Below are 144,179 nucleotides of genomic sequence, written 5' to 3' on the forward strand. Positions count from 1 at the left end.
ATGTAAGCTACAGCATGGGTAAACCTTGAAAATATGTATGTTAAATGAAATAAGCCAAACACAAATGGACAGATATTGCATTATTCCACTGAGATACCTAGAATGAGCAAATTAATAGAGATGAGAAGTAGAATAGAGGCTACTAGGAGCTGTGGGGAGGGAGGAATGGTGAGTTAGTGTTTAATGGGTGTGGAGTTTCAGTTTGGGATGATGCAAAAGGTCTTGAAATGGATAGTGGCAATGATTGCATAACACTGAGAATGTATTTACTGCCACTAAATTGTATACTCAAAAAAGGTTAAAATGGTAAACTTTGTGTTACGTGTATTTACCACAACAATAGAATAGAAGATAGATGTTACATAGATGATAGATAGATAGATAGACAGATAGAAAATGGTACTGGGTTACTATTCAAAGTCATGTCTTTCTTAGCCCTAAATATATAGATATATAAATACATATATGTTATATATAACATATATTTTTATATAACATTTATGTGTATATATATAACATATATAAAAACATATATAAACATGTTTAAATATATGGTAAATATATGTGTTTTATATATGTTAAATAGACATATATATGTTCAAATAATATGTTTAAATATATTATATGTTATATATAATATATAATATATATGTTATATGTTATATATAATATATATGTTATATATATATATAATATATATGTTATATATAACATATGTAACAGATATAACATAGATATATAAATAAATATAAATATATATAACAATTTAAATATATATTACAATTTATATTTGTGGAAGGATATATATATATCCCTTCTATATTGTCTAATTCTATGCTTATTGCATTGCATATTTTGCTAAACATGTATTGTGCAAAACATGTATTGAATAGGTGTGAATTAATTAATTATATGGTTTTATTGATTACTGCAGTACAAAAGGAAAAGACGTTACAATAAATTTTCTCAATACACAATACAAACTAAAAGGACTCTTCCAGTCCTCCTGAGCTGGTTCCATCCTGAACCAGGTATCTCTCCCAAGAGGCCCCCCAGCAGGGCAGGCTCTTCCATTACAGTTCAATGAGAAAAGTCTCCATGATGTACTTGTCTCATATTTACAATATTGAAGGATGGCTTTTTTTCCCTCTAGTTTTAATTGAGATGGAACATTCCAAGGCCAAGAAAATGTCATGCATTCACTGGTGAGTAAGCTGGACATGACGGGAATGACAGTTACAGGACACAGCTATTTGCCAAAAACGTGACCTATGGGACTTAAGAACCATGTCACACTGCTCTGCTTGATGGTTTCTATTTGGATGACCTGAAATCAGAAACTTGGTTTTCTGTTGAAGAGAAAATTGTCCAGAGTATACTGGGCTATGCATGGGGGTGAGGGACACGTGCAAGTGTGCACATCCACGTGTTCACAGCCATGGGGAAGGGAGGAAAAATCACCCCTTAACTCAAAGAACTCTGGAAATTACAAGAGGAAACAACCTACTTTCCCTACTGAACAGCAACAAAAAAAGAGGCAAGCAATAAGGGATAATAAACTGCCCAAGTTATGTTTTTACATGCAAGGAAAGTGAGTCAAGAGGACTACAACTTTGAAAACAGGTTATGGAATATGAATCTGTCCACATAGGGCACTTACTGTATTTTCTCATCTCTTCCAAATCCTGTAGAAGTGCATAGTCAAGACTGAAAATATAAAAGGCCATAAAAATGGAGATAGAAATGGCTCTCCAGATGTTTGAATCAGTTCTAAGAGAAATCACATTTGTGAGAGCAGACAAAAATGTGAAATAAACAAAGAAAAGGTAGAGCTTAAGTGTTAAAGCAAACTCAATTGATAGACATTAATTGAGCACCTACAAAATAAAAGATATTGGACTAGCCTCCACAAAACAAAAAATAAAGCACAATTTCCTCCCCATTCTAGATTATAATCTAGTTGTGCCTTTTTGAAAAGCCAGTCCCATCAACAGGAAACTATCTAGATTTAAATGACTCATTAAATAAGACAGAACAGGGGAATTCCAGCTCTAAATGGAAGCTGTTTAACTCCACCTTTAGCTGGGTTCCCTTTAAGATGATAGCAAGACAATTTAAAGGGAAAGAACGAGAATTCAAGCAGGCTTCAGCAGTGTGTGGGGAATGCACATGAAGTCTTTGGCCTTGACCTTTAACTGTAATGCACACCCTAGCAGGGTAAGAGGATGTTGTCCATGCTCCTCCCCTTGGGTCCCTTTTTACCGTTTTTGTGTTTCCCACCTTGTTTCCTGTGCTTTTGCCAGCACCTGCTAGGGCATCTCTTCCCCTTCACGGCCCCCTGCAGGATTCAGTGGGAGCTTTCTTCTGTGGACGTGGGAGAACCACTCCCACACTTGGCCTCCCGGTGCTCTGCTGCTCCTACCATTCCCTCTTGGGGACCTGGAAGTGCATCCTCCACCTGTCATCCACATGCCCTCATCTTAAGGTCTGCTTCTGATGACCCCAGACCGAGACAGATAAGGGAAAGGTAAGAGCAAGCTTAGAACAGGGAAAGGAGAAGGAATGGGAGATTAGCCCTCAGAGGCTGCTATAGTTTGGCTGTGTCCCCACCCAAATTTCATCCTGAATTGTAGCTCCCATAATTCCCTCATGTTGTGGGAAGGACCCCACGGGAGATAATTGAATCATGAGGGTGGTTCCCCCATACTGTTCTCATGATGGTGAATAAATATCACAAGATCTGATGGTTTTGTAAGGAGTTTCCCCTTTCACTTGGTTCTCATTCTCTCTTGCCTGCCACCATGTAAGACATGCCTTTTGCCTTCCATCATGACTGTGAGGCCTCCCCAGTCACGTGGAACTGTGAGTCCATTATACCTCTTTTTCTTTATAAATTACCCAGTCTCGGGGGTATGTCTTCTTTTTTTTTTTAGACAGAGTTTCACTCTCGTTACCCAGGCTGAAGTGCAATGGCACAATCTCAGCTCACCACAACATCTGCCTCCCAGGATCAAGTGAGTCTCTGCCTCAGCCTCCCAAGTAGCTGGAATTACAGGCGTGTGCCACCATGCCCAGCTAATTTTGTATTTTTAGTAGAGATGGGGTTTCACCATGTTACAGGCTGGTGTCAAATTCCCAGCCTCAGGTGATTTGCCCTCCTCAGCCTCCCAAGTGCTGGGATTACAGCCATGAGCCACCGCGCCCAGCACGGGTATGTCTTTATCAGCAGCATGAAAACGGACCGACTCAGAGGCCCACGTAGGATGCAATGAGGAGCCTTACTCCTTAGCAACTATGGTGCTTGGGCACAGCGGCCCCACAGAATGTGCATGTGGCCTTGTGAAGCAGCCTTGAGACAAGACTCAAGCTGCTCCCAGAGTCTGGAAAGGTTCCTCCAGTCTGCAAGAGATCTTGAGGATGACCCCAGGGCTCCTTTAGGGTTTGGCATTATTGTTCCACAGTCTATCTTGCAGAAATTTCCTGTCCTGGAGTTTAGAGAACTGCAAGAAGGAAGCCTCAACGTTCAGAAGGCAGGCAGACCTTTACTCTCAGTGCAGCTACGTTTATCTTCTTATTCCCTAAAACCCACTGGGGGAGGGAGGATGCTTCTTTTAAAAATGTTCTTGTTTCATAGTTTAGGGGAAGGGAGGAGACACTCACTTTATATTCTAATTAAATACACTCACTTTATCTTCTAATTCCTCTGAGGCAGCTGCAGGGATTAGACAGGAAGTCAGTGGAGGTGTCCTGTCACAAAAGCAAGCTATGAGCTCCTGACCCTAAGAAATATACATCATTTTACCCTAGAGTAATTTAGTTTGGTGGCAGACCCTGGGGTTCCTTGCTCCATGAGAAACAACATCCTCATCCCTGGTGAGTTCACTTCCCAATAAGCCTCCTGAACTCATCCGCTGTTGAGAAGTTACCTGCCACCAGTGAAATTTTATTCAGTTGCTGGTATGGTCTTTGGATGGGCTGTACCATTTCTTTGTTGATATCTGTGTCATATTTTAGCTGGAAAAATTGTAATGCCCAGAGAGAACTTTCCAGACCTACAGTTTAGTGAAGACAGGGGATGAAAAAAAGCCCACTGTGGCCAAAGTCCTGGAGCAAAAAGAGGAAGTAGAAATCAGTCTGTATTAGTCCGTTTTCATGCTGCTGATATAGACATACCCGAGACTGGGAAGAAACAGAGGTTTAACTGGACTTCTAGTTCCACATGGCTGGGGAGGCCTCAAAAATCATGGCAGGAGGTAAAAGGCACTTCTTACATGGTAAGAGAAAAAGAAGAAGAAGCAAAAGTGGAAACCCCTGGTAAACCCACCAGGTCTCGTGAGACTTATTCACTATCACGAGAATAGCATGGGAAAGACCGGCCCCACGATTCAATTACCTCCCCCTGGGTCCTTCCTGCAACAGGTGGGAATTCTAGGAGATACAATTCAAGTTGAGATTTGGGTGAGGACACAGCAAAACCATGCCATTCCACCCCGGCCCCTCCAAATCTCATGTTCTCACATTTCAAAAACCAATCATGCCTTTCCAACAGTCCCCCAAATTCTTTTTTTTTTTTTTTTTTTTTTTGGAGACGGAGTCTCGCTCTGTCACCCAGGCTGGAGTGCTGTGGCCGAATCTCAGCTCACTGCAAGCTGCTCCGCCTCCCGGGTTCACGCCATTCTCCTGCCTCAGCCTCCCGGGTAGCTGGGATTACAGGCACCGCCACCTCGCCCCACTAGTTTTTTGTAGTTTTTAGTAGAGACGGTGTTTCACCGTGTTAGCCAGGATGGTCTCGATCTCCTGACCTTGTGATCCGCCCGTCTCGGCCTCCCAAAGTGCTGGGATTACAGGCTTGAGCCACCGCGCCCGGCTCCCCCAAATTCTTAATTCATTTCAGCATTAACCCAAAGTCCACAGTCCAAAGTCTCATCTGAGACAAGGCAAGTCCCTTCCACCTATGAACCTGTAAAATCAAAAGTAAGCTAGTTACTTCCTAAATACAATGGGGGTACAGGTATTGGGTAAATACAGCCATTCCAAATGGGAGAAATTGGCCAAAACAAGGGGGTTACAGGGCACATGCAAGCCCGAAATCCAGTGGGGCAGTCAAATTTTAAAGCTCCAAAATGATCTCCTTTGACTTCAGGTCTCACATCCAGGTCACACTGATACAAGAAGTGGGTGCCCATGGTCTTGGGCAACTCCACCCCTGTGGCTTGCAGGGTACAGCCTCCCTCCCAGCTGCTTTCACAAGCTGGTGTTGAGTGTCTGCGGCTTTTCCAGGTGGACAGTGCACGCTGTCTGTGGACTACCATTCTGGGGTCTGGAGGATGGTGGCCCTCTTCTCACAGCTCCACTAAGCAGTGCCCTAGTAGGGACTCTGTGTGGAGGCTCTGACCCCACATTTCCCTTCCACACTGTCCTAGCAGAGGTTCTCCATGAGGGCCCTGCCCCTGCAGCAAACTTTTGCCTGTGCATTCAGGCATTTTCATACATCTTCTGAAATCTAGGCGGAGGTTCCCAGACCTCAATTCTTGACTCCTGTGCACCCTAAGGCTCAACACCACATGGAAGCTGCCAATGCCTGGGGCTTCCAACCTCTAAAAACAGAGCCTGAGCTGCACATAGGCCCCCTACAGCCAACTGGAGCAGGTGGGACACAGGGCACCAAGTCCCTAGGCTGCACACAGCACGAGGACCCCAGGCCTGGCCCATGAAACCACTGTTTCCTCTTGGGCCTCTGGGCCTGTGAATGGAGGGCCTGTCTCAAAAGTCTCTGACATGGCCTGGAAATATTGTCCCCATGGTCTTGGGGATTAACGTTAGGCTCCTTGCTACTTATGCAAATTTCTGCAGCCGGCTTGAATTTCTCCCTAGAAAATGGAATTTTCTTTTCTATTCCGTAGTCAGGCTGCAAATTTTCCTCTGCTTCCCTAATAAAATTGTGCCTTTAATAGTACCCAAGTCACCTCTTCAATGCTTTGCTGCTTAGAAATTTCTTCCACCAGATACCCTAAATCATCTTTCTCAAGTTCAAAGTTCCACAAATCTCTAGGACACGAGCAAAATGTCACCAGTCTCTTTGCTAAAACATAACAAAAGCCACCTTCACTCCAGTTCCCAACAAGTTCCTCGTCTCCATCTGAGACCACCTCAGCCTGGACCTTATTGTCCATATCGCTATCAGCATTTTGGGCAAAGCCATTCAACAAGTCTCTAGGAAGTTCTAAACTTTCCCACATTCTCCTGTCTTCTTCTGAGCCCTCCAAACTGTTCCAGCCTCTGCCTGTTACCCAATTCCAAAGTTGCTTCCACATTTTCGGGTATCTTTTCAGCAACACCCCACTGTACTAATACCAATTTACTGTATTAGTCTGTTTCCATGCTGCTGATAAAATCATACCCAAGACTCAGAAGAAAAAGAGGTTTACTTGGACCTACAGTTCCACATAGCTGGGGAGGCCTCAGAATCATGGCAGAAGGTGACTTCTTACATGGCGGCAGAAAGAGAAAAATGAAGAAGCAAAAGCGGAAACCCCTGATAAACCCATCAGATCTTGTGAGACTTATTCACTATCACAATAATAGGATGAGAAAGACTAGCCCCCATGATTCAATTACCTCCCTCTGAGTCCCTGCCACAACACTTGGGAATTCTGGGAGGTACAATTCAAGTTGAGATTTGGGTGGGGACACAAACAAACCATATCGCAGTCCGATAGTAAGATTGGACTAATCATGTAATATATGATAGTTAAGTCATAGAAATAGAAATCAGTTAAATGATTAAGGTTGATTTAGATTAATATTTGAGATTGTTCCAGCCAAAATATGACACAGACATCAAAAAAAAAAAAAAAAAATGGCACAGCCTATCCAAGGACCACACCAGCAGCAGGACAGGTGAGGGTCAGACCATACGGAAACTTGGGCACCAAGAAAAAGGAGACTGAATTCATCATAAAAGCCATGAAATGCCATTGAAAAGCTTGTAAAAGAATATGATTAGCATATGGTCAAGTAATTCCATTGCTAGATATATATCTGAGATAAATGGAAACACATCTACACTCAAAAACTCATATGTGAGGCCAGGCACAGTGGCTCATGCCTGCAATCCCAGCACTTTGGGAGGCTGAGGTGGGCAGATCCTTGATGTCAGGAGTTCGAGACCAGTCTGGCCAACATGGTGAAACCCCGTCTCTACTAAAAATACAAAAATTAGCCAGGCGTGGTGGCACATACCTGTAATCTCAGCTACTCAAGAGGCTGAGGCACAAGAATTGCTTGAACCCCAGAGGCAGAGGTTGCAGTGAGCTGAGATCGTGCCACTGCACTCTAGCCTGGGCAACAAAAGCTAGATTCCACCTCAAAAAAAAAAAAAACTCTTATATGTGAACTTCTCAGAAGCATTATTCAGAATAGCTGAAAAGGAGAAACAGTGAAACATACTAAGTGAAAGAATGTAGTCACAAAAGACCACATATTATATGACTATATTTATGTGAAATGTCCAGAAGTGGCAAATCCATAGAGACAGAAAGTAGATTTGTGGTTGCCCAGGGCTGGGGTGTGGGGGAATAGGAGGTGACTGCTAATGAGTACAGGGTTTCTTTTTGGGATGATGGAAATAGTCTTAAAATTAGATTGTGGTGATGTTCGCACAACTCAGTGAATATATTTAAAAGCATGAATTTTATGCTTTAAATGGATTAATTGTGTGGTATGTAAATTATATCTCAGCAAGTTATTTTTTAAGACATAATTAAATTTGTGTTTTGGAAAGATCAGCCTGGCAGTCATGTGGGAAAAAATTAGAGGAGTGTAGAAATGTTTGCAGAAAGGCCAGTGAAGAGGCTATTTTCACCATCAACTTGGTTATCAATGACAGAAGGGACTACGGTGGTAGTGGATGTGGTGGTAGAGAAAAGTGAATCACTCAAGAGAGACTCAGGAGGCACAAGACACAGGAACTGGTGCTTGGTCGGCTATGTGCATGATGGTGAGGGGGAAGTCCAGCATGACTCCCAGGTTCTAGCCAGATGGAGAAGTGCTATACTCACCACATTAGAGCAGAGTGCAAGCGGACCAAGCTTGCTTCTGTGGACAGGGTTATTATGAATTTAGCTTGGAGGTGCTTTTGAGACATTCAAGTAGAGATATTTAGCAAATAGAGAAAGTGCTGCAACAGACATGTGTGGGTAACTTTCATGTTGTAGCAATGAAGCTCTGGACTTGGGTGAGACCGCCTGGGAAAACAGGACTAAGTCTAAAGAACTCCCTCTGTTACATGGCTGGATAGAAGAGGACAAGCTGAAGAAAGGCCACGAAATGTAGGGGAAAGCCAGGGAAGTCACCAGGGAAGACCTGTGCTTCAAGAACCATGGGTCTGTGGCATTGAATGGTGCTGTGAAGTCAAGGAAGACAGAGCTAAACTGTGTGCACTGGATTTAGTGACATCACTTTTTTGGGGTTCTCTGAAAGAGCTGCTTCCCTGGCCCGGAAGCCATACTGTGTTGGGTTGGAGAGTGAATAAGAGGGGAGGAGATGGAGATTAGGTGTCTTGGGTTAGGTTTTTCAGATGCAGACTGGGACAAACATTCAAGTGCAAGTGATTGATTAAAATGCCCCAAGAAAATGCCAGTCAGGGGAGGGAAAGGAGAACAAACAAGAGAAGAGAAGGAGGCCAACCAAGATGCAGTCTCAGGAAAGGCCAGCAGAGTGTGGCTTCAGTCTGATCCCGGATCCCACGGGGAGCTCTGGGTGTCAGTTGTTCCAGCCTGAGGCGAAGGAGCATGGCTTTCAAGCATTGCCCCTGAGTCACCCTGAGTAAATTCTAGGAACTTCTGGAATGTACTAGAATTACCTAGAATATATTCCAAGGCCTTCTGGATCTGTGGAGGGGGTGGAGTGGGAGCTGAGTGGTTCTTGTAGCCCAAAGGCTGTCCTCATGAAGCCATAGTGCTGGGTGTTAGAAGCAAAAGCACACTGAAGGGGAGCAGGCACACACAAAGCAGGGATTCAAAGGCCTGGGTGGACAGCCATCACTGTCTGATACATCAGATAAGAAAATTATTTTGAAAAGTTTGACTTTGAAGAATAGGAGAAAAAAATCATAGCTGGAGGGGACAAGGGACCGTTTTGATTTAATGGGAACAACTCACAAATGTTTAAAATCAACATGAAGAGTCAAGTTGAAAGAGAGAGGTAAGCTATTCAAGAAATGAAAGGATAATTGATCATAGAAGAGCTGAGAAAGAAGAAAGAGAACAGGTGCAAAGCACAGATGAAGATGTTGGCCTTCCATTGACGACTTGCAAAGGGCACTCAAATACAGAGCTCATTCAAACCTCACAAAATCATGGGAGACTTTTTTAATGTGCTTACTACATGCAGCCTTTTTTTACATGAACTATGTCATTTAATCCTGATAACTCAGTGAGGTAAAATACTATCACTTTACAGATGAAGAAACCAAAGCTCCATTAGAATTTTGATTGACTGCATGTGACTGGAAACTCCAAGGAATAGTAACATGAACAAGGCAAAAGTTGTTTTTTTTTTTTTTTATCTCATGTAAAAATGTCCAGCGGCAGGCAGTCTTGGCTTGGTATGGGACTCCTTGATAATTAAGGACACAGGCTCTTTCTGCTTTGCTAATGCAGCCATCCTGATGCATGGCTTCCATTCTCAAAGTCACCCTGTGGCCCAAAATGGCCTCTAGAGGTCCAGCCATTACATCCCAATTCCAGGTAGTAGCAAAGTGGTGAAAGAGAAGGATCTAAAGTACTATATAATGATTCCACTTATTTCTCTTTTACCAAAATTTAGTCTCATTATCACACCCAGCTAAAGTTACATCTAGATTGCAGTTCTTTAGCTGAACCCACTGCTGACTGAATAAATTTGGGGTTCTGTTGCCAAGAAGGAATGAGAAAGTGGGGTAGGAAATCAGCCCTCTGAAACACTGAGTAATTTGTTGAAAGGTATCTTACTATCTCCACTACTCTTCAACATGTACTATAATCTTAGACAGTACAGCTAAATAAGAGAAACAAAGCAGAATCATACAAATTTGAAAAAAAGTGAAACTCTAGCTATTTGCGGATGACATGCGAGAGTACCTGGATAATCTTAGAGAATCGATGATAAAACTAGCTCAAAAGATTCAAATAAGATAGCAGGACAATAAAGTTAATGTACAGAAATCAATAGTCCTCATGTACATAAGCCATAACCAATTAGAAAGTTTTATGATAAAGAAAACCTATTCACAATAGCAACGAAGAAGGTATAGCAATAAACTTAAGAAATATGCAAAATCTACATGAGAAAAACTTTAAAACAATTCTAGAAGATAGAAAAGTTGAACAAATGAGAGACATACTATATTTTTATTTTTTATTATTATAAATTTAAAAAATCTTTGTGGGTAGATAGCCATTGTAAATATTTACGGGGTACATGAGATATTTTGATACAGGCATGCAATGTGAAATAGGCACATCATGGAGAATGGGGTATCCATCTGTCCCCTCAACTATTTATCCTTTGAGTTACAAACAATCCAGTTACATTCTTGTTATTTTCAATAAACAATTAAGTTATTATTGACTATAGTCGCTCTATTGTGCTATCAAACAGTAGGTCTTATTCGTTCTTTCTATGTTTTTTTTTGGTACCCATTAACCACCCTCACCTCCCCCATAACCCCCACTACTCTTCCAAGCCTCTGATAAACATCCTTCTACTCTCTATGTCCATGAGTTCAATTGATTTTATTTTTGGATCCTACAAATAAGTGAGAACACAACTTATTTTTAAATAGGAATAATCAATATCATAATGATATCAGTTATCCTTATTTTATAAATGTAATGCCATTCCAGCAAGCATTTTTATGTAGCTGGAGATATTAAGACTGAAATTTATATAGAAAAACAAACATGTAACAATGACCATTAAACACTAGAAAAGAAAACACTGAAAATGAAATTCTACAAGGAAGGTCTATCCCTACCAGACACTGGAACATACTATAAAGATTCCATAATTAAAACAGTGTGGTACTGGTGCATGAATGGATAAACTAATGAAGTGGAATAGAAAGTCCAGAAATAGACCCAAATACACAGGGAAATTCAGCATATAACAAAGCAGCATCTCAAATCACTAGGGCAAAATTGACCTTTTAATAAACAGTACTTGCATATCTAAGTAGCTATTTAGATTAAGAGAAAATTAAATCTATACTTAAGACCACATACTGAAATAAATTCAAAATGGATTAGGAATCTAAATCTATTAATAGGTCCCCACCCCCAGGCTACACCCATTCTCAGGCCTTCTGACTCTGAATACATCATTGGCTTTTCTGGTTCTCCAGGCTGTAGGTGGCACAGTGTAGGATCTCTCAGCCTCCACAAGTGTGAGCCAGTTCCCATAATCAATCATGTGTAATCTCCTATTGGATCTCTGGAGAACCCTGGCTGGTACCATGACTTCCAGGAGGTGAGTAGTAATGAGGGTTAAAGGGTGGGGGTGGGAGCAGGGTAAGGAGTTTAGGGGAAGGATAATTTCCTGAGTGTATACCTTTTGGTATAATTATGTTATAGCATATATGTAGAATCACGTTAACATTTCACATATTCAAATAAAAAGGATGGGTAGATAGACAGATAGATAATTAAATGAGAAGGAGTAGGAAAATACCCAAAATTGAAAGTAAGCAGAAATAAATTAACCTATTTTCAAGTAAAAAATATAAATACACTGAAAGGGATTGAACAGTTACTGGAGTAACTTTTGAATTCAGAATTTTGACCATATGCCCTCAAGCTAAAGACAAAAATGAACTGTAACCATTGAATTCTAGTTCATATCTTCACTTTCCACAGTGATATGGTTAGCAATTCTGAAATGACTTTGTGGCCGGACACAATGGCTCACACCTGTAATCCCAGCACTTCGAGAAGCCAAGGTGGGCAGATCACTTGCGGTCAGGAGTTTGAGACCAGCCTGGACAACATGATAAAACCCTGTCTCTACTAAAAATACAAAAATTAGCCAGGCGTGGTGGTGCATGCCTGTAATCCCAGTTACTTGGGAGACTGAGGCAGGAGAATCGCTTAAACCCGGGAGGTGGAGGTTGCAGTGAACCAAGATGGCACCACTGCACTCCAGCCTGGGCAACAGAGCAAGACTCCGTCTCCAAAAAAAATAATAATAAAATTACTTCCTGTGTGTTCTAGGATTGAGCATTTAAGTGACTCTATTCTGAATAAGGGGAGTCAGGTTTATAACTGTTGAAGAGTGTTACAGACGTGGCAAGAAGGAAGGCTTGGCTAGAATGAACCTTGGGTTGCTGGGTTAGTATTGGAGGTACCAGTATGAACTCAAGGTTTTAGAATGGATGGATGGATGGACAGACAGAACAAAGCAAGGAAGAAAGGAAGACAGATACAGATAGTAATATAGGGTGTGTATGTGTCTGTGTGTGTGTGAATACATATGTGTCTTTATTAATGCTGTCCTCTGAGACAGCCTAGAAACAGTGATCCCCTCCCCCAATAAGAATGAGTACATCTAGCACCTAGATCTTAATTGAGTGCTGGCCCCCAGGGGGAGGTGGATTTCTTTATTTACTTATTTTTCTCTTGCCCTAAAGGACATTAACAGGACAACTAGAAAAAAAATTGAATAAAATCTATAAATTAGAAAAGAGTACTATGTCATTGTTAACTAACCGATTTAGGTAATTGTAGTCATATAAGATAATGTCATTGTTTTTAGGAAATACACTCCAAAATATCTAGAAGTAAAGGAGTATCATGTCTACAACTTACTCTCAAATGGTTCTGAAAAAAATTTGAGAGAATGATAAAGCAAGTACGGTAAAATGTTAACATTTGAAGAATTTGGATGAAGGGCATATTGGAATTCTTATACCATCTTTGCAACTTTCCTATAAGCATGAAATTATTTCAAAATATAAAATTATTTTAAAGAAGCCAATAAAAAAATGTTAGCTCAGGAATTCTGAAGGTGGCACAGAATTGTGACTGGTTATTAGAGTTCAAACTGTATTAAATACCAGTTCAGGGAGACTGACGTCCCTTACAGAAAAGGAACTTACAACACAGTAATTACAGTTTTGGGGGGAAGTTGCCAGACTAACACCCCTTTTACCATTACAGTTTGCTACTTTTCTATTCTAAAACCATAGAAGGAAATTCATTCAAGAAAATGTGGGAAATGCTGAAAGCTGTAAACCAGAAGATGATAGGCTAGTTTTCATTACGTTTGTGTACACACTTATATGTGCCTTTTGATAAAATCAGGATAGGATCAGCTCATGCTTTATACACTTTAATATGCTCCTGGTTTTGGAATATTATCTAAGCATTGCTTTTGCTATTACAATTTTTTAAAGGTAGAGAGGGTTGAGTCAGTCATATTCCCCAGTGAATGACACGTTTGTGTATGTTATATTTGTATTTACCTTCATTCCCTTCATCCCATTCTCCTCTTGGTTGTATGTGCTCCTGTAATGCACATAGCTCTGTGCAATGCATGCATCTTACACAGCTCATGCTGTTCTTAATGTTTTACTCAGCATGTTTGTAAGTTCCCTTTAGTCCATGACTTCTAACTGCTACAGATATTCAAATAATTTTAAATAGGTGAATTTTCATGACTGCATAAAACTTCATCATAGGACTGTACCATCATTTTCATCTCTTTCCCTGGTGTTGGCAAATAGATTCTTGCTTTTTTCTTCTTTGTTTCTTGCTTCTCCCAAGTCGGGAGTAAGACGAGTTTGTGTGTATCTCTGCTGTGTGGCCATGCCAAGTCTCCTTAACATCTCTGAGCCTCAATTTTCGGCAACCCTAGGGTTGAACACAGACTTGTAACACTGATATGTGAAGGACCCAAACAGAAGGAGGAGGGATTACTGTGGACAAAGCACTTGGCGACAGCAGTCTATATTCTACAAGGCTCAGTTCCAGGAGCCCAGTTCCTAGAGTAAGGATCTCAGTTCACACTACAATCCGTAAGAGGCAGATCTGCTTTGACACCTTTTGCAAATTAAAAAAAAAAAAAAAAAAAAAAGTAGGCAGAAAGGAGGGATCTAGGGAGCTTAGCATGTTGACCTTGGACTCATCTCCTGGGGTAGGGTGGAGGGTGCACTTACACCTCACTAGCAATTTGATAACAGCTGGACCAACCAGGGAGCCACCACTGGAAAGATGACAGTGCAGCCTCTTAAGCCAGGACAATCCCTGGGAGCAGTACCACCATGACCACCATTTCCCCAGTGCAGATGTAGGCACTGGCATGGGCATGGAGGTGGGAAGGTGTCTGGGCAAACATGGGCCCAGAGAAGGCTGCCAGAGGTAGCTAAGAACATGCCAGTGGTAGCTAAGGGCATGCCGGTATGCTTTTGCTTCCCCAGAACCTCCCCATCAAGGTGAAAGGGACCCAAAGAAAGGCCGGGTAGAAATCCTGTTGGGACTGCGGTGGGTGTCGTGTTCCCATAGATGCCCCACAGCAGGAGGCTCTGGGGGAAGTTGCCAGGTGACAGGCTGCAGGTGTCTGAGTTCACCCGAAGGAGCCAGCCTTGAACATCATGAGGGGTTGAGAGAACCTACATCCATTAAAGAAAATGTGGTACATATACACCATGGAATACTATGCAGCCATAAAAAGGAATGAGATCACGTCCTTTGCAGGGTCATGTATGAAGCTGAAAGTCATCATCCTTAGCTAACTAACACAGGAACAGAAAACCAAACACCACATATTCTCAATCCTAAGTGGGAGGTGAACAATGAGAACACAGGGACACAGGGAGGGGAACAACACACACCAGAGCCTGTCAGTGGTGCGAGGAGAGGGAGAGGATCAGAAAAATAGCTAATGCATTCGGGGCTTCATACCTAGGTGACAGATAGGTGCAGCAAACCACCATAGCACACTTTTACCTACGTAACAAACCTGCACATCCTGCACATGTATCCCAGAACTTAAAGTAAATTTTTTTTTTTTTAAAGAACCAACATCCAGGCTATTAGCAATGACGTCCCACACCAGCCAGAAATGACAACACAGGGAGAGGGAACAAGGAAAAGCCAGAGGGTCTACAGGGCGAATCCTGCCCCTTCCCTGTGAAAGTTACTTAAAAGTCCAGGGCCAGGGGCCAGGAGGGAGCAAATAAAGCCTCCAGAATAACCATAAGTGGGCATGAGGCATTGCTGTGAGGTGAGGAACTTGTTCTAAACTGGGCTACAGTGATGATTGTCCAACTCTATAATTTACTAAAACTCATTGAATTATACACTTTTAAAATGGGCGAATTTTATGGTATGTAAATTATACCTCCATAAAGCTATTTTAAAAAAGAAAAAATCCTTAGATGGAAAATTTAATCATGAAATGTGGCCTTCATTTTAATATGCAAACCAAACCAGAAATAGCCAGAATGACTGAAGTCTCAAGAACAGGATAATTATGTTGCCTACTCTAAGCCAAAGTTAACAAAACTCCATTCTAAGGATACAGCAGTCTTTATGTTTGCACATATCTAATGTGTCCATTTATACTTGGTGCTATACAAAGCACCTGGCACAAAGCCAGCAGCCAAGTGTTGTTTTATTAACTGCTCAGGGCAGATGGTCAGTGCCATGCTTGGAATTGGAGACCAGGTGGGCAGAATACAGTAAAGTGGGGTGGGGTTGAGGGGTTTGGAGTCAACAAGCCAAGACCAACAGGATGGTTCAGGAAGGTCTGGCAGCCTTAGTCAAAAGGCTGGAGTCTGGGGCACCAGACCACATCAAACTAGTGAGCAGTGAGCTTCAGACAGACAAGGTTCCAACCAAGCTGTCACTTACTCTTGTAACTGCTGTAAGCCACATCCTCATCTGTAAAACAGCACAAATAAGGACACCCGTTTTTGTGTCACTGTCATGCTGATTTATGGAGGTAACATGTATCAAATCTTTGGCAAGTTCTGAGTTAACTGTTGTGTCCTGTCGTTCTGGTTTTTTTTGTTTGTTTGTTTGTTTGTTTGTTTTGTAGAGATGAGGTCTCCCTATGTTGCTCAGGCTGGTCTTGAACTCCTGGACTGAAGAGATCCTCCTGCCATAGCATCCCGAAGTACTGAGATGACAGGTGTGAGCCATCATGCCCAGCCTGTATAATGTTCCAGAACTTACAAGCATGAAGATTGCTAATACCTTGCGAGCATAGCTTCTCAACAGGTTTTTCCAATAGAAGTGATCATCTTTCTGTATCCTTAAAAGCAAAGAAAAAGCAGGAAGGACTTGGAGGGGGGGAAAAAAAGGAGATCCCAATTATAAAATTCAAAAAGCAAATTATTGTTACCAGTACTACAATAGAAAAACTGTCCTTTTTTCACGTATCTCATATCTAATTGTCAGCCTCGACATCACAGACACACAGGTGAATAGTGATCATGGGTGTCTTGCTATGGTGAGTCTGCGTTCTTCATCCTCTCTACCTATGAGAACAGTATTGCCAGGGTTTGGGGTCAGGGGGGCAATAAGAAAATGGTGTTTTCTACTGCATGATTCCCAATACTGTGTATGAGCAAGGCTCTGTGTCTGTGCCATTTTGGGAAGATGGGAAGCTGCAGAGCTGGTGAACATCAGCTGCATGGTGGACAGCCCTGTAGGCTGGTGATTCAAAGAAGAGGAACGGGCGGCAGACGGTCACAGACAGCAACATCCATCACCCACGCAGCCCTGCTGCTTTCTGTAAATGCCGCAGAAGACAGAAGATGAGATATACAAACACAAAGCTGACTTTGGATTTTACATCAAATTCCTGCCCTTTTTTATTTTACTCATTATTAGCCTATTCCCGGGAGGCAGAACAAAACAATTTCTCAAATGACTCAAAAGGCATATGAAATTATTGCTTATTAGCAGGGAGGGAAGGGAGGAAGGAAGGAGGCGGAGTAGAAAGGAGACACATGACCAAAAAAAAAACCTAACACAGGGCTGGGCGCGGTGGCTCACGCCTGTAATCCAAGCACTCTAGGAGGTGGAGGCGGGAAGATCACTTGAGGCCAGGAGTTTGCAACCAGCCTGCTCAAGATAGTGAGACCATTTCTCTACAAATAATTTAATTAATTAATTAATTAGTTAATAGATAAGCCAGACGTGGTGGTGCACTCCTGTAGTCCCAGCTACTTGGGAGGCTGAGGCAGGAGGATTGCTTGAGCCATGATCACGCCACTGCACTCCAGCCTGGGTGACAAAGCAAGACCCCATTTCAAAAATAAAAAAAGGGAAAAAAGAAAACTAATGCAGGGTCTACAAAGGTTCAGAGGGACGGGACCTGCCTGGGTCACACTACACACCATGTTTCCCCTTCTTTCCTGCATTTTAGCTACATTGATGATTAAAGGCTAACTGATGAAAAGGCTAAAGTGGCCTAAAACTGGATTACTGGATTAGAGTGATGATTTCCCAATTCTATGGCTTACTAAAAATCATTGAATTATACACTTAAAAAGAGTGAATTTTATGGTATGTAAATTGTACCTCAATAAAGCTACTTTTAAACAGAAAAAAAAAATCCTTAGATGGAAAACCTAAGCATGAAATGTGGCCTTCATTTTAATATGCAAACCAAACTAGAAATAGTCAGAATGTCTGAAGTCTCAAGAACAGGATAATGATGTTGCCATCTCAGGGACATGACCTGCCTGTGTCATGATACACCATCTTTAGCTAAAATGCAGGTGCATTGATTAAAGGTTAATTAATGAAAATGATAGTATACCCAACATTCACTCAGAATCTCTTAGCAGCAAGTTATGACACTAGACTTGGAGGACACAAAGAATCACTAAAACACCCATTCTTCAGGAATTTAAATTTATCTGAGAAGTCAGGAGATATATATGTACACACACACACACACACACACACACTCAAAACCGATAGTTTACAAAACTGCTAAGGTTTGATCTACCTAGCCATTCCTCTGTTAGAAAGTTGTCCTGGAGATGAGCTTCCCATTAAGCACAAAAATGTGAGTAAAGGCTTTGTGTTGTCACACTGATTCTAATGGTAAAAGCTGGAATAACCTAAGTGCCTAACAATGAGAGAATGGTTTACATTATGATATGTCCATTCTGTGGAATATTGCCTCACCATTAACAAGGTTATTTATGAATCAGGTCCATTATATGCATACCGACATAGGAAGATGTCCAATGTATGCTCACAATAAAAAAGGCAAGTTACAGAATCTAGACCAGGATCTAGCTGTGGTCTGTATTAGTGTGCTAGGGCTGCCATAACAAAATCACAGACTGGGTGGCTTAAGCAACAAAAATTTCTTTTCTCACAATTCTGTTGGCTAGAAGGGCAAGATCAAGGTGTCAGCAGGGCTGGTATCTTTTGAGACCTCTCTTTTTGGCTTGGCATCCCACACTCTTCACTCTGTGGAGATCTGTGTCCTAATCTCCTTGTGCAAGGACTCTAGTCATATTGGATTAGAGGCCACACTAATGACCTCATGCTAACTTAATCACCTTATTCAAGGCCCTGTCTCCAAATTTACTCACATTCTGAGGTACTAGAGATCAGGACTTCAACATACACATTTGGGGAGAGAGACAAAATTTAATTCATTATATATTTTCTAAAAACCCTGTGTGTATAGGGAGGATTTCCATTTTTAATCTATTATCTCCAAATTACTAGAAATTTTATAATGAGCATAAATTCATGTTATGCTAAATAAGCAAATCTTTCTAAAACTAATATGGTACCTTTACACCTGTTTGCCTAACATCCCAAATAAGAGTAAAAAAAAAAATCACAATAGCAGGGAGCCTCAAGCCCGGTCTGTAAAGGATGTCTGGTACAATCATCCACAGGTCTCAGCACTGGTCCTGACGAGGGATCACAGGTCAACACTGACACCAGACCCAAAGCCAGAATCCGCCAATAAAACCACCAAAAGGCAAAGAAGCACTAGGCAACTTTCGGGGAAAAGACGGAAGAAAAGCACCTTTCTGAATTTCCGTTTTCTTATAGGAGCTGTTTTTAAAAATTTGCAAATCATCTCCTCTTTTTCAAATGGATGTTCTACAGAAAAATATACCATATGATATTGTATTAGTCCATTTTCACACTGCTGATAAAGACATACCCGAGACTGGGTAATTTATAAAGAAAAAGAAGTTTCCTAGGTAGTACCATTCAGGACATAGGCATGGGCAAGGACTTCATGTCTAAAACACCAAAAGCAACGGCAGCAAAAGCAAAAATTGACACATGGGATCTCATTAAACTAAAGAGCTTTTGCACAGCAAAAGAAACTACCATCAGAGTGAACAGGCAACCTACAGAATGGGAGAAAATTTTTGCAACCTACTCATCTGACAAAGGGCTAATATCCAGAATCTACAAAGAACTCAAACAAATATACAAGAAAAAAACAAACAACCCCATCAAAAAGTGGGGAAAGGATATGAACAGACATTTCTCAAAAGAAGACATCCATACAGCCAACAGACACATGAAAAAATGCTCATCATCACTCGCCATCAGAAAAATGCAAATCAAAACCACAATGAGATACCATCTCACACCAGTCAAAATGGCAATCATTAAGAAGTCAGGAAACAACAGGTGTTGGAAAGGATGTGGAGAAATAGGAACACTTTTACACTGTTGGTGGGATTGTAAACTAGTTCAACCTTTATGGAAAACAGTATGGCAATTCCTCAAGGATCTAGAACTAGATGTACCATATGACCCAGCCATCCCACTACTGGGTATATACCCAAAGGATTATAAATTACTCTACTACAAAGACACATGCACACGTATGTTTATTGCGGCACTATTCACAATAGCAAAGACTTGGAATCAACCCAAATGTCCATCTGTGACAGACTGGATTAAGAAAATGTGGCATATATACACCATGGAATACTATGCAGCCATCAAAAAGGATGAGTTTGCATCCTTTGTAGGGACATGGATGCAGCTGGAAACCATCATTCTTAGCAAACTATCACAAGAACAGAAAACCAAACACCGCATGTTCTCACTCATAGGTGGGAACTGAACAATGAGATCACTTGGACTGGGGAAGGGGAACATCACACACTGGGGCCTATCATGGGGAGGGGGGAGGAGGGAGGGATTGCATTGGGGAGTTATACATGATATAAATGATGAATTGATGGGTGCTGACGAGTTGATGGGTGCAGCACACCAACATGGCATAAGTATACATATGTAACAAACCTGCACGTTATGCACATGTACCCTAGAACTTAAAGTATAATAAAAAAGAAAAAAAAGAAAAAGAAGTTTCATGGACTCATAGTTCCACATGGCTGGGGAGGCCTCACAATCATGGTGGAAGGCAAAAGGCATGTCTTATATGGCGGCAGGCGAGAGAGAATTAGAGCCAAGTGAGAGGGGAAACCTCTTATAAAATCATCAGCTCTCGTGAGACTTATTCACTATCACGATAACAGTATGGGGCAAACCACTCCTATGATTCAATGATCTCCCACCAGGTCCCTCCTGCAACATGTGGGAATTGTAGGAGACACAATTCAAGATGAGATTTGGGTGGGGACACAACCAAACTATATCAGATATTGATACTAATAAAGTTTTACGTTTAACAGGAGGAGGAGAAAGGACATAGCAAATCTATTGGACACACAAGAAGAAAATATTGAAAAGAGCTATTTAGGGGCCAAGGTTCTACGTAATTCAGTTATAGAAAAATTAAAATTGAGTCTCGAGGCAGTAAATAAGAGAAAAAAGTCAGAAAAAAAAAAACAGATGAAAAATGCACATACAGAAGACAGGCACAGATACCCATGTATCATGTTATAAAGATGGAACAAACAGAACAAGATTGACAAACAAGGGTATAGTTGAAGAGAGCTTTCAAAAAATATGTAAATATGAATGGGATTAGAAAATAAAAGGGTTTCTAGTTTCTTCTTTACTAGAACACTTAAGATAGTTTCAAATATTTTTTCTTAACAATTGATAATTTTGCTAAGATAAAAAAATTTTAAAGCTTATGGTCCATATTTTAGGCGAGGCTTCTTTACACAAGTGTGACTTTTTATTGTAGGAGTAAGTAAAGCCAATGTAAAGAATTGTGAAAGTATGAAGAGAAAAATGTCAATTACAATTTTTGACCAATGTTGGCACACTTCCTTCTAGGCTTTTCTCTATGAAATACACACAACACACACACACACACACATTATGACATAAAGTGCCTACTAAATTTTGATTCCTACTTTCTTCCCCCTATATTTCATAGTATGAAATTCTCCTCACAATATAAAAAGCTATATAAACATTTTTTGTGCCTCTAGGATCGAGTGGATGGTGTATAATATTTAACTGATATCTTACTTAAGTGCACTTAAATTGTTTCCAGTTGATGGATTGCTATAAACAACTTCACAATGAAGGTCTTCCTGGAAGAAATCTCAACCCACATCTCGAGTATTTTCTAAGGACAGATTCCTAGATGTGGAATTAGTGGGCAAACCACAGGAACTTTTTTCAACTTCTGGTGCATCTCACTTTCCCACATGAGGTGAGCTGCTGATCTGCTGAACAGGGTTAAAAACAGATTTGGGTGGCTATTTTTGACCATGGCTACTAAATGGCCATCTTTTCCTACATTTGTGGAAGCATTTAAAAGAATTCTAAGGCCAGGCGCGGTGGTTCATGCCTGTAATCCCACCACTTTGGGAGGCCAAGGCAGGTGGATCACCTGCGGTCAGGAGTTCGACACCAGCTTAGCTAACATGGTGAAACCCCGTCTCTCCTAAAAATATAACATTAGCTGGGCATGGTGGTGGGCACCTGTAATCCCAGCTGAGGCAGGAGAATCACTTGAACCCAGGAGGTGGACATTGTAGTGAGCTGAGATCACACCACTGCACTCCAGCCTGGGCCAGAGTGAGACAGTGTCTCAGAAAAAAAAAAAAAAAAAAAAAAAATCTCGGAGTTCTTGTCCCAATGCTCTCAAGACATCCAAAATATTCAAACCAAGAGAGGACTGGAGTGAGGATGGCATTACCGCTAAGGCTGAGCAGAGAGGTATTATACAAGGCAGGCAGAGCATCTAGTAGAATAAGGGACTGTGCCCTGGCCACTCACGGAGGTCGTCGAACGGGGCACGTGACCCACAGCGGGTTTGGGAGCTTCGAGGGCAGCACATTGCTGAATTGTTACAGCTGGATATTTTATATGTGAGCACCTTCCCACACAACACTGTTCCTTTCCTACCAGGCCTGAAAGCCCATCCTTCCAGGCCCCCATTAAAGGCATTTGGACTTTCAAGTCTTCAACATCCTCCTCTTCCCAGATTCCAGACGAGGACCTTCTGAGTGGCAACAGGGCCCAGAATATGGTCATGGGGTTGACAAAGAGACAGGGCTAGGTAGGGTGTTGGAGCTATAGGCTTTTATACATAGACATTTGAAAGTTGGGGCATCAAATTATTCGGACAATGTAGTTACAGGTTTTTCATGTCTATTTTGAGGAAAAATGTGGAATTTTGCCTTTATCACAGAACAAATCTTGCAAAGCTATGTTCTCCTGACAGCTATGATCTTTCTCCTTGGGAGTCGGGGTGGGGGGCACACAGCCCTCCTAATGAACCCCTGTTCTTTGCCGCTCTCTTATACTTTTTGTATTTTTAATATGATTATGGTCATGAAGAAAAATCAAAGTGAATGATTTACTTCTACATGTTTCATGATAAAGTACAAACCCTTTACAAAGAAATATTGATATAAGCCACATAAACAAACATTCTGGAGTCCTCAATAATTTATGTCAGAACATAGAGGTCCTGAAACCAGAAAGTTTGAGAACTACTGCCTTAATCAACATGTGAAAAATCATACAGGCAAGAAATCCTATGAACATAAAGTATCTAAAATCTCTAAAGACCGCTCCTCCCTTATTTAACATGTAAGAGTTCATACAAGTTAAAAACCAATAACCTACGAATATCAAGAGGGGAAATCTTTAGCAAAAAGCGTCGTTTAGTTAACTAGTAAAGAATTAATACTAGAGAAACTCCACAAATGTGGTCGATGTGGAGAATTTTTCCCTTGTAGCTTGTAGCTTGATTAAACACGAAAGAAATCACACTGAGGAGAACCCTACAAGGGCAGACAGTGTGGGAAAACCCATAGCTATAGCTCTTCGCTCTCTCAACATAAGAAGACACATTCCAGAGAAAAACTGTAAGTGCACTAACATGGAAAAACTTTCAGCATCAGAACATTCATATGGGAGACAAACCTTGTTTCTATAAAAGTAATCCATGCAGAAAAGTCACTTTTTTATAGAATAACAAAAAACCCACACAGAACAACCTTTCTTCACAAACAAATGAGAATGAATCTAAGAAAAAAATCACCAAATGCAGGAAGTTGCTTTTGAATGAACCTCACCAAAGGCAACATAATTCAAAAGCACTAAATAAAGACACTAATGGGGAAGGGTTTGCTGAAAAGCATTTTGAAAAATCCAAACCAGAAATAGGCATGTAACATTAGAGGATACGTATGCACTGTTATAATTTTGTTAACATTTTAATTCACTCAAAACCAGTTACTGAACACCTCCTCTGGGGGCCATGCATGCACCATGTTAAGGCATCTGGTTTACAGAGGCAATTCTGAGATGGACAGGCCCTTGCGGACTATATGCTTGCGTGTGGACCAACTAATTAGGAAGAAAACAGAGGCAGATTTTATCAGATTGAAGATAATGTTATTAAATAAATCAGGCTATATATCAGCATATAACCTGTTTTATGTTATGCTATAAAAACCATTCCATGACACTACAGACCAGTCTCATTCTAAAATCATTTGCATATTTGGTGTGGTAGAAATATTAAGTTACCAATGTTTAAAAGAATAACCTGAGCAAAGTTAATGAAGAGAAATTAGGCACAACTGTCTAAGTTAATGCAAAACACACAGAGAGAAGATGCCAAATGTTTATGTAAAGATACCTTTAACTCGTTTTGTTACAGGATTACACAGAGACAAAAGTATGCTATGATAAAGTTACATACACCCACAAATATTGACTGGCAGTCAAAGATGGGATGGGTGAGGGGGATTCGTTTCCAAAATACAGCATGATACATCTCTTCCTCCCACAATCATTGGATTAAATGTTGGCATAAAGTTTAGATATTTCTGCCACATTGTAGATTCTACCCCATTAATTTTGATGCCAAATTTTAATTTACCATCTCCATTCAAGATTTTATGCTGTATGAATATTTTGGAATTTAAAATGCTGATAGTATATCTTCTGGGCAGTCAAAACAAAAAAGGAAGAATGGAAAGGAGGAATTCAGAAAGGGTTAGGGAAAACTTAGAACATATGAAGGCTAGGAAACAGATTATTAACAGAATTTCTAGAATAAAAAGTTTTCCTTTGGTTAGGTTGTTAGGCCAGGATGAAAAATTCCCCAAACTCCTTCTTCAACAAGTATTTCAGGAATGTCAATTAAAGTTTCACTTTTATGGGAAGAGTTTTTCCTAAAAAACAAAACCAAAAAAAAAAAAATTCCAATATATTAACAGCTTTAATATCAGAAACTTCAATTTTTATATATCTTTATTCTTCAAACTTCAAGTCAAATTACAAATAAATAGTCCATACCATGTAGCTCTTTATGATTTACATGTCTTCAGGCAGAAAACAGCAACAACCAAGAATACATCAGAAATGAACTCACAGTAAATAACCAATTTTAAGTAGAGAAAGGACATATGACATTTCAGTGTGGTCCAATATGTACACTGTTTAAAAGTGGATCCCCCTGTCAAACGTCACAGATGTACATAATTCTTATGGAAAAAAAGGAGCCCACACATCAGAGATTTCTTAAAAATTTTTCAAAGTTGTATCACAGGGACTAGTTGTTTAAAAACGGTAAAATCTTGAGTATTTTAGCAGCAAACAAATAAGTTATTACAGGTTAATCTATGTTTAAACGTTGCTGAAAAAGTTGCAAGCTTTAGAGAACATTACAAATATCAAATTCACTACTGAAAAGCAAAGTAGTATTTAGAAAGTAGATACTACTTCAAGGTTTGTTCTGTGTCAGCAAAAACTTTTTAATGAAGTTTCTGCAAGAAAGGTGTCAGTGGAGGAGGGGTGGGAGAAAAATGGAGGTGGCCACTAGTCTTTGCTATAAGCTGCTAAACTTAGTGGAACATGAAATGTTTACGAATTCTTCATACAGCTTAGCTTATTCCCAGTAAACAATAGTTTTTAAGAGCCATTCTTTTAGATCTATATCCTGTTGTCAAATATTTGTACTAGATTTGGCAATTTGAAATTCCTTAAAGTTTTCTTCCCCAAGTATCTCCTGGTTAAACCAGTGTTTCTTATATGAGTCATAATTGGGTGGTTTTTTCATTGAACAATTTTTTCCTCTTCAAAGGGTAATTTTAGAGGATGTCACTAAAGATAGTTTTGCTTACAGAGAAATTTGTTTAAAAGGGGACTCTACTTACTTAATTTCATGTTCTACTGTGGCATCTGACACCTGCCATCTGACATTTTAGGACTGAAAGGAATTATAAACTTCATATGGGAAAACAAACCAAACTAGATAAAGTTTAAGCCTGCCTCATTAGATGGTTCAATCTGTGATCAGCTACATATTTATCTGACACTATTTCAGTCACAATTATCAGTCTCTCTCCTTTGAAGCATTAACACTTTTTTCCTAGATACAATCTCTTTTTTCAATCATCTGAAAGCAAACAATTATTCTAAAGACAAGGCATTGGAAACAAATTCTCTCCACCCACCGAGATTTAATTTTTAGATTACAGCATCCTCATATAGAAGTTCCATTTAATATTTTTACTTCTTCTTGGCAGTTATCCCAAACATTAATATTTAATTATGAAAAGAGAAAAGCATTCAAAACATAATACAAATATATAAGAATACAAGAAAAGTTTAAAACAAAACAAACACTGTATTGCAATGTCTCCACATACGATGCTTGTGATGTGACCAAACACACACTACATAGTCCTGGCTGCTCCAAACACTCCCCTTACTTTACACAGACCTGGGTTCATCTTTTTTTTTTTTTTTTCTTTTTATTGCCTTTTGATGCCTACAGTAACTGAGAATCAAGAAAATAACTAGTCTGATGTGAAAAATGTGGTGCCTATGATTTGACTCCTGATTTGAGCACATCTTAATTGGTGCACTATTGCTTTTCATAATCCAGGAATAACAACAGACAAGCAGTAACATATGAAGAGACTTACTATGAATCACACAAGCAATGTTTCTGAATCACAAATAAATTCAACACTGACATCAAAACCTGTAAATTAAATCTTAACTCACATGGTTATAAAGTTAAATTTTCATGTATCTTAGTGAGAATGCTATTATCAAATGCATTCTAAATGATTTCATTTTCTAGTGTAGAAAGGTTATGGTAGAAAGGATAAGGTGCTTTTTAAATAAGCTACCACTGACTCTCTCACACACATCCATACACGCATCAGTGCAAACTATGAAAAATACTAATTTTCAAATGAGATATATGATTATCTAGACTAAAAGGAGACTTTGGGATAGAATAATTTTCCATGACTAATTTGTTTATAAATATAGATAACTCGATGTACATATAGGCAATGAAATATTCAAAGAATAACTTTATATACTCTTGTTTTTAAATTCTATCCTCTCTTTCAGAATTGCTTCCACTTAAGTTTGGACATTTTCTAGTTTCGACAGCTGAATAGAAGACTTCATTGAACATTCTGATAGTAAGCTACTAGAGACTAATTATCAACTGGTGCTACATGTGCTGTGTTATCTCCCTTACTATTAAACTATAACCCTCTCTTGCTATTTTGTTTCATGCATCACCCAACTTCATTTTTTCTAATAAAAAATAAATATATAAAGAAGACACTGACAGGCATATATTCACAAGATCTCAATTTCTTAAAACATAAGTACGGGTATATTTATTTCTCTCAAATGCATACAAGACAATAATTACACAGCAACAAATCTTTTATTCAACAATGATTTGATTCACAAGCATTTGAAATTTACATAATTTCATATCAATACCCTTGTATTTTTAAATACAGTAAGTAAAAAAGCCCCCAAATAACCAATTCTTATATTTCCTATTTACCCCTCTATACATCCAAACTTTAAAAAGTTACAAACTGAACATTATACAGAACATATAAATCATGTTTAAAAACTTGAGGTTTTAAAATCACTGCTTCCCCAATATGATTCAGAAAAATTCTCATCCTGACAAGTACAGTCATAGGTAAAGTAAGTTGGTAGTGGGGAAAATGAAAGAAGAGACAGACACAAGTTTGCTGTCTTAATGTTTTACTAATCCTGTCAGTTAAAAATGGTGACGTCATGAGAAGTAATAGTTTAATATGAGGAATGGAGTCTGCCTCGCCACTTGAGACATGCATTTCAAGTATTTTCCTATTTGATCTGAGCTCACTGTAGCAAACCGATGCCAGAAGAGAGTAATTATTTTCTTCCATACATTCGCTCAATGTCTGCCTGGTAATGTGTTTTAAGCTCTTTGCGTTTCAGCTTGAAGGCATCTGTCACCAGACCAGTTTCAGGGGTCCACGGTTCAGGGCTCAAACGAATTTTTACTGGAATTTCAAACTTTTCCAGACTTGCTAAGATGATTTAAAAAAAAAAGAAAAGGTATTTAAGTTCTTAGCAAATGGTGTAACTTCCCCACTTTTTGAGTACCCATCAAAATGCGCAACCAACAAGTGAACCATGCATGTCACTTCTAAAGAATCCATTCCTCAAAATATTAAGGTAAGTAAAACAAGAAACTACTTAACAAGTCCCACCAAGAGGAAAATGAGCTAAATAAAATATGATATAGGGACAAAACAGAATATAATTCTATCACTGAAAATGATGGCTCATGCCTATAATCCCAGTAACTTTGAAGGCTCAGGCAGGAGGATCGCTTGAGCCAGGAATTTGAGGCCAGCCTGGGTAACATAGTGAGACCCTGTCTTGTCTCTAAAATAAATAACTTTAAAATTTTTTTTATTTTTATTTTTATTTTTTTTTGAGACGGAGTCTCGCTCTGCCGCCCAGGCTGGAGTGCTGTGGCCAGATCTCAGCTCACTGCAAGCTCCGCCTCCCGGGTTCACGGCATTCTCCTGCCTCAGCCTCCCGAGTAGCTGGGACTACAGGCGTCCGCCACCTCGCCCGGCTAATTTTTTTGTATTTTTTAGTAGAGACGGGGTTTCACCGTGTTAGCCAGGATGGTCTCGATCTCCTGACCTCGTGATCCGCCCGTCTCGGCCTCCCAAAGTGCTGGGATTACAGGCTTGAGCCACCGCGCCCGGCCAAAAAAATTTTTAATAGAAATAAAAAATAGGAGCTGGGTATAGTGGCATACACTTGTAATACCAGTTACTCAGGAGGCTGAGGTGGGAGGATGACTTGAGCCCAGGAGATCTGAAGATGCAGTGAGCTATGATTGCGCTACTGCACTCCAGCCTGGGCAACAGGCTATCTAATAGGATATCCAATAGGGTATCCAACAGGTATCCAATAGGGTCTCCAATACAGTCATGCATCTCTTAATGACAGGGATATGTTCTGAGAAATGCATCACTTGGCAGTTTTGCCATCATGGGAACAACAGAGTGTAACTTACACAAATGTCGATGGTATAGCCTACTATATACATACATCTAAGCCGCATTATATAGCCTATGGCCCCTAGGCTACAAACCTGCACAGCATGTTATTGTACTGAATACCATAGGTAATTGTAACACAGTGCTTAAGTGTTTGTGTATTTAAGCATATCTAAACATAGAAGAGGCAGTAAAAATATATTATAATGCATAATGTTAGGTTTAAAAAAAAAAAAAAGTTCCAGCACCGGCTACATAAACTTATATGCACCTAGATGTGAGAAGGATACATACCAAGCTATAAACTTCATGCCTCTACAGCCTGGTATCCAGGAGAAAAGAAATGGGGAAATTCACTTTTTCCTTTATATCTATTTGTTTTCTTTGAATTTATTATACAGAGCACATTTACTTCAGAAATTAAAAATAATAATGTTTAAGACACATTATGTCACTGAACCAGGCTATTCCCTACAAGCTATGTGGAGACAGAATGCCTGCTCACTATCGTGTTCCTAACATATTGCCTAATACTCAGGAGACTCATGAGAGTGCAAATGTAGGGAGAAAGGAAGGGAAGAAAGGAAAGCATTCAAAGGAGATTAAGGGGCAGATGTAGTTTTGAAAAACCGTATGTCATCACTAGGACTGACTTATTTTTCTAAGCATTTGTTCAACAAATATTAAAAACCTATTACTACATGTAAAGTGCTTTACTAAACATTCTTTTAAAAATATAAAAAATGACGAGTTTCTGCTCTCAAGTGGCATGCAATCTAACAAAGGGAAATGGGTAAACAGCTAGCCATATGACACACAAAAGAAACGTGTTAAGGAGTGATGTCAGCAAGATGACAATATAGGAACACGCAGTCTCTCCTTCCTCTGCAGAAACATGGATTTAACAATGCTATACGGGCCTATTCATTGCCTGTGTAAGAAACTCAGAAACTAGTTAAGAGGTTCCTGCACTCCAATACAGCAGGAAACCAACCACATCAAAGGCTGGTAGAAAAATGCAAGGCATTCGCTTGCCAGAGACTCTCCCCTCAGCACAGTACAAAGTAATAAGGAAGAAATCCCTAACTTCTGACTTCTCCCTAGGGAAGAGAAGGAGTGGAACATACACCCAATATTCTGACTTCTTCGGTGCAAGGAACTTGCTTCTGTCTTTCCTGAATCTAAATAACAGGAACAGGGCACTAGGTTGGGAACTGTCAAGAACAAAGATTAACATGTACCAGAGGCTGCAGTATCACAGACACTAGATAGAGCTCCAGTACCAGTATCATGGCTAACTATAGCACCAGTGAGGCCACAATATCACAGACAGACACCAGAGGGAGCTCCTGAGTAGAAACCAGCAGATCTCTTCAATTAAGATTGTACCCGACAAACCCAAAAAGGACACAGCCTCAGAAAACGCTTAAGATGGCTGGCTCTAGAACTCGTAGTAGGGCTGACTGGACAAAGTCCTCTCAATACAAAAGCAGACTGTAAGACAGAGAAAGGTAGCTGATTTTTCAAATGCTGACATCCCAACAAAAATAAAGACATACAAAGAAACAGAAAAACATAGGCTATCAAAAGATCAAATTAAACCTCTAGAAATAAACCACAGAAAGACATGGAGATAGATGAATTACCAAATTCAAAATTACTGTCATAAGAAAGCTCAATGATTTACAAGAGAGTACAGATAGACACCTGAAAAAAAAACAAGAAAACAATGCATGAACAAAATGAAAATATAAATGAAAGAAATTTTTTTTAAATGAAGAACCAAATAGAAATTCTGGAACTAAATACAATAAATGGATTGAAAAATTCACTAGAGGATCAACAGTGACTTGACCAGGTAGAAAAAAGAATCTATGAACTCAAAGACAGGACTTCTGAAATGACTAAGAGGAGCAAAAATGTAAAAATGAAGAGAACCTAAGGAACGAATGGGACACCATCAAGTGGAAAATGCTTGCTACAGGAGTTCAGAAAAAGAAGAGAGAAAGGAGCACAAAGCCTATTTGAAGATATCATGGCCAAAACCTTCCTATATCTGAGAAGAGAAATGGGAGTACCAATTCAAGAAGCTCAAAACACTCTACTAGGAAGAGAACTACACCAAAACACACTTGTAATCAAGCTGTCAAAAGTCACAAAAAATCTTGAAAGCAGCAAGAGAAAAATGACTAATCACATACAAGGAAGCTCTCATTGAACTATCATTTATCAGCAGAAAGCTGGCAGGTTAGAAAGTAGTAGTATTCAAAATACTGAAAGAAAAAAAAATTGTCAAACGAGAATACTGTAACCTAAACCTGTCCTTCAAAAATAAAGGAAAAATTAAGACTCCTTGATAAACAACAGTAGAGGGAGTTTATCACCACTAGACCCGCCCTACAAAAATTAATACTTCAAATTAAAGCAAAATGAAAACAAACAGTAACACAAAACCATAAGAAACGACAAGACTCCTTGGTAAAGGTAAATACACAGCCAAATATAGAATTCTGACAGTAATCTGATATAGGTGCATAAGTCACATTTAAATCTGTACAGAATTTAAAAAACAAAGACATAAAAAGTAATTATGAATCTATATTAATGACTATACAACAAAAAGGTCTTTTTTGAGGGAGTAGCAGAGATATAAAAGATTCAAGTTTTTATATGAGATGGAAGATTAAGCTGTTATCAAACTAAAATAGACTGTTATAATTTTAAGATGTTTTATGTAACTGCATTGACAACCACAAAGAAAATGTCTATAGAACATACACAAAGAAAAAAGACAAGGGAATCAAAGAATGTAATTATACACACAAATAATCAACAAAACAAAAGAAGGCAGCAAGAGAGGAAAAGCTACAAGATATACAGAAAATAGTTAACAAAATGGAAATAGAAATGAAAAGTCTTTCATATCAATAATTACCTGAAATGTAAATGTTGATTAAATGCCCAATTAAAAGATACAGATTGACCAACTGAATATAAAACAAGACCCAAGTATATGTCATCTACAAGAAACACACTCTAGATCTAAGGGCATGCATAGCCTAAAGTGAAGGACGAAAACAGATATTCCATGAAAATAAGAACCTAGAGGGGATGGCCATACTTAAATAAAACAGACTTTAAAACAAAAATTGTCACAAGAGACAAAGAAGGACATTAATTATAACATAATGATAAAAGAGTCAATTCTCCAGGATGACATAACAATTATAAATATACATGTAACTTGAGTTTCTAAATATATGAAGCAAACACTGACATAACTGGAGGGGGAACAGAAAGCAATACAATAATAGTAGGAGACTTCAATACTCCACTTTCATTTATGAGTAGAACAATCAGAAGATCAATAAGAAAATAGATTATATGCAGGCAACTCTAAAGACACACACACAACCTTTATAACCAATAAAGATTCCAGCAAAGTTGCAGGATAAAAAAAATCAACATGAAAAATCAACTGCATGTCTATACACTAACAGTAACTGTTCTGAAAAAGAAATTAAGAAAACAATACCATTTAATGTAGCATCAAAAAGGATGAAATACTTAGGAATAAACCTAACCAAGGAGGTGAAGACTTGCACCCTGAAAACTACAAAATGTTGCTAAAAGAAATTTTAAAAGACACGAACAAATGCAATGTCCTGATAAGGTTTGGTTCTGGGTCCCCACCCAAATCTCATCTCAAATTATAATCCCCATAATCCCCACATGTCGAGAGCGGGACCTGTTGGGAGGTGACTGGATCACGGGTGCAGTTTCCCCATGTTGTTCTCATGATGGTGAGTGAGATCTCACAAGATCTGATGGTTTTAGGGGCTCTTCCCCCTTCGCTCTCTCTCTTCATTTGCTCTCTCGCCTGCCGCCAGGTAAGACGTGTCTTTGCTTCTCTCTTCCTCTCCCCTTCTGCCGTAATTGTACAGTAAGTTTTCTGAGGCCTCCCCCAGTCATGCAGAAGTGAGTGAATTAAACCTCTTTCCTTTATAAATTACCCAGTCTCCGGTATGTCTTTATAGCAGTGTGAGAACAGACTAATACATGTTCAGAATTTATAAGAAACTTGTACAACTTAACTACAAGGGTGAGGTTGGGGGCGGGGGGATCCTGATTTAAAAATGGGCAAAGGACTTGAATTGACAATTTTCTGCAAAAGATATGTAAATGGCCAACAAGTATATATAAGAAGCCCAACGTAACTAATAAAAAGAGAAATGCAAATCAAAAACCACAATGAGGTATCACTTCACGTCTCTTAGAATGGATATTAGAAAAAAATATATATATATAACAAATGTTGGTGAGGATATGGAGAAATGGAAACCCTTAATACTGTTGGTGGGAATGTAAATCAACACTCATTATGGAACAGAGTACAGAGTTTCCTGAAAAAATTAAATACAGTATTAATAACTGCCATAGGATCTAACAATCTCATTTCTTGGTATACATTCAAAATAATTCAAAGTAGCATCTCAAAGCCATATTTGCACATCTATGTTCATCACAGCATTATTCACAATACCCAAGAGGTAGAAGCAACACAAATGTCCATAGATGAATGGATAAAGAAAATGTGCAATATACATACAATGGAATATTATGCACCCTAAAAAAGAAAAATCCTATCACATGGTACAATACGAATAAACCCTGAAGATATGCTACCCTAAATAAGTCAGTCACAAAAGAATAAATACTGTATGATTCCACACGTATGAAGCACCTCAAGTAGTCAAAATTTTAGAAACAGAAAGTAAAAAGGTGGAGGGAAGGGAGAGAGGGGGAAGGGGAATTAGTGTAATGGGTATAGTGTTTCAGTTTTGCAAGATGAAATAGTTCTAAAGATCAGTTGTGCAATAATGTAAATACACTAAACACTACTGAATTGTACACTTAAAATGTTAAGATAGTAAATTGAATGTTATGAGATTTTTACTACAATAAAAGAAAGAAATACACAAAATTAAAGACATAAAGTGCCTTGGGAGTAAAAAAAGATGTATTAACTCTAACTTGTAAAAGTAAACATAGAAATAATACACAAGGTTTGAGTCTTCAAAGATTAAAAGTATTTCAGGAGTGGTTTCCAAAGGAATATACACTATGAGCAAAACCAATAAGGCATGTACCACAGGGCTGACTTAAAAGACTGAGTGGAATCTGACATTACTGAAATGTGAAGAGACTAAAAAGTAAATGCTGGAGCCTGGCATGGTGACACATGCTTGTAGTCCCAGGTACTCAGGAAGCTAAGTTGGGAGGATCGCTGGAGCCAGGCTGGTTCAAGACCAACCTGGCCAATATAGTGAGATCTTATCTCAACAACGAAACAAAAAAAAAAAAAATTTTTTTTTTTTTTAAATTAGCTTGGCACAGTGGCATGCACTGGTAGTCCTGGCTACTTGGGAGGCTGAGGGGGAAGAATCGCTTGAGCCTGCGAGTTCAAGGTTGCAGTAAGCTATGATTGTGTCACTGTATTCTGGTTTGGGCAACAGAAGAGACCCTGTCTCTTAAAAAAATAAATGAAAAATAAAAAATAATTCATGCTTGTTTTATGCTTGACCCAACAACTCAAAAGACACAGATGTTTTGATTAAACCAAAAATATTAAACTAGTCTTGGGCACCCCTCACCCCACCAAAAATGGTTATGAAGCTATTAGTACAACCAACTACCAGTACTCTAACACTGTAGAAAGTTTCAAAAGCAGTTCTGGCCTCATCACTATGGGCTAGTGTGGCCAGGAAACTGGGCAAGGCCTTGAAGAAGAGCTGAGAAAAGAGAAAGGGTCAACCCAGAAAGCAAAGGTTGCAGAGACAAGAACATTCAAGATACATGTACATCAGTTTGGTAGGAGAGGATAATTTGTGTAGCAGGGCTTGAACGGGGGACTGATAAGTTTACTCTTCCATATACTAATGGTAGAAATGGTTTCTGAGCAGAAAGTGATGAACCCTAAACCTTAAAACAGGTTGAATGCATGTAAGTACTCTCTTCCCATCTCAGTTCTTACTATCCGTTTAACCGAATACTCACCTGAAATAGCAGCTTCGGAAAGCACTTTAAGTACCTCATTTTCCATTTCACAACTGTTACACAGCTCCTCCCAAGTCCCTTTAAGTCCTTTCTTTCGAGCTAGTTCAGTTAGTTCCTTTTGATTTGGCACAACAAATCCAATGACATAAGAATGATAACTGAAATATAGAAAGGATAACTTAGATAAGGAACAAAATGGTATACTGTGTTAACTGCAGTTGTTATTGCAGTGACATGTAGTAAATAACTCCTCACTAATTTTTTTAAACGCATGTGCCATACTTGGCACTGGTATACCCATTTCATGCAACTGCCAGTTTTACTGTTTGACTTATAATATGTTCCAATGCTTTGGCAGAGTTCATTGCTAAATAAATCTCAATCTGACATTTCATGATAAATTTCCACTATGAAAAACTGTTACAAAGAGTGCCATGTACACATTTAAAAAGTTACAAATATTAGAAAATTCATCTTTAAACCCTGATTATCAGTATTTCATAGCACGTGTTTTAAAAAACTTAAACTCTAACATAAATTTAAAACTATCTAAAAAATTCGGCAATGAATCAAAACGACGTGAATATATTCATTTTTTTCTTTATCATGAGAATTTGTATTGATAGAGAACTCTATGCCCAATGAAGGCAGATACTTTTTTGAAGGCCATAAAACAGTAACATCAGGAAGAGGATACTTCTGGTTACCATCACATAAATAAATTCAGAACTGTATCATCACTAAAGAAAATACTAAATGGCTAAAGACTGGAATCATTTATAAACAAACACAATTCATTTCTAACTTAGGCTGTACCCCCAACGTCTGTTTCTAAATTAGTTTTTCTGGTAACAGATTTTATTTTCTCATAATAATTCATGTCAATCGTCGTAGACAGGTTCCCAGCCCCCTCATCATCATCACGAGGTGGGGATGCTGTGCGTTAGGCTGCAGCTTAATACAGCTTACAGTAGGAGCCCCAAGACCTGCCTGGAGTGCCGAGTAGGCTCAAGTGTAGAGTAGGGGTAAGCACTAAGCAGCACACTGCTCACTGCCACTTTTTTACTCCCTATTCCCCTGGAGTAGTTCTGTGAAGTTTCCCCTCCTGAGGGACAGGTAGGTAGGGGTACCAAGGCAGCAGGAAGGAAGGTTTTAGTTTCTTTACCTCCCTACATGGGACACTGCAGTGAGACATAAAGCAGAAAACAGACACAGACAGAAAGATCAAGGAAGCCTTACAAGGAGAGTCAGCTAATGGCTGGAATGAGAAGGAGGCTGTTCCCACAAGCAACAGATAGGAAGAGTTCTCGGAACATTTTTACAAAGAAGGTCCATACAGGTAGGAAAAGTCTATGGACATCAAATGTTTTAAGTAAAAGCAGTATGAATTCCATGTTCTTACCTGTTTGCATACGCACAAATGTTATCTACTAGTGGAAGATTCTTCAGAGCTGCCTCTACTTTCCCAAGAGAAACATATTCTCCTGCCTGTAGTTTTACAAGGTCTTTTTTACGATCTGCAAAACAGAGAAGAAAGGTGGAGAGGAGAAAACAATGAGTAATAATATTAATAACATTTAATACATATATAAATACTGGCCATTCTCTAAGTAATTTGCTATCAAATTATTTAAAACTTTGCAAAATTTAGCATTAATGGTTATGCTGAAATTAAAAGCACATATTACAATTAGGCCCTAATTTTTGTACTGCTAAATACATGTTTTTAAAAGAAAAACAGGCCAGGTGCAGTGGCTCACACCTGTAATCCCAGAACTTTGGGAGGCCGAGACAGGCAGATCACTTGAGGTCAGGAGTTCGAGACTACCTTGGCCAACATGGTGAAACACCGTCATTACTAAAAATACAAAAATTAGCTGGGCATGGTGGCACACACCTGTAATCCCAGCTACTCAGGAGGCTGAGGCAGGAGAACTGCATGAACCCAGGAGGCGGAGGTTGCAGTGAGCTGAGATCATGCCACTGCACTCCAGCCTGGGTGACAGAGCAAGACTACATCTCAAAAAACATAAAGAAAGAAAACCAATAATTTCTACTTAATGGACTCCATTAGCAGGGTTTCAAGTATGTTTTTCTGAAGGGGTTTATTCCTGGTATCCATTAGTACCAGGCAGGTGAGGAAGATATTCAATGCCATCTGCAAGCTCACAATCTATCTGGAGACATGCATAATGCAAAAACATACTACTTCAATACACTGGTACTACAATGGTAGCGCTAAGGGTTAAGACTCTCCAACCTGGGGATTCGGAAAAAATTCTTGCAAGTGAGGGCTGAGCTGAGGGTTGGTTGGTTGGTTTTGAGATTTTGAGATAGGGTCTCACTCTGTTGCCCATACTGGAGTACAGTGGCACAATCACGGCCTCCTGGGCTCCTGTGATTCTCCCACCTCAGCCCCCTGAGTAGCTGGGATTACAGGCCTGAGTCACTATGCTCAGCCACTTGAGCTGAGTCCTAAGGGAAGAGTGAGAGGTAGTCAGGTGGAACAACACTGGCAAAAGCCAGAAAAATATCAGCTCTGATTTCAGCTGCATCAAGGAGGAGGAGGAAACAACTGATGATGAAGGAGAAGACGCAAAGAATGTTAACAGGGGCACCCTGCACTGAGCTTCGAGGAGACATTAAATGGTTGTGGCTGGTAAGATCCATGTTTAGTGATTACATGGTGGCAGTGAGAGGGTGTGTTTAAGGAGGTAAGCATGGCGACAGAGAAGAAATTCTTGGGAGAGGGTGGCAGAAGGTATACGCCTGACCAAGGATCAGGTAAGAGAGACAAAGACAGAAGAGTAGGATTTTGAGACATAGCTCATAAAATAAACTAGTGAGATATAAAATAGGCATGGGAAGCTGACTGAAGAGACTAGTCTTGAGTCTCCTCCCGACTTTCCAGTTAGCAAGACAGGGACAGAAATGCCATTACTTTTTTTTTTTTTTTTGGACGGAGTCTTGCTCTGTCGCCCAGGTTGGAGTGCAGTGGTGTGATCTCTGCTCCCTGCAAGCTCCGCCTCCCAGGTTCACGCCATTCTCCTGCCTCAGCCTCCCCAGTAGCTGGGATTATGGGTGCCCGACAAAGACACCATGCATGGCTAATTGAAATGCAATTAATTAAAAAAAAAAAAAAGAAGAACCTAAAAGGAGAAGCAGAATAAGGTATTTTTCAAGCCATTTGAGTCATAGCACTTGAGCTGCCTCGCTTTCCTTTGTTCTCCTGGGGAAGGCACGGGTGCAGTTCAGACTGTGAGAGCTCCATCCACTAACCTCTAGATGTCAGAAACGCAGGCAGGAAAGAATGACTAAGGGTTATCTAACAGTAATTTAAAATACCACTGTTGCTGAACCATCTTTGAGAACTCATAACACGTCAGGCCTCATAAATTCTACAGTCCATAATATTTTATATTAAAGGAGTGACGCAACAACCCAAACTAAGATTACATAAAGATTTATATTATTAAACACCTTCTCTAAATACATTGTACCTCTTGTGTAAACTATTTCAGAAACATTCATTTTCAAAAATATATTAGATGACTTACCAATAATCTTTAAGCATCCATCAGGATCAAACTCTCCAATGTCCCCAGTACAGAGCCACCTCTGTCCATTTTCATCTTCAAAGAAATCAGCTTTTGTTTTTGCTTCATTTTTGTAGTATCCCATTGTCACATTTTGGCCCCCAATAAGAATTTCACCCCTGGGGTGTGGTTTATCAGTATTAAAGTATCCACCTAATAAAATAATAATTGAGTTAATTATTTTGAGTTGAGCTAAACACATGAAAATTTGAAACTATTAGTTTCTAAATAGGGTCATCTATTTTAATCCAATTAGAACTTCCCAAAGGAAAAAAGGCAGACACTGTGAATGAGCAAAGTTTATCAATTTAACAGTAGGCACAAAATCTCAGTTGCTAAACCATAAGCATTTATGTTTTCAAACTTCTATTCCAAGAAAAATCCAACATCTTCCATTTGTTGTATAAAATTATAAATATAACAGAAGACAAATTTGAAAGATTCTGCATTGTCTTAAATATCATATTGATAAACTGATAAAAGTATTAAGTCATGCAATTAATAGAACAAATCCCTATGTAAGAATGAGTTACTGCTGGGCGCAGTGGCTCATGTGTGTAATCATAGCACTTTGGGAGGCCAAGGAGGGTGGATCGCCCGAGGTCAGGAGTTTGAGGGCAGCCTGGTCAACATGGTGAAACCCCATCTCTACTAAAAATACAATAATTAGCCTGCAGTGGTGGTACATGCCTGTAATCCCAGCTATTAGGGAGGCTGAGAGAGGAGAATCGTTCAAACCCACGAGGTGGAGATTGCAGTGAGCCAAGACCACTGACACTGCACTCCAGCCTGGGCAACAAGAGCGAAACTCCGTGTCAAAAAAAAAAAAAAAAGTGAGTTACTACATATTAAGATTTATTCTTACAGATAATTTCAAAATGACTCCAAGCCTAAATTTATTAAATATTTTCACTAATTCTGCTAAAGATAGCTAAAAGACATCCAAGCCTTGGAATCTTTATTTATTTATTTATTTATTTTGGAGGCAAGAGTCTCACTCTATCACCCAGGCTGGAGTGCAGTGGTGCAATCTCAGCTCAATTTATTTATTTATTTATTTATTTTGGAGGCAAGAGTCTCACTCTATCACCCAGGCTGGAGTGCAGTGGTGCAATCTCAGCTCACTGCAACCTCCACCTCCCGGGTTCAAGTGACTCTCCTGCCTCACGAGGCCTCCCGAGTAGCTGGAATTACAGGCACGCACCACCACGCCTGGCTGATTTCTGTATTTTTAGTAGAGACGGGGTTTCACCATGTTGGTCAGGCTGGTCTCAAACTCCTGACCTCGTGATCTATCCGTCTTGGCCTCCCAAAGTGCTGGGATTACAGGAGTGAGTCACCGTGCCCAGCCAGAATCTTTATCTTTACTTGATCTCTATCTTTACTTGATGTAGAGGAAAGGTGCATCACAATAAAATGTGTGTATTTTGATGATTTGTGTATTTTAACAGGATCAAATTTTTAAGTGACCATTATTTTAAATGGCATGAGGATAAACAGACTTTTATGGAATTACAGTAAAAATGTCCTTCTGATAATACAAGGTTGATGCCCTCAGAAAAAAAGAAAGAAAAAAAATTATGTAAAAATCCACAATTTCATAAAATAAATTTTAAAATTTTACTTCTGCAAAATAAAGTTATGATCACTCCTAATTTACTGACATTATTCACTTACTAGTACATTTCTCAAGTTTTTGCCATAATTCTCACTTGCATCTATGTAATAAGTAAAATAAAAACAATTACAGTTCCTCAGAAACATCTTTGAAACAAGAAAAATAAACGCATAAACGCAGTCATATAGTTCGAGATAAAACACGTCTATTACAAAGGACAAAAATGAGCACTTATGGGTGTTTACATTCTAAAGGAAGAAAGTGAAGCACTAATTTTAAAGTGATTCTAATTTTAAAGTTTAATACTTTAAAAATTAATGCTCTGTGGTTAAGTTTATTACCTTCCTCCCAGTTTTTTAATTTGATTTCACAGCAAACTAATGGTGCTCCCACTCTGCCAGTATTGTAGTCCCACACTAGGAATTAAATGAAAAAAAAGGTATTTGAGAACAGTAGATAATACATTGCTTCATTTTTCTAAATTACCAAAAATGATTATTTATCCCAAGGCTGAGATATCCCCAGAGAATCTTTAAAAGCAGAAGTCACATATTAGTGAAGCACAGGCCGTGAGGCCTGCAGAGTCGTATTTTCTGGCCTACATTGAGGATTTTTTTTTTTTTTTTAATTAGTTATTGCCATTCTTAAAAATCAGGAAATTTTAGATGTAAGTGTGGAATCACCAGCAACAATGGGCCCACATTTCGGGAACAGCAGAACTGACAGCCTCTGTTAGATAGGGCATGCCTGCTCCTGTTCTCCCAGAATCAATCCTTACCCATCACATTGTCTTACATTAGGGCCCACTTGACTCATTTAAATAGGTAGCTGCCTGGTTCATGAGTTTGAAGTCCCTGTCCTAAAGGATGATGAAAGCAATGGTTTACATCTATTTTACTTTCTTATTAGGCCTCACAGACGTGCAGTACAAAACACCTCTCTAATCTTTTCTCATGTAATGTATCACCATTTCAAAGTGAGACCTCTGCAGGGTTCCATCAGCTTATGCTATCATACCCTGTTTAAAATTAATACAGCAATAGCTCAAGAGCCAGGCTGAAGAAACAGACTGGTAGCTTTCAAGGATGTGAGGAAAGAACCCTCTACTATTATGAATTACTACTGCATTATGTTTCCTCTTCAAAGACCAAATATCAGAAATGAAAGGCTGATATTTAACACTTTAAAGACTTTTATTTACAACATAAATTGTTACTGATTAATCATTCAATTTGAATCTTAAAAATAGAAGAAATTAAGGATCCTCAGAAGAAATCCTATAAGCATGTATTTGAAGATTGCTTATTTCCTACAAAACATGACTTAGAAGTAGCTTCCAAAAATACATAAAACACAGAAAACATAACCGAAAAACAGAAAAATGAAGTAATACGTGAAAATGGTATACAGAGGCACTCAAAATAAATAGGGAAAAATCAGTTATGAGGTTTTGTATCTATCTGTATATAGCAAATACAAAGTAGGAGAAGCATAGCTGTATCTTGTACCGGAAAGCGAAATAACTTTCTCCCATAAAAGGGACACAAGAGGACCTATGCGATTCATCTCAGAACTGCTAATTAGTTGGTAGATCTCCTCCTCAACCACAATCACATGATAAACTCTGGTAATAATATTCCCTAGACCTGAACCTAGCTCCTTTCTAACACTTAACAGAAATCCTCATAAACATTTCTAAACCTGAGCCTGAATATACTTACTACACAAATACACAAAAACACCTTAATTTTCCTACATAAAAATTTAATCACTGATGTGAGAAAATAAATGTACACAAAACAGTCAATGTTTGTTACTAAAGTTTCTTTTCCAGAATGCTAAGTGGTTTTTAACATTACATATCAGAGTTTGATATAAAAACTTCTCTAGATGAATTATTTACTCTAGATGCAGCTAATACATTCTAAAAATTGGTATCAATGATCATAGTACTTGGGATTTACCATTATTTTGCCTCACAAACACCTTACTACTCTTCTCCTATATATTTGCAGAAAGTATCCCATACCCCCAACAAAACGTCTGGCATCACACTCCAGCCTCTGATCATGGAGAACACTACCTTCTGTAATTGTTCCGGCCCCAGCAGATTCAGTGAGTCCGTATCCCTGACCAACAGGACAGCAGAAACAGATGTTCATGAACCGTTGCGTGGTTGCAGAAAGTGGAGCGCCACCACACAACAGGAGACGAATATTTCCCCCTAGCAAGCTTCGAACTTTCCGGAAAACAAAGCTAAAGAAAAAAATTAGAGAACCATGGGATTTTAAAACTGAATGGGATTTTCCAAATCACTGAAACTAATCCCGTTTTGATATGAGAGATTTTGAGATGAAGTGACTTATCCAAGGTCACACAGCCAACGTGGAGATTCTCTTGAGCTGGCCCAAATCTTAATTTTTTGAAGTTCAAAAAGGTAAAGAGTTTATGATTTCCTCTTAAGAGCTTTTCAATTAATATTAAAATTTGAATTGTCAGGTTTAGTTTTATATAGTGACAGGAAAACCCTTGCTTATAGCCACTTTTATATTGTTATTTACATAAAATATTTATCATATATCTTTTTTTTTTTTTTTGAGACGGAGTCTTGCTCTGTTGCCCAGGCTGGAGTGCAGTGGCTGGATCTCAGCTCACTGCAAGCTCCTCCTCCCGGGTTCACGCCATTCTCCTGCCTCAGCCTCCCGAGTAGCTGGGACTACAGGCGCCCACCACCTCGCCCGGCTAATTTTTTGTATTTTTTTAGTAGAGACGGGGTTTCACCGTGTTAGCCAGGATGGTCTCGATCTCCTGACCTCGTGATTCATCCGTCTCGGCCTCCCAAAGTGCTGGGATTACAGGCTTGAGCCACCGCGCCCGGCCTTCATCATATATCAATACTGAACAATCCTATCATCTTTATGAAATACATTAAAATCAAATTAATTTTTGCTTTAATGTACTTTATTAGAAATGTGTATAATTTGTATACAACAATCTGTTTTTAAAGTTTCACTAATTCAAGCTTTGAAATGTTTATTGTTAAAAATAATCTAGTAAATTATCTGTGAAGCATCAAAAAAAGGAAACCAGTTAAACATCTAATTGATGTTTCTGAAAACACACTAATAAAAAGATTGCATGCTGCCTTGATCAAAAAGGAGAGGTAGTATCCTCTGGATACCAAAATCCTCAGATGTATAAGTCCCTTATATAAAATGGCATAGTATTTGCATAAAGCCTACACACATCCTCCAAAATACTTTAAATTATCTCTAGCTTACAATACCTAATACAATATAAATTCTATGTAAATAGTTGTTATACTGTATTATTTGTCTTTTTCATTGTTGTATTGTTATAGTCTATTGTTCTTCTCCCCAGAATATTTTTGATCCATGGTTGGTTGAATCTAAAGATGTGGAACCTGTCAATACAGAGGGCCGACTTTATAACTCACTGAAGAAATAAGTAACGTAAGGCAGGATAAAAACTTACAAAGTTCTAAATTACGTGAAGCATCTGAAAACTATATTAATATTCCCATAAAAAATACTTTGAATGTAATACTTCCATTTTCTAACTTCTAAGCTATTTTATGATAAAATCATAAATCTATGTACTCTATTAACACTATACAAATACAGGTTGAAACAAAACTGATCATTTAAAACTTTAAATACAAAACATTTAATTATATTCATACTGAAATAAATATAAAAGCAAAAGAGAAACTATTTCTCAAAATAACTAAAACTACCTAAGTGTTCACAGAAAATACAAACACACAAATAGCAAAATCTTAAGTGAAAACACACTTATAATGACAATGCAGGTTTTTTTAAACTGTTCATACTGTTATACAGGTTTTTGGTTTGCTTGTTTTTTAAAGAGAGAGAGTCTCACTTTTACCCAGGGTGGTGTGCAGTGGTGTAGTCATTGCTCCCAGGACCAAATGATCCTCCCACTTCAGTCCCTGAAGTAACTGGGACTACAGATATGTGACACCATGCCCAGCTAAGCAAAGAAGGAGTCTTGCTATGTTGCCCAGGCTGGTCTTGAACTCCTGGCCTCAAGAAATCCTCCCACGTCAAGACGGATTTCTTTTTTTTTTTTTGAGATAAGAGTCTCGCGCGCTGTCGCCCAGGCTGGAGTGCAGTAGCACGATCTCGCTCACTGCAACCTCTGCCTCCTAAATTCAAGCGATTCTCCTGTTTCAGCCTCCCTAATAGCTGAGACTACAGGCACATGCCACCACCCCGGCTAAGTTTTGTAATTTTAGTAGAGATGGGGTTTTGCCACGTTGGCCAGGCTGGTCTTGAATTCCTGACCTCAGGTGATCTGCCTGCCTTGGCCTCCCAAAGTGCTGAGATTACAAGTGTGAGCCATCGTGTTCAGCCAAGATGGATTTTTTTTTCTTTTTTTGAGACAAAGTCTCACTCTGTCGCCCAGGCTGCAGTGCAGTGGGGCGATCTCGGCTCACTGCAAGCTCCACCTCCCCGGTTTGCGCCATTCTCCTGCCTCAGCCTCCCGAGTAGCTGGGACTACAGGCGCCCGCCACCACGTCTAACTAATTTCTTTTTGTATTTTTAGTAGAGATGGAGTTTCACCATGTGAGTCAGGATGGTCTCGATCTCCTGACCTTGTGATCCGCCCGCCTCAGCCTCTCACAAAGTGCTGGGATTACAGGCGTGAGCCACCGCGCCTGGCCTGGGATGGATTTTTTTAAAGAGTTCTCTTGACTTTATGAAATAAATTTATTTTTTATAACTATCTCAATTAATTGGGCTATTAATGTGAACTAAACGATTAAATCATCAAGGGGAGAAAGAAGGAGGTAAGAGAGTCTTTACTTACCTGTTGCACAGTGGAGTATTACGTCCTTTTGAAATCTGTTCCATTTTGTAATTGTAGGCCAGAATAAACAGATTACGTTGAAAACTACTCATTTCATTCACTTTATTCATGACATTTTTGTAGATCCGATCCATGATTTCCTAAATGTATAAAAATGAGTTTTGCACAGTTAATAATAACAGCTGCCTTACATATTCAAATCTTAGCATCAGATTAATATTTTTAGCAATATTAAGGCATTTTAAAAGACGTATTCTTCAACTGTGGATGTGCTTCAGCAAGAAGAAAAAAAAACTTTTTTGAATTTTTCATAAAGATGTATCCTATCAAGATCAAACTTTTAAAATAGAACCACCATTACTTTAAAAATAAAGTTTCCACAAAAATAATTTTTTTTTTTTTTTTTTTTTTTTTTTTTTTTGAGACGGAGTCTCGCTCTGTCGCCCAGGCTGGAGTGCAGTGACCGGATTCCAGCTCACTGCAAGCTCCTCCTCCCGGGTTTACGCCATTCTCCTGCCTCAGCCTCCCGAGTAGCTGGGACTACAGGCGCCCGCCACGATGCCCGGCTAGTTTTTTGTATGGTTTTTAGTAGAGACGGGGTTAAAATAATTTTTAAAAGCAGATATATATCTAGATACTCATATAAATTGTAAGATATTAATTCTTTATATTGCTTTGCTTATCTTACTGATTCTGAACTAAAACCTACTCACAAAATAAACAACCATCTGAAACGGTTTTTCAAAATTTCCTAACTTTATCTTACGAAAGTATACAGAACCACATTCTTTGCTCACAAAAAGACCAAGCAACGTTTTAGGGTTTTTGTTTGGCTATTCGTCTTTCGATATTGCACCAGGAAGTTTTCCTTGTCTGTGCTGCATTTTGCTGGCTAGTTCCATTACTGTGAAGTATACTTTAATAACTTAATGTTTCCTCCATAACTTTAAATTATATGTCATTTTTAAGTGAACTAAGAATTTAAGTAGGATACTAAAGAAATTATAATTATAGGCCGGGCACGGTGGCTCAAGCCTGTAATCCCAGCACTTTGGGAGGCCGAGACGGGCGGATCACGAGGTCAGGAGATCGAGACCATCCTGGCTAACACGGTGAAACCCCGTCTCTACTAAAAAATACAAAAAAATTAGCCGGGCGAGGTGGCGGGCGCCTGTAGTCCCAGCTACTCGGGAGGCTGAGGCAGGAGAATGGCGTGAACCCGGGAGGCGGAGCTTGCAGTGAGCTGAGATCCGGCCACTGCACTCCAGCCTGGGCGGCAGAGCCAGACTCCGTCTCAAAAAAAAAAAAAAAAAAAAAAAAGAAATTGTAATTATAGAAAGAAACTATAAAACTACTGATTATTTAAATTTGACTTTGAAGTAACTATGTAATTATTCTTGACATAAGTATTTAGGTATCTGACAATAATTCCCATCATTTCCACACAAACTCAGCCTATGTTATAAGGAGCCAGAAAATCACTGCTGTCCCATCTCCCTTGACTTATTCCCAGGCCCCTGTATTACGTAAGGACACACAGCCCCTATTAAGTCATTCCAAGCTGCACCAGCTTCTCTGTCACTTTGTTTGGTAAGTTTAGGCCAGACTTTCCCTGAGGACTCAGGAGGTAACTATACAGCTTGCTTCAAGGAGGTGATCTCTCACTTTCCCTCCTAGCTCTCAACAGGCTTCAAGTGTCAAGGAATTCACAAACAGATGTCATGGAAATAATGTTTTATTTTAACCAGAAGGCATTTAGGGAAAGGAGCTGATAATTACATATAGAAGCTGAAATTAAGTTGAGTGCTTAGTAAAAATAAGAAAGCTAAAGCAGAACTGAAGAAATCCTATAGCGCCTAGGCAATATGCATAATCAATAAGGAATAAATCCTACATGAACTACCTTGTCAACAATATATCTTTCACTGGCACTAACACTCTGTAGCAGGTGATACTCCCTGAATACTCAATGTTAAATAAGGGTCACTTCTTACCGGAACTGCTGCCATCAGTGTTGGTTTCAACATGGATGTATCCCCTTTGCTTCCTTTTTTAATTTTTGAAGACTATAAAATAAGAAAAAGTGATCTATATAAAGCGATCCTTATTTTTAAAATTCAATGGTATTCCTAGGTCAAAAAGTCAATTATAAATTATTTTAATGTACTTATCGTCTAAGAAGCACTTAAAAGGCTAAAGCTCATTTTAAAATGAGCCATCGTTCTCATCATATACTGTCATACTGACTAAAAAAAACACATTAAAATTCATGATGATTTTTTAGGATTTCAAGTCACAGACACTGAACTTACCTGATCTGCTAAAGTCTGTGGTGAAGAGTAACCAATGCGGCATCCGTGAGACAGACAGACAAGCTCAGCACTTAATTCTAGAACATGGGCCAGAGGCAAATATCCAATGTAGACATCTTCCTCTCTAAAAGACAAGGGAGGCATCAGAAACAAAGTCAGGAGCCATCTATGCCAAAAGTGCCCTACAATGGGAGCAAGCTTGAAAGCACATGGAAGGGCCCCAGGGCATCAATTTGTTGGTCAAGTGTGCGTGTGTTTGTGAGAGAGAGAGATGACAAGAGAGGACAGACAGACGCTGGGGATGTTAGGGAAAAAGAATTACAGTTCAACCTAAAAGCAAGGAGGCAGACATTCTCAGGAAGGAGTGCTGTTCCAGTCCTACTTAAAAGCACTCAGGAATTATAAGCGCTGCTGAAGCAAAAGCACTGAGGCAGAAGCAGCAGTGGCTTAAACAAATAATAACATAGGGTTCTTCTGAAGAACAGAATAAAGCATCCAAGGAGGAAATGGTCTTTACATCTAGTGGGTTGCCAACCCACTGCTATCTGCCAGATATTTTACAGATAAGACTCTTGTTCTGGGAACTGGATTATGTAATAAATGAGAACTTAATATACAGAAAATGTGTTTGTATATGCTTCAAGAGCTGCCCCCATAACCAAAATATAGAAGGCAACTGAGGAAAACCTGTAAGAAAATTGTTGCACTTATTTTTTTCTGAAATGTATGCATACATAAGAGACACTTCTCCATCCCCAAGTTCAATCCCATAGCAATTACGTGTGTGTGTGCGTGTATGTTTGTAATTTCTGTGCATAAAAGCATCAAACATATCCAACCACTGTACCCTATCAGTCATCAGAATACCGACTGCATCTCTGGCAATGTTTCTTTGACAGTCCCTCAAACCTCCATCTGGTTTCCTCCATCAGTCTCTTTCCCACTCCACTCTACTTTCCGCTGCTATCACTGGAGTTTGTATTAACAAGAAAAATCGGAGACCGAATAGTGAAGCTCAACAAATACTGAGTGGATAATTTAAATTACCTGTTCACCTGAATTGTATTTAGATATAAAAACAACTACAGCGGCAAATACAAGCTGATTAAAACAACTTAAAGGATTTACAACTATAAAAAGTTAAGTTCTGTACTTTTTAAAACATATCTATATGATATATTTTCAACCTCACAACTGTAACTATTTTGCCATTAATTTTAATCTTCTTTTTTATTTTTTAAGGAAATGCCTACTATAGACAGACTCTGAAGGACTAATTTAGCCGTATGTTAATAAAATGACACAAATGCTAACATTATAACAGACATAAATACTTAACTACTCAGTGTTACTTTACTCTGACATACCCCAGTTCTGGAATCCTTTCTGCCATCCCAGTTATACCAGCAATAATGTTACTATGTGAGATCATGACTCCCTTTGGAAGTCCTGTGGATCCACTTGTGTACATGATTACTGCAATATCTGAGGGCAATGGTTTGCTATGAGGTTGGTTTTCTGCATTGAAGAGAAAAAACAAACACATACACTTTTATGAGATTCAGCTGTATCAATAATTTCTTTTCATTATCAATTCAAATAACTCAATCAAACTGAATTAATTTAACTCAATTCAACAAATATTAATTATACTGAGATCAACAAAATAGATCAAGTCCCTGCACATATGGGAGATACATTCTACTGGGATATACAAACAGATTAACCTATGAAGAAAACTTCATAGCAAGTTTTCTTGCAAGACAAGGTGAGAAGATGACAATAGATGCTATTTGGATGGAAAAGTCTGGACAGCGTCTCTGTAGAGTTTACTTTAGCAAAGGCCTGAATAAAGTGAGGAAGGGAGCCATGAAAACCCTGGAACTGGGAGAACAGTGTTCTCATTAGAAGGAAATAAGGAAATGCAAAGACCCAAAAGTAGGAATGTGCTCAGCATATCTAAAGACCAGCAAGGAGTGTGGCTGGAACAGAGTGAGCAAGAGGAAGAGTGGCAAGAAACAATGGTCAAGTGGCTAGCAGGGACCACACATAGGACCTCAAAGGCCATGGGAAGAACTTTGGAGTACGTTCTGGATGTAAAGCAATGTTGTTTTGAACAAGAGTATGTTATTATCTGTGAAAAAAAAGATCACTTTGGCTGCTAACTTTGGAAAGGCAAAAAAAGTATCAGGGAGACAAGATTATCCCAGTAATTCAACTAAGAAATAAAGGTAGCTTAGAATAGAGTATCTAGGTGTTTGCTAAAAATCATTCACTGCTTCAGAGTGGTGACTAACTTGGTTACACCCAGAGTCCTGCATTAAAAGACAATGTGAACCATTTGAAATCAGAAAACTATGAGCCTAAGGACAATAGCTGACAAGTTATAGAGGTGGCACAGCAGAAGAACAAAGAGAAATAGGTCATGGTTGGCATTGTTGATACATCTGAACCACTCCCAGAAATACTCTACATGTGGACTTATAAATGAGTGTGAAAAAAGTATTTCAACATACTCCCAATAGAATACCCTTCCTCTCCTGTCAATCAAGATATATTTCTTAAATAATGTTTACACTTGGAAGTCTTTACTCCCAAATCAGCCCTTCACTCCTTCAATCCACAGCACCCTTCTCCAATAACACCACTTCTTGGAAACTATCATCCTTGTGTCATCTGACCTCTGCATGCAGCCCCTGATCCTGCTGATGACTCACCAAGATCTCCTTTCCCTTGGCTTCCGGGAACCACATAATACTAAATAGTTTCTTCTTTCCTCTCTGACTAGTCCTTGGTATCCTTTGAAGCCACCATTCCCTGTTGGTGACCTCACTCCCTACTCCCACAGCTATAATTAAAGCCAAACCGCTTCTAGCTTCCAAATCTCTAACTCCAAACATAACTCAAGTACTAGACTTGTACACACCACTGTCCACAATATATCTGCATCTAAATATCCCACTACCACTCAAATTCCAGGTGCCTAAAATTTGAGGTAAGTGAATGCTTATATCTAATTAATTACTGTTTCCAACTACAGAGGAAATACAGTTCCAGCATCCCAGCAGCTTTTGCAGTATCTCTAAACACTAGTATACTAGCTAACATTTTCTGACACTTTTTTGAGAGTAGGAATTTCTAGAGTCACCATGCCTAAGTGTGCTAGTTGCAGGGTAAGGTTGTCATCCCAGGAAAGGGAAGAATTGGAGCAGGGAGAAAAGGAGGCCTCCAGGTTTAGCCGTTCTGTTAAAACTACTTACAGATAATTCACATAGGACAAGATTAATGGCATTATTTATAAACTAACTTTAAAACCACCCAAAACTATCATAAAAAGGGAATGAAAAAAATTGAATAATGTAAAATATTTTAAATTTCAAATAAATACTACTTGTAAAACATTAATAATTAATGCTTTTATTTTTTCTTAAAACTTTCTTTAAAGACTCAAATATTCCTAGAGGAACCTGTTTTCCTAACTGATGTTAGAAAACTGATATGTCATTTGAGTTAACCTCAGGATCAAAACTTTGGCATAATTCTGGAGAATGTGGTCACCAGAAAGCACATGTAAGGAATAAGAAAAGTGTAACATACCCATGCTGGCCTTGGCTCCCAGGGCCTCCACTGCAGCCATGGTATGCACAATGACACCCTTGGGGAACTCGGACCAGGTTGGTGGCTTTCCATCAACAGTGATGATGTGCCGCAGGCGTGGGACCAAAGAAACTATATCCTAGAAATACACCAACATTCATCGTGTTCATTATTTTTCAAGCAGTTTAGCGAATAAGCAAAGTAGTTTACCACATTCAGTGAATTGTTAAGTAATTTCTTGCCTGAAAAAAGTAAGAAGAAAGGGTACCCTGGCATAGTATCACTTTTTACAGATGGGTAAGTATTGGTCTGAATTTAAATTATTATTTCATAGCATTAGATTCACTGTGTGTACCCCTGGCCTTTGGTAAAACCCTGATCAAGAAGGGTACTGCCTTACAAAATGGGCATGTAAACACATGTTGCCTGAACTGTAGAGAAACCAGAAGCCCCTCATATTTTCAAGAGACTACATAAAAATATATGGGGGAAGGAGGAGAAAATTCACATGTAAACTTGTTCAAAAAGAAAAGAATAGCCCAGATATTTCTGGGAGTTGTCTGGAGACCAAAGAAACCTCTTTTTACTATAATTTCATTAAAAGGCTCCCTTTTTAATTTTCAAACAATTCTAAAAACTTGTAATTACTTAATGCTTCAGAAGTAAAATAAAAATTATTAGTTTAAAATACAACCCTTCAAAACTACAAATTCACTACAAGTAAACTAGAAAATAGATGAGCACAATAAAAGAAAAAGTAGTCATAATTTCTTCAATTTAGACATAGGTATCTTAACAATTTATAACTCTGGATTACTTAAACATGAATATATACAAAATCTACTTTTTATTTTCTAAAGGAAAAAATAAAGTATGATATTCATAAAATTCCACAAAGATTAAGGACTCAAAAGTCATAAAAGAACTAAGTATCAATAATAGGGCTCATGACACTGAAAATTATAAAATATCAGACAGTTAGTAACTAGAGTCCTCACCTTCAACTTTGTTTGTAAGAGCTCTTTACTAGTAATGATGTTGGTCACCTCTGTTTCATTTAATCCATGAACAATGGCTGGACCTCCTAGAGTAGCATATAATGTAACAACTAAAAGGAAAAGAAGCAGTCAGTCAAATATTAAAACATTTAACTCTATATAAAGTCTCTGAATGTGGAGATGAATCATAATAAAATATTGGGAGCCCTAAACTGTTAAATCCATAGTCTATAAGTGTTATGTTTTTTAAAATTATCTTATCATACTAATCAACATTACACCTACTCATCCGTCCCTAAATGCCCCAAGATTTCCAATTTTTAAAGATGAAGATATTTAAATTTTTATTTTGTTTCACTTACAAAAGTTACTCTGGGACTACTACATTGTGAAGAAATTATAACTGTTTTCTAAAACTTCAAACTCTTAATTATTGACCACTTGGTTCTATAATGTGAAAAAGAACATATACAAATAGGATGACACACTGAATGTCAGATTTACAGTGTATGTCAAGAAAAGAGCACAAACAAGTGGCAGTAGCGTTTATTCTCAAGCAAAAATATCTAAAGACAAACATTGTCAGAAATGCTGAAATTACATAACATGAATAAGGTAAACTTTTATTTACTTTCTGCCTAACTCAAAAAAGATACAAAAAATGACTTTGAAAATAATTCTTTTAAAACTCCTCAAAAGAAACAATGTAAATCCAAACCTGTGAAAACAAAAATGAAATGTTTGTTTAAAAGAAAAAGTGGAGGAGGCCAGGCATGGTGGCTCACGCTTATAATTCCAGCACTTTGGGAGGCCAAGGCGGGCAGATCACGAGGTCAGATCAAGACCATTCTGGCCAACATGGTGAAACCCCATCTCTACTAAAAATACAAAAAATTAGCCGGGTGTGGCAGTATGCGCCTGTAGTCTCAGCTACTCGGGAAGGTGAGGGAGGAGAATTGCCTGAACCCGGGAGGCAGAGGCTGCAGTAAACTGAGATTGCGCCACTGCACTCCAGCCTGGCGACAGAGCGAGACTCCATCTCAAAAAAGGAAAGAAAAAGTGGAGGAATTTACAGCAAGAAATCTGGTGAAAGTGTATTTTGTTTCATCTGAAAGATGAGACTAAACATCCACAAATTACCGTCACATTTTGGCACCCAGACCTCTGAACTTAACGCTTCCAGAACTATCTCACAGACTGAGCCACCACAATTACCACTCAAATAACTACAATATGAAAACTCTATTGTTTAACCCAGCACCTTGAAGTTCACCAGGTTTCAGTATGGAAGCATTTTGGAGGTCAACTGTTGTTACGGATAGAGATGACAGAACAAAACGACAATAACTTCTAAAGAGGATTCCTGAGAAACGGTATTGGAACAATGGCCCCTAAGTGTAGGTCTAGTTCTCAAGATCCTGAAAGTCTCCCATTAAGAGGTTCAAGCCTCACTGCAACATTCATTGGTACAATTTGTCATATAATTGATTTATTTTCCAAAATACACCAAGAATTCCAAGTCACAATAGAGTTCTCCACTAACTGGACACTGGGTGAAAATCAACATCAGAATTTTAACCTCTTCAGAGTAAAGTATTTCAATAAATATGTTCATTCTTCCAGAAGGTAAGAAAGTCTACATACGCTGAAAATTATACATAAAACACGCCTGTGCAGCTATCATCCACTCGGCCCTGGTCTCACAGAAGATGGCGATGTTGGTCTTTGGTTTCTGGCCCAACATCTGTAAGCCATTCCCAAAATTTAAGGCTCGAACGAAGACATCTTCATAGGAGAGCCAATTATACTGTCCAAGAATAACCTGATAAAACAAAAGACAAATACCCTTTAACGTAATCAAAATAATAATTTACAAAAAGAAACCAGAATATCGTCCAAATGTTACGATGAACCAGAAAGTTGTTTGCATAGAATTATTTTTTGAATAAAAAGCTAGAAGTTTGAGTGAAAAATATACTTTAAAAATTAGCTATTTTGTGACATCTTCTATACAACTTAAATCTTATACTGTAACTGGGGGGTTTTTTGGCTTTATTTTTGGTTTTCAAAAATATTGAGAGTTTGATAGGATCCTAAAAGTCAACTGCCTGGCCAAATGGTCATACACTAATCATCTACTTACAAATTTCATATATTTAAATGATTTAGGTGTTAACTTAATATTCAGCCTAGTACCAAGCACCACAGATGCCAAAATTTTAATTTCTCTCTATTCAGGAATTCCTAAATGTCAGTATCAGATGGTACAATATGATTCACAGAAACTTCCTCTACCCAAGCTAACAGAAATCTTTATGATTGTTGAACTTGACCTGCAGTATCAAACTCTGGATAAGCAAAAGCAAAGTAAACAAGTTTCTGTTTACACAACCAGGTGAACTAGTTATATTATTCAAAGTCCCTCTGTTCAAGCCTTAAATGCTTACTGGCACCACCAGGCTTTCAATATTTTATCTGTTTATCAAAAGTGCTGGTAATATCAAATATGCACTAGTACACTAAAACTCCCTTTTAAAGTTTTTTAACATATTGTCTTTAGAAAGTTTCCTCAACTTAGACAAAATCCTACATATAGATTGTATAAAATCCCTAATTACACACAGATCGTATAAAAAGCTCCTCTCTCTGCAAAAACATATAGGTGATTAATTCCCAAACACGGCTGTGTCAGTAACATACATCTCAAACACCTTAAAATCATCTGACCATGTTCATTTTATCAATGTAAACATTTAAGAAATTTCTAGAAGAGGCTGGATAAAGATAAAAATGGAAAAGGATAAATGCTGCCATCTAGTGTCCCACGCAATTGTGCATTTAAGAAATAAATGCTTATTTTGATGGGTAAAGCAACTGCATTTAAGATGATACTTATTTACTTTACTGGCTCCAAACTCTCACCTTGCTCTTCACCCCCATGAAATGCTCAGCACAGGGAGCTCCAATGACTTCAAAAGGAGCTCTGTGGGGGTGAGAAGACAGATGAGAACTTGGCCAAAATGTGCAGGAACTGGATTACAATTATTAAGAATGTTACACTCTAAAGGTTAAGAATGCACTACCTTCCAGATTCTAGCATGTAAATGACAGGCTTTCTAAATTTCAAAGACTAGGTATGTTCTGAAAAGGTGTTTGATATACAATCCAAATATGTAAACTCATGCAATGATGCCACCATGTGGCAAAGGAATCAAATGAGCGTGAAGATTTCCACATATGTAAAAAATAAAATATAAAAATCGGAATCTCATTATTTTAATTCTTTGAACCACGGAATCATCTAGTAATTATGTTTTTCATAAATATTTCATTTAGAGGACACTACCCACTCTGTATTTTGTCTGATGTGTGCTGGAAAAGTTTCTAATCCTAACTTTGTCCCTATCGCTAGCCCAAGACAAGATTAAACTATTTATTCCTTGCCAATATCATTGAACACTGCTGCGGAACAGCCAACCTTTAATCCAGGACCTCCACACCCTGAAGCAATGCTATCATACAGCCCTGGTCTATTCATTTTTTCACCCTCTGAAATACCTCTGAAACCTTCTCTCTATTCAAATAGCCTCCTCTGGGCAGGTGCAGTGGCTCATGCCTGTAATTCCAACACTTTGGAAGGCTGAGACAGGTGACTCATTTGAGGCCAGGACTTTGATATCAGCCTGGGCAACACAGCAAGACCCCATGTCTAAAAAAAGCGTAAAATTAGCCAGGCGTGCAGTACATACCTGTTGTCCCAGCTACCTAGAAGGCTGAGGCAAAAGGATCACCTGACCCCAGGAACTCAATGCTGCAGAGAGCTGTGATCATACCACTGTACTCCAGCCTGGGCAAGAGTGAGACTCTGTCTCAAAATACACACACACACACACCCCTTCCACCCTTCCTTCTCTACTTACAGGTGGTAATCTTGTTTCATACTGAAAACCTCTTTAAGCACTAGGACTTGTTTTACTTTCATTATTTAGAAATCTTTCACAATTACAAACGTTCCTGTCTTCTTCAGTAAACTACACCTGGCTTCATTTAACTATTCTCTCTGCAGCTGAAGATCATGGTGAAAAAATTATTCTGAGGGGAGCCATAGAGTAAAAATATTCAAGAGATCTGGATGGTTGTAATAATCATGATAATGATAATGAGGGTAACTAACCTTTATTAGTGCTTACTACATGCTAAGGACATTGCAAGTATTAACTTATTAAACTCTTAACCATACCTGTAAAAAACTGTTACTATTATTATCCCTATTTTACACATGACAATATGGAGATGTAGAGTAAATATAACCTGTTCAAAATCATGTAACTAATAAGTGATGGGACTAGAATATGAACCCACGCAAACGCATTCCAGAGACTAACCATAAAATCACAATGTTTCTACTGCACTATAGAAAGAAGTTGGGGTCTTATTAAGCACGTGAGTAAGGTGGCCTGATTAATAATTGTGAAAAATCCTTTTTATGCTGTGTGTGAGAGAATTATAGTTGGGGGCAAGTGTGGAAGCAAGGAGGCCTGCTAAAAAAAAGAAAAAAGAAAAAAAAGGCGGGGGGAGGCTGTAAGAGATGTAAATCAGACACCCCTGATTTTTTGGCTTCAACAATTTGGTATGCAGTAGTGCCTTTAATAAATAGGATGAAAGGAGAGGGACAGTTTGGATGGGGAAACTAAGAGAAGAGTAATATAATAGCCAGCCTACAAATCCCAGCCAAGAGAGTGACCATAATTTGTTACATACAGCATGATGCAAATGTCCTAATAAATCAGAAAATAAATATTATACTCATACACAAACAGGGTAAAAAATCCGACTAGAGTAAGAAATAACACAAAAGATGGCATTAAGAAAGAGAAGAAAGCTAAGTCAACTTACAAGGACATAAATGAGTGTTTCTATTATCTTTTTGGATCAATTTAGAAGGAATGTCAGTGAAGTCTTCTCTAAGTACCATTATTACATAATCCCTCATTCTCTTCTTGTTTTTGTAAAACACCTAAGAAAAAATTAAGTGTTTCTGATAGCTCACAAAGTATATGAGCCAGCTTGTACTCTTTACTGTTTCTATTTTTAGTCTTTGCAGCTTTGTTCTATTTCAGGTATACATGTATTTTAAAGTTGTTCTGAAATCATTTCACTGTTCATTTCAAGACAACGTTAGTGCAATGCATTTACTGCTGGGAATACTGGAATCAGGTGATGCTGACACAGGTTCCAGCTCTTAACTCTGCTACGGTTTTATAGAACCAGATGAAACTTAAAAAGATCCTGGAAAGGCCTGCCAAGCAACCAAGTGCCTTTTGTTTTTCTGTCCCCCCCAGAAGAATCTGGTCGTAGTGAAGCTGGTGGCTACTCTATCCTGGACACAATGAGAGCAGGGTCATTACCACTGCCTTTTTTCATCCGCTCATCCTCCCCTCAGGACCTCAAAACAGACTGTTGGGATAAGACGGAAACAAAGCTTCAAAGTTCATTAATTTGAAATAAGGCTTGTGCATCTTTCCTTCAACCATATCAGATACAACATTCTGGGGTTAATCCTCAAAAATCTTCCTCAAAAATATTTTAAATATTGCTACTCCATTTGTTTTCTTTTCCAGTTGAAGATGATCTTCAAATATGAAAACTATTTAATGAAGATACACTTCACTGAGCTTCATCAGCCAGCAGGCACTAAAGGCAGAAAGTACACAGCTTAATCCATCAGTTGTGAAAGTTCCCCTTTTCAACATGCTAGGCAGATGCTGCTACTGACGCAACGCAATGGATGTAACAAGAAACCAAGAGAGGGGAAAACAAAAAAAGCGCCTAACATGTTTAACATGCAGCTGAGATACCCACTCTGCAGTCTGCAGATCACTGCCACAGCTGCAACACAGAATGAACTGAAACTAAGCCTCAGCTAACCAGCGATACTGCACACTTTCTTCTTGAGTATGGCCAAGAGAAAGTACTTGTTTCATTTATTATATGCAAAACCTAAAAATTCATTCTACTTTCCCAATGACCCTAAAGAAAACTATAACATGTTCCCAAGTCAGAGTCTAGACATAGCCTTCTGAACAAAGTCTGATGAACCACAAATGCCAATTTCATAGCAAATGCTAGCAGGCAGATCTGACATACAGAAATTCAGAACCTCCTATACTAACTAAATAAAACTTCACAGTAATGAACTATAGACAGAAAAGGTTGCTAAAAAACAGTCTGTCTCACTTCCTAACTTTTATGAGTTCAAATACTTCATGCTTTGTTGAATAATCAATGAATACAAAGGCACTATGGTCAAGGCAAGCAGGAAAGAGCCACATACACTTACACACGCACATTTGGGGAACAACTATCATAGCTGTAGGATTTTCTTTTGTCCAGTCTAATGACACATGAATTAGGAAGAAATATGAATTCACCACATAAGCGTCTCTTCTTTTTACACAATTGAGAACTAGCTTGCTGCTGTACATACTGAATGACGACTGAAAGACAATACTAGCCACATAAAATGAATAAAATATGTGTGGGATACTGGAGAAAAACTAAGCTTCCTGAAAAATCATATGCTTAGACTAAAAGAGAATCCAACCTTTGCATTCAAATAGCGTATCAAAGACAAAAAAATGAATCATAAGCAAATAGAAAAGTAGGAAACTTTTGCACACAAAAATGTACTGTTTTCAGTACCTTCTCATAACTACCCGATTTCTCAAACACAGACTCAAGAACAGTGTGCCACATAAAGCAGTGCTGTTCGGGCGCGGTGGCTCCTGCCTGTAATCCCAGCACTTTGGGAGGCCGAGGTGGGCGGATCACCTGAGGTTGGGAGTTCGAGACCAGCCTGACCAACATGGAGAAACCCTATCTCTACTAAAAATACAAAATTAGCCGGACGTGGTGGCACATGCCTGTAATCCCAACGACTCAGGAGGCTGAGGCAGGAAAATCACTTGAACCCAGGAGGCGGAGGTTGCAGTGAGCTGAGATGGCGCCACTGCACTCCAGCCTGGGAGACAGAGCGAGACTCCGTCTCAAAAAAAAAAAAAAAGAGTAAAACTCCATCTCAAAAAAAAAAAAAAGCCATGCTAAATATGACAAAAGCAAACTTCACTATGATAAAACGTTTTGCAAGTTATGATACATAGGCTAGAGAAGAAAAATTGAACATGCTTAACTCATTATTTCAATTTCTAGAAATGTGCTATTAACTTCAGCGAGATCTTACACAGAAAAAACTCAGTTTTTCCTAAGTCTGCAAAAGAAATAGGGAATATGCCTTAAAAGTAAAGTGACCACATAACTATCCAAACTAGGGCACCTTTTGAGATCGTAAGGGGGCACTGTTAATGTCACAGCAACAAGTATAAATCAGGACTGCTTCCGATAAAGTAAGATATACAACTACTCTATTTAAAGGTGAGGAAATTTACAGATTCTGTTGTCGAGTCAAAATGCTTTTAGTTTCTAAGAATTACTGATATCAACTTGCTTGGCATCTCCTTCATGTTTTGAGGAAAATGATGTATGAAATTTGTATAAGTGGCAAAATTAATGGGCCATATGGAGGAGGCTAAGCAACATCCCTCTGGCCCTCCAGTAAAAGAGGAGCTCTGAGTTTTTCATTCCATAGTTGCAGTTATTTGGACTCTCCTTCAAGATCTGATGGTTTCCTTGTAACTGACAGAAAAAAAGGCAGTTGGGGATCAAGGTAGCTGGAAATGGTTAAAAGATATTAAACCTATTACCTAACCCAATTATCAACCAACTACACACCACTGTACCCCCTCTAAAAAATACTTTATCTTCAATTTTTAACACACTAGAGTTTCAAGAACTGCTTAAAGAAAGTCACATATTCAAGTTTATAAACAGCATTCTCAGGCCATTTCTATACTACCAGTGAAGCACTACACTATTCCATGATCTAATTTTCCTCATTGAATTTTCTACTATAATTTTCCTCATTGAATTCTCAAGATAATAGTAATACAATAATAAAGGCTAGAGCATTTACATTAAGTGCCACAAACTGTTGTTCTAAGCACACTGCAGATACACACACACACACACTCAATCCTCACAAGAAGCCTGAAAGCTGTGATCAGTGAAGAACAGAGGGTATGAGTTCTGGAGCCAGAAGGCCTGGATTCCAGTCCCAGCTTCACTAGCTGTAGTGTCCTTGGGGTAGGTTACCTCAACTATCTGTGCCTCAATGCTGTCATCTGTAAAGTGAAGATAACAATAACTAACTCATAGGATAACTGTGAGTCTTACGATGATATATGTAAAGCTGTTAGAACAGCTTGGCTCTTGAGTGTCAGTAATGATCATTGTCTTCATATCACAGAAAAAGAAACTGTGGCAAATTAGTTAAACTACTTTTCCAGGTCAGAAAGCTAGTAAGCGGCAAAGCCAAGATTCAGACCTATAGTCTGGGTCTGGAGTCCAGGCTCTTAATTGCTGTTACACTGCCTCTAAGAACATCTTGCCCGTTGTTTCAAACCAACAATGGCAGGTTTCTCCATATTTCTGAAAAGAAATGTTTTAAGACCCATGCAATTGCCACAACCAAAGTACAAAGACATGAAGCACTCACTGCAACCCACATCTAAGCCACATTTAACCACATTTAACACAGCAGGTCCCACCCTAAAACCTGGAGCCATTTCCAGTACCCAGCTGCTCTAGAGACAGGGAGTATGGTTTCATATCCAAAACTGCCCTAGACATTCCAAACCCTGCTAGACACTGGAGAAGAGCTCCACACCAGTGGGTGGCAATGTCCTTCTGAAAACTCAGAACATATCAGTGCTGGTAAGTACAGGAAGAAATGAGAAGGCAGTCTAGCCCCCTTCCGACACTGTTTCTCCTTCAACAGCAAATTCTAATGGAAGCAGGCTGTGCCTGCCCTTTACTTCATTTGTAATAGGATACTTTATTCAGAAAGAATTCAAAGGCAATGAAAGATCACCTTACCTTTTTAAAAATTTTTCCATTTGGTTGTACTTCATCTTCTTCATTTAAAACTTCACGTGTTCCCAAGAGTCTTTTGTTCTTAAACTTGTTTTTTGCATATGTAAAAACTTTATCTAGAGTATCACATCCAGGGTATAAAACTGAAGCCAAACCATCCAAACTATTAACAGATCTGTATGCAGAATCAGGTTTTGAATTTACAGGCTTTGCTTTAATTTGGTTTGATTTTTCTTGTCTTGACTCAGAGAAAAAATAAAATGGAATGTATGTTAAAATAGTATAAAGTGATATTAGAAAATGTATAAAATATAAAAGAATAGGGTTGATGGTATGTTTTAGCTTCATGGTAGATGGTTTTGAAGACACGTGGTTATTCATAAGTACTCAAAAAGAATTAACAGACTTCAGCGAGAATCTAGAAGGAAGAAAAAGAAAGGTGTTAGTTCAAAATCATTTTTAAGTAATTTAAAGAAAAGTTACATCAGCAAATGAAGATTTTTTTTTTTTTTCTATCAGGCAGCAGCTACTATACTGGTCCCCTACAATGTCTTGATATTTCTAAGAGACTCATTTGTACAATATCTATTAACAATGGAATTACAAGAAAAGTTTCCACATCATACTGTAGACAGATGGCCATTCCAACCAAAAAAGTATCCACAAACATTTCCCAGTACTAAAAAGGGAGCAAGTCAGAAAGAGGGTTGGGGGAAGACCAAAAATTTACCCATTTCCTGTGCTTTAGCATCTCACTGCATTAGCGATGACAAGTACTTTACAAATATGACACATCCATCCTCTCTCACAGCCCCAGCAGCCACTGCCCAACAATCACCGCATTCCATCCCTGTGAACCCCATTCTCACTCAAGTCAGCAACAAGCAACCGGAGTTTGCAAATACAAAAAATTCATTTTCCACAAAGGCTCTGCAAATAATTTTCAAGTTAGGTTAAACTATGACGCAAGAAAGCAGTATACTTTGGTCATTCTGTACTTTGCATTCATCAGATTTATTGAAAATCCACTATGTTAGATATCGTTCTCAGCACTACAAACATTAACAGTAAACAAAACGGCCTAAGTTCCTGCTCTCGTGCAACCTACACGTTCACTGGGAGAGGTAGACAAGCAAATACATATGTATGCTTGCATGCATGCATGTGTACGTGCCAGGTGGTGATAAATGTTATGAGAAAAATAAACCCAGCTAAGGAAAATAGAAAGTGACTGGGGCAATGTTGGAGAGGTGCTAGAGGTAAGTGACATCTGAACAGACTCCTAACGAAGAGAGAGTGTACCATGTGCCTATTTGGGAAAAAAAGAGCACTCCGGGCAGAGGGGAACAGCCATTGTGTGGCAGGTGGGTAATAACACCTTTTTTTTTTTTTTAAAGACAGGATCTCACCCAGGATAGAGTACAGTACAAGATTATAGTTCATTGCAGCCTCAAACTCCTGGACTCAAGTGATTCTCTCTCCTCAGCCTCCCAAACAGTTGGGACTACAGGCATGTGTGACCACACTCAGCTAATTTTTCTTTTTTTTTTTTTTGAGACGGAGTCTAGCTCTGTCGCCCAGGCTGGAGTGCAGTGGCGCGATCTCGGCTCACTGCAAGCTCCGCCTCCTGGGTTTACGCCATTCTCCTGCCTCAGCCTCCCGAGTAGCTGGGACTACAGGCACCCGCCATCTCGCCCGGCTAGTTTTTTGTATTTTTTAGTAGAGACGGGGTTTCACCGTGTAGACCAGGATGGTCTCGATCTCCTGACCTCATGATCCACCCTTCTCGGCCTCCCAAAGTGCTGGGATTACAGGCTTGAGCCACCGCATCCGGCCATCATTCTTGAAGAAACAAAATTGAAGCAAACTAGTAACTAGTTACCCTACCCAGCTCCAAATCCAGGACTGCAATTTCTTAACAAGTGATGGAAGCAGCCAGTGTTTTTCACCTCCTACCCCTAGCTCTGTGTTGCAGAAACTCTATTCCAGGCAAGTGCAGACAGATGAGAGAACCAAAGAATCCTTTCTCTTTCATGCAGTCCCCACTCTTAGGGCAGAAGCTCTACCCCAGGTGCAGCAGGCCAAGGACACCAAGCACAGATCATCTATGCCTCACCTCTTGTAAGGCAGAGGTTCCATACAGGCAAAGAAGTTCCAAACAGAGAAGACTGATGGGTACACTGATGGCCTAGTAGACCACTCACAGAACAGATGTAACTATAAGAAAATCAAGCTGCTGTCCCCAGCCCCAGCTCCAGAACAGTGGCACAGCGGTTCTGCACAGACTAGAGAAGCAAGCTGTAAGACCACAGAGCCCCTTAGCAACTTCTAAGACTGACTATATTTGAACAAAGAATGGAGATGTTCATGCCTAATGGCACTGTCAAAAACAACACAGACTTTGGTGGTCAGCAATTAAGATGAGGCTGCCCCGTAATTTGGGAGGCCAAGGCGGGCAGAACACAAAGTCAGGAGATCGAGACCAGCCTGGCCAACATGGTGAAACCCCGTCTCTACTGAAAATACAAAAATTAGCTGGGCGTGATGGTACATGCCTGTAGTCCCAGCTACTCGGGAGGTTGAGGCAGGAGAATCACTAGAACCCGGGAGGTGGAGACTGCAGTGAGGAGAGATCGCGCCACTGCACTCCGGCCTAGCAACAGAGCAAGACTCCATTTAAAAACAAACAAACAACAAAAAAAACGAGGCTGGTAGTTCTGTGACGCACCAAGTGAAAAACTAACCAACTACTGTAGAAGTTTCACAAAGAACCAGGGAAAGAGATACCTAAGAACCCTCCTTCTTGACAAGACAAGCCTCAAAGACTGCCCTCAAACACAACCTTACACAAAGGGCATCTTAATTTAATTGGATCACAAGTGGGGAAATTTATGGCCCAGAGCTTTGTCCAAAACAATAAAGCAATCAGTTAGCAATTAGTGAAGAATAAGTGCTGGGTGGTGATACCCATGAAAGCAGAAGCTTAACAAGGAGATCTGAGAGTTAAAGAAAGCCCTGCTGAAAATCGGCTGTCATCTCTCAAGAAGGGCAGTCCAGGGTGACTATGTGTGTGCCCAAATGTGCCCTCTTGAGAAGAAACATCAGAGGGTACACTGTGCAGAATAAACAAACCTCAGTGTAATAGTTCAGCCAAGTCAGTAAACAAATAAGGAAACAACACAACAAGCAGCAGCCCTGGAAGAGGGGAGGGAAAATCGGTATTCTGAGTTGCTACGAAACACTATCTAAAATGCCCAGCTTACAACACAAAATCATGAGGCATGCAAATACACAGGAAAGTATGACACACGGAAAGAAGGAAAAGGCAGGGAGCAGAAATTGTCCTTGAAGGCCCAGATGTCAGACTTAGTAGACAAGACATCAAAGTAGCTATTATAAATACGCTCAAAAAACTAAAAGACTGAATTCTAGCACTCTGGGAAAAAAAAAAAAGAACTAAAGGAAGTCATGCATACTAAAACTCCAAATCGATTTTACAAGTTAAGGAACGCCTCCAAATTTGCTCACGCACAGCTGGTGAGAAGTCAGGACTCCAAAAGAGCCCCAGGCTTGTTCACCATTCCAGGCTGTTTTCTTTGACAATGTATCGTGTAGTAATCCAAAGACCGGACCAGTCGAGGGAATCTGGTTTTTGCCATAAAGGTCATGGGGAGACATTCAAGCTTTCTGTACAGGAAAATGGCAAAATGAAAACAAATGGTCTTGCTACACGCAGAACAGAGTTGCAAAGAATAAACATACCCTAATAACCCAGGAGAAAGATGTTATTCAACTAAGTTCTCTAAAATTTAATTTTGCATACCTGTTTTTGAATTAAAAATAATATCGTGGCCAGACATGGTGGCTCATGCCTGTAATCCCAGCACTTTGGGAGGCCAAGGCAGGCGGATTGCTTGAGCCCAGGAGTTCAAGATCAGCCTGGGCAACATAGTAAAACCTCATCTCTACAAAAAAGAGAAAAATTAGCAGTGTGGTGGTGCACACTTGTACTCCCAGCTACTCGGGAGACTGAGGTGGGAGGATCACCTCAGCCTAGGGAGATCGAGGCTGCAATGAGCTGTGATCACGCCACTGCACTCCAGCTTGGGCAACAAAGCAAGACCCTGTCTCAAAAAAAATTTAAAAATAAAAAAATTATCCAGATTCTGTGGCTCGCCGTGAGGCTGAGGCAGGACTGTTTGAGCCCTTACCACCCCTGAACAATCCTTTCCAAAATCTCAGCTGGGACCTAACAAGATGGCAGAAGCTAAAGACCATGTCACAGCTACCTGCCTTAACTGCTGCTGGCAGCAAAGGACTTACAGAGGTCTCCCCAAAACAGCCACTTCGGAACCCCCTTATTCCACTGTAGTTTCCCTGGGGACATAGGATCCTGGTGGCAACATCAAGAAAAATCTGACATCCTACTAAAGGCTGTGGGAGACGTTCCTATTACGAAAACAAAGAAGTAGGCAGTAGACTGAACTCGAACCATCCAAAGACTCCTGGACTTCAACAAAAAAGCTCCTTAAACTTGCAACCTTAGTTGTTTATTTATGTGAGTCAGGCTTTTTCTCTCTCCTTGGACCAGGAATTTGGAACTTTTTATGAGTGTTTCAGCAGTGATGGTAAACTAGTTCTACATTACTGCAAATCTCAGGCATGGGAATGACCACAGAAAAAAAATAAGTTGCTACTTAAAATGAATTTTCATAGAGGAAATAGCTCTGAAAAGTTTTGATGTTTTGTAGCAAGAGACTTAACAGATATGACCTATTCAGTATATGTCCACTATGACCTATGTTTATGCCTACGAAAACATCCACAGCATGAATGGACTCACAAAAATGTGATTTGTATTAATATATAAATCATCATAAAAGACTGACATCAGAGTACACCCACCATTCCTATACATTACTATTCTTATTGCCGCAGATCTGCCTCCAAGGTTGAAATGGATACTAAGACTGTACAAACTTCATTACCAGTTCTCAAAATGACCAGAATTGTTTTAATGGTAAAAGTTTATTAAAGGGCTTTTTTTTTTAACCTATTCAGGGAACTTCAGTTTGTTTGGGATATGGGATGTTTACACTGTTACGTTCTTGTAAAATAGTCATATTGACCTGCTCACGGAATACCTTAAATAGTCCAGTAGAGGGCAGCCCTGCTGGTAAAAAGGGTTTTACATCTTTATCACACAGTAATAGGGGAAAAGGCTGTTTTTGTTCATTTTTAGCTAATATCTAGCTAGGCAGAGCAAGCATACTAGGCAAATTGGAAGACTATTTTAGAGAATATACATAGTTTAAATTTATTTCATTGGAATACAGAAAAAAATTATAAATTCTGGACAAATGACTCATATAATAACTCTTTTCAATCCTACCATTTAATAATTCTTGAGTTCCAATCACATAACTATGGTGTTACTCTGTCATTTATTTATATAGTATCAAAAGTACTTGAGAATCCCAGCCACATCTTTGAGTGTTTCACAAGGCATTTTCCAACTTGAAAGTAATCAGTAATTGAAAAACAGGCCAGCACGGTGGCTCACAACTGTAAGCCCAGGACCCTGGGAGGCCAGGACAAACGGATCACTTGAGCTCAGAAGCTTGAGACCAGCCTGGGAAACATGGCGAAGCCCTGTCTCTGCAAAAACTACAAAAATTAGCCAGGTATGGTGGCACACACCTGCAGTACCAGCGACTCAAGAGGTTGCATGAAGTGGGAGGATGGCTTGACATCGGGAGGCGAAAAGTGCAGCAAGTCGAGATCATGCCACTGCCCTCTGGCCTGGGCAACAACAAAGCCAGACCTTCCCTCAAACAGAAAACCAACCTTCGATTTTACATGTATTTCATGCCATGACTAAAACAGTACCATTTTTACTGACGCTCCTAGGCTGGTCATTTCCCAAGGTGTGACTTAACTTTTTTTTCTTCCTTCTGTGTTATACTGGTAATACCACATTGATAGAGGCTGGACAAATACCCAGGCAGATAGTACCTTATCTGGTCCCTGGTGAAACCTCACCTTCAAGCCTAAAGCAACCTGAAGGCTGAAAGACGGGACTGCCGGTCCAGGGTGAAACCCATGACCCAAAGGGAGAAAGTCTGCCCCAGTCTGCCCACCCTTTCCTGACTGAGTCTTTCTGAATAATGCCCTGGGGTGGACTCACCAGGAATTCGAGCCTTATGCAGAGGAGGAGTCTCAACTCTTCAGCTCCTACGTGGTGGCCCTGGTATTCAATTTGTGAGGTGGAAACCTGCTGCAGGACCCCTCTCTTTGCTGAGCTTTCCTTCTGCTTAATACATTCCACCCTCCTCAGCCTTCAATGTGCCCACATGCCTTATTTTTTTTTTCTGGTCATGTGACAAGAACCTAGATTTAGCTGAACTAAGGAGCAAGAAACCTGCATCAATATGTTTTTAAAAGCATTACAATAAATTGAATGGCATGCACAAACAAGATCTAAGGTACGTACTAGAACTCCAAGTATGTATTTTCAAAGGTAATGGTGTGAATGCTATCATTTTATTAAAGGATTTGAATTATATTTTAATCCCTTAAAGCCCAGAATGCAATTTATGGCTACAGGGACCTGCCATACATTAGCATTCGGGGATGCTAAGTAACAACTAACTTTATAGTGATGAAACCACTGTCTAGTTCTCGTTTTCTATCCAAACCTGTGAATTTTTGAGTCCCCTTACACCAATGTCCTTATGTAATTAATAGAGCTAATAGCACTAGAACAATACTGACAAGTTGAATTATGTAGCATCATCTTACAAGATTATAAATATTTACAATATGTTGGAAGCTGGAAAGTGTATCAAATTAAATAAGTTGGATATGAAAAAATTATCTAATTTTGTCCACTTAGTTTACTTAAGTGAATATATTTACAAGCACATATTTAACAAGTAGCAAAAATATGTTAAATTGGGGTATTGTGTTTACCACTGAGGTTTCAGATGATGGAATATTTGCTACCTCAACAATACTTGAGTTTTATTGTTGTTTTTTTTTGTTTTTTTGTTTTTTTGAGACAGTCTCGCTCTGTCACCCAGGCTGGAGTGCAGTGGCGCGACCTTGGCTCACCACAACCTTCGCCTCCGGGTTCAAGTGATTCTCCTGCCTCAGCCTTCCGAGTAGCTGAGACTACAGGCGTGTTCCACCACACTCAGCTAATTTTTGTATTTTTAGTAGAGATGAGGTTTCACCACGTTGGCCAGGATGGTCTCAATCTCTTGACCTAGTGATCCACCTGCCTCAGCCTCCCAAAGTGCTGAGATTACCGGCGTGAGCCACCATGCCCGGCCTTTCCTTTTTGACCTAAATAACTAGTTCATTAAATCTAAGGTTAGCTTAAAAAATATCTCAGCTGTATAAAAGCTGGCTTTTAGATAGAAATAAGTAAGCTGATTTTAAAATTCACATGGATATTAAAAGCACCCAGAACAGCCAATCTTGAAAAAGAAGAACAAACTTGGATGACTTATATGTCTTAATTTTAAAATGTACTACAAAAGAACAGTAATTAAGACAGTGTGGTACTGGCAAAAGGATAGACAAATAGATCAACGGAGTCAATTTAAGAATCCAGAAATAAATCCTTATGTTATGGACAATTGAATTTCAACGGGGTGGTGAGAAAATTTAATGGGGAAAGAACAGTCTTTTCAACAAATGGTACTGAAATAACCAACAAGTAAAAGAATGAAGTTGTAACCCTTCCTTACACCACACAAAAAGTTAACTCAAATGGATCATACAACCTAAAGGTACGTATTAATCATCAAGTGTAAATGGTGCTTCAGGAAAAGCACAGTAAAAGGTAGAGACTAGTTCTAGCATTTTCTGAGAAATCTCCTTGGATCAAATGGCAATTTTTTTGTGATCTTAAAAGGCTGAGGACACATGAGGATGGTGTAGAGGAGTGGGAGTAGGGATGGAGCTTTAGAAGTGATGGCACCGCACAGACTGACCAAGCTCCAAAAAGTCTGTCTTTTGTTCAAGAAAAATAACAAACCAGAAGAGCAGGGTGGGGAGGAGACGAAGTTGAACTGTTGTGCCCTTTGAAAAGAACTTAGTTTGCATTCTAATGTACACAAATGCAGGCTTAGAAAATAACTATATGTAAAAGACAATGCGAAGGCAGCAGAAACTAGAGGCAAAGAAATTAGATAAAAAACAGTGAAAATACTTCTTTACCCTCTTCAATCAAAAGGCGAAGGTGGTGTGACACAGGACCAGCAGCTTCCAAGGGTGGCAAATGTTACAGCTGTTCCCCCAGTCCTTCCCAACAACTAATTCTGTATCTGAAGACAATACAGAATTAATTCATGAATTAGAACTGTAACAATACAAAGAGAGAAAAAGATCTTGGTGCCTTCCACCAAGACAGAAATACAAGAAGTAAAATAGGTGGTCAGTGGTTGGATGGTTGGCAGAAAGGAAATAAATATAGTCTTGAAAATACGGGTTTAAGATTCCTGTGAGTCATCCAAATATACATAAACTGTAAAACTTGAGAGGCCAGAGCTAGAGGCACACATTTTGGAGCCATAAAGAGAAGGATGAGAATGCCCTAAATAGAACACATAGGAAATCTACAAGATCAAGTTCAAGGACAGAAAACTTTGAAAAGAAACCAATCCATGGGCCGAGAAGGGGAAAGTACCACTGAGGAAACCAATAAAGGAGAAACTGGAGAGGACAGTGTTGCAAAAGCCAAGGGAGGGGAGAGCCACAGAGCAAGTGTTCAAGGGCATCAAATGCAGCCTAGTGATACCAGCCACACTCAATTAAGCCATTTGATTTTTCTAAAATGTTCTAGATAAATCAAGTAAAGTAACAAATTTGGACAACTGCATCTTATTTGCTAGGTGGCGCTAAAAAATCTTGAGAACTAGTCATAGATACTTTATGTTGCTACACCTTAGAACGAGCATAACTGTCAGAAGCGTTTGAACCAGAGCAACTCCATCTTCGGTGAGGCCTAGGAAAATGAGGCTGGGACTTCCTGGGCTGCATTCCCAGAAAACTAGGCATTCCGAGCCTCTGGGTGTTTACCGTTAAGGGAACAAATTAATAATGTTTAAAAAACAGACTCAGACTTGGGAGTGTCCAGATATCCTGGTATGTGGAGAACAAAGACATTCCTAATTTTGCTTTAAAGACAACATTGATTTTTGCAAAATACAGTAATTAAGAAAATTATTCCTTTATCACAAACCCTGTAGCAGAGCACATGTTCCCATGTATACCAACCAGCATTGTACCTAGGGTGGGTGCGTTCCTCCTCTTACTTTCAGGAGTCTCCTACTCTGTCCATGGAGTAGCTGTTCTTTCGCCACTTGATGTTCTCAATAAATTTGCTTCTACTTTGCACTGTGGACTCGCCCTGAATTCTGTCTTGCACAAGATCCAAGAACCTTCCCTTCGGGTCCAGATCAGGACCTCTGTCCTGTAGCATTATCTTTCTCTTTTTATTTATTTATTTTTTTATTCTTTTTTGAGACGAACTCTCGCTCTGTTGCCTGACTGGAGAGCAGTGGTGTGATCTTGGCTCACTGCAAGCTCCACCTTCCAGGTTCAAGCGATTTTCCTGCCTCAGCATCTTGAGTAGCTGGGACGACAGGTACCGGCCACCAAGTCCAGCTAATTTTTTGTATTTTTTAGTAGAGACGGGATTTCACCATGCTAGACAGAACATTATCTTTCAAAAGTAAAAGTTAACTTTAACAGCTAAATCTGTCAATCTTTTCTTTCACAGCTTCTAGGTTTCCAACTTAGTTTTAAAAGGTCTCACCTATCCAAAGGTTAAACTATTGGGTCTCCTGTATTTTTTCTAGTGTTTGCCTAATTTTTACATCTAGATCTTTAATTCAACGGAGTTTACTTTTCTATATTGTATGACGGTGAAAGCTAAACTCTTTCCTCTCAGATAAACTGCCTAAAGCATTTTTAAATAAACCACTCTTTTCTCAAATAAACAAAATGTCCTCTTCATTAATAATTTCTCATTCACACTTGGATGTGTTTCTAAACACCATTTTGTTCCTGCCATGTATTTGCCTACTGCTTTGCTAATACCCTTTTATACCAAATATAAATTTACAGCAATGTTTCTTTTTTTGTTTTGTTTTGTTTTTGTTTTTTGAGACGGAGTCTCGCTCTTTCGCCCAGGCTGGCTGGCAGTGGCGCGATCTCGGCTTACTGCAAGCTCCGCCTCCCGGGTTCACGTCATTCTCCTGCCTCAGCTTCCCGCACGCCCGGCTAATTTTGTCTTTGTATTTTTAGTAGAGACGGGGTTTCACTGTGTTAGCCAGGACGGTCTCAATTTCCTGACCTTTTGATCCGCCCACCCCAGCCTCCCAAAGTGCAATGTTTCTTAAATGTGGCCCATAGACCAATTATATCAGAATTACCTTAGAGGTTATTTAAAATGAAGATTCCTCAGATATGCCTCCCTATCTTCCTTACTGCCCCAATACTTAAAAAATTGAAAACTCTTGTGGCAGATTCATTTTTAAATTGCAACCACGCAGGTTTTTTTCTACACTAATGCTTGAGAACAACTGCTTTAAATATCTGGTAAGACCTTCACTACCCAAATTTTTCAAAATTCTCTTGTTGATTCTCATAGATTTATTCTCCTACAAAATCCAGAGGATTTAACATTTCTGTATGATGAAACACAACTTTAAAAGAATCAAAAGGAAAACAAGTATCCAGGAAAAAATGGTGACAAAATACACAAAGAGCTCCTATAAATTAAAATAAAAGGCAAGCAACACAAGGAAAATGGGCAGAGGGTATGAATCGGGAAGCCAAAAAAGAGGAAATAAAAGAGGAAGCCTGGAGGTTAAATACTGGATTTGACAATGTGAAGGTCTCCATTGACCTTAAACTTGAAAAGAGCTTAAGTGTTAAGGACCAAAGCTTAACTGAAGAGGGTTCAAGAAAGGGCAGAAAGAGAGTAAGTAGAAAGATCTCTAAAGAACAAAGCAATGGTAGCAAGCCAGGACAAAAGAAATTCTTTTGTTTTAAACATAAATACTAGAGCTTGTCTGCAGACTGATGGCTACCATCCAGCAGAGGAAAGTATTATGCAGAAGAGAGTCACACCCCGGAGGAGGAGGAGTGAGGGTGGGAGAAACAGGGACCCAGATGTGTGGGGACAGGAGCTTGTAGATTTTCTTCTGGGTGCTTCTATTTTCTCAGAGTAATAAGAAGCAAAATCATTGGATGGGAGGGAGGCAGAAAGGAAGATATTAAAAAATTAAGGAGGAAGTATAAAATAGTCATCTAGGAGAATGGGAGAATGAATGGTCATGGAAAAGGAGTAGCAAAGGCAGGTTGGAGTATGAAATAATAAGACCACAGTTTTAGAGGGATATTGAAATCACTAAGAATCACGACAGAGTAGTGTCAGGGTCACAGGAAGACATTTACAGATTTGGGGATGGGTAGTTAACTGTAACTAGTAGTAATATAGTCTGAAGATAAAACTTGGACACACACACACACACACACACACCCCCGAGAGACAGGGCAGTATTGTTTCAGTGGCAAAAAAACAAAAATAGAAAATAATCTAAAGATTCATTAATCAAAGAATGCCTGAAAAACATATATACCCATTGAACAGACTATTATGCGGCCATTAAAAATAAGCTCCATGTACATGCATTGACCTGGAAGAACTTCTATGATGCCTTGCCAGCTGAGAAGAATTGAACAGACTATTATGCGGCCATTAAAAATAGCTCCATGTACATGCATTGACCTGGAAGAACTTCTATGATGCCTTGCCAGCTGAGAAGAATGTACACCCGGGCGTGCCTGACTTCACGCCTGATGACAGAGAAAGATACAGGCAAGTCAAGGTTTTTAAGAAATTATCCCTAAATATCTAAATGCAGGTCAAAGTCCATTAATCTTTCACCATGAAGAATGTAACAACTCTCAACTTCACTAAACTCTCAGAACTGCTAATTAAAATAACAAGATGAATTAAGTTTAACAGCATTCAAAGAAAATGACCTATTACTACTTACACAACAAAGATGAGCAAACAAAATCTTGAAATATAAAACTGTGTGATAAATAGCTAGGTTCAAACATCTGAAATGTGTTTTTAAAATGTTCTATGCAAATGGTCAGCTGTATATATCAAAGAGTTATTTACATCTTATATTTTAATTAGCAATTGTTTTAAATCATAATGATCAAGCATAAGGAAGATCTCTTCTCTGTATGACCTCTATTATTTGAGAGGAAGAACACAGGTGACTTGGAAAGAGTGGAGGAAGAGGAGACCAGACAGGATTTTGTGTCATTCACATCTTGTGTTATGAAACAACTGTACATAAAGTAATAGAGCTTAACCACCACCCAGGAAATCACTTACAAATGATAAACTTCCCAAGGGTATAAAGCGGATGTTAAAATAAACTTTTTGTTAAAAACAGCTATTAAAGAATATTATTAATATAATAATCAAATGCCCTGTAACAACTCCCAATTTTTCAAAAAAAAAAAAAAAAATGCTACAAATGCTCATATGAAAGCCTTCTGCCAGGAGTGGTGGCTCATGACTGTAGTCTCGGCTACAAAGGAGGCTGAGGTGGGAGGATCTCTTGAGCCCAGAGGTTGAGGCTGTGGTGTGCCGTGATCGCACCAAAGCACTCCAGCCTGAGCAACAGAGCAAGACTTTGTGAAAAGACAAAGTCAGAAAGAAAGAAACCCTGTGAGAAAAAACAACCCTGTGAGGTGAGAAGGGGCAGGGAAGGCATGGGGAGGCGAGGGAAGGGAAGGAGAGGGAAAGGAGGCAGAAAGCGGGAGAAGGGGGAGGAGAGAAAAAAATAGAAGAGAGAAGGAAGAAAAAGAGAAAAGAGAGAAGGAAGAAAAGCTTCCATCAGAGATGATGTGTTTTCCTAAGAGAAAAACAGGAAAAAAGTAGGTTGCCACAGGGATCACTTTCAGACTAATGTATCAAATGGTTCTGCCTGCTTAGATCTGGGGTTTTAAGAATCTCTTAGGCACACGAGAGATATAACATGTGGTACCTCAACCCAAAATTGGCAGACTTGTGAAATTAACCTCCACAAAACTCGTGGACTGAACAAAGAAAATGGGAGTCACCCTCAGAATCTAAGACATGTACAATGTCTACAGGAGGGAAGAACTCAACAATGGTATTATATTCGCACTCTACTAACAGAGCAAGCAGACATTTTATGCCCCTCACGTCCACCACCATCATGAAAAGGAACCTGAAAACTCAACTTGCAGAGCAGGGGAAGAGCCCCAACACTTAGAAATGCTCCCACAAAGTCAAACGCAGCAGAGGATGAGGACGGGCGAAGAGAGGACAGAAAAGGAGAAAATACTGCAGACGGGGCATCTTGATATGCCACAATTTAATTCTCGGTTAATCCTGACCCACCACTCAATCTGATTTCCTCCTCTGTATTTTTCTTTCAGCCTACCACACTCAGGCATCAATACTATACAACTGTTCATATCTGCAAATAACACTAATAATAACATGGCTTAGCATTTTATCTCTAATTAAGTATAAATGAGCGGCTTGCACAATGCTGGGTATCAAGGAATCCGTATTTGCTAGCGTGAAATGTGGCTGCAATTTTTCACCAAGCTAGCAATAAATGGGAAACAATTCTGAGCGCAGGCAAACAAGGACAGTGAAGGGAACTTTTTATATTATCTCATTTAATTCTCACAAACGCCAATTTCAAACAGATTGTGCCCAAAGGCACTTACAACTAGCAGGTAAGGTAGGATTTTAACCTACATGTCTCCCAAGGCATGTCCAAACTTTTTAATGCCCCCACACTCTCTTAATAAACTCTATGGTTAATATCTTATTGTTGGGGAGAAAAAAGTGTCCTTTAGTACACTACTTCTGAGATTCTCCTTTCCACAAAAGTTAGGTGACAGTCATACACACTCTACAGAGACTGAAAGAGTCCCAGAAGAATGACGCAAATCATGTATTATGAATTAGGAAACTAGGGTCAAGAAGGGCAGAAAGAACTATTTCCTACCCAGATTTAGTCTCTCAGAGTTGTAACAGAAAGTGCAACCAGAGACTATTATTTACTATCAGGAAAGAGTTTCTTTTTAGAGGGGCACCCTGGTTCTCACAAACATGTTTGCTTCTCAGGCATCCAAAGCTAAAAGCATAATAATACACACCTAGTTCAACAGAATGGTTTTAAAACATTTACTTACTATATATCCTGCTGCCTCCCTCCCCAAAAAAGCAGACATAAAAGTAGGAAAGTTGTTTTAAATTCTTACAAATATCAACAACACACAGACAAACTTATTATGCGTAATACAGTGGTTCTTACTGTATTTAGTAAAGACAAAGAATTTTTCCTCTCCAAATCCCAACACAATCTTTCAACAACTTCAAAGATTTCAACTATGACCACACAGTTGCAATGTATGACATCGCAATGACTACAAGACTGAAATCGAGATTGTCAATCCATGTAAGAACTTCCTTAATACAAAAATAAAATTGTCAACAAGACTCTGGACAGGAAATCAATTAAAAACATTATTAGAAGATTCAGTCATATTACTATCTGGATTAGATAAAGTTTCACTTTACAACTAGGAAGCTTTATGAGGAAATAATAATTTGGTATTTTATTTTTAAGAAAACTATTAAGCCTATATTTATTTTAACCTCAGAAAATGAAACGTTAGCATTAAAGATATATATTGGAAAGAAGGGAGGGAGGAACATTTATTATAGCAAGTCTTTCCCATGAATACATCTAAATTAAAAAGCAGTTTAACAAAGCCAATTCTTTAAGTTTCAGCTATCCAGTGTAATTTTAAAATTGTTTCAGTCCTATTAGTATGATAGCGGAAATAACAGTACGACACTTGAGTACTCTCCTGAACTATAAATACAGTCCCCTCGATTTCCCCAAAACTGATCAAGACTCATTATTTCTTTAAAAAACAGTTTTTATCCCCTCTTCTAGATAAAAATAAATAGGAAACAGAAATCAGGCAAGGGAATATACATCTTTTTCAGTTAGATTCACAACACGGATTTTAAATACATATACACACATGCATATGTGCATAAACACATACACTAGACTAGATGAGCTCTGCTGCCAATTACTAAGAGCTCATGAGCAGGTCACTAAATCTTAATTTGCTCACATTAATATTGATGCAGTTCAACTAGATCAATTTTAAGACTATATTCTACTGATGCCTAGGGTTCCCAAAATTGATTAAGACAATACTGAATAGGATTCTTTATTCTTTTAGTACTATTCCTTATTTATTCCAATTATTTCCTACAAAATGATTAATGAGAAAGTCAGCTATACAAATATTTCAGGAGAACATGAACTATTAGATTACTTAATGACATCAACCTGGCTCATCAATATTTGAGGATCTTCATAATTCCAACTCAATCCAGCTACGTACTACATTTGGCACTACATGAACCTGTACCAAGTAGAGTGAACAGACAGACTAATTTTTAAGTGACGGTTATGTGTGTTGAAGTAACAAATTCACTTTTAAATATACCTCTTTTCGGCCAGGCGCAATGGCTCACGCCTGTAATCCCAACACTTTGGAAGGCTGAAGTGGGCAGATCACTTGAGGCCAGGAATTCAAGGTCAGCCTCGCCAACATGTAAAAAAACCCCTCTCTACTAAAAAATATAAAAATTAGCCAGGTGTGGTGGTACGCACCTGTAATCCCAGCTACTTGGGAGGCTGAAGCACGAGAATCACCAGAGCCTAAGAGATAGAGGTTGCAGTGAGCCATGATCACGCCACCGCACCCCAGTCTGGGCAACAGACCAAGATTCTGTCTCAAAAATAAATAAATAAATAAATAAATAAACAAACAAACTTCTTTTTCCCCCAGTACAAAATAAAAAATAAAATTAAAGAAAATCCAAAGGCCAGAGGAAAAATGCAACATTTCCAAACATACAAAAAAAAAGTCAGCAAAAGTAAATATAATGAACAAAGTATGCATATTTGAGAGAAGATAGCTCCTCTGGTTATGTTTAACCTTTGAGAATGTAAAAGAATTCAAGTTTCTGAAGATTTTCAAGATGATTTTAAAATGCTTATTCCATTTATAAGAGCTACAATAGCTTAAGATAATTTTGCAAGCTAAGTCTACCCAGAATATATTTTATTTAATTTTAATGATTTATATATCATTCAGTAAGATTACTTAGATGTTTCCTTTTCTCTTCCTCCATTTCCCTTCCCACCCCCAAAAGCCCAGTTTCTTATCTGTAGTTTGCATGGAGCATCTAAAAAAACAAAATTAAGAAAAGGCAAATAACATATAATTAGAACTTGTAAGTATGTTGTGGAAATACACAGAATTACCTGCATCACAATTAACATATTGCCTTCATTTGTACCATGTGAAGATTAAACAGCTAAAAATGAGGTTTAAACACCCAATTACTTCCTTTAGTCAATAGACTCGTGTTGCATTCAAATATTACTCACTTTTTTATCTTTAAATTCTTTACAACATGTTTTCTTCTTCCTACAAATTCCCAATTAGTTTACCACTAAAAAAAGCTTTTCCTGAACAACATGTTTCAAAACAAGTGCTCAAAAACCAGATTACATTTTAAAAAACAGAAGACACAGAAAAAAGGATCACCTTAAGTAGCTATGAGAAATATCTGGCCCAACTCTTAAAAAACATTTTCCTCTGAAACCAAGGGAGGAGCAAACTTGCTGCTGTCTCCGTCTCCTTCCCTACTTCTCACTAGGTCACTTTCACATACAAATTCAAATTTGCTTCCCTACATATTTTAAGAAGTTTAAAATGTTTCAATCCGACAATAACACAAAGGACATGTACAAATGTGAATTAACTTCCATTTTTACATTATCTCTTAAATCATGGGACTTCTGAACATAAGCAATTTCCAAGTGTGAAAAGGTTGAGTTCTAAGTTTCGGGATTTAAGACACTGGGTTTCCCAAGTAGTTCATGACATTCCCTTTAGTTCATCGTACAGTTAACCTAAATAACATGACAATGAGTCTTACTTCTCTTTTTAGGCAAAATTATGACAAAGTTATCTTTGTCACTGTACCATAGTACTTCTTCCCTGTGCACCGCCCTCCCACATCAGTTTCTGACGTCCTTTTCCCTCCTCAAATATCCTAAGTACCCTACTGAGCACACGTAAATGCACTGAAACTCCAAAACCACTTCTTCACCTACCCAAACCTAGCTGATCCTCACGAGTAATTAGTCATTTCTATAAATGTCTTCCTATTTAAAATCTATCACTTAATATGCCATAATTATCTTTGCAATTTCAATTTTATTGTAAATCTACTAAACTGTCTTAATGCATTCTTAGTTAAGAATTCAAAGTTCGGAGTTCCCATAACCCATTAACTACTAAAAGAAATTTGTAGAGGAGTACTGTGTTACAATGGGTTTACTTAGTCACTTCAAAAGCACTCTTAATTTGATCATGTATATCCCTCAAAGAGACGTAGACATAGACATGTCTAAAACAAAGTGAGGCATACTATTAAAGTGGACAGAGTATATTCCTTTTTCCATCACATCTATTTCTCTAAAAGAGGACAATCTTGGATACGCAAACAAACTGTCTGGAAAGATACACTCCATGAAAATAAGGGATAATCCCTAGCAAAAGACCCAGGGGGAACAGAGGAGTTTCCTGTTTACTTAGATGCTCCTACATTGCTTACAGTTTTTAATAATAAACATATTACTTGTGTGATTTCCTTTTAAAATCAGTTAAAAATGTCAAGATTAATACATTCAACTGATGTGAAAAAAGACTTTGAAATGAGATCCTGAAAAGGAAGATGTCAACTATCATGATTCTAATGGATAAAATGCTTACTGCCTTTACGTCATCAAAGCACTTTACCAACAGAGACTATTTCCTATAGCAGTCCTATACTCAATTTTATTTTCATTTCACAGAATGATAAAAACCTTCAGGTCACTTGATCCTTAAATTTTTGCCCTAAAATTTCATAAACTCTAATTCACTTCAGATGACACAGAAAGAAATAAAATTATGCTATATTTCTTATGCCCCATGACAACTGCAATAACCATGCAGAACCTTCTATAGGTTGACAAAAAGCCCTTGAAACTACAATCTCTACTAAAATGTAGTTACAAATTTACAGTAACATTAATACAAATTTTAAATGACCATCACATATTAAAATGTTAATAAGTCTAATTCATGCTAAACTATCCAAAATAAAGAGGCTACTGAATTCAAATCCCTTGCAGACACTTAGTGAAATTCAAGTTAAGGAAAGGAAGCTAGACAGTATTGCTCAATGACATGGTTTAATGTCCCAATTGATTTATATGGAATTAAAGTAAGTATAAAACTATTTTCTATAACTGTCACAGTTCTACAATCATAAAATGAGAATTACAATTTTTTGATCAGTTTAACCATAATTGGTTTTAACCTAATATATTTTATAACAAAAGAAATCTATTGTAATAAAAAATTAAATATTTTACCAGTTGACAATGGTAGGAGGTACTAGGTGCTTCAAAGATACGCGCCCTTGTGTCAAAACCTGTCAAAATAAACATAAAAAAGACAATCATTACTACTCATGGTCCAGTTAATCAGAGCCGAATGCTAACCTTTTCCTGGAAGTATTTTACTTCTAAACCTCACATGAAAAGTTTCTGGTGAGTTTTTCCGGAAACACCAATCTATCACACTACCTAACAATATTTTTATCATGTAACCTTTCTTCAAAAATATATAGTACACACACTACACACCAGTAAGAATACCCAAAACCCAAAACACTAATACCACCAAATGCTTGCAAGGATGTGGAGAAACTCTCATTCATTGTGGTGGGAATGCAAAATGGTACAGCCACTATGGAAGTTTGACAGTGTCATATAAAACTAAACATACCCCATATATATGATCCAGCAACCACAGTGCTTGGTATTTACCCAAGAGTTGAAAACATGTCCACAGCAGCTTGATCATAATTGCCAAAAGTTGGAAGCAATCAACATATCTTTCAATAAAGTCATGGTTAAATTGTGCTACATCCAGACAATGGAAAATGAGTCAGTGTTAAAAAGAAATGAGCCATCAAGACATGACAAGATATGAAGGAAATTTAAATGCATATTACAAAGGGAAAGAAGACAATCTGAAAATGCTATGTACTATATGTTTCCAACTATATGACATTCTGGAAAAGGAAAAGCTATGGAGATGGTAAAAGGATCCATGGTTGCCAGAGGTTAGGGCACAGAGGGAGATGAACAGGCAGAGCACAAAAGGACTTTTAGGACAGTAAAGCTATTCTGTACGTACTATAACGGTAGATACATGTCATCATGTATTTGTTAAAACCTACGGAGGGCACAATACTAAGAGTGACCCCTAACGTAAACTATGGACTTTGGGTGGTAATGATGTGCCAATGTAGGTTCATCAGTTATAACCAATGTAGCACTCTCAGGAGGCAGGGGGATGCCGATAAAGAGGGAGGCTATGCCTGTGTAGGGGAAGGGGCATATGAAAAATCTCTGCACCTTCCTCTCAATTTTGCTGTACACCTAAAACTGCTCTAAAAAATAAAATTTATTATAAAAAATACGGTATTTCCAAAACTCAAAAAGTATACTATAAAGACTGTGTTCATTTACCCATGATAATACAGAATAGTATTAAGATGTACACGTGGTGATATTAATACATTGCTTATAAAAAACACTTTTAAATCTTATTTCAATGATTTTCTCTACCACCTGTGAAGCAAATAGGTTAGCAGTCATTACACAGTTATTTTTAAGAATATATTAACAAGTAGAGCTTAAAGTAGGTTAGTAGTCATTATACAGTTATTTTTAAGAATATATTAACAAGTAGAGCTAAAAGCTAAGGTTTTTTGAATCACTTAATTCAACATACATACCACTGCTTCATTAACTTTTAATTCATTATTAATTTTTGTAAAAACGGACAGACCTTGTAGCCATAAAAAAGAATGAGTTCATGTCCTTCGCAGGGACATGGATGAAGCTGGAAGCCACCATTCTCAGCAAACTAACACAGGAACAGAAAAGAAACACCACACGTTCTCTCACTCATAAGTGGAAGCTGAAGAATGAGAACACATGGATATAGGGAGGGGAACCTCATACGCCGGGGCCTGGAGGTGAGTGGGGTAAAATAATAAATACATAAATAAATTAAAAAAAAAAAAAAAAGTCAGGCATGGTGGCTCATGCCTGTAATCCCAGCACTTTGGGAGGCTGAGGCGGGTGGATCACCTGAGATCAGGAGTTCGAGACCGGCCTGACTAATATGGTGAAACCCTGTCTCCACTAAAATTACAAAAATAAGCCAGGCGTGGTGGCGTGCACCTGTAGTCCCAGCTACTCAGGAGGCTGAGGCAGCAGAATCGCTTGAACCCAGGAGGCAGAGGCTGCAGTGAACCGAGATTGTGCGACTGCATTCCAGCCTGGGTGACAAAGTGAGACTCTTGTCTCAAAAAAAAAAAAGACAAACCTTAAACTCAGATACCACTGGGTTCAGAATCCCTGCTGTTTCGTATTAGCTATGACTCCAGACAAGGTCATGCATCTATTCATCCAGGGGGAAATAACTTAAAAATCTTCTTGTTATTAATAATTTCTTATGCCAGTTTCCCAGTTTCCTCATATGTAAATGAGAATGGTGCTATCTATAAATAATTCATATCCATATTTGTAGAATTTCTATAAATAAAAAAGAGCAACAGGAGAAAGCAGGCTATGTATATTAACAGAAAATTCCACATTGTTTATTACCTATTAAAAATGGTCAACCTCATTAATTATCAAGGAAATACAAATTAAAACAGCATCATTTCCTCCATTAAATTTTTTTTTTTTTTGAGGCAGAGTCTCCTCTGTCGCCCAGGCTGGAGTGCAGTGGCCGGATCTCGGCTCACTGCAAGCTCCGCCTCCCGAGTTTACGCCATTCTCCTTCCTCAGCCTCCCATGTAGCTGGGACTACAGGCGCCCGCCACCTCGCCTGGCTAGTTTTTTGTATTTTTTTAGTAGAGACGGGGTTTCACCGTGTTCGCCAGGATGGTCTCGATCTCCTGACCTCGTGATCCACCTGTCTCGGCCTCCCAAAGTGCTGGGATTACAGGCTTCAGCCACCGCGCCCGGCCAAATTTTGTTAATGAAAAAAATTCACAAGTGTTGGCAAGAATATGGCAAACAAGATACATCTTCACACTCTTAGGGAAGTACAGCCAGTTAAGAGAGCAATTTGGCAGCATCTAGCAAAAGCTGAAAATGTGGACTCCTATGACCCAGCAATCCCTTTTGAGAAACATGCCCTGGAGAAACTTACGTGCCATGCTTACTTTACACTGCTTTGTTTATTAAATGGCCCAAGGTGACAGGTCCTACTAGGTATGTAATTGGCCCTCAATAAATGTTAAAAACTCTTCAACAAGTATTTATTAAATGCCTTACTCAACTCCAGACCTGACACTTTGCATTCTAAGAATGACACCATAGTACTGAAAAAAAAGAATTCCTAGTCAGTGGTAGAGCCTGACAAATCACTTTAACACGGCAAAAACTATGAGAAGTGCATCAGCTGCATTAGGAAAACTGGCGATTGCAGCCTTTTGTCTAGGGTGGAGAAGGTCAAGGAAATCACTATAAACTGAGTTGATGTATGTATTTTTGTTCAAGCAGACAAAAACTGCAGGCAGTAATAACAATTATTTATACAAGAAAATAGAAATTTCAGAAGACTCTTTAAGTAGTTGTGGTAAGCTGAATAAAGGATCTCAAGGGTATCGGGCCCTAATCCCTAGGATCTGCAAATGTTACCTTATTTGGAAAAAGACTCTAGATTACCCAGTGGTCCCTAAATGCCCTCACAAATGTCCTTATAAATAGTGGCAGAAGGAGATTCGACACACATGAAGGAGATGATGACATGAAGATGGAGCAGAGAGATTGGAAGATGCTGGCCTGAAAGATTGGACTGATAACAGGGAATGCCAGCAGCCACTAGAAGCTGAAAGAGGCAAGGAACACGTTCTTCCCTGGGGCCTTCAAAACTCTGCTGATACTTCGATTTCAATCCAGTAACACTGATTTGAACTTCTGGTCTCTATTAACGTTAACAGAATAAATTTCTATTGTTGCAGTGGCCCTAGAAAACAAATGCCTCATTGCCGCCATGCATGTTTGCTGCCCTAACTGGTTGAAACATTATCCAGATCTCTTAAAAGTCTTCTAACTTTTATTAGCAGGGGGATGACATACTCGGATTAGCAGAGGGATGACATACTCGGATCTCTGTTTCATAATGTTAAACCTGGTGCCAATGTTGAGAATTTATTTGTGGAAAAAGAAACTAGAAACAGGAAAACCATTTAAAAATTCAAAATCCAGACAGAAGATAAAGTTCTTAATCATCAGGTATTTGTGAAAAACCATCACTATTAAAGAAAGAGACAAACAGCAAAGAAAAGGTGCCTCAGTGGAAACAGACAATGTAGGAAATGTGGGAAATTTTTAAGTATGTCTATGCAATATTCTCAAAGGCATAAGAGAGGCTATTGCCATCTATGAAACAAGAATGGGATGCTATATATTAACAGAAGGAATAAAAATAAGAAAAAGCTCTTTGAAATTAATAGCAGCTGAAATTAAGGAGTCAACACAAGTGTCAGAAAATGAGGTGGAGACTCTTTTCCAGATAAAGAAGAGCATAAGCAAATGGGGTAGAATATAGAAAATTTGATTCTCATTTTAAAAAACAAAGTGTTAAATAAATCCAAGAGATTCAAGTCCCATTACAAGGTTTCCAGAAATAAAAAGAAAAAGCGAACAAAGAGGCTGAAATTCCTAAAACATTTTGCAAGCAGAAATTCCTGAAGCATTCTGCAATATAATATCCCACAGCTGATAAATACTAGTCTTCAGTTTGAGAGGACTGGGCAGATCAATGAGGGAAAAGATAACTGACTTCTAGACACAGCCATGTAAATTATCAAAGCACACAGTATAAGAATATCCTCAAATCTTCCTAAAAAAAAAAAAAAAACCGGAAAGTCTGGCTGGGCGTGGTGGCTCACGCCTGTAATCCCAGCACTTCCGGAGGCCGAGGCAGTGGATCACCTGAGACCAGCCTGACCAGTAAGGAGAAACCTGTCTCTACTAAAAATACAAAATTAGTCCGGCATAGTGGCGCATGCCTGTAATCCCAGCTACTAGGGAGGCTGACTGACACAGGAGAATCACTTGAACCCGGGAGTGGGAGGCCGTGGTGAGCCAAGATCGCGCCATTGTACTCCAGCCTGGGCAACAAGAGCAAAACTCCGTCTCAAGAAAAACAACAACAACAAAAAAAACGCAAGCCACCTACAAATAAGGTGATTCTATAACTGATCAACAAACAAGGATACATATCAGAATAAAAGGAGATACTATTAAAAAGTGTGGTTTGGGGCCGCGTGCGGTGGCTCACGCCTGTAATCCCAGCACTTTGGGAGGCCAAGACGGGCGGATCACGAGGTCAGGAGATCCAGACCATCCTGGCTAACACAGTGAAACCCCGTCTCTACTAAAAATACAAAAAATTAGCCGGGTGCGGTGGCGGGTGCCTGTAGTCCCAGCTACTGGGGAGGCTGAGGCAGGAGAATGGCGTGAACCCGGGAGGCGGAGCTTGCAGTGAGCCGAGATCCGGCCACTGCACTCCAGCCTGGGCGATAGAGCGAGACTCCGTCTCAAAAAAATAAATAAATAAATAAATAAATAAATAAACAAACAAACAAACAAACAAACTGTGTGATTTGGGCCGGGTGCGGTGGCTCACGTCTGTAATCCCAGCACTTTGGAAGGCCAAGGCGGGCAGATCACAAGATCAGGAGATCGAGCCCATCCTAGCTAACACAGTGAAACCCCATCGCTACTAAAAATACCAAAAATTAGCTGCATGTGGTGGCACCTGCCTGTAATCCCAGCTACTCAGGAGGCTGAGGCAGGGAAATTGCTTGAAGTTAGGAGGCAGAAGTTGCAGTGAGCCAAGATCAACGCCACTGCACTCCAGTCTGGGCGACAGAGCGAGACTCTGTCTCAAAAAAAAAAAAAAAAGGTGTGATCTAGGGGTATTCCAGACAAATCAGGATATATGGTCACCCTTCCTGTAAGGCAGGAATTCTCAACCCCCGGGTCACAGACCTGACAGGAAGTAAGCAACAGCAGGTGAACAAGTACTACCACCAGAGTTCTGCCTCCTGTCAGAACAGCAGCTGCATCAGATTCTCACAGGAGCAGGAACTGCGCATGCAAGGGTTCTAGGTTGTCCACTCCTTATGAGAATCTAATGCCTGATGATCTGAGGTGGAGCAGTTTCATCCCAAAACTACGCCCCACCCCTATGCCTCCTCGACCCCTGTCCGTGGAAAAACTGTCTTTCACGAAACTGGATCCCTGGTGCCAAAACACTTGGAGACCGCTGTTATAAAGGAGTAAGAATCATCATACTGGCACCAGATGTCTCAGAAACACAGGAAGGCAGGCAACTATGAACAAGGCCTTAAAAGTTTTAAGGGAAAGTTTTAACTTAGAATTCTACTCTCAGCTAATTTCCCAATCAACTGCAAGTACAATAAAGAAATTTTCAGACTTGCAAGGACTTAGAAAATTTATATTCCACAAATACACTTTACTAAGAAATTACTTTAAAAAGTCCTCAAGCATGTGCATATATTTCTTTAAGTTTTAAAACAATTTTTTTTGGCCAGAATGATCTGAAGTTTTGTTACCTAGCTTACAAGAGCTAATATAATGCTGATTCCAAAACCTGACATACCACATAGGACAATCTCTTTAATGAATATGAGGAAAAAATCCTAAAATGTCAGCACATCTAATCCAGCTGAGTTAAAAGAATGATATACCATAACCAAGCATGGTTTGTTTACTGTGAGTGCAAAGATGCTTCACCATGAGAATTCTTCATTACTACCATTCTCTATATTTAACAGGCTAAGTAGGAGGGGAAAGGTGTGAGCAACACCTTATACTTTCTTAAGTATTTAAGAAAAATGAGGCCAGGCGCAATGGCTCACACCTATAATCCCAGCACTTTGGACAGGTGGACCACCTGAGGTCAGGAGTTCGTGACCAGTCTGGCCAACATGATGAAACCCCATCTCTACTAAAAATACAAAATTAGCTGGGTATGGTGGCGCATGCCTGTAATCCCAGCTGCTTGGGAGAATGAGGCAGGAGAATTGCTTGAACCCGGGAAGTGGAGGTTGCAGTAAACCGAGATCACATCACTGCACTCCAGCCTGGGTGACAAGAGTGAAACTCCATCTCAGGGGTGGGGCGGGGAGTGAATATCAATTATTAACTTTTAAAGGAACATCTTACTCAGAAACAAAATTGCTTAAACTTCAAAACAGTATATTTATTAGAAATCAACATTAAACATCATACTGAAAAGCAACTTCCATCCAAGTAAGGGACAACAAGGCCAACTATGATCATAATTATTGTACATCAAGAAGGCTCTAACTCTATGCTGTCCAACGTGGTAACCACAAGTGCCACTGCGCACTCAGTGGCTAGTCCAAACTGAGATGTGATCTAAGTGTAAAATACACATGGGATTCCAAAGACCTAGTAGTAAAAAAAGAACGTAAAACAGTTAACTAATAAATTTTATATTGAATATATACACTGAAATAAGATTTTGGATATATTACATTAAATAAAATGTATTAAAATCAATTGCCTACTAGAAGTGTAGAACTACATATATGGCTTATATTTATGGTTCTCAATGCATGCCTTCTGAACAGCACTGCACTTTAGCCAATGCAATGAAAAAACAAATCAACAGTTATGAATACTGAAAAAGATAGAGTCATTATTGTGTGCAGATAAGTGCCTGTCTGACAAGAAAATCTGCAGGAATCATTTGAAAAATATCCAACCAGAGGCAGAATTGACAAAGATAACTGAATACCAAGTAAATAATACAAATTGACAGTTTTTTTAATATACTATTAATCACCAGTTAGAAATTGAAATGGAAATATAGTTACAATAGCAAAAGCAAGTTTGAAATACTTCATGTAACATAGCATTCATATTTACATATGGATGTCTGTGTGTGTAAAATGCTACTGATAGACACACACACAAAAAACCCTGAATATATGAAAAGACAGACTTGTTCCTGGGTAGAAAGGATAAATGTAATTCTGCCAAAATTAACCCATAAACCAAATGCAATCCCAATTAAAATCCTACTAGGATTTTTCTTACGTGTTTGTTTTGTATGCTTATGTGATATATTAATTCTAACATTTATCTGGAAGAAGAAACTTTGAGAAACAGCATATTTAATGCACATTTGCCATATTCTGTATCAAAACACTAATTGTTTTAATACAGAATTTTAAAACCAGAAATAGTCATGGGACTTACGTATATGGCAATAGTGATATTGCAGATCAGCAGGTAAAAAATTATTCAGTAAGTTACACAGCATCAAAGAAAATTTTTAACTGAGGTAGCAGCTGAATTAAGTCCTGGAAAGATGAGAAGCAGACCCCTGAAGCAAACAACCAGCCCAGTAATACCTCTCTTCCATAGCTCCCATAGTCCATAAATAGAAAAAAAAAAGGTTTATTATTGGTCTTTATTCTGATTCTGAAACAGTCTCCAGTGATGTCAACCCACAGTTCACATTGCCTGGCCTACGGCTGTTGGGGAGGGAAGCACTGGCTCTGTTTCACATATGTGATGCTGTTCTGTCCCCATCTCCAACCCCGCAGACTATGGCAAATGTGGCCATCCACAGGTATCCAGCAGACCTGTGACCAGTGAAGCCTGCATCAAAAACATGGATGTGTTGGTCCAATCATACTCTTCTGTTCAAAACTTGGAATGGGGTATGGAATTGGAGAGAGACAGAAGCAGCTAAGAAGACTGTCAAAATAAACTCATCTTTCAAGATTCAGGATGAGTATAATTACCCACAGACAAAGCCGAATCAATCTCTCCAGGCTCTGATTCCTCCTTCAGTCCTGCCTAACAGGGAGGCATGAATGAGCAGAGTGAGTAATCACAAGTAGCCTGAGATCGCTGGAACACATGAAATATATGGGGGGAGTTAGCAATGAAAATGTTGTAGATACGATGAGATCGGTTTTCAAGTAAAGCATTTAACCACTTTTTTTTTAATTTTTTGAGACAGAGTCTCACTCTGTCCCCCAGGCTGGAGTATAGTGGCACCATCTCAGCTCACTGCAATCTCCACCTCCTGGGTTCCAGCGATTCTCCTGCCTCAGCCTCCTGAGTTGCTGGGATTACAAGCACCCGCCACCACGCCCAGCTAATTTTGGTATTTTTTGTGGAGACGGGGTTTCACTGTGTTGAACAGGATGGTCTCAAACTCCTGACCTCAGGTGATCCACCCGCCTTGGCCTCCCAAAGTGCTGAGATTACAGGTGTGAGTCACCGTGCCCAGCCCTAAATGTGTGTTTTTTTTTAAGAATGATTACTTGGGGCCGGGCGCGGTGGCTGAAGCCTGTAATCCCAGCACTTTGGGAGGCCGAGACGGGTGGATCACGAGGTCAGGAGATCGAGACCATCCTGGCGAACACGGTGAAACCCCGTCTCTACTAAAAAAATACAAAAAACTAGCCGGGCGAGGTGGCGGGCGCCTGTAGTCCCAGCTACTCGGGAGGCTGAGGCAGGAGAATGGCGGAAACCCGGGAGGCGGAGCTTGCAGTGAGCTGAGATCCGGCCACTGCATTCCAGCCTGGGCGACAGAGTGAGACTCCGTCTCAAAAAAAAAAAAAAAAAAGAATGATTACTTGGGGTAAACACAGAAAATACACCAAAAGGGATTCCAGGTATGTGATTATTACCACAGCTCGAGTGATGAAGTGTAGAATTTAAGGCAGCAGACGCAGAAGAAACAGGACCAACTGCAGAGGCTTCTCTGAGGTAAAATTAGTAGGACCTGTCAGGTACGATGTATAGAGTAAGGGCTCTGAAAATTAAAGTCTACATTTTCAGAATGAAAGAATGGTGGCGTGTAATGAGGAGTACAAGAAGAACAGACACAAATATGAGCACATGAATATAGGACTGGATGTTAAGTTTGTGGGAAAGACCAGAAGAGAGATTCAGTATATTGTTAGAAATACAGGGCTGGGGCTCCAAACAGCTGAAGATGCAGACGTCACAGTCATCACTGATTCTATTCATAGAATACAGAATTCCTCAGAAACAGTATATTCAATTGTAGGATACAGGATTAAGGGCAGATGCCAGAAGAACCAACAAGAAAGGTAAAGGAACAGGAAACAGTGCCCTGGAAGCCAAAGACAAACACAAAGGTTGATGAGGGTGTTGTCAGGAGTGTCATCAAGGCAGGGAAGGCGACAAGCAGCAATGACATTAAAGTACAGCAAGTGGATGGCCTGGCCTGAAACAATCCATCACTTTCCTGCCTTCACAATCACACAAATTTTTTAAAATTACATTAGCATATATTACTTAACCAGTTAGTTATTCAAGTACATATTCATCAACAGAAAGTCTATTCTTCAGGAATTCTTGAGCTTCCATTAATAAGTATATACTGGTCATTTTGACGTGAGATTGTTGGACTTCCAAAAATTTTCTGGTACTATATTCAAATCTTTCAACTCAATTTAATAAATGCTTACTCAGTATCTCATGTCCATTACTGTGCTAGGTGGCAGAGATGCAGAGACTGATTCATTCATTCAACAAATGTGAGTGTCTCCTATATGCTGGGCACTGGGTGTGTAGCAGTGAATAAAGCACAATATCTTTCTTTCTAGTGGAAGAATAAATTAAACCTACTCTCCCTGAAGGAGCTCAAAAGAAACACATTATGTTCTTGACTTATCTAAGAAAGACAGCAAATATAATTATTTCATAAAGCTATTTGAAATTAATAACAAGAAACAAAAACTGTAATCACCTATAGTTAACATACCCATACTCTGGCATCATATAATATAAATAAACTTTATTATTTTTACACATTTATACATATGTGTATATTTTACATATTTTATACATATGTGTATATTTTACATATTTTATACATATGTGTATATGTATAAATACACATACATAGAGTCAGCTCCCAATTATCCACAGGTAAATTATCCATGCATCAAGGACAATTCCCAAATAGTGACTCACGATTCTGGGTAGTGTACCATCCAAATTTCTAGCATGTTATCTTCTAACACATGATGGAGTACGATATATAGACATGACATATGCCAGTTTTACACTATGTCCACCATTCTCCCCAGAAACATCAATGCAAGGAACAAAAACTGCTACATGCCTACAAAATCATTTCTGAACTAGGTATTTATAAAGGTATAAGTGTATATGTAGCAGTCACTGCAGTTAGTATCTAATAGAAACAACAAATGCCAATATAGATGTTTCTCACCAAAAAAGTATGGCTACGAAAATGCGATGCTTTTCATTCTCAATACCAAAGTTCAGATTTACATAAACAGGCCCTGAGTATTCAACTGATCCTGCCTTCATAGAAATTTCCATCTGGGTTATCATCTGCTCCACTTCTTCATTACAAGGAAAATCACAAAACTAACTTTTAAAAGACACCTTCTAAACAATCTAACTACAAAACCATTTCTTAAGCTCAAAACTCCAAAACTACTCTTACCATAACCAGTCCTATTCCACACCAACTCTTTCACTACAATCCTTTGACTTCATCCAGAACTCCAATCCCCTTGATCTCTCCACCGTCTTTCTCAATCTATCAGGCCTCCCACTGCCTGCTCTCTATTGTTAACTGACTTACCCTATAACACACCCTCCCTTTCAGTTCCCCAAGCATCCCCATGTGTGTTCTTGTCGCACGCCTTCATGCTTGGTATGTCCCTGGGTCCCATCTCCAATCCCCTCCTAACTCAGAAAAACTATGCTCTACCCAGAAGTAAAGGAATATAGATTTTGACTGAACTCTCTCCATCTATTTTTACCTCCATCCTTTTTCTCCCCTCTTCCATCAAGGCTGGGTTTGATGTCCTTCCTCTGAGCTTCCAAGACATGTCAGGCATACCATTAACAGAACTTATTACAACTGTATTTTATTTAACTTTGCTTTTCTGTCTTCCCACAATGGACTGTGAGCTTCTTGAGGCAAGGACTTTTTATTTCTCTGCTTTCCTAGAATCTAGCAGAGTATGTGATACATAGCAGGTATGAATAAATGTATACTTTTATAAATACTCTTATATTCTATAATTTAGGCAGAAAGAAAATATTTTAAAGTCATAAAGTAGGGCCAGGTATGGTGGCTCATGCCTGTAATCCCAACAGTTTGGGTGGCCGAGGCAGGAGGAATGTCTGAGTCCAGGCATTCAAGACTAGACTGGACAAAATAGATCTAGTGTCTACAAAAAAGAAATGTTTTTAATTGGCCGGTCATGGTGGCACATGGCTGTAGTCCCAGCTATTTGGGAGGCTGAGATGGGAGGATCACTTGAGCTGGGGAAGTTGAGGCTGCAGTGAGCCACAATTGTGCCATGGCACTTCAGCCTAAGACTGAGATGCTGTTTCAAAAACAAACAAAAACAAAAACAAAAAACCATAAAGCAACAATTAGCTCTTGCTCAAACACCTGTTGAGAAAAGCTATCCCACATGAGGGTAGGGAATGGGTACCAGAATCAGAGCTGCTCCTATGATTTACAAATCACACACTATTGCTCCTTCCCCTGCTTATTAATCCCAACACTTTTATACTGGTGAAACAGTCCAAACTCTAGCTTAAATGTCACCTCTTTTATGAAGTCTTCTAATATCTGCTTGCAGTCCTCTAAGAACCCAAAACACTTTGAATATACCTCTACATTAGCACTTTTAACTATGGATTGTACGTTTACTGTTTTACTTTTTACTTCAACAAGGTAAACACTCTAATGATGCATCTTTGAAATATGAATCCCAAGAAACCTACAAGGTATTACCTAACATATGTTCAATGAATTTTGGCTGATTTTATGAATAAAATTTTAAAACAGGGGAAAACAAAAAGAAACATCACCAAAAAAACCCAGCAATAAGCTAAGGAATTATGTCTGTGCTTGTGACACTGAACTGGACAACCCAAAAGAGGAGGGAGGCAGGGGCAGAAACTCTAGTCAATATCAGCTCATTCAACAACCAGTCAAGCTTGGTATCACTAAGGCCATCTATGTTCACAGATGCAATCATTTCTATGCTATAACATAATGTAATTAAAGAGGAAAGAAGCCTCACCAGTAAGTCATCTTCCATAGGCACTTCTTTCTTTTTTTTTTTTTTTTTTTTTTTGAGACGGAGTCTCACTCTGTGGCCCGGGCTGGAGTGCAGTGGCCGGATCTCGGCTCACTGCAAGCTCCGCCTCCCGGGTTTACGCCATTCTCCTGCCTCAGCCTCCCGAGTAGCTGGGACTACAGGCGCCCGCCACCTCGCCCAGCTAGTTTTTTGTATTTTTTAGTAGAGACAGGGTTTCAGCGTGTTAGCCAGGATGGTCTTGATCTCCTGACCTTGTGATCCGCCCGTCTCGGCCTCCCAAAGTGCTGGGATTACAGGCTTGAGCCACCGCGCCCGGCCAGGCACTTCTTTCTAAAACTGCCATATGAAAGTTAATACCAATAAGGTCAAATTTACAGAAATTATTCCTATCATTTTCTAGGAACCAAAAGGAATACAGAATGGGATATAAATCAATCAGTGAAAAGCCAAACCAATGAATTTTTTTAATTTCATTGAATAAAAATCAAGATTTCAACTGGCACTATACAGATCAACTCATTATTATCCTGATCTGAATCATGAGGAATAGACGCGAGGTTCCTCCCTCCAACCCACCATTCCAAAGGTTTTTACTCAAAAACAAAAACCCCATTCCTTCCGTCCCCAACCTTCTTGATTTTAACAGTGATAAAATCAGTGATAAGGTTTTATCAGTGATAAAAACTTTGAGACACTGTATTATATGAGCTAATCCTCAAGAGAGTTGGAAGGAGAAATTTTTAAAGTAACAACAACAACAGGTACATTTACTGAGCATTTAATAAGTGCCAGACACTGTTCTGATCACTTAGCATATATTATCTTTAACATTAGCAGGTTATACATAACACAAAAAAAGAGAAATGCAAATCAAAACCACAATGAGATACCATCTCACACCAGTTAGAATGGCAATCATTAAGAAGTCAGGAAACAATAGATGTTGGAGAGGATGTGGAGAAATAGGAACACTTTTACACTGTTGGTGGGATTGTAAACTAGTTCAACCATTATGGAAAACAGTATGGCGATTCCTCAAGGATCTAGAACTAGATGTACCATATGACCCAGCCATCCCACCACTGGGTATATACCCAAAGGATTATAAATTACTCTACTACAAAGACACATGCACACGTACGTTTATTGCGGCACTATTCACAATAGCAAAGACTTGGAATCAACCCAAATGTCCATCTGTGACAGACTGGATTAAGAAAATGTGGCACATATACACCATGGAATACTATGCAGCTATCAAAAAGGATGAGTTTGCGTCCTTTGTAGGGACATGGATGCAGCTGGAAACCATCATTCTTAGCAAACTATCACAAGAAGAGAAAACCAAACACCGCATGTTCTCACTCATAGGTGGGAACTGAACAATGAGATCACTTGGACTCGGAAGGGGAACATCACACACTGGGGGAGGGGGGAGGAGGGAGGGATTGCATTGGGGAGTTATACATGATATAAACGTTATGCACATGTACCCTGGAACTTAAAGTATAATAAAAAAATAAAATAAAATAAAATAAATCAAAAGCTAAATTTTTACAATTATTCCTAACTTTACCTCTCCAAATTTTCACATGAGTGAAAATTTTTACTTCTTCAATTCATTTTTTACTTTTATATCCTTTTTTTTTTTTTTTTTTGGTAGAGACGGGTTATTGCTATGTTGCCCAGGCTGTCTCAGACTCCTGGCCTCAAGCAATCCTCCCATCTCTGCCTCCTGAGTATTGGGATTACAGTAGTGAGCCAATGTAATTTAAAAACTGTAAATCCATAAATTTTCTATTCTTTCTCCAAATCCTTCAGTGGGATATATCCAATAAGCAAAATTATTGCTTTTTATTTAAATCAGGTCTATATTAAGACCGATTCAACTAAAATAAATATTCGGTTGCTAATTTTTTTTTTCCAGACAGGGTCTCTCTAGCTCTGTCGCAGATTGGAGTGCAGTGGCTTGATCACAGTTCACTGCAGCCTTGAACTCCCAGGCTCAAATAATCCTCCCAAGCAGTTGGAACCACAGGCACACACCACCCCACTCAGTTAATATTTTTTATTATTTTTATAGAGACCAGGTCTCCCTATATTGCCCAGGCTGGTCTCAAACTCCTGGGTGCAAGTGATCCTTCCTCCTCAGCCTCCCAAAGTGCTGGGATTATAAACATTAGCCACTGCACCCAGCCAAGATTTTTTTTTTTAATTATACAAAATATTATTTGTATGAAACAACATCTTTCTTCTGGTTTTCAATATATAAATGCAAGTACAAGGCCGGGCGCGGTTGCTCACGCTTGTAATCCCAGAACCTTGGGAGGCTGAAGCAGACGGATCACCTGAGGTCAGGAGTTCAAGACCAGTCTGGCCAACATAGTGAAACCTGGTTTCTACTAAAAATACTAAAAAACTGAGCCGGGTGTGGTGGTGTGCGCCTGTAATCCCAGCTACTCGGGAGGCTGAGGCATGATAATCACGTGAACCTGGGAGGTGGATATTGCAGTGATCCAAGATCACATCACTGCAGCCCAGCCTGTGTGATAGTGTGAGACTCTGTCTCAAAAAAAAATAAAAAATAAAAAATAAAAAATAAATCCGAGTACAGGTGCAATGCAAAGACACATTCAAACTAAAGGGCACAGATATAAGTACAACCTCTCTGTAATTTTTATTAAGAGCCTTTAAATTTTTCATATCTTTTGACCAAACAATTCCACTTCTGTGAATATTTAATGAAGAAAAACAAATTTACTTGAGAATTTCCATTTGCTATTTATAATAGGGGGTAATGAAAATATGCAAATCTAATAATTGGGAAAGGGTAAAGTACCTTACGTACATATAGTAGACTACTACGCAACCACTAAAAATATTTTCAAAACCATTCAATAACATGGGAATTGCTCATGATATGATAAATGAGAAGAAGTAGGTTAAATATTAAATACACACAATACATTTCCACTTTTGTTAACATACACACAAACAGATATCAAGACTGAAAACACCTCAGCACTGGCTACATCTAGAATGTAGAATTTATGTTTTTATGTATTTTCCAAATTTTCTCATCAAACACACATTATTAGAAGAAAAACTTAAATATATAAATTCATTGTAATTTCTACAAATTTATATAGCAACAGTATTGACATGCCTGAAACACTAGGTCAATTTATGATCTTTTAAACAAGAAATTGAATGGTAAACTTAGAGAAGACACTAAAAATATTTCTGTTCAAAACATACAACTCTATGGAATTATGAAATAATATCCAATCTAGCTGAAAAGTTTCCCATTGGCCTTAATAGATGACCACCACCAAAATCGACAGAAAATATGATCAGGCATATTGTTTTATTCATAGATGTTTTAATACTGCTGAAGATAATTTTGGTAAATTGTAACATTCCTAATCATAAAATTCAAATCATAAAAAGTTAAGTTTCCGAATTCTGTAATAATAAAATTTAAACTTTTTGTAGTAGCTGAGGACCAAAGAAGCAAACTGACTAGATACAGATACTGCTTACTAGTTGGCACAGTCAAGCCTCCAAGTTTCCTAATCTTCCCAGTCTACTCTCAATGGACGGCTTGGTAAGCGACGGCTTTATTTTTATTCTGTCTCATGCGTGCTGTGGCCCATTTATTTTTGCATCCAGTTTCATCCCAGAGGACCTCTGCACAAACTCCTGCCCCTCTGGCCTTCTTGTGGATTTTTCCCAAAGCCAAGTCACCATCCCACCCCACCCCACCCCACCGCTTCAAGCCTCTGCCTAGAAAGCGGCCCAGTCGCCCCACCACCACAACACCCCACCACCCCACCACCATCCCCCTTCTCCTAGATCAGCTGGATGCCACTTCCTCAGAGAAGCCTTTCAAGACAGCCTACTCCTGTTCCCCACCCTTGGCACCCTACAACTTTGCCTTCACAGGACCTATTGCAGCTGTAATTAAATAATTACTTGTGGAACTGCTTAATGTTCATCTTCCCACTTTATGCACCAGGGAAGGCCCATATTTGTCTTATTCATCACTCTATCCTTGGTGTCCACTAGCAAGGTACCCGGTGGGAGCATCCATCACACAGATGGACGAACAGATGGACAGATGACAGATGTTAAGAATAATAATTTATTTAAATTTTCCTAAGATACTTTTATTTTCTTTCTATAAAAAATATGTAATTGTCGGCCCGGCGCACCTGTAATCGCAGCAGTTTGGAAGGCCAAGGCAGGTGGATCACCTGAAGTCAGGAGTTCAAGACCAGCCTGGCCAACATGGTGAAAGCCCATCTCCACTAAAAATACAAAAAATTAGCCGGACGTGGTGGTGGGTGCCTGTAATCCTAGCTACTTGGGAGGCTGAGGCAGGTGAATCACTTTAACCCAGGAGGCGGAGGCTGCAGCGAGCCAAGATCGTGCCATTGCACTCCAGCCCGAGCAACAAGAGTGAAATTCCATTTCAAAAAAAAAGTAATTGTCTGAGTACTATTATCTATTTTATAACCTTAGGCATACCTGTATTCTAAATTGCGAACTTTTCCCTGTTGAGCATTTGCCCTACTTCAGTTTTTCTTTAGAATTATACACCTTTTTTATGGTGACTATTACGTTCCCAAAAACAAGGGAGTCGGGGGTGCAGGGGGAATGCCACAAGAGCAGCACTGCCACGGATAGAGCAGAAAAGCAAAAAATAAATAAATAAATAACATTCACATCTGTGGTCCCAAAGGAACAAGATTCCTATCATTAGAAAACTCATTCAAGCCTTAAAAATGAACAGAATGAGAATAGGCTGTTAGTAACCCCACAACCCCTCACCCACTAGACCTGCTCTCCCACCCCATCTTGGCCACCAACTCTCTTGTGGCTTCTCTTGCCCACTGAAAACCTAGCCCCAGGAACCAATGTTTCTGTGACAACCATGTCCTTCCTAGAGGACTCCCGAGCACTCACTACCCCAGAGCTCTAAAACACAACAGCTCCCTGCAGATTCACTGCATTTTCTTCACTTCTACCCCAGAGCTCTAAAACACAACAGCTCCCTGCAGATTCACTGCATTTTCTTCACTTCTACCCCCGAGGCTGCCAGCTGGAGAGTTACACAGCCAGGACCCATGCCACATGTCTGTGAGACCCAGCCTTAGCTGAGGCCTCCGTAGACAATGCCTACTGAGAAGCACTCTCTTCCCTAGTGAGAAGCACTTTACGTATCTTTCATTGACTTCTCACTTTTTTCTATAAACATCTAAGTCCAGAACTTTGTTCACTCTCTGCCACTCCCTGATCTCACCATTGTCTACCCAGACGACCCCTCATCTGGCTTCTTTTGAGTAGATCCCAGCTATCCCACTTCGCATTTTTAAAAATAAAATTTTTTTAACTGAATTCTCCTTTCCACATCTTCCACCATCACTCTGCTTTTCACCTTTCCCACCTCAAATGGAAAGCTGAACCTTCCCATTTCTAGAACCTACTCAAAAGCATTTGGTAAAATTCCCTTCACTTTGTCCTGCAAAGATCCAGTTGGTTGCCAAGTCCTAATGGTTCTGCTTCCTCTGTCATCCCCGACCTCCTGCCCTTTCTCATGCTTTTCTTTGTCAGTTCAGGTCCTTTCTCCTGTCACCTGGCAGAATTCAACTGTATCCCTAGTTACTCCTCTGTCTCTAGTCCCCTCTCCCCCTCCTCCATCAATGCATCCTTCATCCACGTTGCCAGCGTGACAATGCCACTCCCTTATAACCTGTATTTCACATCGATCCTCTCTTCAAGAATCTCAATTCCCTCCTCATTGTCTAAAAGGGGGGAAAAAAGAAGGAATAAAAAAAAATTCCAAACTCGTCTGCCAAGTACTTAAGGCTCTCCACAACTTGAAGTCAGCTTACTTTTCAACTCTCACCTTCCAACTCTCTACTTCACACACTACATACAAATCAATTCCAACCACCTCTCTGCCTCCTTTACCTGTCTTCTCTGCCTTTGCTCACTTTGCCGTTAGCTCTACCTGGAATATCCTTTATTCTTCTGCATACATCCAAAGTCTAGTTGTCTCTTAGCATCTATATTGATAAGGCATTCTCTGATACCCAAACCTCCACTGGCCCTAACCCCAGCCTGAACTTCTCTACTCATCCGCTGACCCCTTAGGGCACTCTCTTACGGCACTCATTTTCTTCTGTAATTATGTGCTAACCAATTGTACATCTCAATATAGAATGCTTGTAAGCTCCTAACATCAGGGAAACAGTTCTGCCTCATCTTTCACTCCATCTATTTACTGCCCACTGCCTCTGAGATGGTTTTCATGAGAATCCTGTTTATTGAGATGTCAAAAGAGGAAGAGACTCATGCAAATACCCCAGTGAATTCCAGATAGTAAACACATCAATGAATACATGGGGAAATGCACAAAGCTAACTGATAAAGTAAAAGACACCTAAAAAATAAATATGGCATGGGTAACAAAAATCCTGAGTCAAGTAAAAGAGGCGGGAAAAGGAGGTAAAAAAGAACAATGATGAAGAAGCAGATTCCTCTCCATCCTCCAAAAGCAAGAAAGGATTACAGAACAACAACAACAACAAAAAAACACCAGAAGTCCAGTCAGACTAAATGGCACAGACAATGCCACACCACCAGTCTCAACGGCAGGGTTACAAACAACTTGGGCCAGACCTTCAAAGCTCTTCCTGCAACAACTCACTCTCTTCATTTGCTAGCTGCTAGTTCTCCCTTCCTATTCCTAGAAGCTTTAATTCATTCAACAACTACTTTGAGTTTAATCAATAAAGAGGTTATGCTAGGTCGTAATTGTTTTTGTCCTCCAAGTCAGTGTTCCTTTCTTCCCCACAGGATGTGATTTATCCTCACAGCTTCCTGAGTCCTGCTAAGCAGCTGATGGCTCAGTTTTATCTGCCAGTCTTCCAAACTCCACCGCCCCCTGGACATCCAATGTGAATACCTTCCTCACAAATCTTTCTTCAACTCTAACATTAGTCTCATTTTGCTCAGCTGACCATTCCCTCGCTACTTTGGCAAAACATGAGCTCCCTGTCCTCTATACTGCTCATTTAACATTTACAACAAACATCTCCTCCGTAACTTCATATGGCCTAAAATCTCTGTCCTTACAGAATTAATATTTCCTAGTCCCCTTTAAACGTGTATCTTTATTAATATAATGGGTTCACTCACACACTGGATTCAGGATGTCTTGTTGCCATTTATCAAAAAACTACTTGTGAAGGGCAGAGAAGGGACAAAGAGGAAGAAAGAATATACATAGGGAAAACAGGAAAAAAGGAAATTACAAGACAAGACAGGTGAGCTAGAGAGATGAAGAAAGCAACTAACATAAGTCATGATAACTTTGTGAGGTAAGAATTGAAATATTTATGTTACAGAAATTGAAATGGAAGGCGGAGAAAGGTTAAGTCACTCGATCAAATTTACCTATCACGCTTTACATACACGGACGACAATGGTTCCTTGGACGGCAATGGTTCCTTGGTTCCTTCTCCATCAACACAAGGTTGATGATATAGGATAATATACATAGAAACACCATCAAATCATTATCAGGATCATATTACAAAAGGTATTTAAAACTAACAAGTAGACCCTTGGTAATTATCTGAGAATTTCACCACGTCAACCCACTTTCTTTTTTTTTTTTGTTTTGAGACTGAGTCTCGCTCTGTCGCCCAGGCTGGAGTGCAGTGGTGCGATCTCGGCTCACGGCAAGCTCCGCCTCCTGACTTTCAATGTGCTTTATACATATTTCAAAAAAAATGAAACAGGATAAATCTTAATTTTTTTTTTTTTTTTTTTTGAGAGAGAGTCTCCCTCTGTTGCCCAGGCTGGAGTGTAATGGTGTGATCTCCGCTCACTGCAACATCCACTTCCCATGTTCAAGCAATTCTCCTGCCTCAGCCTCCCAAGTAGCTGGGATTACAGGCACCCACCACCACACCCAGCTAATCTGCACTTTTAGTAGAGATGGGATTTCGCCACATTGGCCAGGCTGGACTCAAACTCCTGTCCTCAGGTGATCCGCCCACCTCAGCCTCCCAAAATGCGGGGTTAAAGGTCACCATGCCCAGCCAAATCCTAAATTATTGATATTAAAATATAACAAATTCTAGTTAACGTCCCTCAACTTACAATTTGCCATAGTTTACAATATCTCTTCCCAATCTCCACTAGCAAACAGTTATAATACATCAGACATTTCCTTGAATCACAGATGTATGGGTTAAAATGCTGCTTCAAAAAAGGCAACACCACAAACTGAGTAGACTTAGAAAGAAAATACTGCATACTCTAACAAGAAATAAAACTAATAAAAATAGTATGTATTGAGTAATGACTATGCCAAACACTCACCTCATTTGAATCTCACAACAATCTATGGGTAGATTTCTATTATTATCTCCATTTTACAGATGAAGAAATTGACACAGAAATTAAATACGCTGCCCAAAGACACATAGCTAAAAAGTAGAGCCAGGATTCAAATCCAAGCAATCTTAACTCTGAGCCCATGTTCCTACCCACCAAACTGCAATGAAAAAAGTACACTACATTTAGAGGAAAATATTTAAAGGAAACAAACACTAAAACACAGAATTAGCTAAATCAAATGTACATTAACACAGAAACATTTCCCAAGAGAAAGGGTACACGTGAATTATCCCTACAGTCATGCAGAGAATTAGAAGTAAAATAATATGTATCTGTAAAATATGTACTAAGATATTTCTCTATTTTAAGATATTTTTATTAAGAAAAAAAAAAAAAGCAAAGAAAGTTAACTAAAATAAAGGTTACCAAAAAGAGCCTTAGAGGAAAAGTGCCCATTATAGTTTTGTACTTTAAGTATAATGGACAAAGAATGGTACCTTAGGTCAAATAATGAAAAGATCAGAGGAAGGCCGAGACAAAAATGTAAAGAATAAAGAAAAAGGAGCACAGGTTAACTACAGTGTCAAAAATTAAAATAGACAAAGACTTGCGTTCAATAATACTTACGGTAACAATGTTTGTAATAACAACAACAACAAAATGGAAACAGCCTAAAAGTCTATCAACAGAGCAAAGGTGAAATAAATATGGTATAAACCTAAAATGTACTAACTTGTCACAGTAGAAATAAATGACATAAATCTACATGAACCCACACTGATGAAATGAGTTGAAACTCAATTCATGAAACCACACTGATAAGCGATTTTGAGTGGGGGTAAAATAAACAGTATGCTGAACAAGAATATATGCAGTACCATCTATATGAAGTTTAAGAATACACAAAACAATACTATACACTGTCTAAGGAAACACACATGTGTAATAAAGCTGTAGAGAAATACACAGGAATAATAAACACCAAATTCAGAGCAGTGGTTAACTGTAAGATCTGAGGGAAAGGCATGGGTTTCTTTAAGTGGATTAAATTTTATGAAATATTTTTCAAACATACAGAAAGTGTGTCTATATTTTAGTTAAAAGACAGGAAAAGAAAATGGAACTAGCAGACTATGGGATCCCAAATTCCTTTATATACCAATCTAAAAAATCAATAACAATTCCTGTGAAGGAAGGTTAAAGGGGAAAGCATCCTGAGGAATTATGTCCAAAAAGAAAATTCTAGGCATGGTGGTTCACATCTGTAATCCCAGCACTTTGGGAGGCTGAGATGGGCAGATCACGAGGTCAGGAGTTCGAGACCAGCCTGGTCAACATGGTGAAATCCCATCTCTATTAAAAATACAAAAATTAGCCAAACACGGTGGCGGGCACCTGTAATTCCAGCTATTAGGGAGGCTGAGGCAGGAGAATTGAACTCAGGAGGCGGAGGTTGCAGTGAGCAGAGATCACACCACTGCACTCCAGCACAGGCGACAGAGTAAGACTCTGTCTCAAAAAAAGAAAAAGAAAAAGAAAATTCTAGTTAAATTCTATCAATTTCCTTATGATTTCCCGGGGGGATGGGAGTTGCAGGGACAGTTTTATTTGGGGCAGCAACTTTGTGTAATTAAACCAGACATAAAACTGCCCCTAAATGTCATCACAGCTCTTTTCCCTACACAATCACGACTTCAGAGGTTAATATGAACTTCAAGTGAACTGTCACTGCGGGGAGGAGATGCAGCGTCCCGGTTAAGAACATGGACTCTGGAACCAAACTGCCTGGGATGAAATTCAGCACACATTTAGCACACAATCGCCCAAGTCACTTAAATTGCTCTGTGCTTCAGTTTCCTCATCCGTAAAAATTAGAATGACAAAAAGAACCTATTTTCCGGAGGGCACGGTGGCTCAAAAACCAATCCCAGCACTTTGAGAGGCTGACGCAGGCGGATCACGAGGTCAGGAAATCGCGACCATCCTGGCTAACACAGTGAAACTCCCGTCTCTACTAAAAATACAAAAAATTAGCTGGGCGTGGTGGCGGGCACCTGTAGTCCCACCTACTCGGGAGGCTGAGGCAGGAGAATGGTGTGAACCTGGGAGGCGGAGCCTGCAGTGAGCAGAGATAGCACCATTGCACTCCAGCCTGAGTGACAGAGAGAGACTCCGTCTCAAAAAAAAAAAAAGAACCTATTTTGCAAGGCTGAGATAAAAATTAGAACAGCATTTGGCCACGGTATCCTATAAAGATGTCAGCTATTATCCTTATTCCAAAGACTGTTCATTCAGAAAAACAAAAACTAGGCTTTGTATCCAAATAATATAATTAAGTTCAATTACTTTCTGCATCAAATAGGGGACAGAAAAGTTGACCATGACAGGACAGTGGAAAATGTGCAGCTTTTCATGGCTTGAGCAATCAACGTTAGGATAGTAAGATAAGCAATTTTTAATTTTTCTAACAATATTCTTTGGTAGTGTTCTAACACCTCCAATGCGCACACATCTGTCTACATACACATACACACACACACAGAGGATCCAAAATCAAGGTAAAACATTCTATTTCTTGGCTCCCTGTTGACCTGGCAAAACTCCAGTTCATCTTGGAAAACCTAGTTCAGCTATCATCTCCACTGAGAAGTTTCCCCTTTTCCTTCCCTACTCTGTGCCCGCTCTGCACTTCTTCTCTATTTCCTAACAGCTTCCACTGCTGCACTGATTATACTATCCTGTTATATATTTGCTCATATGTCTTCTTCTGTTGCACCATGCTGTAATTTGTTCATACACCTCCTTTCTGTGGTGAACTGTGAGCTCCTTAAGAGCAGGAACTCGCTCAATCATTTCCAAATTCCGAGTACCTTGCAAAACAGACACTAAATAAATACATGAATGAATGAATCCTTAATAACAAATACCTTCACAAACAAGCAGAAACCTGTGTTTGGAGGCGACTTATCCAAAAAGTTGGTTATTTAAGTATCTTCAATTCTAAACAAAAATTAGCAGATCAATTGAAACTACCGAATCATCCAATTCTTTATCCTTCAAAATGGGAAACATCAAAAATATGTAAGTAAACATATTCCAATAAAAACAGAAGCTAAACTTTAAATAAAAAGAATTAAGGCACCTATGATGTCAGCAAAACAAAAACAGTCCTAAAGCTTTTTTCTAATGAAACCAAAAATAAACATGTAAGGAAGGCATCACAGGACTTACCATTTAGAGTGTCTCCTTTTACAGAAAATAAATAAATTACGATCAAAAGTCAGATGAAAATATATACTCTATTGAGGTGGATGAAATTAAGACTGAGCCACATTTTACATCAATCACACAATGCTCTTGTGGCAAAGTTTTCTAAAAGACTATCTCATGGGTCAACTAAAATTGGGCTAATTTTTAGAAATTTAACAGTTCTTGACAATTTTTTGGCATTTGCTTAGGACTCCGTAAGTTGCAGGGCCTGTTTTCTGCCACTGTGGGAGAGATGTCCCTCCTCCCAGCGAAAACACGGGCCTTAGTTGTGCTTTGGGTTCCATCCCAGCCCCATCCTTCTAGGAATTCTGCACAAACCCTTTTCTAGTCTATATTCAACCACTCTCTCTCCACAGAGCCTTCCCATCAGCATTCAAACATGCTGAAATCAAACCTATTGGAAACAGTTTCCTATACTTACTGTCTCCGTTTTCCTCACCTCCCACTGCTCCCCATTCCACCCCTACCTGCAGATCAGCATCTCTTTCAAAGATGACCTTCACCTTGCTAAATCCAATGGATGGTTCTCAATTCTTCTCTCATAGGAGCATTCCACAGTACTGACTCATCACCCTGCAGGGACATCTGTTTCTGGCTGTCCTCTGACCTTCCCGGCCACTCTTGTCTCCTTGGCAAGCACAACCTCCTCTGCCCAGCTCCATCCCAGGCCTCCTTCTCTTCTGTATAGCCTCCCCATAGGCAATCTCACCCATGCCCATGGTTTGAGCTCTTGCCTCCACATGGAGGGCTTCAAAATAGTAAATGGCCACCCCAATTCTGAGCACTAAACCAGTACGTCAATAAAGGCCTCAAAGGCAGCTCCAACTGAACACTTTCAAAACTAAAGTCACGCTCTTCCCATATCCAGAATCCAGTTCTCTACCAGTAAGCCCCAGCTCAGTGAATAGCACACATATCCCTTCAGTTGCACAGGTCTGAAACCTAGTAATCACTTAACATCTCTTTCTTCCACTCCATCTACTATTTATCACCATATCCTGACAATTTTATATCTCCATTTTCTCAGTATTTCTGTTTACCATATATGACTCTTAAGAGGATCAATGAGCCAACATATGCTAGTACTTTGAAAATTTAAAAAAAAAACATTTAGTATTAGTATTCATTAACTGAAATCTCTTCGAAAGCAGGAACTTTGGCAAGTTCATCTTTTTTATTTATTCCACATGGTACCCCTAGGACGGTGTTTTGCATGCAGATGGCCCTTAAGTAAATATATTGCAATGTATTATTTCTATTGGCTTCATACATGTTCAACTGAGGCATTTATGTATTTTTAACAATCTGTATTTCCCAATCCAGCCATCAAAAAATGATCTCGTAAGAGGTGAGACTTTTAAGTTAAATGACCCTGTGAAGCGTATGCTACAACGGATACTCTTCATTAATTATGATGCTCCTTAATTTAAAAGTCTATCATCCTTGGCCTAGCTTTCCTAAAAAAATCTAAATCCCATATTCAAGCCCAAATCTCACAGTAAAGAGTCTTACTCCCTCTTAACAGTTCATCTTGAGTGGTAGAAAGTATTAGAGGACTATTTAAGCTTTAAGTACCCTGAAGGCAGACAGAATGACAACTTGTAAAGTTGCCTATTTCATTTTTGTATCTTGCAAAATGAGCTGGGATGACATTCAGAGTATGAAAGACATTGTGAAATGAAAAGAATTATTGTTGCTCACAACTTCCCAAACTCTTGCATTATGTACATAATTGCAGGCTCAGATTTCAAGACTGTCCTCTAGCAAAACCTCACCACATCAATTCAAAAACAGCTCCCTAGACTAGATTTCCATCTATATCACAATCTTGCTCACAATCCTCATTCACACAATACCTTTCCTTCATCGTACCTATCAAACTTGCAATCACTTATTCCTTTGTATGACCATTTGCTTCTCCTCTATTTTTCCCTCTAGTCACTGCTGTCTTCTCAGCACCTAATAACGTGCCTGACATATCACAAAAATTAAATGGCTCTAGATGAGGCAATTAATCGAATGAGGAATGAAACAGTCACTTAACTGGAACCAACCAGCAGGGAAGCAAATAAGCAAATGAAACAGAGCTTGAGGCTTTAAGATCTGACCCTCACCCCAAACCAGACAGAGGATGATTTTCCCCTCATAAGTTGTGCGTCCTTCATGTCTCCCATTCTTTCTTTCTTCCTTCAAGGAGAACATTTTAGACCCTCAGAATATTTAAGTTTTAAGTCACTGAGTCTAAAGCCTTACAAATTCAGTAACTGAGATCCAAAGATACGACGTGACTTGTCACCTTGACCCTTAGGTCCAATGGTCCACTCTGCCCCTATACCTAATGTCATCCTACAAAACCAATACTTTTTATACAAACGAGAAATCAGGAAAAGTCTAGAGAGAAAACGCACGCGAGAATTACAAGAGAAGGCCTACTCATCCCCAAGTGTGAGGAACTGCACAGAAAAATGCCAGAAAACAAAATAAAGTCTGTGCAAAAGATTCCCATGTCACACCACCTCTCCCCTATAGTACTCTTCTAATACACTTTCAGGAACAACTCAGCAGCACCCTCAACTCTCAGAACTAATTTGGGGAAAAACAAAATAGGTTGATGATCATGAAAGAAGGTATCATCAAACTACAACTCTCCTGGCCACCCAGACTAAAATCCACTGTGGAAACTATTCAGCCAGCCACCAAGGAGAGGCAGCAAAATGTAGTGGTTAGATTTAAGAGCTCTGGATTTACACAGGCCTGTCTGAATCCCAGCTTCTTACTAGCTGAGATCTGAGGCAAGTTAATACGTCCAATCTGCAGTTTCTCCCGCTGTAAAATGGGAATAATCCCCACCCCAGAGGACTATTAACCGTGTAAAGACACTATACATAAAGCTCTCCGAACAGTGTGTAGCATGTAATAAAAGCTCAATAAATGTCGGCTATTTGTTATTCTTTTCAGCTATAATTTCGTTCACAAAGCCTATTGCCTTTCTAGCTTCCATATAATTTTAAAGACATTCCTCCAGCCTTTTCATTTTCGAGGGGCCTTTTATATAACAGCTTACAGCACACTTTCTAATATCAGACTTTCTGGGCAAACCATTTGAAAACCTGTGCCTCGGGCTCCTCCTCTGTGAAACGAGCCTGATAACGCCTACCCCGCAGGATTGCTGGTAGTAAGCAGTCCCCGAGTTACACAACCTATCACCAGTGTGTGATTAAAACGCACTTGGGGAAAACTAAACCTGCAACTCTCAACCCCAAACATCAGTTTTAATCCCAGTCCCACCACCACGATAGTGTCCAGAACCAATCATCAAGGTCGACCCACCTCACGCACCCGATTTCTTCTCACCCCACGCAGCAACAGCCCCTCCCGCCCTGCCAAGCAAGGGTTTTCCGAAATCGCAGGGCTGAGTCTCCTCCCACGGACACCTCACTGCTGGGGCCGCGGCAGAGCCCCCCTAATTCAAGGGACTGGCCTCCCCACCCCGCCCCACAGCGCCGGGAGGCACGCAGTGCATCCTCCCTGCCTGGTCAGCACCGCCCCACGCCGTTCGCTCTGCAGCTCCTGGCTCGCGTGGGCTCAGGGCCGAGGCCCCACGTCAGCCGCTTCCTGGACCCCAGCGGGCCGCCTCCCACCCTGCGCGCCACTGCTCCCGGCGCCGCGGGCTGCCTGCGCGCACACCCAGCGGCCAGGTGCGGCGCCGACGTCGGGGTCCCGGGCCCCGAGGCTGGGGCGCCCCTCCGGCCCAGCCGAACCGCACGCGGAGGCCGCACCGCCAACCAGCTCCCGCCGCTCCCACAACCCGCGCGGCACTCACCGCGACGCCGGAGTCCGGGTTCCTCCGGCCTCGGGCCCACGCAGGCCTGGCTGAGCCCCAGAGCGTTCACGCCCCGCGCCGCCGCCCGGGGACCCTGGCGCAGCCGTCGGGGCCGCACTGCGAGGGGACAAATGTCTGCGACCCCGTCCGCCGCCTCCTCGTCCCGGCCCCGGCCTCAGTGACAACGGCAGTGTCGCAGCCCGGCGCCGGCAGAGCAGCGTCTGTTGAGCGGAACCGCCTGGGACGCTCACCCCCGGCCGGCACTCGTTGCATATGCAGAGAGGCTGCCGCCCATTGGCCCGCGGGCGGTGGCGCGTGCGGGGCTGGGCCTATCGAATTCGGGCCGGGGAACGCGGTGCTGGCTGCCCGGGGCGGGGTGAGGTTACTACGGGTCATTCCGCGGAGCCGCCGCCGACCGGACCTGGCTGCAGTCTGCGCGGGGCGGGGGCGGGAACGGGGTCGACCGGGAAGGACGAACCGAGGCTGGGGGAGGGGAGCGGGGATCTGCGGTAGGGACGTGGGAGGAGAGGCCAGCCCAGTAGGGTCTGCAGGAGCTGCGTCCCTCCAGGAAAAAAACACCCCCCCCCCAAAAAACAAAAACATTACAGACGCACAATTACTGCTGTACTGTATAAATTTCAATACAAATTATGAAACAATATGCATATTCTTTTTCGTTTTTAACTGGATTAGTTATCCTGTTCTTGCACAAATTGCTGTCAAATCCTGCCAAAAAAAATGGCTTTTGGAACTGCCTGGGGCAAGAAGAGCCTCAAAAACTCAAAGCTTATCCATTATCATTTCTCTTGTTTTGGCCTCACTTAACCTTGCATATAAGCCGTTTTCCCCTGAATGCACTCACTCAGCATGCAAATTTGCTATTTCTTTTCAAAAAATAAAGTTTACTCCAAATTATTGTTTTTGAACGTTCTTAGGAATCCAGTGTTTCTGTATTTTAAGGAGTTTGCCATTGTTTCTCGTTTTAGACACTAAACAAGGAAAAGAAAGCATCCAGTGCAGGTACACTGCCTCCCCACAGACAAAAAACACACGCACACTCACACATGCACACACACCTCAAAACACAAATGATTACATGTAGTACAACTGCATGTACTATGAGAGAGAAGACTTTCATTAATCCAGTAATAGTAGGATTGGTCTCTTTTTTTTAACCCGACATATTGTTTAGTTTGCCTGTGAACTTTTCCTTAAGTAGGTGAAAGGTTGCCTTCCTGAGCCAGCCTCAGGCTAAAGCAGGGCTCATTTCCCAAGAGAATCTCAAAATCAGGAAGCCGCCAGAACTTGAACTAGGTGGAGCGATGATGCACCAAACAGAGAGCTCACTCACCATGGGCCCAGGGCCAACTGAGAACCTAAAGGGATGGATACCTGACTCAGGCAAACTGTTCTCCCATTTCAAAATATGGCAGTTCAGTTGCTCATTAATCTGTTGAAATCTTATTAAATAATACATCCTGAAGATAAGTAGAATGCAGAACTTCTTATCTGAAAAGACATTCGCAGCTCTGCAGAGAGGCAGGCTTTAGAACTGGTACTTCCAGAACCACGAAATCCTCTAGAAAATATTGGTTTTCTTCCAAGAGAAGAAAACTAATATTGAACCTTTTTAGCTATCCATAAGCCTAAAACAGACTAGAAGAATTCCAACAATATCTTTCTTCATTATGTCTATATTATGGAACATATATATTGTGGATATGGACTTATATTTAAAAGAAAATAGTCCTGGGAATTAAAATTCTAAATTCTCATCTTGTTTGCTGTTTAACGCTTAAGCTAAGTAGAAATATATACAGATACTTCAGAGATATTGTGGGTTTGGTTCCAGACCACTGACACTTAAAGGGAATAACAAAATTAAGTGAGTCACATGAATAGTTTGGTTTCCCAGTAAATATAAAAGTTATGTTCACCGGGCATGGTGGCTCACGCCTGTAATCCCAACACTTTGGGAAGCCAAGGCAGGTGGATCACCTGAGGTCGGGAGTTCGAGACCAGCCTGATCAATATGGTGAAACCCTGTCTCTACTAAAAATACAAAAATTAGCCAGGCGTGGTGGCATGCGCCTGTAATCCCAACTACTCGGGAGGCTGAGACAGGAGAATCGCTTGAACCCAGGAGGTGAAGGTTTCAATGAGCCGAGATCATGCCATTGCACTCCAGCCTGGACAACAAGAGTGAAATTCCATCTCAAAAAAAAAAAAAGTTATGTTCATACTATAAAGCGTGCAATAGCATTATATTTAACAAAACAATGTACATATCTTAATTTAAAAATATTGCAAAAAAATGCTAGCGATCATCTGAGTCTTCAGCAAGTTGTAATCTTTTTTTGCTGGAGGAGGGTCTCGTCTCAGGGTTGATGCTGCTAACTGATCAGGGTGATGGTTGCTGAAGGTGGGCATGGCTGTAACAATTCCTTAAAATAGATAACAATGAAGTTTGCATCATAGGTGACTCTTCCTTTCACAATTTCTCTGTAGCATGCAATGCTGCTTAATAGCATTTTACTCACATTAAAATTCTTTCAGAATTGGAGTCAATTCTTTCAAATCGCCGAGCACAGTGGCTCACGCCTGTAATCCCAGCACTTTGGGAAGCCGAGGTGGGCTGATCACGAGGTCGGGAGTTCGAGACCAGCCTGGCCAACATAGTGAAACCCCATCTCCACTAAAACTACAAAAATTAGCTGGGCATGGTGGTGCACACCTCGAGTCCCAGCTACTCGGGAGGTAGAGGCAGGAGAATCGCTTGAACCGGGGAGGCGGAGGTTGTGGTGAGCTGAGATCACGCCACTGCACTCCAGCCTGGGCAACAAAGCGAGACTCCATTTCAAAAAAATAAAAAATAAAAAAAACCTCTCAAACCTTGCCACTGCTTTATCCACTAAGTTTATGTAATATTCTAAATCCTTTCTTGTCATTTTAACAACGTTCACAGCATCTTCAACAGGAGGAGATTATATCTTGAAAGACCACTTTGTTTATCCATACGAAGCAACTCTTCATCCGTTCAAGTTTTATCATGAGACATGACAATTCAGACACATCTTCAGTCTCCACTTCTAATTCTAGTTCTCTTGCTATTTCTAACATATCTGCAGGTATTTCCTCCGCTGAAGTCTCAAACCCCTCAAAGTAAACCGTGAGAGTTAGAATCAGCTTCTTCCAAAGTCCTGTTATGTCAGTATTTTGACCTCCTCCCATGAATTGTGAATGTCCTTAGTGGGATCTAGAATGGTGAATCCTTTCCAGAAAGTTTTCAATTTACTTTACTCAGGTCTGCCGGGCGTGGTGGCTCACGCCTGTATCCCAGCACTTTGGGAGGCTGAGGCAAGCAGATCACGAGGTCAGGAGATCGAGACCATCCTGGCTAACACGGTGAAACCCCATCTCTACTAAAAATACAAAAAATTAGCCGGGTGTGGTGGCGGGCACCTGTAGTCCCAGCTATTCAGGAGGCTGAGGCAGGAGAATGGTGTGAACCCGGGAGGTGGAGCTTGCAATGAGCGGAGATCGTGCCACTGCACTCCAGCCTGGGTGACAGAGCGGGACTCTGTCTCAAAAAAAAAAAAATTTACCCAGGTCTATCAGAGGAATCACTATGGCAGCCATAGCCCCATAAAATTTCTTAAATGACTTGAAAATCAAAACTAGTCCTTAATCCATGGGCTGCAGAATGAATGTTGTGTTAGCAGGCATGAAAACAACATTAATCTCCTTATACAGCTTCATCAGACTTCCTGGGTGACCAGGTGCATTGTCAATAGTAGTAATATTTTGAAAGTAATCATATCTTCTGAACAATACTCCCAAAAATGTGCTTAAACTGTTTGATAAACTATGCCGAAAACAGATGAGCTGTCATCTAGGCTTTGTTATTTCATTTATAAAGCACAAGCAAAGTAAGTTTAGCACAATTCTTAAGGGCCCTAGGATTTTCAGAATGGTAAATAAGCATTGGCTTCAACTTAAAATCACCAGCTGCAATAGCGCCTAACGAGAGAGTCAGCCTGTCCTTCAAAGCTTTGAAGCCATGCATTGACTTCTCCTCTCTACCTATGAAAGTCTTAGATAGCATCTTCTTGCAATATAAGATTGCTTTGTCTACCTTGGAAATCCGTTGTTCAGCGTAGCCACCTTCATCAACAATCCTAGCTGGATATTCCAGAAAACTTGCTGCCACTTCTGCATCAGCACTTGCTGCTTCATCTTGCGCTTTTAGGTTATAGACATGACTTCTTTTCTCAAACCTCATGAACCAAACTCTGCTAGCACCAAACTTTTCTTCTGCAGCTTCTTCATCTCTCTCAGCCTTCACAGAATCCAAGAGAGCTACGCCTTGCTCTGGAATAAACTTCGGTTTAAGAGAATGGTATGACTGGTTTGATCTTATATCCAGATCACTAAAAGTGTCTCCATATCATCACTAAGGGTATTTAGCTTTCTTAAGCATTCACTAGAGTAGCACTTTTAATTTTCCTCAAGAACTTTTCCTTTGCATTCACACCTTGGCTAACAGCTTGGCACAAGAAGCCTAGCTTTCAGGCTGTCTGGGCTTTTGAACATGCTTTCCTCACTAGGCATAATCATTTCTAGCTTTTGATTTAAAGTGAGAGACGTGTGACTCTTCCTTTCACTCGAATACCTAGAGGCCATGTAGGGTTATTAACTGGCCTAATTTCAATATCCCTGTGTCTCAGGGGATAGAGAGGCCCAAGGAGAGGGAGATGGTGGGGACTGGGGTTGAGGAGGGGAGGTCATTAGAGGAATCAGAACACACACATTTAACAATGAAGTTCACCATCTTATATAGGCGTACTTCAGATCAGGGTGCCACAAAACAATTACAATAGTAACAACAAAGATCACTGATCACAGGTCACCATAACAGATATTTAAAAAATGAAAAAGTTTGAAATATTGCAAGGATTACCAAAATTTGACACAGAAACACAAAGTGAGCTGATGCTATCAAAACAATGGTGCCCGTAGAGTTACTCAATGCAAGGTTGCCACAAACCTGATATCGTTTGGCTGTGTCCCTACTCAAATCTCATCTTGAATTGTAGCTCCCATAGTCCCCACACGACGTGGGAGGGATCCAGTGGGAGGTAAATGAATCATGGGGGCAGGTTTTTCCTGTGCTGTTCTTGTAATAGTGAATAAGTCTCATGAGATCTGACGGTTTTATTAAGGGGAGTTCCCCTGCACACGCTCTCATGCCTGCCACCATGTATGACGTGACTTTGCTCCTCCTTCACCTTTCACCATGATTGTGAGGCCTCCCCAGCCACTGTGAGTCCATTAAACCTCTTTTTCTTTTTTTTCCTTTTTTTTTTCTTTTGAGATGGAGTCTTGCTCTGTCCCCCAGGCTGGAGTGCAGTGGTGTGATCTCGGCTCACTGCAATCTCCACCTCCCGGGTTCAAGCAGTTTTCCTGCATCAGCCTCTGAGTAGCTGGGAATACAGGTGCATGTCACCATGTCCAGCTAATTTTTGTATTTTTAGTAGAGACAGGGTTTCATGTTGGTCAGGCTGGTATCGAACTCCTGACCTCATGATATACCTGCCTCAGCCTCCAAAAGTGCTGGGATTACAGGCTTGAGCCACCGAGCCAGGCCACCTCTTTTTCTTCACAAATTACCCAGTCTTGGGTATATCTTTATTAGCAGTGTCAGAACAGACTAATACACCTCCAATTTGTAAAAAACACAATAAAGCAAAATGCAATAAAACCAGGTATGCCTGTAGTATTTCTACTTTCTACATTTTTAATTTTTTTGTTTTTTAATTTAAAAAAAGTCCTCTGTACAATTGATTTTGTCTTGAAAAGTTTTCAGTACATTTTTATTGACAGCTTTTGAGAATTACAGAATTTGGCTATATTTTCCTTCTTTTTACAAAAATTAAATTCAGAAACTATTATGTCCAACTGAATGAAAACATCTACAGGAGTACAGCAGTTACTTTATAGTTTTGCTATTTGTCCAAATAACAGGACATTGAGAAGAGATGTCTTCGTAATTCTCATGAATACCTAATGATCTGTTTCATGTGAAGGGCGGCAGAAATAGTCTGTGACTATATAATAAAATACTATGAGCACTTTCCATAATCATTATAGTACAATACCAAGACCAGCTGAGGTTTAAAATTTTAACAGAAATCTTTTAGTTCTTTCACTTCTGGTGAATTTTGGCAGCAGAAGACAGGAGTTAAGGTGGCATATGATACTGTATGTTTGAGTTCAGATGACTCTGGCTTCGAGAAGCAGAACACTCAACAAAAAACAGTTTTTAAAATGACATTTATTGTCCAGGTGCAGCGGTTCATGCTTGTAATCCCAACACTCTGGGAGGCTGAGGTGGGAGGTTTGCTTGAGGCCAGGAGTTCAAGACCAGCCTGGGCAATGCAGAGAAGTCCCATCTTTAAAAAAAAAAATAGGCCAGGTGTGGTGGCTCACACCTGTAATCCCAGCACTTTAGGAGGCCGAGGTGGGCAGATCACAAGGTCACAAGGTCAAGAGATCGAGACCATCCTGGCCAACATGGTGAAACTCCATCTCTACAAAAATACAAAAATTAGCTGGTGGCGCACGCCTGTAGTCCCAGCTACTCAGGAGACTGAGGCAGGAGAATTGCTTGAACCTAGGAGGCAGAGGTTGCAGTGAGCCGAGATCGCGCCATTGCACTCCAGGCTGGCAACAGAGTGAGACTCCGTCTCAAAATAAATAAATATCTAAAAATACAAAAATTAGTCAGGCATGGGGACTCATGCCTGTAGTACCAACCGCTTAGGAGGCTGAGGCAGGAGGGTTGCTTGAGTCCAGGAGTTCGAGGCTGCAGTGAGCTATGATTGTGCCAGTACACTCCAGCCTGGGTGACAGAGCAAGACCCTGTCTCAAAAAAAAAAAAAAGACATTTACTATGTCACATAAAAAGAACTAAGGAGGCAGGACAAGTCCAAGCTGAGTTCAGGGACTCTGCATATCATTGAGGACCTGGGCCTACCCTGTGTCATTCTCAGCATACTGGCTTCATCCTTAGACTGTCCACTCATAGTCACAGATGGCAGCCACAGTTTCATACATCTCATGAACACACAACAGCATCTGACCAAAGAATAAGGGCATGTTCCCTAAATGCCACTTTTTATTAAGGAGGAAATCCTTTCTCGGAAGATTCACGACAGACCCCTCCACAAATCTCATTGACAGGAACTGAGTCACACATCCATATCTTACCTGTAAAGGAGGCTGGGTAAGTGTTAGGCAGGCATTTTGGGCTTCTGGAATGGAAAGGAGGTACTATCAGCACAAAGGAAGCCATGGGAAGGGATACATGTGGGAAAGCCTAACTAGCAACATCTGACATGAACATCACTATCACCTGAAATTACCCATTTTGGACTAAAAGTGGTTTAAACGATAAAACCATCTGTTGTTTAACTTTACAAAATGTCCAGAGGAAAGCAGTTCCAAGGCTGCTTTTTGGGTTTTTTGTTTGTTTGTTTGTTTTGTTTTGTTTTTGTTTGAGACAGGGTTTATTCCCATCTCCCAGGCTGGAGTGCAGTGGCACAGTCTCGGCTCAATGCAACCTTCACCTCCCGGGCTCAAGCAATTCTCCTGCCTCAGCCTTCCAAGTAGCTGGGGCCACAAGCATGCACCACCATGCCCAGTGAATTTTTGTATATTTTGTAGAGATGGGGTTTCACCATATGGGCCAGGCTGGTCTTGAACTCCTGACCTCAGGTGATCCACTCACTTCAGCCTCCCAAACTGCTGTGATTACAGGTGTGAGCCACCGCTCCCAGCCCAGGGCTGCTTTAAAGGCTCAGTGATGTCATCAAGGACCCAGCTCCTCCTGTCTCTTTGCTCATTCTGCCATTCTCAGTCTCTATGTTTTCTCTCTCCTCATGGTGATAAGATGGCTGCCACTGCTCCAGATGTTATCTTACACAGCACATCTAAAGCCAGAAGAGAAAAGCAGTTTCTCCTTACATACCAGGATGGGTTTATTGAACAGCTACATCTTTCCAAGATGCACTCAACTCATTTCCCCTAAACCAATCACTGGCAAATGAAATTACCCTGATAAATCTATCTCGATCATAGATCATCTACTAGGGTCTGGGGAGGGTATTCTAGCTACTAGGGACACAGTAACATTTGACCTTCCGTTCAAAGTACTATATATGCCACATTTTCAAGGACAAGACTCCACTCCAATAGAATATCATCCTCAGGCTGGCTCCTTTGCTTGGTTTTTAACAGGATTCTAAGAGTTCCATCGGGTGGCACTTAGTGATGAGGCACTTGGTAGAGCCCATAGGTCCCACTGTCACATGCTTGTTGCTGCTCCTCTGCCATAAAGTGGGCCCTCACTCCCAGAACGAGGCTATGCAGGAATCTATGATGGCAAATCAGACATTTTGTGAGCCCTTGGATTGTGGTACTGGCAGGGCTCAGTGGGCAGAAAAAGCAAACTCACACTGAGGTTATGGATCTATCCCAGAAAGAACAAATCAATGGCTTAGGCGCTGGTAGAGGCACTGAGGTGGAGATTCACAGGTGTCATCAGCACATCCTAGACATGGGAACGCTAAGGGGATGTGTGCAGGGCACCCAATACCTCTGCTACAAGTGGGCAATCAACAGTGGCTGCTAGGCTGGGCGTGGTGGCTCATGCCTATAATGCCAGCACTTTGGGAGGCCGAGGCAGGTGTAACATTTGAGATCAGGAGTTTGAGACCAGCCTAGCCAACATGGTGAAATCCTGTCTCTACTAAAAATACAAAAATTAGCTGGGCTTGGTGGCGCATGCCTGTAATCCCAGCTACTCGGGAGACTGAGGCAGGAGAATTGCTTGAACCCGGGAGGCGGAGGTTGTGGTGAGCCAAGATCGAGCCAGTTCACTCCAGCCTGTGCAACAGAGCAAGACTCTGTCTCAAAAATAATAAAAAATAAAAATGAAAAACAGTGGCTGCCATTTTTCCTTATGTTAAAAAACTGGAACATATGTATATTATATATAGATGTGTGTGTGTGTGTGTGTGTGTGTGTGTGTGTGTATTTTTTTGAGATGGAATTTTGCTCTTGTTGTCCAGGCTGGAGTGCAATGGCGTGATCTGGGCTCACTGCAACCTCCGCCTCCCGGGTTCAAGCAACTCTCCTGCCTCAGTCTCCCGAGTATCTAGGATTACAGGCATGTGCCACCATGCCCGGCTAATTTTGTATTTTTAGTAGAGACAGGGTTTCTCCATATTGGTCAGGCTGGTCTCAAACTCCAGACCTCAGGTGATCCGCCTGCCTCGGACTCCCAAAGTGCTGGGATTACAGGCGTGAGCCACTGTGCCCAGCCTCGAATATATTTCAAGGAATTTTCCAGTGACTGAATTTCAAAGAAAGAATCAGGAGAAGAATTCTAAGAGTTTCTGTGACCAAACATCACTCTGTCTTTCTAGGAAGTCCTTCTTTTCAACACAGGCTCTCACCTTCAGGAGTGAAGCTCATGGTTGATCACGGGGCAAGACATCACAGTGGGATGTCTCCTACATCCCCTCTAGGATTTATAAAGATCTCTAGGGATCGAGATTCTTCTGCTACCTTCAGTGACACCAGATATTTGTCAACGCTCTCCATAAGCAATTTCTTCAACCCAAGGTAATTTGATTCTGTTCTACTTCAATGATTAAAAACTGACTAGCCTTCTTTAAATAACTCTTCACATGCATGAAATACTTTGTCTTCTTTTTCTTTTCCAAGCTAGACAAAACTTTTTTTCTAACTTTTATTTTAGATTCATGTTCAGGTTTGTTACAAGGGTATATTGCATAATGCTGAGGTTTGAGGTATAATTGCATCTGTCACTCAGGCAATAAGCACGGTATCCAACAGGTAGTTTTTCAATCCTTGCCCTCTCCCTCACACCTCCTATAATCCTCAGGGTCTATTATTCTCTTCTTCATGTCCATTTGTAGTTCTCTGAGAAATCTCCAAACTGCTTTCCATAGCAGTTGAACTAATTTACATTCCCTCCAATATCGTGAAAGCTTTCCTTTTTCTCTGCAGCCCTGCCAGCATCTGTTATTTTTTTGACTTTTTAATAGTCATTCTGACTGATATGAGACGGTATTTCATTGTGGTTTTGATTTGCATCTCTCTAATGATTGGTGATGATGAACATTTTTTCATATGCTTGTTGGCCGCTTGTGTGCCTTTTTTTGAGAAGTGTCTGTTCACATACTTTGCCCGCTTTTTAATGGGATTATTTGTCTTTTGCTTTTAAATTTTTTTAAGTTCCTTACAGATTCTGAATATTGGACCTTTGTTGGATGCCTAGTTTGCAAGTACTCCCATTCTGTAGGTTGTCTATTTACTCTGTTGATAGTTTCTTTTACAGTACAGATGCTTTTTGGTTTAATTAGATCTCACTTGTTAATTTTTGTTTTTGTTGCAATTGATTGGAGGGCTTAGCCATAAATTATTTGTCAAGACTGATGTCCAAAATGGTATTTCCTAGATTTTTATTCTAGGATTTCTACAGTTTGAGGTCCTACATTTAAGTTGTTAATTTATTTTGACTTGATTTTTGCCTATGGTGATAAGTAGGGGTCCAGTTTCATTTTCCTGCGTTTAGATAGCCAGTTATCTCAGCACCATTTAGTGACTAGGGAATCCTTTCCCCATTGCTTATTTTTGCCAGCTTTGTCAAAGATCAGATGATTATAGATGTGTGGCTTTATTTTGGGGTTCTCTATTCTGTTCCATTGGTCTTATGTGTCTCTTTTTGTACCAGTATCATGATGGTTTCATTACTGTAGCCTTGTAGTGTAGTTTGAAGTTGGGTAAAGTGAGGTTTCAGGCTTGTTGGTTTTGCTTAGGATTCCTTTAGCTATTTGGGCTCTTTTTTGGCTCCACATGAATTTTAGACTAGTTTTTTATAGTTCTGTGAAACATGACATTGGTAGTTTGATAGCAATAGCACTGAATCTGTAGATTGCTTTGGGCGGTATGGCCGTTTTAACAATATTGATTCTTCCAACCCATGAGTACAGAATGTTTTCCCATTTGTTTGTAGACAAATCTTTTTAAAAAAAAGTCTTTCTGAAATGACCTGTTTTCTATCCCTTTGATTATTTTTAGTGCACTTTCCCCTTTTCATCATTTGGAGAATAAAATAGAATACCCAGATTTTAACCAAGGACCTGGCAATTGTAAAATATATTGAAAGGGTCTATTCCCAGCCCTTATACATCAGAATGTCATTAAAATATCCTAAAAAATCATTTGCTTTTAAAAGTAGCAATGCATACATTTTTATTCCTGTTTCATTTTGATTGATAATAATTCCCAGTTAAGGAAGTGGACATTTATGAGCTGCACACTCTTGTGTGTGTAGAAGTCTCTTTGAATCTATTGTTGGGCTTGTTTGCTGTTCTATGTATGAACCTCTGCATATAAAGTCTTTTATATTATACTTACTAAAGCTTCCCTGAAATTGATCCATTTATTTGGGCCATTCTATTTTATAAGTATATATGTAAAGAACCCTGAATTCAGGCAGTTTCTGAAATAATATTTTCTCTCCAAAATAGCTGTTGCTCTATTATTTCTTAAGGTCTTTTATAATATAGACTTTATATGTTTGATTAAAAAGAGAAAACCAAGATCATTAGAATTAAGTTTGGTTGTATGTAACTAAGAATGCAAAATAATAGTAGTTAAAATGCGTAAAGATTTTTATATTACATAAAAGGAATCTGGAACTTGGTAATCTAGGGCCAGTATGGAAACTCCATGAAATCATCAGGGACCCAACCCAACATGCTTCTCTCTTTTTGTTCTTCCAGTCTCTGTGGGTGACTTGCCAGTGTCTGATGTCTATATCCAAAGTCATAAAATGGCTGCTGGGGTTTTAGCCATCACAGCTCTGTTCCAGGCATCAGAAAGAAAGAAGAGGACAATGCAAAAGGGATGCAATTCCTAGTAATTCCTTTGAAGAGTTTTTTTTTTATTTTTTTCAACACAACACCTCATCTTACATCACATTAGTCAGAATATCACCACATACTAAGGAAGCCAGAACATACAATCTCTTAGAAGCACACAATGGCATCTGAAATAAAATCCGGGTGCTGTTACTAACTGTGAAGGGCAGAAGAGTTATCAGGTAAGCAACCAACAGTCACTGCCCTCTTGATAAAGGTAGGGTAGCTGAAGAAAGGCACAATACATTGGGTGCTGAAAATACTACTTCCCGGAACCTGAAGATAGTTCAAGTTCTTCTTTAGGGCCAGTGAAAGTCCTCTTCTTTGTTTCTCCCTTTGATTTAAAAGTTTGTGACAATACAGAGCAGTTTTTTTTTTTTTTACATTTTTCTAACAAACAGCCTTTATATAATCGTGAAATACATAAACAGTCCCTGAGTGTTCTCCAAAATCATTCATATTAATTTCTTTTGAAGTTCCTTAGTGAACTTACTTCTCTTTTCTCTGGAACTGCTGTGGTTTCTCTATATCAATGAAAATATTTGGAAGCTAAGCCTGAGGTTTGGGGGGTAGTCCTTTAAATCTCATGTTTATTTTATATTTACAACACATCTCAATTTGGACTAGCCACCTTTCAAGTGCTCAATCACCACATATGGCTAGAGGCTACTATATTGATCAGCTCAGTTCCAGACTATAAGATGCATGAAAACAAGAAAGCATGTCTGTTTCACTCACCACTGTATCCCAGCACCTAGCACTGTGCCTGATGTGTAATGGGCACTCAATGTGTGTTTGTTGAATTAGTACATTTGAGGGGAAGGATATTTAAAATATTTGTCAGCAAAGGTGCTGACAAAACAGATAAGTCATTTTAGTTTTTCTCTTTTGCTTTTTGAGATCTTGCCTGTCGAAAAGCTTTATTGGCCGGGTGCGGTGGCTCACACCTGTAATCCTAGCACTTTGGGAGGCCAAGGCGGGCAGATCATTTGAGGTCAGGAGTTCAAGAGCAGCCTAGCCAACATGGTGAAACACTGTCTCTACTAAAAATACGAAAATTAGCCGGGTTTGGTAGTGTGTGCCCGTAATCCCAGCTACATGGGAGGCTGAGGCAGGAGAATCACTTGAACCCGGGAGGCAGAGGTTGCAGTGAGCCGAGATGGTACCACTGCACTCCAACCTGGGCAACAGAACGAGACTGTGTCTCAAAAAAACAGAAAACCTTTTTATCATTTATATTTTTCTAACCATTGTAAGGAGAGCTTCCAGTTTAGAAATTTTTAATGAAGCAAGACCATGCCATCACAACCAATGTTTTAAAAATAAACTCCTCGTAAAGGTTGTTAGTATGCATCTTGCTAGTAATTTATTCTTGTTTTTACTGAATCTCTAATGATCTTGGGGAACATTTCTAGGACCCATACACAAATATGAAAACATTTTATATTTTGTATATTTTATCTGTTTTATATATTTTCTGTGTAATCTTTAAACCACAACACTCTTGTATTCATTATGTCATCATACTTTGCTTAAGAGCATATTTCTCAAACTTGCATAAATTGTGGAAGTATCAAAGGATTAACCAAAAGTCTACCGAGAGTGCCTATTTACCTCACCTAGGTACAAAACAGCTTTACTTAAAATTTGGGAAATCCTGTGGCTTTACTGCTGTGTTACTTAAAATGTGTTTCATGGGCCAGGAGTAGCAGCAGCCATACTTAGGAGTTGCTAGAAATGTGGAGTCTCAAGCCCAGATATACAGAGCTATGCCCAGATCTACTGAATTTTCTATCTGCATTTTCACAAGAGTTTAGCCAAATGACTCATGCGCACATTAAGGTTTGAGAAGCACTGACTCAACATTATTTTCAGTTCCTTTTACCACTAAACGTGGATATATTCGCTGCTTACTTTAGAGCCAGGCACAGAGAGCAGAAAACGATTGGCCCAGAGAGCAGATACAGGAGCTCTGATTTCTAGTGCCTTGGCGTGCGGAACAGGGACCTCATGGAGCTTTCTGCACGTAGATGGAGGAAAGGCTTGGGGAAGAGCGGTGGGAAGACAGACCTGATGTTTATACCAGTTGTTTGCTACTCATCCAAAAAGCAGGAGCTCCTGCCAGTCCCTGAGCATCTGGGCTAAGCAAAAAAAAAAAAAAAGAAATATATATATATGTATGTATATATTTAGCTATTTTAAAGAACCAAGTTTAGAGGCCACGGAGGACAGATCACTTGAGGTCAGGAGTTCGAGACCAGCCTGACCAGCATGGTGAAACCTCGTCTCTACTAAAAATACAAAAATTAGCCGGGCATGGTGGTGCATGCCTGTAATCCCAGCTACTAGGGAGACTGAGGCAGGAGAATGGTTTGAGCCCGGGAGGCAGAGGTTACAGTGAGTCGAGATCGTGCCACTGCACTCCAGCCTGGGCGACAGAATGACACTCCGTCTCAAAAAAAAAAAAAAAAAAGAACCAGGTTTATTCCAAAGTGTCACCTAACCTTAAAGACAACCTTCCCTACTCCCACCCTCTCATGGAACTAAACTGAGTGATGACAATGAGTATGCAACAAAGTCACATGCTTCCCAGCTTCACTTTATATCAGTGGGATTAATTCAAAAAAATCAAAGTAATTCATCACACATTCATTTTAACTACAAAAATCACAAATTCTCATCTATCCACTTCTGAATCAGCTACTTTTAGCAAGTACAGAAAGAAAACCACCAAATGAACAATTAGTGAGAATTTTTTGGTTTTGCTGAGATACCTCATCATAGCCCTCCCTATTACCACTATTAAAGCAACTCTAAAAAATAATAATTTCCCTCAAAACGTTAGGACACATTTACCAGGAGTAATCATGTGACAAACACACTCTCCTAGGGAATAAAGAACGTGATACATAAAATTTCAAAACTCTAATCTATACAATCACAACAAAATTCTAGTTATTCGATCATTTATAAAAGATTATCTCCAGCATGGACCTCTGGTTGCATTGTTCGCCCAGCAACCCCCTCCTACTTTTTATGTTAAAAGCTATCTCTTACCTTTGGGAAACAACCCTCCCAATTCTGTGTGTTTCTAGTGGAACTGCAGATCATCAAACCTCATCCACATTAGCCACAGAAGTGGGTACAGAAACCAACCTGCCAATCAAAACATCCCCTCTCCCCTTACCACAGGTATTGGTTCAAAGGGTGGTCAGACGGTCCAGGGAAGACCAATGAGAGTTCATCCCTGACATTTTACATCTGTATCCTGAGAGACTGATTTGGAATATCCAAGCTGCAAGTTTACTGAATTCATATCTACTCTGTCTCAGAAGCCATCTGGCCAACAAGCAGAGAGTGGAGCCCAGCAAAGAGATGGGGATGTGGATCCCCAAATCTAGCAGTGCTTGAGGTCAACACCACTGCTATTATTTCCCGTAACATGATTCAGTATACTCTGTGGAAGGGTGTGTGTGTGCCTACATTTACTTAAGCTAGTTTGAGGTCATTCATAACTCAAACTTCCTGATATACACAAACAGGAAAATGAAAGAATCTTAAAAGGAAATTCATTGACACTTAGAAAAGTAGCTTGTTACTATTGTGAAATTGTGGTTATGTCTTGACTGAACAAACATTTAGTAAGACATTATGCTGGTTCCTGTATGTGTTTTACAGATATTCGATCATCCTGTCTCTGTAAAGCAGGAATCATATTTCCGGAGCTTCCTTTTCTTCCTGCACTAGGTCATGCAAGCTCAGGTTTCTGAGTGAACACAGCAAAAGAGAATCATAAAGCAGTGTTTTCTTTTAGACAGATCATCTGACTGAATTTCTCTCTCCTTTTCTGCCATGGCTGACTTGGTGAGTCGTATAAAATTTCCATAGACTATTCTCAAAATCAAAGTGCTAGGATGGGAAAATAGTACGCATTTATTGCCTTTGTGTTTTATCTCCTAGAATTAGTAGAAGTACTTATTTATTGAATCAGTGTTATAGATACAATTTTCTTTTTAATCTGACAACGACTCCAGCAGGCATCTCCCTGCTTTACGGAAGAAAACACTGTGACCTGTGAGGCACCTTCTTGAGATCGTGAAACTAGTGAGTGGTATAACCTGGATATACACCCAGGCCTGTCTAACTTTCTGTAGCCCATCATTTTCTCCCTGGCACTACATTACTTTCCAGAAAAAAGGGCAGTATAGTCAGTCATCCTGGTGATATTTTTTTTTCTTTTTTTTTTTTCCTGAGGCAAAGTCTTGCACCCAGTCATCTGGTTGTATATTTTATATCACACCAAAGCCCATATACTCCAGTCTCTTGGAAGTGTATTCAACATTCTATGAACTTCAGTGTGAAACAGTTGGCATGTTAGATAAGTAGTCATAAGATTGAGCCTAAATTAGGGTCAGGTGCGATGGCTTATACCTGTAATCCCAGCACTTTGGGAGGCCGAGGCGGGCGGATCACTTGAGGTCAGGACCTCGAGACCAGCCTGACCAACATGGTGAAACCTCGTCTACTAAAAACACAAAAAGTAGCTAGGTGTGGTGGCAAGTGCCTGTAATCCCAGCTACTCGGAAGGCTGAGGCAGGTGGATTGCTTGAACCCGGGAGGCAGAGGTTGTGGTGAGCCGAGATGATGCCATTGCACTCCAGCCTGGGTAACAGAGTGAAATTCTGTCTCAAAAAAAAAGAAAGAGGAGGAAGATGAAGAAGTTAAGAAGGAAGTGGAGCACAGGGAAGAGGAAATTTCTTCCAGATTAAAAAAAAGAGAACTCAAAACAAGAACAATTCTTCAAAGATTCAATTTATGAAATTATCACATAGGGAGGAAAAAGGTATTTACCTTGATTTATCTGAAAAAAAGGAACAGTAAGCATTGTGGTAAAAGAAAGAGAGAAAGAAAAAAATCCTGAATTTTAATAGAAATTAGGAATACAATTAGAGCTCCATTACTGCCACTAACATAGCCATCCTCCCAGGCTCAAGATTTGACAAGCAGGTCTGGAAAAATTGGAAAGTCAGTGAGCTTTGCTTTTGACACGGCCCCACTGAGTTCCTCCACCCATATGAACGTTCAACACACGACCCAGCCCAGCCCAGTCTTCCCTATTTAGGCTTGGGTACAACCATTCCTAACCCCTCTCCGCCCTTCAAAACTTGCCCATCCTGTACATCATTACCAAATGGCATGTTCGCTGTTTCTCATAGCTTAATCTTTTCATCTTGTGACACAGACTTGAAAAAGTTTCTAAAATATATTGCTGCATTACATATATAAAATAAAAATACATATTAGGTTGGTGTAAACCGCAATTACTTTTGCATCAACATAATAGAAAAAGGACTAGAAAAGTATGCCATGTAACATATACCTAATGCATGTGAAGCTTAAAACCTAGTTGAGGCGTTGATAGGTGCAGCAAACCACCTTGGCACATGTATACCTATGTAACAAACCCGCACATTCTGCATATGTATCCCAGAACTTACAGTAAAATATTAAAAAAAAAAAAGAAAGAAAGAAAGGAAAAGAAAAGAAAAAGAAAAGAATGCCGTATAATGGGAAGAGGAGGAAATGGTGAACTGAGATTGTGAAATGAGAGCAGGTTTTTACCTTTTGTTCCATGTATTTCTGTCTTTTTTAATCTTTTAAATTAAGCACATATTCATATATTACCTATATAATATTTTTTTATCAGTGAAAGAAAATATGAGAAAAATTATATTTAGCTTATCCTCCCCTTCCCAAGGAAGTTTTAAATAGCAGCCTTTTAGAGAGGATTTCTAAATACATAGAAGGGATTTAAAAGAGAGGTCGGTTTCAGATATCTCTGGGGTTGGATGATGGAGTAAGACAGGAAGTGTTTTCTGCGGCTGGGACGTTTTAATTCAACTTTACTCTTGCTGTATATGTGGGCAGCACCTACATAATCACTGTCACCATCACCTGCACAGCCACCATGTGACACAAACCTCTATATTTCTATATGCTCCTACACTGAGTTACAAGGTTTTAAAGAATTCTAGCTGGATGCAGGGTGACCTCTGGAAGGGAATGGTCAAGTAAAAGTCAGGGGACTTTCTCCTTTATCTATAATGTTTCAAACAAGAATGTATTCATGTTTTGCTTAGTAACTAAAAATGTAAAACAAAATACATTTGGAAAATCCTTTTTGTTTTTTTGGAATATGTCAATGGAATGGGGAGTAGGTATGCTCCATGTAAGCGGGCCACAGTTAAAGTAGTTTGAGATTACCACTCCCTTCCTGTACATGCCCAGAGAGTCACTGGGTGAGGTGATTTGGATGGAAGGAAGCACATCCATGTCACATGAGCACAGAACATCTGTATTCACATTTTTTCTATATGTGTCGGCTATTCTGATTTCTATATTAATAAATACTCTTTAGGTTGCAAGCGACAGAGATCCAAATTGAATTTCCTTATTCAAAAAGGAGAATTTGTCCGGGAGTGGTGGCTCATCCCTGTAATCCCAGCACTTTAGGAGGCCAAGGTGGGTGGATCACCTGAGGTCAGGAGTTTGAGACAAGCCTGGCCAACATGGCAAAACCCTGTCTCTACTAAAAACACAAAAAATTAGCTGTGCATGATGGTGGGCACCTGTAATCCCAGCTACTTGGGAAGCCGAGCAAGGAGAATTGTTTGAACCTGGGAAGCAGAGGTTGCAGTGAGCCGAGAGCGCACCATTGCACACCAGCCTGAGCAACAGAGCAAGACTCTGCTTCAAAAAACAAACAAAAAAAAAAAAAAGGGGGAGGGGGGATTTATTTTATCATGTAACTAGAAAATCAAAACCACCAGGCTTGGTGTCATGCAAAGTTGGATTAGGTACTCAAAACATTACCAGCAGCAATGTGTTTTCGTGCCTCTCAGGACCCCTTTCTTTTACATAGGCCTCATTCTCAAATCTTCTTCCAGATAGAGGCAAAAATGGCAACTAGTCACTGCAGGCTTATAATTCCACTTTATATTTCCACCGAAAAACCCACTAGAAAAAGAAACTCTCTTTCTAGATAGCTCAGAGAATGTCCTGGTGTTTAGTATCGTTGGTCTGGCTTGTGTTATGTGCCTATCACTGAACCGACTGCTGAGGCAAAGGGAATGGAATGTTATGGTTAGACAGACCTAGGACCTGTACTTATCAATGGAGTGAAAGCCTGGAATCAGCCCCACCTGGACCACAGGGATTGGGTTGGTATTTCTAAGGCATATTAAGGTACCATTACTCAAAGAAAGGCGAAGTATCACTGGGAGGCAAAAGCCAGGGATGTCCACCAGTTTCCGGGATGAGTGGTCGCACTGAATAATCCAGGCTCATTGTCATTACTGCCCTTTTGATATCTCCAATGTCTGTCTAACAAGCTCTGACTTTCAGGTCTCAATCTATTCATCTTTTCTCTTCAACCCTGGCATCTTAAGGAGCCCTTAGGACATTACTGTTGTTGCTGGGAGGGGTTGTCTATCAACTCCTTGTGATTTGGACTGAGACGGAATTACTTTATTTTATTTTGTTTTGTTTTATTTTGAGATGGAGTTTCGCTTTTGTTGCCCAGGTTGGAGTGCAATGGCACGATCTTGGCTCACCACAACCTCCGCCTCCTGGGTTCAAGCAATTCTCCTGCTTCAGCCTCTCAAGTAGTTGGGATTATAGGCATGTGCCACCAAACCCGGCTAATTGTTTTGTATTTTTAGTAGGGAGGGGGTTTCTCCATGTTGGCCAGGCTGGTCTCAAACTCCCGACCTCAGGTGATCCGCCCGCCTCAGCCTCCCAAAGTGCTGGGATTACAGGCATGAGCCACCATGCCCAGCTGAGATGGAATAATTTTCTAAGCAGGAAGCATTGATTCAACATGTCTTTCATTCCCTCCTATGTATCAGACACATGCTTGATGCAGTTTCCATCTATAATAATTAGCCTAGTGAAGGCACCACACAAGAAAATCCATGTGATAAGGATTAAGTAAAGTTCTGCACAGGCTGATAATTGGGAGGGTTACAAAGAACAAGCTTCCAAATCAGCTCAGTTGTCAGAACATACCTCTAAGAAATGATGCTTGAGCTAAGACCATGAGGACACATAAAAGTTGGGCAGAGAAGTAGAGGACGAGGGAGTGGGTGAACATTCCAAGTAGAGAGAACAATTTGTGTAGAAGCACATAGGCAAGATGGGCAATGGCATATTTTTAGAATGACAAGTTAGCCAGGATGACTACAGCTCAAGTTTTGTGTAGGAAAGTGGCCTGAGAACATGTGATGAAGAACGTGAATAAACTTGTCAGCCATGTCAAGCCTGGATGTTTGAAATTTATCTTGTGAAATTTACCTTGAGCATTAGTCACTCTTAGGTAGAAGAAAAGTATGACCAAATGTTATCTCGTTTGTTTGTTTAAGCATTCTTTAGAGAAGAAAAATTTCAGAAGACTAAGACTGGAGATAGGGAGACAAACACAGTCTACTGTAGTGGTCTGGGTAAGTTTTGATAAGGAGGAATTAATCAAAGCACAATGAGGGTGGAGAAGAGGGACTGAATTAGCAATGTACAGGAGATACTATTGACAGGACAGGAAAAGGAAGTAGGGTGCAGGAAAAGAAAAGAGAAGAGGAAAGGGGGGATTCCTAGCTTTCTGGCTTGGGTGACTGGTTGGTTGATGTTTTTATTCAAACAGAAACTCAAGTTTCAGAAAAAGATGATGACTATGGTTGGGAGCATCCAGTTGGAAATTTGTGGTGGATAGATGAATCTAAATTCAGTGGAGCTGCCAGGCTAGAGACGTAGATGTCCTTAGGACAATGTAGCTGAAGCCATGTTTGCGGATGGGATCAGTCAAGGGAGAACATACAATATGAAGAGAAGTTGGAAGGATAGAACCCTGGGCATTGCCAACATTTAAAAATCCAGTGAATAAAAAGACGTCAGAAAGGAGACAAAAATGAAGGAACCAGACATGGAAAAGTGCAAAGAGGATGTCCACCTCCTCTTTGAATAAAGAAAGAATAAAGATTCTCTTCTTCTTTATTTATTTTATTTTATATTTATTAGTTTATTTATTTTGAGACGGAATCTCACTCTGTTGCCCAGGTTGGAATACAATGGCACGATCTCGGCTCCCTGCAGCCTCCATCTCCTGGGTTCAAGGATTCTCCTGCCTCAACCTCCGGAGTAGCGGGGATTACAGGCGCATGCCACCATGCCCAGCTAATTTTTGTATTTTTAGTAGAGACAGAGTTTCACAGTGTTGGCCAGGCTGGTCTTGAACTCCTGACCTCAAATTATCCACCGACCTAGACCTTTCAAAGTGCTGGGATTACAGGCATGAGCCACTGCACCCAGCCTTCTTGAAAAAAAAAAAATTATAATTATTATTTTTCTAGAAGACAGAGTCTTACTCGGTTGCCCAGGCTAAGTACAAAGGCACAATTATAGCTCACTGCAGCCTCAATCTCCAGGGTTCAAGAAATCCTCCTGCCTCAGCCTCATCAGCCACTGTGCCTGGCTAATTTTTTTTTTTTTTTTAACAGTCTCTTGCTCTGTTGCCCAAGCTAGAGTGCAGTGGCACTATCATGGCTCACTGAAGCCCTGACCTCTTGGGCTCATGATCCTCTACCTTAGACTTAGTAGCTGGAACCACAGGCGTGCACCACCATGCCCAGGTTTTTTTTTTTTTTTTTTAATGTTACATTGCCCAGCTGGTCTTGAACTACTGAGCTCAAGCAGTCCTCCCACCTTGACCTCCCAAAGTGCTAGGATTACAGGCATCAGCCACTGTACCTGCCTAATTTTTTATCTTTTATTTTTTTGTAGAGGAAGGGTCTCACTGTGTTTCCCAGGCTGGTTTTGAACTCCTGAGCTCAAGCGATCCTTCTGCCTTGGCCTTCCAAAATGCGGGGATTATAGACACCAGCTACTGTACCTGGTCAGATTCACTTCTTTACAGTCACTTGCAATTGTCTTGAAAAACTGCCTCCAGCCAGGCATGGTAACTCACACCTGTAACTCCAGCACTTTGGGAGGCTGAGGTGGGCAGATCGTTTAAGACCAGGAGTTCAAGACCACCCTAGTCAACATGGTGAAATGCCGGCTCTACTAAAACTACAAAAATTAACTGGGTGTGGTGACGTGTGTCTGTAATCCAAGCTACTCAGGAGGCTGAGGCAGGAGAATCTGTTGAACCTGGGAGGCAGAGGTTGCAATGAGGCAAGATTGTGCCACTGCACTCCCAGCCTGGGCAACAAAATGAGAGCCCTTTTTTTCCTGTCTCAGAAAAAGAAAGGGGAGGAAAGGGGAGGGGAGGGGAGGGGAGGAGGGAGGGAGGGGAGGGGAGAGGAGGGGAGGGTAAGGGAGGGGAGGGGAGGGGAGGGGAGGGGAGGGCAAGCCACGGGAGGAGAGGGGAGGGGAGGGGAGGGGAGGGGAAGGGACGGGAGGGGAGGGGAGGGGAAAGGAAGGGAGGGGAAGGGAGGGGAGGGGAGGAGACTACCTCCTTTCCCTGCTCCAGCCTCTCTCTACTAAAACTACAGACCGGGAATGGCAATAAGAAAAGGTGTTGTAAAAGTATGCAGAGACTGCAGCCCCAACGGAATAGCTAACCTTGATACCTTTGCATAACTTTACTTTTTTCAGCTCTCCTATGTTGTTAGCAGGTGATTTTTGCTCATGCTGGATCCTTGGCTGTCTTCCAGATAACTGAGATCATAAAATACATGAAGCATTACAGTGGCACTTTCAAGGCAAACCTTATATTTATAAAAGAATCATCTGGACTCCTTGAGAAAACTCTGTTCAATTTCCCCTCAGAATCAGGAAATTCCCCTTATGGAACCCAGAGCATTCTTCCTTCCCACTAACCTCGATCTGCTTCTGTAAAGAAGGAATGGATACACACATATATGTTTGGGCTATCTCGGAAGATCATGGAGAAATCCATGTATTGACCACTTAGTGTTAGGGAAAGGTAGACTCAAGCACAATCCTGGCTCAGTGAGTAGCTACTTGGCCACAAGCCCTTTTCTGAATCTTAGTTTTTTTAGTTGACAGTTGGAGACAATAATCCTTACCTCGTGACACGTGTGAAGATGAAATGAGATATTCGTCAGCAGTTTGGAGAGCCTCTGGTTTCACGTGAAAAGAATAAAATGAGTATGTAATCAGCCTTTTTTTTATTTTATTGCGGTAAAATGTATATTTGTTATTTTTTAAAAGTATGCAGTCATTAGCATTACTTGCAATGTTGTACAACTATTAATATTACAACTATCTATTTTCAAAACTTTTCCATCACTACAAAGAAACTCGGTACCCATTAAACAATTAACTCCCATTCATTCCCAACTCCAGGCCCTGATAACTTCTAATATACTTTCGGTTTCTTATTAATTTGCCCATTCTAGATATTTTATATAAGTGAAAGCGTGCATATTTGTCCTTTTGTATCTGGTTTATTTCATTTAGCGTAACGCTTTCAAGGTTTATCCATGTTGTAGTGTGTATCAAAACGTCATTCCTTTTCCTGTGGCTGAATAATTTTCCTTTACATGCGTAGACCACATTTTGGTTACCCACTGATTTGTTGATGAGCACTTGGATTAGTCCATCTTTTGGCTGTTGTGAATGTTGCTGCAATGAACATTGGCACACAAGTATCGGCATTATTCTCTGGTTTCACTTTCTTCCTTTTTGAGACAGGGTCGCACTCTATCACCCAGGCTGGAGTGCCATGGTGTGATCACAGCTGACTGAGGTCACTGTAGTCTCAACCTCCCAGGCTCAAGCAATCCTCCCACCTCATCCTTCCAAGGCCCTGGGACTACAGGCGTGCACCTCTACGCCCGGCTAATTTTTGTATTTTTGTAGAGATGGGGTTTGTCATGTTGCCCAGGCTGGTCTTGAACTCCTGAGCTCAAGCGATCCTCCTGCCTCAGCCTCCCAAAGTGCTGGGATTACAGGTGTGAGCCACTGCACCCCACCTGGTTTCATTTCTTTGGCACATATACATAGGAGTAGAAATGATAGGTAGCTCATATGGTAATTCTATGTTAAACATTTTGAGGAACACCAACCTGTGTTCCATTGCACTGTACCACTTACATTTCCACCAACAATGTATGAGGGTTCCAGTTTCTCCACATTCTCACCAATACTTGCTATTTTTCAATGTTTTTATTATAGACATCCTAGTGAAGTGATATCTCATGGTTTAATCAGCTTCTAGTTATCACTGACAAAGCAAGAAAAACGTTTGGATAATCAAATCTAATCAACAGTCCAAAGACCATCTGTATTTAGTTTTGTAATGTTTAGGTATGCTTTTAAAGTGCCTGCACCACATAAACCAAGGATGATTATCTGGTTCAAAAACTACATTTAAAATATTAAAGCCCTGTGTGCCTATCTGGGTCAAAAGGAGCTGGAAGCTGGTCTCTGGCTGGGTGACTCGTTGAGCCTGACCAATGCTGCTAATTTATATACAGTGTCCCCAGATTGATCCACAATGACTTGTGAAGAAAGACTGGGTGCTGGGTTGTCATCTTTCTGGTTTATCGCTTCCTCAATACATAAAGATAATTCATAGTTTTGCTTCGGGAGACTTAGTGGCCTTGGTCATTGGGAGTCGATAAGAGAAAATGACAGCAGTATTTATAATGGACACTAGCGGACAGAAGAAGTGGTGCTGAGCTTGAATCTCTAAGAGGTATACAAATTACAAGGATCACACTACCCACCATTAGACCGTGAGCATTTGCTGGCAAATAGCCAATGGGTCTTATGTGACACTCTTGAATTTACAGGCACCTAGAAAGGATCTTATCTGTACTAGCGTAGTGAATACTCAAAAGGTGTCCATAGTAGGTATTATGCACATTCTTATTTTACATATGAGAAAACAGGCTTGGAGAAACAAAGTAACTTAACCAAGTGATCAAACCAGGATCGAGTCTTGTTCGTCAACTCCTGAGCTACCTTCGTGGAAGATGACGGTACAGATATGAAATGGAAGGCTGAACAGGGAAGGTGCTGTCAGAGTAGCCTTATGTGTTTTCTGGGACTGCTGTACTCAAGTATCACCAGCTGGGTGGCTTAAACAGTAGAAATGTATTGTCTCAGTTCTGGAGGCTACAAGTTTGAAATCAAGGTGACAGCACTGTTGGTTCCTTTTGAGGAATATAAGGGAGAATCTGTTTCGCATCCTCTCTCCCAGCTTCTGGTACCCCCAGGGGCTTCTTGGCTTGTAGATGGTGACTCTGTGTCCAAATTCCTCTATTTTATAAGGACACTACTGATACTGGATTAGGTTTCACACTAGTGACTTCATTTTAACCTGATTACCTCTGTAAAAATTGTATCTCCCAATAAGGTCACATCCTGAGGCACAAGAGATGATGACTCCAACATATCTTTTGTGGAGCGGAGGCAGAACACAGCCAACCCCTAACAGTGACTTTTTGTTTTCTTTTTTGAGACAGAGTCTTGCTCTGTTGCCTAGGCAGGAGCACAGTCGTGTGATCTTGGCTCACTGCAATCTCCGCCTCCCGAGTTCAGGCAATTCTCCTGCCTCAGCCTCCTGAGTACCTGAGACTACAGGTAAGCACCACCATGCCCGACTAATTTTTTGTATTTTTTTCGTAGAGACGGGGTTTCACCATGTTGGCCAGAGTGGTCTTGAACTCCTGACGTCAGGTGATCCGCCTGCCTTGGCCTCCCAAAGTGCTGGGCTTACAAGTGTGAGCCACCATGTCCGGCCCCAAACTCTGACTTAACATTGAATCGTTCATATCCTCAGGTGGGCTTGCATCCCTGACTTCACATCAATTCATAAAGTCTGAACGGTCTGAGAATGTACTCTAAATTCAGAAGAAAAAAAAAGAAAAGAACATATAAGCTTTTAGCTGGAAGCCTGCTGAATATTCCCTAAGCTCCTTTAAAATCCTGCCACACACTCTAGTGTATCTGTTATTACAATCTTTTCGAATTCTGAAGAACTCTGAAGAAGTTTTGTTCACAGTGCCTATGGGCCTGCTTAACTCTTAGCATTGATTCAAAAGGAACGTCCTCTTTATTTTCCAATTGCTTCAAGGTTTATTTTTGAAATCAAGTTTCCATTTCCTACAGAATTCACAAAGTTTGATGCATCTGGAAAAGAATGCTTAGGGCATCAGAAATGTATTTTGGAACATGGACGTTAATTTACACAAAAAAGGGTTGATGTCTGAACATCAGACATAATTTTAAAAAAGGGTTTTTCTTAAGAAAATAGGACTGTTACCAGGGCACGGTGGCTCATGCCTGTAATCCCAACACTTTGGGAGGCCGATGCAGGTGGATCACCTGAGATCAGGAGTTCGAGACCAGCCTGGCCAACATGGAGAAACCCCGTCTCTACTAAAAACACAAAATTAGCCGGCTGTGGTGGCACATGCTTGTAATCCCAGCTACTTGGGAGGCTGAGGCAGAAGAGTAGCTTGAACCCAGGAGGTGGAGGTAGCAGTGAGCCGTGATCATACCATTGCACTCCAGCCTGGGCGACAAGAGCAAAACTCTGTCTAAAAAAAAAAGAAAGAAAAGAAAATAGGACTTGCTGGTACCAGAATTTTTACAAGTTTTTCTGTTTGTTTTTTGAGACAATGCTAGAGCTCTGATTTTTAACCTGAAGATCTCTAGGCAGAGATTAGGGTGAGGATTTAGAGAATGATTGGAAGAGACTTACGAGTGGAGGCGTGTAGACTTCCGGTGCCCAGATTCCTACTCTCTCCTTCAGGGATTAAGGATTTATTTCCTCAGCTGCTGGGAATGTTGGCAGCCAACAGCTCTCAGCTGTTAGCCTTCTTTAGGAATTGCCTAGGCTGAGTCAACCCGCTACACCCAAGGTCACCCTCTCTTTCCAGAGCAGGCTGCATCCAATGACTGGTCTGTCGAGTTCATCAAGGCCAAGCGTTGGGACAACTCTGAAGAGCCATCCAGCTTCAGGGCACTCTGTGGAATGGGACCTTTTGCACCTGTGTGGCAGCCCATCTGATATGGTTTGGATCTGTGTTTTTAACATGCTATACAGGTTTGTAGCCTAACAGCAATAGGTTACACCATATATCCTGTGCACAGGTGCACAGTAGGCTATAACACTAAGATCTGTGTAAGTACACACTATGATGTTTGCACAACTATAAAATCGCCTAATGATGCATTTCTCAGAGCTTATCCCTATCATTAAATGATGCATGATTCTGAGTGTGTGTGTGTGTGTGTGTGTGTGTGTGTCTCCGAAAACCCTAAAAGGTACCCAATGGCAATAACCCAAACTAAAGAATGAAGAGCAAGAGTGGTCTAGGAAAAACTTAAGGATTAGGATCTAAAAGAAAAAGCCATGGCTGGACATGGTGGCTCAGGCCTGTATTCCCAGCACTTTGGGAGATCGAGGCAGGCGGATTACCTGAGGTCAGGAGTTCGAGACCAGCCTGGCCAGCATGGCGAAACCTCATCTCTACTAAAAATACAAAAATTAGTTGGACATGGTGGTGAGTGCCTGTAATCCCCGCTACTCGGGAGGCTGAGGTGGGATCACTTGAACCTGCAAGGTGGAGGTTGCAGTGAGCAGAGATCTCCAGCCTGGGCGACAGGGCAAGACTCTGTCTCAAAAAAAAAAAGGAAAGAGAAAAAGCCTATTGTCTAAAATGGGGAAAGGATAGCAATAAGTGCCAGAAAATACTGTTTAACAGTTTGAAGTCAGGATAAGCCAACAGAGGAACTTGACACTGTATTCATAATTCAGCTCAAGTAAGATCTTGCTGTTTGCTCATAGTTATGAACTAGTTGCTTGATTCTAGTGAACAGGACAAATTAAGAATGAAGCTGGATAATAAGTCCAGGCTATGAGAAAAGGCGAGGATTCACAGGCATGGTTTTGAGGAAGAAGAGGCTTTATTTCTACCCTAGGTGATGACAGCTAGACCTAAACAAGGGCAGTGCCAAGGAGGAAGACTGCTATGTATGCTGAGATAGGTTGGGATGGGAGCATCTATCTCAAGGGAGCAGTCTGCTCTTCCTGGATAGATTCTTTTTTTCTTTTCTTTTTTATTGATTTCCAAATAGCTACAGATCCCATCTTCTTTTGTCATTGAGTTAGTTTGGGTCTCTGCAAAAGCAGAGCCAGGATTTCAGTGCAGATAGTTTATTTATTTATTTTTTAAGATAGGGTCTCATTCTGTTGCCCAGGCTGGAGTGCAAAGATGCAATCTTGGCTCACTGCAGCTTCGACCTGCCCAAGCTCAGATGATCCTCCCACCTCAGCCTCCCGAGCAGCTGGGATATAGGCACATGCACCATACCCAGCTAATTTTTGTATGTTTTTGTAGAGATGGGGTTTTGCCATGTTGCCCATACTGGTCTTGAACTCCAGGGCTCAAGCATCCAGCAGCCTCCGCCCCTCAATTGCAGGTATAGTTTAATCGGTGGTGATCCCAGGTAGCAGGAGTGAGAGAGAAGTCAGAGATAAGAAAGGAGGAAGGCCAGGCGCAGTGGCTCACACCTGTAATCCCAGTACTTTGGGAGGCCATGGCGGGCGGATCACCTGAGGTCAGAACGAGTTCGAGACCAGTCTGGCCAACATGGTGAAACTCCGTTTCTACTAAAAATACAAAATTAGCTGGGCGTGGTGGCAAACCCCTGCAGTCCCAGCTACTTGGGAGGCTGAGATAGGAGAATCACTTGAATCTGGGAGGTGGAGGCTGCAGTGAGCCAAGATCATGCCACTGCACTCCAGCCTGGGCAACAAAGAGCAAGATTCCACATCAAAAAACAAACCAAACAAACAAACAAAAACAAAGAAACCACTTCCTTTTTCCTCTGTGGGGTTCTGAAGCAACTGAGACATAAGACACAGGGAGCTGACTGATGGAGGGGAAAGTGGCAGTTGATGGGAGTTGATGGGAGAACATGAATTTATACCTGTGGACAAAGGGCAGGGCTGGCTAACATTCCAGCCCACCTCATGCAGTGTGAACTGTGAGACAGAGCACCTTGGCAGATGCACCTGTCTGGAATAACTGCCTTGCACTGGTCTGGCAGAGAGGAAAGAGAATGAATCTCTGATGGATGCAGCCTTGCAGCTTTTAAGTAGCTTAATTTTACACAATCAAGGAACATGCACCACTAGTTATAGAATCCTCGCTATCACCAATGAAGTAACTCACTTCTAAGATAACTGCATTATTCTAATGGAAGTTCCTCCATGTGGAACAATGGGAAAAGGCAAAAGAAGCTTTCTCCCCAAAACTGTGAAAACAAAATGAAACCGCAGAAGGAATGCACACTCAAGTTCCTCTGGCAGGTTTTACTGTTAATATTCCATTCGACATTAAACTACGTTTGTACAGCTCGCTTTGACAATTAAGAGCAGTGTCATTTCTGTAAGACCTCTCCTCCAACTAGACTCTAAGTTCAGGAAGGGTCTGTGTCTTATTTTCTTTTTGGGGATTCAGAAAAGAACAAGTTGTGAGTTAGAAATACTAAATGCGGATGGGTGTGGTGGCTCACCCCTGTAATCCCAGCACTTCGGGGGGCCAAGGTGGGTGAGTCACTTGAGCCCAGAAGTTTAAGATCATCCTGGGCAACATGGTAAAACCCCGTCTCTACGAAAAATACAAAAATAGCCAGGCTTGGTGGCACATGCCTGTGATTCCTATTACTCGGGAGGCTGAGGTGGGAGCTTGACCTTGAACTTGCGAGGTAGAAGTTGTAGTGAGCTAAGATTGTGTCCCTGCACTTCAGCCTGGGTGACACAGTGAGACCCTGTCTCAAAAAAACAAAAGAAAACCTAAGTTCTGCTACTAGTTTCCAGTAAAAATGTAGTAGTTCTATTTGCATAGTCTTCTAGATCCATTCAATTTTTTTTTTTTTTTTTTTTTTTTTTTTTTTTTGAGATGTAGTCTCACTCTGTCAACCAGGCTGGAGTGCAGTGGCTTTCCACTGGAGTGCAGGCTGGAGTGCATGATCTTGGCTCACTGCAACCTCCGCTTCCCAGGTTCAAGGGATTCTCCTGTCTCAGCCTCTCAAGTAGTCCTACAGGGGCACACCACCATGCCCGGCTAAATTTTTTACATTTTTAGTAGAGAAGGGATTTCACTATATTTGTCAGGCTGGTCTTGAACTTCTGCCTTGGCCTCCCAAAATGCTGGGATTACAAGCATGAGCCACTGTGCCCAGTGACATTCTAAATCTAAGTCTTAGTTTCAGAATTACTTACTAAATTGAATTTAATAGACACTGATAGGATAGTTGGTTTCATTATGACCTCATAAAGAAAATAAGGTTTGATATTTAGTGATACTCCAGTGTACCATGGGAGAGAGAGGCCCGTGGAATAAGCAAGCACTGGCTTTGGCATTGGACAGACCTAGGTTTACACCCTGGTTCTGTTGCTTTCCACCTTGAGATATTCACTTGGCCTGTCTATGCCTTCATTTTATAATGGTGAAATCATAATTCTTACCTTGATGGTTTGTATAAAGAATTAATAACCTAATGTAAGTAAAATGACTAACTTAGTGCCTAGTAGGCGTTCAATAAATGGCAGTGATTACATTTGTTATCTAAGGAGATAATTTAAAAATGCCATTAAAAGATACTTTGTTTGAAAATTGGAGCTTCCCAAGGATTATCTTTGAATAGCTAATTAACTACCTGGAAAACCCCCAGGCACTTCTAGGTGAGAGTGGGTGGAGTTAGTCATATGCCTATAAAGAAAAGCTCTTGGCAGGTTTGCCTATCAGCAAGGAAAATTACTCAAACATCGTCCCCTCTACTCTCATTACCTCTGAGCACACTGGCTCTGTCTGGGTTCAGCTCCAACAGGCCCAGCATCTTCACTCAGTCTTTTTTTGTTTGTTTGTTTGTTTGTTTTTTGATAAGGAGTCTCACTGCGTCACCCAGGCTGGAGTGCAGTGGCGCAATCTTGACTCACTACAACCTCTGCCTTTCGGGTTCAAGCGACCCTCCCCCTTCAGCCTCCTAAGTAGCTGGGACTACAGGTGTGCACCACCAAGCCTGGCTAGGTTTTGTATTTTTAGTAGAGATGAGATTTCACCATGTTGGCCAGGCTGGTCTCTAACTCCTGTCCTCAAGTGATCCCCCTGCCTCAGTCTCCCAAAGTGCTGGGATTATAGGCACGAGCCACTGCACCCGGCCCTTAACTCCGTCTTAAGGGAAGAGATGGGAAAAAAAGCACAGTACTGGGCACATAAATATATATTAAATGAACAAATGAATGAACAAAATAGTGAAATGATGGCTGAATGAATTATATCAACGAAGGTGTAGAAACATATGTTTTGCCCTGCAGAAATGGCCAGAGACAACAGGCTACTCTGGAGGACATAGATCTGAAAGGAGTCAAGTAGGTTGTCAATATCTGGAAACCTATTTTCTATATCCCTGCGTCTTCCACTAAAATTCAACGGGAAAGAAAAGAGTATGGAGAGGAAGGGTGTCATGCCCCATCTCCATCCATCCATCTATGACCCCATCTCCTGCCATTAGGGAACAGCATGCACTCCACCTCTGCCTAAGGAATCAACCTCACTTCTAGGAAGGGGATTGGGGTGGTTGATCTAAGATTATCAACATGTTCCATCCCCTTGGCCACAGAGATTGGCTCAGGGATAGACCAGGGTGACATTCTGATTATATATACATAGGTTGGTTTTTGTCCATGGTTTCTGGCTCATAACTCTCATAGCCCTTGCTGCAGTCTTTTGTTATAAATGTTGAGACACTTTAAGCCTCAGAAGCAGGTCTTAAGAAACAGAATCTCTCTCTCTCTCTAACCCTCTCCTACCCTCTTTTCACCTGCCCAAGGCAAAACTCTAAACTGATTGTGGGTTAAAACCCCTTCCTTGAATGGCGTGAACCCAGGGGGCGGAGCTTGCAGTGAGCAGAGATCATGCCACTGCCCTGCAGCCTGGGCGACAGAGCAAGACTCCGTCTCAAAAAATAAATAAATAAATAAAATAAATTTAAAAAATAAAAAATTTTTAAAAGCCCCTCCTTCCAGAGAAGGTCATGCCCCACATTCCAGGGAAAGGAACGCTACACTCAGAGGCCAAGAAAAGTCTGAACAGACAGGCCTTGCTGGGTTTAGATTGTGTGTTTTTTGTCCAGTCACATTTCTATGTGGTCGTCAATCATGCCTATGTAATGAAGCCTCCATTAAAAAAAAAAAAGAGAGAGACAGGGTTCAGAGAGCTTCAGATAGCTGAACACATGGAGGTTCCTGGAGAGTGGAAGGCACAGGGAGGGCATGGAAGCTCCATACCCTTTGCCCCATACTTTGCCCTACATATCCCTTCATCTGTATCTTTTGTAATATCCTTTGTAATAAACCAGTAAATGCAAGTGTTTCCCTGAGCTCCATGAGCTGCTGTTCCAGAAAGTTAATCAAACCCAAAGAGGGGTCTTAGGAACCGCAACTGGAAGTCAGTCAGCCAGAAGTTCTGGATGCCCAGACTTCCAACTGGTGGCTGAAGAGGGGGGAGGTCTTAGGGACCGAGCCCACAGCCTCTGGGATTTGACACTATCTCCTGGTAGATAGTGTCAGAATGGAATTGGAGGATACCCAGCTGGTGCCTGCTGCTTGGTATGTGGGCACCAAAACACCGTTTGAGGAGAATTTTCCTGAAACAACAAGTTACACAATTTTGGTCAAAGAGATGTTGATACCCAAGGCCCCCGAAGGAGCTGGTTATCCTAGAAGTTATGATGTGAAGATGAGAGGTCTTTGAATACTGCTGTCATTTTGCCCCCTAGAGCTTCTGGGGGTTGATGGAGAGAGGTGAGATACCCTGAAGAATGAGAAGATGATATCCTTCTTGATGAGACCATTTGTACCGTGAGCTCAAATCTTGTCTGAAGGCTGTATATCTTGGAGCTTTTTATTATGTGAGCCAATAAATCCCCTTCATGGTCTAAAGTAGCTAGAGGTATTTTTCTGTCACTTGCAAAAAGTCCTAATTAATACATAGGCCCCTTTTTGCTCTATGCCATGTGGAGTATTGCTGATGTGCTGACCTGGAAATAAAATCCAACTGAAGTAAAAGTCTGAGAATATTTACGATCTTGTAAATGCACTTCTCAAATGTTTTGAAATATCTTGTTCAGAATAGATTTAGTTGCCAGCCACTGAGTTTCTACCCTGAGGGGTTTTCTGTAAAACCCTATAGAAACTTTGAAGTTTGAGTGGTTCATTACTTAACAAATAACTGCTTAGCAAATCACTGGAGACTATATATTTTTGGAACTGCTCAGGGTATTTCACAGTCTTTTATACTACATCAAAATCTAGAGACATCCAGATTGGACCAAGAAATAAAAAACATACATTTAGAATAATGTTTAATTCTTGAATTCTTGAAATTCAAAGGAGGCTCCATAAGTGACTAGAAACAGAAAGTCTCATAAATAAGATTTTAAATTAAAAGTGTAGAAGAGAATAATTCTCAGCTCTGAAGATTAAAGAGTACAAGCATGAGTATTAAGACAAAATTAAAACCAGACTTTTTTAAAAAAAGAAAATATATCTAAGAATTCCTACCATGAAGACATAGAAGCTAAAAACATGGCATTTAAAAATTGGTAGAAAGATACTAGACAGGTTTCTGGATTTGTTTGATTTTACTTGATGCAGGTATTAGGTCTATATTTGATCACAAACTAGCAAGGTTTGCTAAGGATGAGGAACATAATCAAATTGTAACCCATCTGCAACAAATTTATATTATTTCTTACTGTATTTTAGGCAGATAACATAGATTGGATCCATAATTCTTTTCCAAGAAGACAGGCTTTGAAGTTAAATAAGGATTTCAAAAATATACAGAAAGTTGAATTAGGAGAAATAGAATATTAAGAACTATTTCTTGGTTGTGTGTACTATGAAACACGTTTATCAACGCTGTAGGGGTAGTTCTATTCTTTGTCAATGTGTTGTGCAGTGGTGTTAGAGTTTCCTTGTCCAGAAGTAAAGATACTTTACCCACAAGACTGGAAGGAAGTAAAGTTAATGCAAGAAGGGATTGAGAAATAAATTTATTTTCAAATCTATTGTACTTTTAATGTTGTTTTACTGCTTAGTGCTGAATTTAATTTTACCTGGAGAGATTGCCATTTAAATAATGTTGAACACATCTCAGCCTAGATGGCAGCAGCAAATAAATGTTGTCTTGGTTTAGGAAAGCATTGCTTCTTTTTAACTTTTATTTTGAAGTTGTCTTCCATTGATGGAGTATGCTCCATCAATACTCCATGGTATGCAGGAGTGGTATGTTTTGGGGAGAATGTGGTCAAATTTGCATGGGGAACTAGAAGCTTTGGGGAAAATGTAGAGATTTATAATTCCTACCCTTCTGGGGTTCAGATTCTCTCTGTGGGACTGAGATGGTCTGCAAGGAGAATCTCGCCAAGAAGAAAAGGGCAAACTGGCCTAGACTCCTAGGCTCAATATCAAGGTCTAGATTATTGAGAGCTGGTTCCAGCAGAGTGCATGGCTTACTCTGACAAGGAAGCTGTGCTTTTGGGAACTGTGGCCAAACAGAGTGAAAACCTGGGTCCATGAACAAAAGCCACAGCCTCAGAAAATGCGAAATCTACCATTGAACTAATCAGCTTTCCCAGGATCCCCTGGCAAGATATTTGGAAGCAGGACTGGCCTGGCTGGACTCTGTAATATCTTAGTGTTCTTGGGAAAGGTCCTCAAGAGAGAAAGCAGAATTCTGCACATCTGGGCAAGTAGGGCTCCAGTGATTAACTTGATTATTAAAGGAAGATGTGACCTTACTTGAACTTTGAACATGATCAAGCATGTCATACTAATTAAAACAATATCACGCTATGATCTTAGCAGATGCTGGATATTCTACATGCTAGATCCAAATGACCAAACAGGCATGTTTGCTTCAATACAAGAGTCCTTTCTGTATTCATGACCAGACTACAACAGAATACAGTTAACCTTTACTTGCATAGACACTTGGTTCAATTTAATACTTCTGTGGAGGCAAAAGTAACTCCATCTTGGATCCTAATCTGCCATGTTATCTTCTGATTAGCCCCAGTTCTGGGAAGGCCTCTCAGATTTCCAGTTTATCTATTGTTCCTTACATAAGAGCATGTATTTACTGAATATTCCACCCTTGGGTCAAAATAGCCTTGATGTTATACTTCAATTGTCTACACTTCCCCTCTGAATCCCATACACCCTTTCCCTGTGATACATATGCCCTGGATCTGGGGGGTCATGGTGCAAGGATTCACCATCTGGTCTTGCTGCCACCCAAGACTATATAGTTCTGTTGGCAAGCCCCTATTAAACATTTTTTTCTGAGACACTAGATATTTCAGCCTCTTTCTTCAGCCTCTCTGCTTCCTCGGACTTTGGGTTTAGGCTTGCATAAGCATGCTCACCATTGTATAACGTCTTACATTTGTTTATTTGTAGCTCTGAAAAATATGTGATATATACTGTCTTTATATTATTATCCATACCTTAATGTTTCTCCCTCCTTAAAGTTTTAATATTTGAACTAAGTTATAAGTTGAAAGTTCTGATCAGGTAAAACAAACTTTAAAAATAAAACCAGTTCACATCCTACTTCTTTAAGTTGGCTTATTTAACCACTCTTAACTACTTATTTAAGAACTCTTCTTCCTGCGTAAAATCTTTCAGAAATTTCTCCCTGCAATATTTAAAAAAAAAAAGAATTGGAAAAATAAGTAGTATTAGTGTATTTTTAATCACATTGAGTTAAAAATATGATGAAAGGATAAATTAAACTTCATTAAAGTGATATACTAATGGAAAAATCCATATAACCAATTTATACAGCAACATACTGTCACCTCTTGGTATCCACAAGGAATTGGCTCCAGGAATTGAATCCACCCCTGTGGATATCAAAATCCACGAATGCTCAAGTCACTTATTTAAAATGGTATAGTATTTCGATATAATCTGTGTACATCCTCCTGTATACTTTAAATCATCTCTAGATTACTTATAATACCTAATGCAATCTAAATGCTATGTAAGTAATTGTTATACTGTATTGTTTTTTAATTTGTATTATTATTCGTTGTATCATTTTCTCTGGTTTGTTTTTAAATATATATACATACATATATATATACACATATATGTGTGTGTGTGTGTGTGTGTATATATATATATTTGTTTTTTTTTTGAGATAGAGTCTCCCTCTGTCGCCCAGGCTGGAGTGCAGTGGTGCAATCTTGGCTCACTGCAACCTCCGCCTCCTAGCTTCAATTGATTCTCCTGCCTCAACCTCCCAAGTAGCTGGGATTACAGGCACACACCACCATGCCCAGCTAAATTTTTTTTT

General features: G+C 40.0%; 1 protein-coding gene across 1 annotated transcript; it reads right to left on the reverse strand.

Moving 5' to 3' along the window:
- Window positions 1-24,665: 24,665 nt before the first annotated feature.
- On the reverse strand, window positions 24,666-108,081 carry ACSL3 (acyl-CoA synthetase long chain family member 3). The gene is made up of 16 exons (XM_033230064.1): window positions 107,762-108,081; window positions 79,391-79,449; window positions 60,789-61,203; window positions 53,442-53,619; window positions 51,798-51,907; window positions 50,800-50,938; window positions 48,570-48,720; window positions 47,203-47,326; window positions 46,885-46,956; window positions 44,891-45,030; window positions 42,120-42,292; window positions 40,378-40,452; window positions 38,380-38,571; window positions 36,225-36,339; window positions 34,823-34,980; window positions 24,666-27,775 (listed from the first exon to the last, which is right to left on the reverse strand). Exons 3-16 carry the CDS (start codon window positions 61,164-61,166, stop codon window positions 27,618-27,620), a joined length of 2,163 nt encoding a protein of 720 aa, XP_033085955.1. The 5' UTR covers window positions 61,167-61,203; window positions 79,391-79,449; window positions 107,762-108,081; the 3' UTR covers window positions 24,666-27,617.
- Between the last annotated feature and the right edge of the window lie 36,098 nt (window positions 108,082-144,179).

This window comes from Trachypithecus francoisi, unplaced genomic scaffold (assembly GCF_009764315.1).
Source record: "Trachypithecus francoisi isolate TF-2019V2 unplaced genomic scaffold, Tfra_2.0 Lachesis_group13, whole genome shotgun sequence".
In the NCBI taxonomy this organism is placed as follows: Eukaryota; Metazoa; Chordata; class Mammalia; order Primates; family Cercopithecidae; genus Trachypithecus; species Trachypithecus francoisi.

Excerpts from the sequence above, each read along its gene's own strand:
- ACSL3 (XM_033230064.1), bottom strand. The coding sequence starts at position 61,166 with ATGAATAACCACGTGTCTTCAAAACCATCTACCATGAAGCTAAAACAT. Across the intron at positions 51,908-53,441 it reads TTTTATGTATAATTTTCAGC|TTGTTACATTATATGCTACT; the intron begins GTATGTAGACTT and ends TTTTCCTTTTAG. Across the intron at positions 50,939-51,797 it reads TCTTACAAACAAAGTTGAAG|GATATAGTTTCTTTGGTCCC; the intron begins GTGAGGACTCTA and ends GTGTATTTCTAG.